Raw genomic sequence first — 144,179 nt, forward strand, 5'->3', positions numbered from 1 at the left:
ATAAGCAAGCGCTTAGCTGCAATCACGCCTGATGGTAAGCAGTGATGCAGCCTATGGTGGAACGCGCTTGCCTAGAAGATGCCTATTCACTCTTGACTTGAAGGTACCCATGTTGTAGGAGGTGGGGAAAACGGAAGCTGGAAGAGCATTCCACATCTTTGCAGTGCGTATAAGAAACGAGGAACTAAACCGCTTAGTACGGGTCCGAGGAATATTGATGACGTAGCGGTGTAGATCTCTGCGATGCCTAGCAGTCCTGTGGTAGAACGGCGAAGGTGGCACAAGATCAAATAGTTCCTGAGCGCACTCCCCGAAATATATCTTGTAGAACACTGATAGACAGGCAACCTTTCGGCGATGCTCTAAGCTTTGAAGTTTAGAGCTTGATAATGCCTCATTGCCAATGAGCCTTCTGGCGCGTTTATCCACTGAATCCAAAGCAGCAAGCTGGTATTTGGCGGAACCATCCCACAAGTGGGAGCAGTACTCCATACATGACCGAACTTGAGCTTGATATAAGGACAGAAGCTGCTCAGGTGTGAAGTACCGCTTCACTTTATTAAGGATGCCAAGTTTTTTGCCTGCAGTTTTTGCCTTAGATTCAATGAACTGTCCGAAGTTGAGTTTGGACGATATGGTTACGCCAAGAAGCTCTAAACTATCAGATATTCCTACAGACATATCCCGGAAAGTAGGAGTCAGATGGAAGGGACTCCTTTTGGCAGTGAACAAACATGCCTGAGTTTTTTCCGCATTAAACTTAACCAAATTGGCATCTCCCCATTCAGACACCTCATTTAAGGTTAAATTAATGCGTTGCACCAAAGCCTCTCGTTGCTCATGGATCTCAACCCCACTAGCACGGGGACTGGACATATATCTCTCTGTTACAGTGCTATCATCTGCATACCCAAATATACCGGGTTTAAGCAGATCATTTATATGCAGCAGGAAAAGTGTAGCAGAGAGAACTGATCCCTGAGGGACACCGGCATTAATAGCCATTTGATCTGATGAGATGCCGTCCACGACAACTCGAAAAGATCGGTCACTCAGGAAATCAGATATCCAGTGACAAAGACTAGAGGGAATCCCGTAGCACGGAAGCTTGCTTAAAAGGCTTTTGTGCCAGACCCGGTCAAAAGCTTTTGACACATCCAGTGAAACGGCAAGCGCTTCACCGTGCTTGTCAACAGCTTCACCCCAGATGTGAGTGGCATACACTAAAAGATCTCCTGTAGACCGGTTGCGACGAAAACCATACTGTTGGTCTGACAAAAGATCATTTTCATCGAGGTATGCCAGGAGCTTATTGTTCAAGACACGCTCCATACTCTTACAAAGTATGGACGTGATTGCAATTGGCCTGTAGTTGGCCGGGTCAGCACGGCTTCCCTTTTTTGGTACAGGTTGTACGTTGGCAATCTTCCAGCCTTTCGGAACGTGAGCAGACTTGAGAGAGAGGCGGTATAGGCGTGTTATTACAGGAGACAGCTCAGGGGCACAGGTTTTCAGTACTATCGCTGGTATACCGTCAGGACCACTAGCCTTGTTCACATCCAAGCTACGAAGTACTTTTAAAACCTCACTTTGGCGGATATGTATCTCTGACATCACAGAGTCGCAAGGTGTTAGAGTCGGTGGTGAGGCACTTCCAGTATCCAGATGTGAATTTTTCGCAAACAGATTGGCCAAGAGATTGGCCTTGTCGTTAGCGGAAAAAGCCAGCGATCCATCAGGTTTAAGCAGAGGTGGGAACGATGAACGGCAGAAGTTCGTTTCGACAGATTTCGCGAGGGACCAAAAAGCTTTGCTGCCACGCGGATAAGTAGCTAGTTTAGCCCCAATGCGATTTGTACGGTTGAAACGAGCCTTCTTAAGAGCCTTCTTGTAGGACTTGGCAGCTAGGTTAAAAGCTCTCTTCTTTGAGGTGATGTCCGGAGCTTTAAGTGTTCGGGCTTCAGCCCAAGCTGCAAACGCTGAATTTTTAAGAGACTCCGCTTCAGCGCAAGCAGCGTTATACCACTTTGGAACTTTGCCTTCCAGCGACATGTCAATAAATGGAATGAAATACTCCATTGCTTGACATATCACTTGCGATATAGCTTGTTCACAGCTCGACGGATCAATAGAAGAGAAGCATACCTGCCGCCAAGGATAAGACGCGAAAAAATGTCGCATCTCATCCCAATCTGCTGACTTATATCGCCACACCCGTCTAGTACCACCAGGTCCTGGGTCCAAAGGGTGATAATTCGATACCGACTTAACCACACAGTGGTCAGAAGTACCAAGTGGGGCTGCAACTGACACTGAAATCCGGTCAGGGTCGGTGGTCAGCAGAAGGTCCAAACAATTAGGCGTGTGACCTTCAACGCTATCATAAATTATGTTAGAAAAAAACAAAAGTGTCAACAGTTGGATTTTAATAATGACGATAATTACCTCTCACAATTACCATCAATGATGGAAGCATATATGTTCACAGTATCTCTACAAAATTATCGAAAAGTAGAGACTGCAGACAGCAGCTAAAGAAGAAAGACTTGACAATTTGGATATGATTTGGTAGACAACTTACTCGCGCATTTTTATATCTGTTACTTAGAATGATATCAAAAGAATCTCCGGTCGCTTAGATTTGTGGCGTTTAGTTTAGACTCTACAAAAGGCCAGTGACATTGTTACCTATATGATCATTGATCATAAGCTGACTTACTCTCGAATTACTGCTAGATTATGCAAGTTTTAACAAATCTCTTAGCCGTATACACTGGTCATGTAATTTAGAGAGCATTATTAATGCAAATGTATTGATGTAAAGTGCATATCTGGCTCCGTGTGATAATGGAAAATCCATTTACGGTCAATTCCAACTACGAGTGTTCGACTCTGACCGCAAATTAATTCAATTAGCCCGTAGCAATTGCATTAGGTATTATTATTAAATCAATGCTTATAATAGAATAACGACGTTTAGCATAAATAGTTAGTAAATAGATAGTGCATACCAGATTCGTAGTGGGTGTTATTCATATTATCCGATGAATCAACGGTTGATATTTCAAAATAAGTGTGTACATTTCAATAATGTAATTATGTATTTTGTTTTTTTTTTGAGCTTATACATAAACGTAAATAGAGTTTTTGCCATTTAATTTTTTTGATATATTCTTAGTAATTTTGAAAGTTTAATGGATTACGTTACGTTAATAGAAAATTCTTGCATCTAACTTACACGTAAACTATATAGGTAGATTGTTTGCAATAAAAGGAAAATAACAAGTAAAGAAAGTAGGGATTTGTAGATAATGTAGATGTACAGTTATTAAAGACGACTAAAGAAAGTTTACAACAATGTTTTCGCTAGTTTGCTAGTGTTTTCTATAAAATTCCCTAAATTGCATATACAAATTTAGAGGTGTATTTCTACAATATATATTATTTCTATAATATATATAATATACATTAGCAAGTAAGGTGCATTTCTTCCAATAAGATTACTGAAATATGACGCGATCACGTCGTCTCACAAGTCTATAATCTGATTGTTCCATCGTTTGGATCTCAAAGGAATGCTTGCAGGTATAGAGTGTATTGTCAAACGTTCTCGATGTTCTACTCGGTACTATATAACCAGCGATTTCATAATAGAATAAATAGGTAAAAATGTGGAATATCAGAAAGGTTTTTCGACTAAATCAATCATTTTTCCATTTTTAGTGGTTATAATAATTATGTTATAAGTGTAAAAAAAAAACTTTTTGATTATAAATCCTTAAACCACGACGTTATTTTCATATAATTAGTACATCGTTACAATTAACCAATCCAATTTTATAAATACTACTTTAACCTTTAATCGCATATATCACTCCCCATTTACCCCTACGAAATATGAAAATTCAAAATCTTCTTTGTTTGTGTTAACAATTACAACCCATATATTATGTAAAAAAATATCGTCAATACAAATTAACCAGGCCCAATCACATGTCAGCTACTGTACATTGTTGAGAAGTAACCTTCACTGTCTTTCGTCTCCATCATTAGACTGCTAATGTCAGTCACGATCCATCTGGATGTAAAGTTCTTATCTATATAAATTCATCAAGTCTAATCACAAGATGGCTACTGTAAACCGTTGAGGATTTTCCTTAACTGTCTCTCGTCTCCATCACCAGACCTCTAATGACAATCACAACACATTTAGATGTCAAGTTCTCATCAATACAAATTAATCGAGCCCAAACACAAGGTAGCTACTGTAAATCGTTGAGGAGTCCCCTTAACTTCCTTCATCTCCATCACTAGATGCCTAGTGACAGGCACAATACATCTAGACATAAAGTTCTCATCAATACACATTAATTAAGTCCAAACACAAGGTAACTGCTCCGTGATTCGATGAGCAGTTCCTTTATTCAACCTTCATTGGCTTGTAGTGCTTTAAAATATTTAATGATAATATTAACAAACACACTCTCTCTCTATAATTTTCGAAAGTTCCCCTCGATTTCTCCAGGATTCCATAATCAGATCCTGACATGATTACTATGGGACCAACTAGAAAGCATACTCTTTCAAACAAAAAAAGAACTTTTCACATTTATACATAAATAAAGATTCCGACGAATTAAAAACTTCCTCTTTTTTTGAAGTCAGTTAAAGATTTAAGAGTATGAAAAGTTTAATGAAAATTGTTGCAACTTGACAACTAAACAACTTCCCAATTCTGGACTAATAGTGTAATCAGTTATCAATAACATTGTTTTAGAAGAAAATAAAGCTCACTACTTCACACGACTCGGGACTCGAACCCACGATCTCGTGTCTAACATAACCTAACCTAACCATTGGAGCAACGAGGCAGTGAGGCAAACTACTATAGATTGTTCGAAGATACTTACATCAGTTGAAGTGTCAGGGCATCACACTGACACTGACAAGTGAGCTGTCACTGCAATCACTACAATCTCATCTCACGGAAAGGCTTACAAGGATTCTGAAAACAGCAGCGGTCCCGCTTTCATCCCGCTTGACTGATTGTTATGTCCCGCCATATTTCTTTTCCCGTATCTGTTTAAACAAAATCAGATAACAAATAATTAACTTGTAGGAGTAGGTCTTTTTATCCTATAATGTTTGTGTACCGCGGTTTTACTCAGGTAGATCATGTTGGCGTAAGAATGGTTTCACTTGGATAGATTACAATATACCGAAAAATAACACGTTAAATTGTAATCAGTATGTTCAGTTCACAACATATCGACAGATTACAATATCGCGAGTGAAATTATAAACTAACGTATTTTACAATTTAACGGTGACAGTATTTGACAAAGGCAGTATTTGTCATGTGTAAGCTCTGCTTAAAAATGGCTATCCATCTAACCATAGTAGGATGCTTGATAGTGACTTTAAAAAAAGTAAACTAAATTCATGTTTGTAAAACTCATTTTCTATGGGCGTTGACCCCGAACGCCCATTACTTACTATTTACACTGCTACCACTTACTACTTTTCGACAACCAAATATATAAATAACTTTAAAAAGTTTAAAAAACTAAAAAACACGCTTCTAGCACGCACTAATAAACTTTTGCGTATTCCTGATAGCAAACCTTTTCATTTGATTTCCACATCATGGGAGTGGATTTCAAACAGCCAGTCCGCCATCTTGGGGAGGCCGCCATATTGGATTTGTAATGTCGTTAATTAGTTAGTCATGTATTGTCATCAGAATTAAGAGCGTGTGCAATATTTCATCCTTATCGAAGACCGGGAAGTGGGTCAAATTAAGATTTCAAGATTTTCTTATATACATAGTTATAACTTCATATTGGATTTGTAATGATGTTTCTTAGCTAGTCGTGTATAGTCATCAGAATTCAGAGCGTGTGCCAAATTTCATCCTAATCGAAAATCGGGAAGTGGGTCAAATTAAGATTCCAAGATTTTCTTACATAGATAGTTACAAGTGAAGCTAATATAAATATATATATAATAAAAAGAATCACAAAAATTGGTCATACCGTTTTGAACTAGTGTGACTGGATCTACAAATACCGCGACAAGAGATGATCCATCATAGGTTCTGACTAATGTCCTGAAATATACGGATCCTTACTGACTATTAACTTCTTTTAAAAAACTAACAAATTGTTTAGATAATCTGGTAATGTATTAGCTTTTTTTACAAAGACAGGTATTGCAAAAATCGTTTTAACGATGATACACTCCTATATTTTTATTTTCGACGACAGAAAAAGTAGTTCACCCAACAAAAAAGTAAATGTTCATGTTTAGGAAAATTTGTCTTCGTTAAAACGCTTCTGTGAGAGTTTGATCAGTAGAAAAGTTTTAATTGCTATCAAGCGGAGTTGCCATTGGAGAAGGTATGCTTGCAAAGTGTGCATTGGTAGTGAGGACTGTTATTTCATTAAACGTTACAAGTTTTTCTTTACTTTCATTTAATTATACTATAATGAGGAAATAGATACCGAATGTCTGTTCTTTGCATAAAAGACCTATTTTTGAAATTATTTTCTGTCCGTCTGTTATGCACTAATCGAGTAGCATTTTACGCCTTGTGAAATGCTATTGCTATTAGAGAAAGATAAAGTAAAAATTGAATATGTAGGTTTTGTTTCGTAAGGGTTGTGTGCAAAGAAAAAAAGGATACGAAAAAACATCATTTCTTCCCGAATACACACACACCACACGAATATTATTTTTTGTTATATTTTCTACAGAGTCCTTATTTCGATATATGCTGAATATCAAGGCAATCTTACTCGTATGTCCAATATTTTTTACTATTCGTAGTTTGTTTAACCCTAAGAATGATTTTGTTCTATATTTGTTTTTAAAAGAAAAAAAAATATATAAAAATAATGTAAATGTAAATTACAATAAAACAGGTCCTTGACTAACTTGAGTAAATGGTGTATAATGTTCAAGACCCGACAATTGGTTGGCAAAATGACCTCGAAATTTTATTCTGTTGATTTCAGTAAATTGGCTTAAAGTAGTCCTTAACTTCGGTCTACATCTGCTAATTGCTCCCAAACTTGTTTTGGACATAATTTTGGCTAATTGCACTCGCGCACTCGGCACAGCGCCAAATACAAGTCTGAGGTAAGGTAGTCTAAATCGTCATCCAAAAAAAAAAGTTTTTGAAGGATTTATTGATTTAAACTCTGACATTTAAGTAAAAAGACATTTTCACTAAAAAATCTCAGTGCCTTGAAGAACACTTTAAGCCGTCGGTACCGGTCTTTATCATAAACATCTGTTATCGATCGATAAACAGAAATTAAGGAAATTCTATGGTATGCAGGTTTCCTCACGATGTTTTCCTTCACCGTTTGAGATACGTGATATTTAATGTCTTAAAATGCACACAACTGAAAAGTCGGAGGTGCATTAAAATGCACCTCCGACTTTTCAGTTGTTTATTATTACTCATATTATTTAATAGATGTTAAAACAACCAGTAGATCGGTGATTAAAAATTGCTGTTAAGGCTTTTTAATATGATCTTTTTTAATTTAAAATCGTTAAGCGTGCTCGGCTTCTAGATTAACGACATTTAACCGCAACCTTAATGTGTGTAATAATGTTATATTCGTATCAAGAGAGGCATTTGAGCAAAAACTCAGCTTTCACCCCAACATTAGTCTTATAATTTAATATTTTACTATGACTTATGTGCACTTCTTTCCTACCCCTACCCTACTCTACTTCTACCCTACCCCTGTTTTAAGTATTATTACGAATCGTTTGTGTGGGTGTATAGAAAAATGTAGTTATTTTCTTATAATTTGTAATTTTCCTGGTCAATAACGAATACATAAAATCACGAATCATCCAAATTGGTGAAGTCGTTCGAAATTTAATTTCAAGATACATTTTTATTTATATAGATTTAAAAAAAAATATATGAAAATATTTTTTGTGATTAACAACAACTTCATCATAAAAGTTCGAATCTATACTAATATTATAAAACTGAAGAGTTTGTTTGTTTGTTTATTTGATTGAGCGCGCTAATCTCAGGAACTACTGGTCCGATTTGAAAAATTCTTTCAGTGTTAGATAGCCCGTTTATAGAGGAAGGCTATAGGCTATATATTATCCCCACATTCTCACGGGAACAGGAACCACGCGGGTGAAACCGCGCGGTATCAGCTAGTTTCCAAATAAAAATAATTGCGATTGAAAAGAGAGATAAAGCTGAAACTGTAGTCCGTACTAGTAGCTCCAACTTTTACAGCAAGGAATGTAGTTAGCATTTTTTTCCGGTTCAACAGTGGCCAGGGCCCGGAAACTGCGGAAAGCGACTTTTTTTAATCGTTTAACATTCCCGCTCACCGAGCTCCGTGAAACGGGTATTCATTGAAAATCACTTCTTAGCTCCGAATCGTGACATTGATGTATGGCACTGCTTCGTCGGGATTTGAGACGAACGATTTGTTTTATTAAATACCAGCGGTTGCCCGAGATTTTTTTTGGTAAAATCCTCGTAGACGTATTTGGATACTCACACCACGTCCGTGCAGGTTTTCCTCTGTTCAATAAATCAATCAATTTATTTATTTGCAGATATATGCATATATATATATACAGGTGGTCGGTAGATGTAGATGGTAAATGTATCTTGCCAATTTGGCATGCAAATTATTTATTAAGTATTTAATGATTCAAATGACAATTTCACCATTTAAAATTTACATCTTTACAATAATTTTATAAGTAAACATTTTATAAAGCTGATGAGTACCTAATAACATACTAATTGTTATGCACTTTCGAAAAGGGCACATGTCTGAAAGCTTGAAATATTCAAGAATTAAAAAGATAACTTATTTTCCGAACCAGTGTATAATTTTTAAAAGTAACTAAATGTGTTATTTTGTTGTTAATTAAACTTCCAAAATTACAAAATTTCAAATTATTTATTTTAAAATTAATCTAAATATGTTATTAGATATTTAGATTAATTCAAAATTTTTGTGAGTTGTACGTACAAAATATCCGACACGTACCCTTTTCGAAATTGCGTAGTCAATTATGGTTTTGAGGGCCTAGCCAAGTTACAGATCAATAATTTTTCTACAAACTCTAATGTTTCAAAAATTGTTTCGATAACGACAGAGGGTTGGGTAGAATAAATTTGTACTTCTTCCAAGTAGGCCAGTTTCCATCTTAGACTGTATCGTCACTGCAACAGCAGGTAGGATCTCAGTCAAGTTCTAACTTGTCATAGAATAAAAAAAATGTACGAGGATGATATTCGATATAAACAGGTCACGTGATCAACATATCAATTGGTTATGTAACTTGGCTGGGCCCTCATTCGTTATTAGAATATTTAGCTATACCTACGAGTATAATATACTGTACTGTAATATTGAAGATAATGAGTAGTAAGGTAGCTTTTAATTAGTTATTTCAATATTTACTTATCTACTAGTATTTATAAAAAGATGACAGACTTACACATCAACTTAAAGCCCAAACTACTAGAGCTAGCCCCATTAAGGTTCATTTAACACAGCAGCTCTGCAATATGTTAAGATTAAAACAAATTCAAAGCGCACCTATATAGTTAGAAAGTTTAAACAATTTGTTTGACGATGACGGTGCGCTTTGGCGGAATTAATGTCATAAATCAGTGTTGGAGCATGTTTACGAGCTACCAGAGTTAATTCCAGTGTGACATGACGTTTATATTCGTGAATAATTGTCGTTTGTTGACTACAACACGTAGTAATAGTAAATCTAGATGAAATTATTTAGATTCATGGATCTATTTGAATTTGTGACACGATCTAATACTTATTTATTTTTTAATCAATTTAATTACATCATTATCATCATTATCAGTCGATGGACGTCCATATCTGGACACAAGCCTCATGTAAGGACTTCTTAACACCATTGGCCTAGAGTCATCAGCATCAGGTTCCCCGTTACCCACTTGATGTCATCGATCCAACTGGAAGCAAGTGGGGGGATCGACCATCACTGCGTTTTTCAGTAAGTATATATTTACATATTCTACGAGTAACAGTACAAATAATTCCCACTGCTCCCCAGACAGGTCCCTAGTTATGTGTTAGCTTTTTTGTTAACTTGCCTACCCAAAAATGACCATTCCATTCATCTTGCCGTAGCCGTGATAGCCCAGTGGATATGACCTCTGCCTCCGATTCCGGAGGGCGTGGGTTCGAATCCGGTCCGGGCATGCACCTCCAACTTTTCAGTTGTGTGCATTTTAAGAAATTAAATATCACGTGTTTCAAAAAACGGTGAAGGAAAACATCGTGAGGAAACCGGCATACCAGAGAATGTTCTTAATTCACTGCGTGTGTGACGTCTGCCAATCCGCATTGGGCCAGCGTGGTGGACTATTGGCCTAACCCCTCTCATTCTGAGAGGAGACTCGAGCTCAGCAGTGAGCCGAATATGGGTTGATAAAGTTTCATCTTGGATATCCGAAATGACGAAACGCGTTGCCGGCAAGCGGTCGGCGAGGTAACGGTGCGCGGTAAGCTTGTCCGCAAGCGAGGCGTTTCCGTTACGTGTCTGAGGCCTAATAATGACTATTCACCTTTAACATACTCTCCAAGGCACGGGAGTGTAGCATCTTTACCACCGGGCTGAGAATATTTACTGATTTTTTTTAGAAAAAAGCTCAGCATTACACATTTCAATCGAGAATTCGTAACCAGGACTACTCGTTATCTAAATCCACATAGGCTAATCACTGGATAAACGAGCAGACGGAATACAACATTTGTCTAATATACCTCCACATTTCAAACCCTATACATGCGACAGATGACTGCGTATAGGGATCGAAACGCCTACCTTCAGCATCCAATTTCCCGTGACAAATACCAGGAGCCGCGGCCGTGCCAATTTCCATCGGCAAAACCTACATTAGCCTTAAGTGCCCTCTGTCGTCGACTGCGTTTACAAAATAAATCCGGTTCAAGAATAAATTAGGGTCTTTGTGTCGTAAAATTGTCCCCACTTATCCAAAGAAGCCTCGGTCGCAGAATTGCCAGGTACAACCTTTCACCGGCAAATAAACTCGTGATTTACGAACATATCCCAATTCCACGGATCCAAATTCCAAACCTCATGTATACTGTGTCGCGTGTTTACAGTTATTTACACGGGAAGCCAATTTCTGCACAACTCTGTACTATGACATTTTACATAATAAGAAAATTTGATATCTAAATGCATGCCAGTGTGCAAATCAGAGCAAAGGTTACAAACTAAGGTAAAGGAGATGGTCCAAAATTTTATGGAGCCCAGGTTCAGTCATTGTACCCTAGCGGAAAAAAAATTTTTGATTATACAAATCTACGAATTTACTTTAATTCTTTCGAAATAATATTCATTATTTCACAAGAAATGCAACATTGATAAGGGTAATAATGGCGGATAGATGACGTTTTCAATGCAGTAATCGATTTGACGTTTGCTGTCAATTGTCAAGTCGTAGTTGCTATATGGGCGCCATCTTGATATAACTCAAAAACTTGGGTTTTTATTATTATTTTTTTATTTAGTTACATTTATTCACTTTGATATATTTTAATAAAATCCTTGTATTTTTTTAATTTTAATTTTAATGATACGGGGTACAAGAGTGGACCTGAAATGGACCATTTCCTTTAAATGAAAGTTAAATTCCGTTTTATTAATAATAATAATTATGTTCTAAAAAAATATATAGGTAGATTTACATTACTTAAATATTTTAGTTAAGATTAAGTACATGATATTTAAACCGTCCCAGATACAAACGTAAACTTTCATTCATATTACATTATCTCTGTGAAATGCCCAAGAGAACAGCAAAGCTATATTTCTATTATACTTGAAATTTTTTGCGTAATAACTTAAATTGCCTTACGTTTTTACTCGCAACAACACTCAAACCATGAAATACCAAATAAAGTAAAAATTACGAACGTACGAAAAAAATACATAAACATCGCGCAAATACGACATAAACATGTGATCGAGTGGGTGGGGGGTACTAATAGGGTGGGAATGGTTCGTATGCCAAATTCGGGGGTCAGCAAAGCGTGGCCGAGTGCCGGCGTAAGAGATATGTAAAGGCAACGGAAATAATGACGTCCGCCCTGTAATTGGAATGGGCCGTTGCGCTCCAGAGCGACTCGTATATGTACCTAATTTGCATTGAGATCTGTTGATGCACGACGTAAAGGAGGTGCTTGTGGGATAAGTATTCTTCATTGATACGTTGCCTGTTTGATTGTGGTTCTTAAGAACTAAGGATCGAGGACTGGGCGAGGCAAAGGCAATGACAATCATCATTATCAACCCATATTCGGCTCACTGCTCAGCTCGAGTCTACTCTCAGAATAAGAGAGGTTAGGCCAATAGTCCACCACGCTGGTCCAATGCGGATTGGCAGAATTCACACACGCAGAACATTAAATATAACTTTAAATAGTTTAAAAAACACGCTCTTAGCATGCACTAAAAATAATAAATACTGGATTTAAGTCACGTGACTATTTTTTTCGCATTCCTGACAGCAAACCCCTTCATTTGATATCCATATCACGGGGGTGAATTTCAAACAGCCAGTCCGCCATCTTGGGGAGGCCGCCATATTGGATTTGTAATGACGTTTCTTAGCTAGTGATGTATTGTCATTAGAACTTGGAGCGTGTGCAAAATTTCATCCTACACGAAGACCGGGAAGTGAGTCAAATTAAGATTCCAAGATTTGTCTTTCCTACATAGTTAAAGTGATTGGGGAGGCCGCCATATTGGCCATCGCCATCTATAATTATTTATCACATTATTATAAGTCCGTAAATATTCATATGCAAAAGTTATTTATAGTCGAGTTGAAGGTAGTCCTAAAATAACTACCGAAAATGCCACTCGACCGCCTGACGCCGGGCAGTTGGACGTCGCTTCAGTCCGTGAATGTTCGATTTAAATTTTATACTCGTTGTGAACGATTCCAGTTCGAAGAAGTTTAATTCAAGTTCACACAACATAACACAAATTTGTCTTACCGTCGCTGTTACTGAAACGCACGAGCTCGTTTGTTCTTTGAAAAAATATACTCAGAGGCGCAATTATCCGCCCACTTTAATATATTAAAGTGGTCGGATAATTGTGAATCTGAGTATATTTATTCATGATTTACCAGACAAACAGCCGACTATTGAAAACTTGTCTGTTAGCTTAAGGGTTTTTTATTGTACAGTGCTCAGTGAAAGTGTTGTGTGTGCAAGGGTTTTCTGGTGAAGAGGTCATCTGTAGGCGATCAAACGGGTTGAGACCATTGCTAGGTAGGTTTACCTAATTTAATTTTATTTAACTTATCCGAGGCAAACTATTGAACTCCATTCCCAACAGCATCTCGGAAACAGGTGAGATTATTTGTATAGTATTTAGATAAATAATTTACCAGACAAACAGCCGACTATTGAAAACTTGTCTGTTAGCTTAAGGGTTTTTTATTGTACAGTGCTCAGTGAAAGTGTTGTGTGTGCAAGGGTTTTCTGGTGAAGAGGTCATCTGTAGGCGATCAAACGGGTTGAGACCATTGCTAGGTAGGTTTACCTAATTTAATTTTATTTAACTTATCCGAGGCAAACTATTGAACTCCATTCCCAACAGCATCTCGGAAACAGGTGAGATTATTTGTATAGTATTTAGATAAATAATTTACCAGACAAACAGTCGACTATTGAAAACTTGTCTGTTAGCTTAAGGGTTTTTTATTGTACAGTGCTCAGTGAAAGTGTTGTGTGTGCAAGGGTTTTCTGGTGAAGAGGTCATCTGTAGGCGATCAAACGGGTTGAGACCATTGCTAGGTAGGTTTACCTAATTTAATTTTATTTAACTTATCCGAGGCAAACTATTGAACTCCATTCCCAACAGCATCTCGGAAACAGGTGAGATTATTTGTATAGTATTTAGATAAATAATTAGAGAACCTAATAATTACCTATTAAACCTTGACTAAGTTTGTTGTGGGCTCTTCTCGGACCAAGGCGCGTATGGAACCCTCGTAACTTTAATTCCAAGTTTTCGAATATTATTACTACCATTAGATTTAAATTATGACATAATCCTGATATTTTAAAAGTGCTTGTAAACTAAGCCTAATTGATATAAATGAATTTCGAATTTTCAACATTTTCACACTTTCAGCTGATGGAGGACTTTTAAGGACTTTTAAAAACAATGGCCCTGTGCCGATTGCATCTAGCTATATGGGCTTAGATTAATAGGATTAGGTTTTTTGAGTGTGTAATATTATATCTCAAATCAAACAATATGTATCATACGTCATTGAAAAAACATATTTCGTGACTGCATTGTTTTATAATAAGTAAATAAAAATCTTTTTAACCGACTATAATAATTTAGGTTAAATAATCACGAAGTTATGAGGTAACAAACATTAATAAAACACGTCGAATTGAGAACTTTCTCCTTTTTTGAAGTCGGTTCAAAAACAGCTTGACAAAAGAAAACTGAGAAGCTCAATGACCATCATATTAAAATTTTAAAAGTGCTAGTTACAGATTTTAAATTGATATAAGCTTTGTGTAAGAGATAAACGTACTTTTTAGAGTAAAAATAAAGGCATCTATATTACAATCGTGATAATCCAGTGAATATACGTTCTGCCTCCGATTCCGGTGGGTGTGGGTTTGAAACCGGTCCCAGGCATGCACCTCCAACTTTCCAGTTGTGTGCATTTTAAGAAATTAAATATCACTTGTCTCAAACGGTGAAGGAATAACATCGTGAGGAAACCTGCATACCAGAGAGTTTTCTTAATTCTCTGCGTATGTGAAGTCTGCCAATCCGCATCCAGCGTGGTGGACTATTGGTTTAACCCCTCTCATTCTGAAAGGAGACTCGAGCTCAGCAGGGAGCCGAATATGGGTTGATAACGATATTACAATAATATCCAATTACATTGCTGTTTTAATTGCAAGCCAGGGGTCGTGATATTTTGGACAGCATTATTATATGCATATTACAGCGATTCAGTAGTTCTGGAACTTAGCTTATGACTGTTAGAATTATTACGAGTCCCCGGTGTACAATCAACAATTATTCATGAATTTAAACACCGCGTCACTGCTGTAAACTCTGTTAGCAAGTAAACATGTCGTGACATAGATTTATGGTATTAATTCCGCAATCCCGCACCATAATCATTAAACAATCGTTTTAATGAAATGTACCTAATAGATTAAGAGCCGGTGCCACCCGAATCTCATTTTATGAAAGTTGACATTCAGTCTTCTACCATAGGTATGTACGGTAGACAATGGTACCGTAACCGAAATCTTAAACCCTCAACTATCCAAGAATGCAGCCTATATTTTTATTGACGTAACAACGTCTTATAAATTGATGAAGTCAGATGCAAACTCGAAAAAAGATGGCGTCATGTGTCGTTCCCTCGCTCTAGGGTTACCAACTTTTTTTACCAGAAATATAGTATATTCTGGTCTATGAAGATTATTATTTATTATATTGGAGTTTATTGGAGTTTACTCCTTAAGAATCGATTTTTTATATATAAGGCGCCCGGTATGAGAAAAATCCGAGGGGTAAACCAAAAAAACGTAACGCATGTCATTTCATAACTTATTGGAGTTCACTCCTTAAGAATAGATTTTTCATATATAGCCTCCGTTATGAAAAAAATATGGGCAGTAAAATTCGATGAACGCATAGCGTTACCTTTTTTGTGCGCAACCTATTCTGCGCACCTTTCACCGTGCGCTGCCGCCAACAGCGTTCACATGCCTAGCGCGTCCGCACGCACGTGCACGCTGTTGGTGGGCGCGCACGTAGCGCTGCACCTCGCTTGCGCACCTTTCACTTTTCAGGCGTTGCTATTGAAAAGAGTAAACTCCATCCGTGCGTCGGAGCTGACACACACTTTTTTTTTCAGAAAAACGAACATTGTTTTTTGAAAAATGTAATACCAGTATTTTCTTATGACGTTGTCACGTTCAGCTATCGTCAGTAAACCGACTTTACAGATAGCCGATTTTTTTTTCAAAACGAGAAATCACTAAGATTCTTGGCATTTCCTTCTAAAACACCGTTAAATATCAAACTTTATGAGTCTAGCGAATTGTCCAGCGACAGGGTACATGATTTCTCGTGATATTACGTTGAAAATATTAAAAAAAAGTGTTTTGTACTTGAACAATTGAGTGTCCCTTAAAATTTGCTAGCTTCCCAATCAATCACAGTTCAAATGCCAGAGTTACCTATCTATACACAGTAGGTACTATGATAGGAGCCTGATCTGGCAAACATTCACCATTTAAAAAGAGGAAGGTCTGGTCACGTCGGCTCTTTGCCTATAAATACTTTTGCATTTTCGCGTGACGACTGACTGATACGTCAACTGTAGAAAGTCTACGCATGGCATTTTACTTGAGACAAGTTTTATTTATGAATTGCCCTTTTCTTTTTAATTATTAAAAGTGTTGGATAATTAAAGTTTTATCTTCAACATTTATTCAGATTATGCTTTTTCCAATAAACTGGTTTTACATTAGTAGTTTAGAAAGTAATAGCAATTAGCTTTAATTTTTTTTTTGGTAGAATGGAACCATAAAAACATTATGATAAATTGTTCATTATAATTTTAAAATTGTCTTGTTCATTAACTATTGTTATAGTTTTACACGATAATCTTTATGTAAATGTGATGTGTGTGTGTATGTTCGCTATACTTTAACACATAAATTAGGTACTTGTCAGTCTTTATGTTTTCCATTTACGTGTTCAAGGGTACAAAAGAAAAAGAGAACTTTTTTGTTATAAAACCTTGGCTCCGTATGATAGGTAAAATTCTTAAAAAATAAAATTAACAAAAACGAAGATGTAAATGAAAATTGAATTGAGAATTTTGACCTTTTCAAATAGGTTACGACATCTGTAAGTTTACCTAATCCAAGACGAACGAAACAATCAGTAATACTGGAAAGATAAAAGCATCGTCGCCTTGAAATGTTCACGTTTTGCGAAGGGTCCCTCATAAAACTTTATTAGGCGCATTAAGGTCGTGGTTGAATCCTGTTTATGTAATCGCCTCTGGGGACCTTAGGGGGAGAAATATTAGGTGAAAAAATAATATACTTCCAATGTCCGTTCCTGTGAGATTACGTGCCTTAACGCTAATAGCCGCCTACTTTCGATATAAATAGTGTTGGCTTTAGTTTTTTGGACTAGTTACTATAACTTTTTAACTTTCAAATATCTTTGTAGATCGCTAATCCTTTAGATTTAGTAGATTACTAGATTACCGCGACTATAACCACGGGAATTCAGTTTTTCACAAATCCCGCGAGAATCATGGATCTTTTCGGTATGAAAAGTATGCCTGTTAATCCAGAGTAAAATCTATTTCCATTCCAAATCGCTTCAGTAGTAGCGTTTATAATATGAGTAGGAAGAAGGATTAAACGGTTGTATAATATTAAATAATATAACAAGTGTGCACTTGGAAAGTTAATGAAGTGAGAATGATATTTAATTTATTTGATAAAATAAATATTATAAAACTCACTTCGCTGACCCAGTTACTTCAATACTGGAGGATATTACCCGTATAGAGATCTCAATGAGCGTACCTAATACAAATTAGGCAATATAACTAAACTTTTGTATATACCTACATAATAAACTCGCGTTTGACTACAATCATGCTTAATAGTCAAAAGAAACAAAATAACTCACATCTGCTCATATAACTAGGTATACTTACAATAAATCTGTATAGAGGTCAATTCTGTACATGAAATATATTTCCAAAATAACTATCAGGGGGTGATTAGTAATCCATACTGATGCCATAAATGTAATCAGTAAATTTTTTTTCTCTCTGTCTGTCTGTATGTTCATTATAGAAACAAAAACTACTCGACGGATTTTAACGAAACTTGGTTCAACTAATCTTCATATTCCTGGGCAGGTTATAGTATACTTTTCATCACGCTACAATCAATAGGAGCAGAGCAGTAAAGGGAAATGCTGGTAAAACGGGAGAAGTTACTCCATTTTTCCGCGACACAACTGTATGGGCTGGATTAAAGAAGTCTAAGGGCGGATGGCATCGGATAGGAAATCTTTCGTCGTTCAAATTAATGTTGGCTTGTAAAGTTTGATTAGTAATTTATTTTTGTACACAGATTAGGTTTCTTGTTCAAACTTGTTAACTTTGATATTTCGATTTAAGCCAAACATTTCAAACGTTTATTAAAAAAAACAAAACAGAGATAAATCAATCATGGTCTAGTGGGACGTATAACTGTAACAAATTACCAAAAATAGATGAATTATAATAAGTAGAATCGCGGTTGTTCGGTTGGGAGAATGAGAATTAGCCAATGCCTTTAATATTCCACTAAAGTGTTTTTCAGATAGCATGGGTACGGTAACATTTGCCGTTGTTGTTGTTCGTTTAATTTCATTACAATATGCTCGTGAATGTTGCTGATATTTTATTTAATTTCATAATAGAAGCTTTATTAGATTTACTAGCTGACGCCGCGCGGTTTCCCCGTAGGAATACGGGGATAATATATAGCCTTCCTTGATAAATGGGCTATCTAACACTAAAATAATTTTTCAAATCGGACCAGTAGTTACTGAGCTAACAACTAACTGACTAAACAAACTCTTCAGCTTTATAATATTAGTATAGATTAGCTCTCATTTACGTGAGAAGATTTAAATACAACCCCAATATAAAACGATTTGAATTACAAGCTAATTTCCAAGATAATGTATAAATAACAAGATCAAGTTATTCGCTTCTGTTATATTATCCGTGCAATAAAATTCATTAATTTCGCTCAAGACTCATCACACTTTACAGCTTTGTTAAACTCCGCTGCAAAGTTATGGTAGTTATTGCCGGTTCTATCTGCTCTGGCTGCTCCACCTCGTGAATAATTCACTTATTGCTCCCCAAAATGTCTTCGTAATAACCATAAGTCCGTGATTTCAATACACGATGCAAATTTGATGTGAACTGTTTGATTCGATCAGATATGCACTACATACATAGATACGCGATAGCCTAGATATGACCTCTGCCTCTGATTCCGGAGGATGTCGGTTCGAATCCGTCCGGGGCATGCACCTCCAACTTTTCAGTTGTGTGCATTTTAAGAAATTAAATATCAACCTGCATACCAGAGAATTTGCTTAATTCTCTGCGTGTGTGAAGTCTGCCAATCCGTATTGGGCCAGCATGGTCGACTATTGGCCTAACCCCTCTCATTCTGAGAGGAGATTCAAGCTCAGCAGTGAACCGAATATGGCTTGATAATGATGATGCACTACATCAATAGATGTGAGATGACCAATTTAGACCGTGGTTGTGGTAGTTAAAGACCGTGGTTTCGGTAGTTAAAAGTTAACCACACTTTCTGGTACATATTTACTTATAATAAAACTATAACAGGTCAACCTGTACATTGTAAATATTTTGGAAATTTTAGTTGGAAGGCAAATATAATCAATAGACAAAAATATTTATTTTTTGTCTGTCTGTCTGCTTTTTCATGTTTTTTGTTGACCGGCCATCACGTTGAAACTACTGAATGGAATCAAATAGAACTTAACACGATTTGAGACCATAATATGAAGAAGATTATAGGATATTTTTTGTTGCGAAAATAACGGAATTGAATAAAAATCGATAAAGAGGAAGGTTTATTTATATAACTAGCGGACGCCCGCGACTTTGTCCGCGTGGTAATCAATGTAAACTTTCAAGCCCTATTTCACCACTTTCGGGGTTGAATTTAAAAATTCTTAAATCACATAATATTTTGTATTTTTTTATGATTCATGAACAAATTTTTAAAATTTTAACTCTAAAAATGAAGGACTTTCCATACAAACTTTGAACCCCTATTTCACCCCCTTCTATTATTATTTTAGGGTCAAAAAGTACCGTATGTTTTGCTCCAAAGTCCCAGTTACCATTAAATTAAAATTCATCTTGATCGGTTCAGCCGTTTAGCCCTGAAAAGGTAACAGACAGACAGACTTACTTTCGCATTTACAATATTAGTCCAGGAATATGTATATATTATTTTATTTCATTATTTTAGCCCTTGACTACTCTCACCCGATGGTAAGTGATGATGCAATTTAAGATAGAAGCGGGCCGACTTGTTAGGAGTAGGATGAAAATCCACACCCCTTTCGGTTTCTACACGACATCGTACCGGAGCGCTAAAACGCTTGGCGGTACGTCTTTTGCCGGTAGGGTGGTAACTAGCTACGGCCTCCTACCAGCAAGACTTTGACCAATTAAGAAAACTTCAATCTGCCCAGCCGTGGACCGAACCCAGGACCTCCGTCTCGTAAAACCACATACCCTGCGCCACAAAGGCGTAATGCGCTATATACTAGTACGTTATCCCAAATATACGTTATCTTAACAATACGTAACTCTAGCTACAGATTCATTGGTGACGAAAAACAATAGCAATATCTTATGCGTTGCAAAAAATACTCAGTAATAGTAGGACTTCATGTCAGCCTAAAGAGACTTCATGTCAGCTAGTTTCATGAACAGCCTACAGACTGTTGACATGAAAGAATTCAGTATTGTTACCGGATGTTATCAATAATCTGACAGCCGGATACAGTCGGTGACACGTGACGAACACGAAGTCAATATACCAACTATTGCATTGACTAGTCTATAAATACAAGCCTCTCGTGACAGTCGGGCTCACTCGAGTATTACAGCGATAGCAATAGGGTACTAAGTAGATACAGTATTCAAAGTGAAAGTAATTAATTGAGTGATCAAATTAGTGATTAAAAAAATCACGAGTGTGTGCGTGTACGTTACCGGTAGATACGAGTATTTTAATTCTTTATTATATTTCCACGAGACTTTGTTACATTTAGGACGTATTCCATTGTAAACTCAACGCTTTAGGAGCAATACAACCAACATTTTCTTCCGTATCAGTTAGAGAATCGTTTTATTTTCTAGCTGAAAAATTTAAGTAATAAAGTGCCAGGTTCTTATCTGGAAGAAAAATAATTCCGACTTGCAAAATTTATTTAGATAAATATGGTGTTTCAACGTTTAGATATTGTTATAGTTGAGAAGGTACAAATAGCCTTGTACTTTTTAAAATTTCTGTAATTTTATATAACAAGTAATATATATACTAGTATTATAAAGCTGAAGAGTTTGTTTTATTCAACGCGCTAATCTCAGGAACTACTGGTCCGATTTGAAAAAATCTTTTAGTATTAGATAGCCCATTTATCGAGGTAGGGCTTGTGACGACTCTAAGTCTTACATACTTACATACTATATAGGTATAATACAAATTATGCATACTTATGAAAAAAAAAAAGAAGATTTTTATCAAAATAAGCTCAGCACATGAGATTAATGATAAATCACTGGGAAAAATATTATTTGGAAACATTAAATTATTTTTAGCAGATGACGCCGAGAGCGTGTTTACTACTTTACTGGGAGCATGCGGGCTGACGCCTGTGACGCTTTCAGTATGAATAGCTAGAGCAGCTGGCTGAATGCTTGATGTATTCTACTCGTGCTTTTCCATCGTATGATGGAAGCATAGTACGAAGTCGGTTGTTTGGGCGACCAGTAGGGACTTTTATGGAAAATGATGATGAAGCCAGGAGTGTCTTCTCATGAGGGGAACTCCTTGATGCTTAAGAGCATATATGGGAACCTAAAGGTTCCATACAATAATACAAGGTTTTCATAGTTATTGAGTTCTAATGGCATATTATTTATACACAGGGCCGAGCGGCCTATGGTGTGAAATTTGATTTATGAGTCAAAATGATGATTCAGCCAGGAGTGTCTTCGCATGAAGGAACTCCTTAATGCTTAAGAGCATATATGTGAAACTTTACATACTAATGACCTTCTGATGGCTTATTAATTATACACAGGGCCGAGCGGCCTATGGTGTGGAATCTTTTAGATTTCTTTCGAACGCATTACACTCTCTTGAGAGTAATGGATACTCTGAAAGTTAAGACTGCCAGCTAGAGGCTAGGCCTGTTACACTAGTTATACAGTGATGCCTTGTTCTGCTTGATATAAAGATGATAGTGGAAGCTAGGCCTGTATTTATACGGTGTTTACAGTGTGCTTTGCTCTACTAGTCGTCTGACAATCAGTTATCAATCCACTATGTGGAACTCACCCATACACACTTATGTACCAAAAACGATAACCCTCACGAAAAGCGGGGGGGAGGGTCCTGGTTCTTAAATAAACCTAATCTCACCAAATTCAGGGAGAGGACCACCGTCGTTGTGCGGGAGTTGGAGCCAATGACCATCTTTTATAAAAAAGATGCCACAACTAATCTCACTCGCTCACCCAGACTCACTCGCTCACCCAAAGCACTATATTACCTTCTGTGAGTTTGTTAGAACTACAGAACCAGCAATGAGAGTAATACTGACGTTCAGGGTAAACCTGAATGTTGTGTTGCCACTCGCTGTCAATGTGGTCTTATATGATTCACGAAGGCGTAACTATTTAAACGACCTTATCAACGTACTCATCGTTCGTGTTTTAATAAACCACGAAGAGTTCGTGTATCGATATACTACGCAGAGTTCATGTATTGATAAGCCACGAAGAGTTCGTGTATGAATTATACTTTAGGGAATCCGTGATACGAGAACTGTTACCTCTGAGACTTTAAAGTATTTGTGTTATTATGGACATAACTTTGATTACTGGGTTCTAATCAATAGACGATCACACATGCCAATTAAAATATTTTAACCTTTGGAAGTTCAATACTTGATAAAATGTATGTTTTATGCTCTTATATTTATATGAGGCATTTTGAAACAGTTACAATCTATAGGTTATATTTTATCCCGGTATTCCTATGGGAACGGGAACCACGCGGGTGAAACCGCGTGGCGTGTACTAGTTACACAATATGGGATGAGTTTTATGAAGGTATCTTCCCGGATCTTGGCATGTTGTTGACAATGTTTCAGGTTGCTTTATTAAAAACTTTTACAATTTTAACCTCACCACTTTATGAATATCCATTGGAAATGGCCCTTTTTTGACTTACAAACCTACTTTTGACTTGGTGTTGAGAATCAAGCTACAAGCTGCAAAATTGATATCATCGGTGGACCTAGTAGGGGGTCGACTAACACTGCCACGCTATTCAGTGGATGCCCAAAAGTCCATCGGCTCTTCGACCGAAGACATTTATAGAACTCTAGTAGACGCCGCGCGGTTTCACCCGCGTGGTTTCCGTTCCCGTAGGAACACGGGGATAAAATATAGCCTTCCTCAATAAATGAGCTATCTAACACTGAAAGAATTTTTCAAATCGGACCAGTAGTTCCTGCGATTAGCGCGTTCAATCAAACAAACAAACAAACTCTTCAGCTTTATAATATTAGTATAGATATTAAAATTTAAGAAATACAGTGCCTCATATTAAATAAAAGTTCGTACAAAGTAATTAACGTGACTAATAGGTAAACACTGTTCGCGCTACATCGTAACTTGTGCTAAGTTTAAATTGAATATTAATTGACGCGAGCCGGTAACGGACGGCGACGGGAGAGTTATGTCCGCAATAAGTAATAAACTAAATTTCCTGGGTACGTATTCGTTTTCCGTTGCAATTTATTGGTTCCAGCCCTTGACCGGAATGTTTCAATTATGGGGCCAGTTCGCACTTCGCCGGCAACGCTATTTCCTGTTAAATTTTCTTATGGTTTGTAGAAAAAAATACAGGAAATTTGTTGTATAAGTAAGTCAGTTATGGTATGGTGGGAGCATATGATGCTAAATGTACACTTTCTCAGTGATGTGGAAAAATGTAGACTCTAAACATTTTTCATTACTTTGGATAGTCGAAGTCATCAAAGAAAATAATTTTTGATAATTAATGGGATAATTTACCAACTTTGTAACCTTCCCATTTCCTTCAGTTAAGCGGATAGTGAGATTTATTAAATACACATTGTTAAGCTATTAAGTAAAAATCTAGTTCGTTTGATAACGATAAGAACGAACGAGCCGAATATGGGTTGATAACCCATATTCGGCTCACTGCTGAGCTCGAGTCTCCTCTCAAAGTGAGAAGGATTAGGCCAATAGTCCACCACGCTGGCCCAATGCGGATTGGCAGACTTGACACACGCAGAGAATTAAAAAAAATGCCTTAAGCGTCCCCAAGAGAATGGCTTCTACTTAATGGGGGCATGTCATGTTAACATCATGAATTAATTAATTATTATTAGTCTAACTTGAGTTAAATTAAATATCTCCTATTCGGCTCCTTTTCTATAACTGTATCTAAGATATATTAACCGAAACCGAAAAACCGTACAGAAATAGTTAATAGTTGATTAATATAAACATCTCTTTTAAAACAAGTTTATGTTGTAAGAAACGGAAAATAATCATTTTATGCCAAGGGTTTCATAAATATTTATATAGTCATCATTATCATTATCAGTTTATTTAACGTCTCACTGCAGGTGAGGAGGCTTGGCTTGGAGAGCTTGGATACACCTTCGGTTATTCTGATCCAAGACTCGAACCCAGGATCTTGTGATCCAAAGCGACAATCATGAGCTAATCACTTGACCAATGAGGCAATTATATAGTAAACTAGCGGTCTCGCGACGTCGTCTGCGTAGAATTAAGTTTTTCAAAAATCCCGCGAGAGTCAAGGATTTTCTTGGATGAAAGTAGTCTATGTGTTAATCTAGAGTAAAATCTATTTACATTCCAAATTTCAGCTAAATCGCTTCAGTAGCCGCAGCGTAAAGGAGGAACAAACATCCAAACACACAAACTTTCGCCTTTATAATGTGATAACGTAAAAAACACCCAAAAAGCCAAATATATTTCGATATACACACTTAGCTTAAGTTTCTCTCGTGTGCAGCGGTCCATTCCATTTACAGAACGGACGTCATTATTTCCTCTACCTGCCTGCGCCGGCACTCGGCAACGCTTTGCTGACCTCCGAAATCCAGCTAAAACCATTCCACGCTAGTAGTTATAATCTGTGCTATCACTGTTTTAAAGAGATACGAAAATCCAGTTTTGATACAAGCTCTCACAGAGTTTGAAGTGATTTTGAAACCACTTTAAATTCATAAAATAAAATGTATATCATAAACTAGCGGACGCCCGCAACTTCGTTGGCGTGGAGTTCTGTTATTCACAAATCTCGCAGGAACTATTGATTTTTCCGGGTAGCCTATGTTCTGGACCTAGGTCCAATTTATCACTGTATTACAAAATGGCCAAAGGGGGAGTGGAGCAGGCGTAAGCTCGAAATCGGGTCGGCCATGACCCGCGAGTGGCAGGAGCGATGGGCGAATGAGACGAAGGGAAGTGAACTGCGTCGATTTTTCCCGGACGTGGCTGGCCGACTCAGGGCGACCTGGGTCGCGCCAGACTATGAGACCTCGCAGGTCCTGACGGGTCACGGCTGCTTCCGGAAGCGCCTGCATGACAAATGCCTCAGCGAGACTGTCGACTGTGTGTGTGGTCTGGCGGAGGAAGACCTCCACCATGTCCTGTGGGAATGCGGCGAGTACGAGGACCTGCGGAGTGCAATGTTGGAAGGGGTCGTCAGAGAAGAGGCGGGACCGGTGTACTACCAGGATCTCGTTATGAAGGGAAGGGGGAGAGTATCAAGTGACAAGGAGCGAAAAGAGCAAATAACTTGTAAGGAGTCTAGAAGGCGTCCCGGGAACACGCAAAGAGCAAGTACCTTGTTCGCCCTCCCTCGATTCGGCCCAAATTACCGAGAGTTTGAAAGTGCCATGGGAGATGGTGGGTTGTACCAGAAAATCACGTTCACCGTACATTATTTATGTATGCTGAAAGTGGAAAAAAAATCAGAACAGGTAGCTTTTCACGCGACATCACTTGTGTGACATTTTTATTTATGCATCAGGAACAGTAGGTACCTCTACCTTTTATGATTTGTTTCTTGCGGCATGAACCCAATTGATCTTTTATATGATCTGATTTAATCCAAACTGAGTTTAGATCGTGCCGCATTGCAAAAACCAGCTCATGACTAAGGGCCCCGCATGGATTATAAACTTACCGGGCATACTCCGACGTTGTAGGTATGGGTGTACTCTTCTATAACAAGATCCCCAAGACTGTGATGGACCTGCCAATGCATAGCTTTAAGCAATGTGTTAAAAAGCATTTACTTAGTCGAGGTTACTACACCATTGACCTTCACACAGGAAGTAAGACTATAAGAAATTGTTATGTTGTCTTCATTTGTAAATTATAATATTATATGATTTGTTTATAAAGAGCAACTGTTAAGTTTCTTGCCGGCTTCTTCTCAGCAGAACCTGCCTTCCGAACCGGTGGCGGTGGTAGAATCTTTAGAAATAGGCAACTGACGTGTCAAAACTCAAGTGCTTGTAAACTGAGCCTACCTGAAATAAATGAGTTTTGAATTTTGAGTTTTAGCCGTGTTTCATAATAAATTAATATTAATAATTATTATTGGTCACGTTCATTTCATTCAGTAACAAACAAATAAAGAAAATGTTACGATACTCGTAGTTTAAATTATAGAAAATATTTTTGATCGTCATGACATGTTTTAAACAGATTTTACTCTCCGGATGTCATTATTTCCTATTCATTCTGACCTCGCTGTGCCCTGTTCTCTAGTCCAGCTTCAAAAATGTTCCCCCATTACAAACATTTCAATGTACTTTAAGTAATGCACCCGTTATTTTACTCAAGAAAACTTAGTACTCATTTAAAGTCTTTTTAAAGGACAATATAAGTTGTTTTGACATTGATATATTTTAAAGGTTTCTGTAATAAATTTTTAATCTATGGATTCTTGGAACCTATATTAACTACTTTAGGCCATTGAAATTTCGCATGCTTGTTCAGTTGTGAGTGTGTAAGAAATACTACCGCTTTGCTTATTTATATCACTACTAATAATAATAATAATGTCCGGGACCAACAGAGTAACGTGCTCTCCGGGGCACGGCGGTATAACACCACCAACTTCTCATCTGGATCATATACTACTAGCAGACGCCCGCGATTTCGTCCGCTTGGAATTCAGTTTTTCACAAATCCCTTACACACTTTCACACTTACACACGAACTTTCGCACTTTCACACTTACACACAAACTTTCGCCTTTAAACTATTAGTATGGTGTGATAGTGTGATTTTACTGAAAATAGTTCAATCCAGGACCACGTGGTACGAAGCCACGTGGCCTAACCACTGGGCCACTAAGGTAATTTGGTATTTAAAACCAATGCAAATTACATCACAGTATTCTATTCTATTCACACATATTTTTATTCGAAATAGTGAGAATTTTTAAAGCGGGAAATAAGCGAATTTTTCATACGATACCCTTTTGAAATTGTCGTCAGCAATTATCATTAAAACCGAACAATAGATCTATGTAATTGACGAGTGTGGAATATATGCAGTTTTACTCATTAGACTTTGTTGCTGTGAAAAATTTATAATGATGCGGCTCGACGAATGACAATAGAAAACAACATTCGCATACATCGTTCATTGTTTTGCCTTTTATTAATTTCAATGCTCATTAAAATGCGTATAATATGTAAAATACAAAATTATAATATAAATTTTGGTTTGTTTTCTGTTGCGAAACACATTCTACAACGTAGAGTTGCTGTTCCCATTAATTCATGGAACATATTAATGCAAATATAATTTATTAATTTATCATAACAATGTGTGTGCTCAATTTATAACCATGTTGCATTACGTCCCATCTATCAAATATATTATTATAAGCTTTATAGTAATACTAGCAACAGCGCCGTGGATTCACCTGCGTAGTAGAGTTCACAGTATTTGCTGATAATCATCGTTATCATTATCAGTCGATGGACGTCCACTGCTGGACATAGGCCTCTTGCATGGACTTCCAAGCATAACGGTCTCGAGCCGTAAGCATCCAGCGGTTTCCTGCAATCCGCTTGATGTCCTCGGTCCACCTAGCGGGGGGTCGACCAACACTGCGCTTTCCGGTGTGGGGTCGCCATTCCATTGCTGATAATAATGAAGCTCATCCTATCCTACTAATATTATAAAAGTTTGTATGGATGTTTGTTACTCTTTAACGCCGCTACTACAGAACTGATTCGGCTGAAATTTGGAATTGAAATAGATTTTTCTCTGGATTGAAACATAGGAAACTTTTCATCCCGGAAAAATCCATGATTCCCGCGGGATTTGTGAAAAACTGAATTCCACGCGGACGAAGTCTTTAACTTTATATTAACTCGTTATAATATTATAGAATTATTATGTTTAGTTCTATAGATAATGTGAACCGATATGGTGATGACATTATTATCATCATAATTTTTTGTCAATGGAAGTTCATTGCTGTATTGTAAAGACACCGAAATACATTGGTTCATAGTTGACTGATATTATTGTATCCATTTCAATGAACTGATGTTAATTGAGGATGTTTTGTCTGTTTGATCTGACTTGCATGAAAGGGAAATGGCCATACCCGGCCCAGACCTACCCTAACCACCCGGTAGTTTACTTATATCTAAAAAATCTTGATCTTGACTTTATGAAATCACTAGCTGACGCCGCGCGGTTTCCCGCGTGGTTTTTGTTTCCGTAAGAATACGGGGATAATATATAGCCTATAGCCTTCCTCGATAGATGGGCTGTCTAACACTGAAACAATTTTTCAAATCGGAGCAGTAGTTCCTGAGATTAGCGCGTTCAATCAATCAAACAAACAAACAAACTCTTCAGCTTTATAATATTAGTATAGATTACTTAGCAAAAAAAGTTTGCTACAAGGTTTTACGACATTTTAAATTCAGCATATTAATTTGTTTACAACGGACACAAGCTAAGATCGTTGACCATACAGCCTGAGATTTACGATATTTTTTGAAGACTTATGATTGATTTGTTTGTACGTTTTCTTGTTTGTTAAGCTAACAGAAAAAAAGAATACAGCTTCAAATGCTACTTCGCCAATTGGGTACACTGGCGAACAATTTGCCTTAGAAGAGTGATAAAAAAATATTTTATTTAAGAAATATACTTTTACTTAACCAATTATATAACTAGATACTTATTTATACATCATATTATCATTTCCATATACTTTTATACGGGGATACACCTGTTCTCTGGGCCGGCGTTGTATGGGCCAGTGGCCATTCTCCTTTTTCTTGCAAAGCCTTATATAACCGGAACCCTTATATAAAAATATATTTTTATATATTATAAAAATATATTTTTATATAAGGGTTCCGTTTTTGTACTACGTACCTAAAAACGAGTGCTTTTCTCTATTGAACTCATTTTAAAACTCATTACATATATGAATGATAGCATTGATACACATTTTAATGAGTTTCGTGACTAAGAGAGTTTAAATCAGTATTTAATGACCAGGCTCGCAGCGACGAAAAACAGGTAGTGCTAAACTCTGCCTGTTCTTTGTTCTTTACCTAGCCCTCGTTAAATATTTAAACTTGAATGAATAACGTTCTTTATAAAACTGCACCGTTCCAAAGGATAACTTCCATAAAAATCTTTTTTACAAGAAGCATAAGAATCTTTGCGGGGAGTAATAAAACAATTTAAAAAAATAAAGGCGTCTGAGAGATGTCTATTTAAGATATCCGTTTTGAGATATTTTCTTATGAATAGATTGAAATAAAAAAAAAGAAATTTGTTTCGAGCTTGCAGCATTTTAATGAAAAACATTGTATGGTGGTTGACTTTAATTGGTTGAAATCATGAATATGAATGGAAAGGTTGATTTAAAACAAGTCATTTTCCGGTTTAGTTCAATTTAAATTTGATAATTTCATTTCCGAGGAAAGCCGTGATAGAACCGTGATAGCCCAGCCTGCATACCAGATAATTTTCTTAATTCTCTACGTGTGTGAAGTCTGCCAATCATTGAGCCAGCGTGGTACACTATTGGCCTAACCCCTCTCATTTTGAAAGGAGACTCGAGCTCAGCAGTGAGCCGAATATGGATTGATAATGATGAATCTCATTTCAGTTACGTTTACTTAACTACACTTTACAAGTTCATCATGACAAAAATAATTTAAATAAAGTAAATATTCTTTTATTTCATACAAACTAGAAATGGATTAGTAAGTGTGTATAGACTACAAGCCCTTGAAAAAAATTTCGTTCTTCACTTCTAAGCGTACTCACCTGTACCACTCAGAAGTGATGGCATAGTGCTCAGAGTTATTTTCTGATATAGTAAAAGCCTTCTAAGCGTTATTCACGTTGGTTCATTTCACTGGGCTTGTAGTCTAGTACTGTATTAAAGGTTAAAATTTACTGAGCCAGACGAAGTTGCGTGAAACAATACGTTCTTTGTAATCCGTAGGTGGTGAATTCGACACTAAATTAAATTGCAATAGTACAATGGCCTTAACCGAGTTCTGCAGATTATCTTTTTCGTCTTTGAGCCGTTTCGTTGCCTTAATGAAATCCAGTCAAAGGAAAGAAAGAATTTAATTTAAGACGAATCAGAAAATATTCAGCTGCCGCTCGCTAGTTATAAATCATTTGAATGCTAATAAATTCGACTAACCCCCAAGGCCCCAGGTGGAAACAGAATTTCATTCCCCATCTTTATTTTTTAGGAAAAAAAATGGAAAAACAGTTCTTTAATATTAAATTCTTTCATAAAGCGAGCCATGGCTTTGGTGTTTTGGTTTAATATCGTAATGGAATTTCATTTATATTATGTTTAACGCCGCAGGTACGGCAATGTTTGTATTTGAACTTAGATTACACTCATCACTATTAATTGCCGGTGAGTGCTTGGTGAGCTTTGTTTGGCGAGTACAATCCGTTAAAATGGTCTTTCTAGTAAACAAACACAACCCTTTTAAAATGTCTTAACATTAATTTAGCCAGGGGTGACGCAATGGAATTTAAGTAATTTTTAATTAATGATTTTTTTTTTCAACAATTGGAAAAGTATGATGTATGAAAACATCAACACAATTAATTATTATTTTTATAGTAAAAATAAAATAAAACTAATTATTATTTTAGAAGAATAGAAGTTAAACAAGGTTAATTTTTTTAAATCTTTAATTGTATAAAACTTTTGCAATTGTTTATGTGCTATGAAATTTTTGCACATTTTTCTATACCCAGTGACGACTTGAATAAGATATCATTTGTATTTTTATTCGCGGTAATTATTTTACATGGTTTGGAAAATACTGACTGGACTATTAAGGAGTTCTCAATATAAGTATTTTATATATATAATGTGTCGTATATATTGTATTTTGTATAAAGTAAAAAATAAGATAGAATTAGCACATACAATATTACGTAACATTTAAGCAATAGTTATACAGACTCTAAAGGCGGATTTACATTTGGTATGATACCGATTCTGTTCTGACGCGTAACGACACAACACGTCAGACAAATATAAATCCGGCTTATTAATCTGCAATAAAAAAGCTTCAAATGCAAAACAAAAAGTAGTAAAGTTAGTTGATGCTGTTATTGTGTACCCATAGAAGTTCTTCATTGAATGATTTATAATTATATATCATTATTATTATTAACTTCACTGCTGAACGAACAAAGATTAGGTATAGTTGTATATATAGTTTGTTGACGTCCACTAAGAACGGATTTAATTTAAGACGTATACAACTATACCTAATCTTTGAACGTTCAGCAGTGAAGTTTGAGAAATCGTGATTAGTGAAACCTTTCACTTTTCTTAAATACAGATTTAAAAAAAACCAACTAGGCTTTCCAATAAAATACATGTGTAAATTTTCGAGCTTTTTTTATTGAGAAAGAATACTATTAATATTGAATACTAGCGGACCCGGTCAAGCTTCGCTTTGACTTATGTGCACTTCTTCCCTATCCCTACTCTATATTACTCTACCTCTACCCTACCCCTACACTTCCCCTACCCTTAGCCCTACCCTACCTCTATTCTACCCCTACCCTACTCCTACCCCTACTTAAAACTCAAACGTTTATATGGGAAATAGAAAAGGGTTGATTTTATGGTTTTCCCAGCTATTATTCTAATTTTTCTCACCTTTTAAACCTTTCTTACACGTCCACGAACATTTCAAGACCAAGATGAGATAAATCCGTTCAGCCGTTCTCGAGTTTTAGCGAGACTAACAAACAGAAATTCATTTATATATATATAGAAGATATATACATCTGTATTTTTAAATTCATGGCTATTCGACTACAGTTAAAACATTTTTTTTAAACAGCTACGTAGTCGATCCTTTGGCCGTACTATAAGCCGTACAATTTCACTTTCCTGATACACGAAGTGAAAACATGATCTATACAAGCGGGTTCCACTTTAAGCTGCATCACCGCGCACCCATTAAGCGTAATTACATTCAAACTTTATTTTTGCAAGATGCTACGAGTGATTTCTTGAACGAAAATTAATTTAAAATAAAATGTAATACCCTTTTACTTGTTCTTAAGAATTGTTTCGTCGCATTTTAGAAAGCTACAGCTCTTATAGAAGACTTATTATTAAAATTCACTAAATTTGCTCGAAAATAATATTTTTGGTACGTTCATAGATAAATAGGTTTTAGCAATAAATAAAGTGCTATAAGCTATGTGGTAATTATTACATTCATAACTGCAACTTGAAAAGGCATTTTATTTAAAGACTTTCTAATCGTGGACATAATGGTAATCGATTGGGCTATTAAACATTGGTGTTGTTAAATGAGTATTAAACTTAAAAGAGATTCTCATCTCGACATGACGCTATGATTGAGCCATGCATCGGGCCGCGACCCGCGCCGTTTAGTTGCCTACGAGAACTGCCTCCGTGCGCCTGTGTCTCGTAGAGCGCTACGCCGTAGCACTGTAGCGGCTACGTCTAAGCTCGTATACGTTCGTTACCAGTGATCAAATTTTATCGACTGTCTCATTTTGTGTGTTCTGTGAACTGTTTTTACATTTTTTTTTTTGGATTGAATAACTATTTTATAAGGTGAGTTTTAATTTTATTTTAATAAAATAGGCAATTATTATTGCCTTGTTTATATTTTACTGTACTTAATTTTTTTATCAAATTTTAATATAATTTATAATAACTATTATTTTATAAATGTGTAATTTTTTTAATAATAATTATGCTACATTAATTAAGTGAAAGTGTTTTTAATACGTATTTATTTTTAATTGTTGTTTGTACTTCATTAAAATGATGTTTCAGGAAAAGCTCATGCATATTCTATTACAATAAATTAATTCTGAAGCCGAGTTCTCAGATTTGTTACAACGTTAATACAACGATAAAATCAACTTGATACCCTTAAGATAGAGTTTACTGTAATTAAAGCAATTAGTTGTTTGAGTAATTTATTTTTATTATGTTTAACTAAGCGATTAGATTTAATAATAATTAAACATTATCGATATTTTAATATTAATGTCGATTATCATCAATATTGAATGATGATATTATTATAATAACAAGCCAATTAGAATGATTAATAATCAATGAAAATTAGTAATATTAGCGTTATTAAATATTTAGAAGATTACGAGTAGTGTATTGGTATTATACAAAAAAAGTTACATACAACCGAACGTAGAACCTCCTCCTTTTGGAAGTCGGTTAAAAAGCAGGTTTCATCGGGATTTGCTCATATAAAGTACTTCAATTTGATTTGTTTTAACATGAGGCGTGGGACACGTTGTCGTGTGGAATATTAGCAGTATTTTTAATTATGTATTGATTTGTTTTATATATATCTTAATTAATTTGACCTGGCATATTCTTTGCTTCCTCAGTATAACGACACACATTTTGATTAAGATACATCATACAAAAACTGTATGCTTTAATATACTTAGGGGCCAGGTAAATTTACATATTCATAGATTAAATATTGTTAGAACAAAAAAAATAACGTTACCGGGAATTTTGATATCTAAAGGAAATTAAGACGTGTTTCTTCTGTAATAATAATTAATCCAATTAGTCCCATTAAATTTTGTACACGTGTAAATTTCTCTTTCAAACGAAAGTACGATTAAGAAGGTATTGCTAACGTAGACTTGAGAAGAAAATAGAACTTCCATGTTTCTATTCTCTTATTGTTTGCAATGTGCTTGTTCGGGCTTATCATTATGAGACCGATACTTGCTTCGCGGAAGACTTTGGAACTTTTAATAAAGACTTTTGTTATGAATTTTTAACGTTCGTCTTACAAAGTTTCTTTTAATACTTTGGAAGTTTGTCTTCTGTGTATCATTATTTATTATAATAGATTTTTTTTTCATTTCAGTAAAATGAGTTGACGTATTAAATAAAATATCTTTGAATTTACTCTTTGTAATTTATGGTTTCAATTATGCTGTACTTGAAGTGCTTTATAAAAAGGACCTTTGACCGTGTCCCATAATATGACATGTGTCAAAGACTGTATTTTTAATTAAAACATTGATTGTTTTATTTTATTTTTAAAAACTATTTTATGAAGTCACAAGCATATAATGATGCTTGTGACTTCATAAAATATAGTGCATAATCTAATGTGGTTCACTATCGCCTATAACAGCATAATATCAACTTGCTGGGTACATTCGACAGGACTTGTCTTTTTTTATTAATTACAAGTTAGCCCTTGACTACAATCTTACCTGATGGTAAGTGATGAGGCAATCTAAGATGGAAGCGGGCTAACATGTTAGGAGGAGGATGAAAATCCACACCTCTTTCAGTTTCTACACGACATCGTACCGGAACGCTAAATAGGTTACTACCCGGTAGGGTTGTAACTAGCCACGGTCGAAGCCTTCCACCAGCCAAATATGTCTAACAATGCGCTAGTTCGTATCTGTCATGTAGATACGAACGTTCATGGTTGTTAAGCCTTATGCGCCTGAAATTTCATCTGCATCTTCGCCATTTAGACCAAAACACAGCGTTTGTAGTTGAATCGTCCTGTATACGAATATAGACGGTACTTGTTAAAATAGGTACGAAATTATCTGAAAATTACGTAATGGACGATATCAATGCGAAAACAGTGTTTGCGGTATAGAGAATATGGTGTGTTTTTGAGGTGAATTGAAGTGTTATAGTTATGATATAAAATAGGATGCATTCTGTTTCAAAATAAACGAGCACTATTTCCAAGCAGTATAAGCAATTTTCAGAAATTTGAATGCGAGTTTCTTAATTAATATTATAAATTCGGATGTAAGTTTATATATTACTTATCATCTTGTTAAGGTTTGTACATTAGGGATAGGTACATATAAAAAGATATGGGGATAATTAAAAAAAATACTGTTTTTAGAGGAATAGAAAGATTAATTTTAGTTGGTTCTTACTTTCGGTTTTGGATTTCTTGGTATTATTATTTTTATTTATTTTAGTTTCTAGTGTACTGTAAATCGTTCCATTTACTATGACACTTGAAAATATACACCATGTTTTATATTTTTACCTTTGTTTGATTTTATTTGGCTCAACAACACTGTGATTCAGTTCTAGCATAATATTTTATGTTGTTATATTAACCCATATTCGGCTTATTGCTGAGCTCGAGTCTCCTCTCAGAATGAGAGGGGTTAGGCCAATAGGCTCCACCTCCACGCTGGCCCAATGCGGATTGGCAGACTTCACACACGCAGAGAATTAAGAAAATTCTCTAGTATGCAGGTTTCCTCACGATGTTTTTCCTTCACCGTTTGTGACACGTAACATTTCTTAAAATGCACACAATATGGTCCCGGACCGGATTCGAACCCATACCCTCCGAAATCGGAGGCAGAGGTCATATCCACTGGGCAGTCACGGCATACAATATGCGATATATATGTCTGCTTCGCTTAATATGTACGAGTATATAAAGCTCGTGCATTTTAATCACAACTGTAATATTATGAGTTTAGGGAAGCTCAGGCAGCATTAGTTACGTGACATTAGGTAGTTACGTCGCCTGTAAACACTCGGGACGTCAGGAGCATTGCCAAATGCCATGTCTTCCAAATATACCGACAGCTTGCGGTAGTCAGACATACCACATTTTTGAAGACTTAATGTTTGTAGGCCCATGTTTACGAGTACCATAGGTAATGGTAGAGGATCCGAATTAAAGACTACCTTCACTGATCTGCCTACTAGATGAAAAGATTTTTTATTAAATTAAATATTTGACAAATATATATTCATAAATATATTGTGGGTTGGCTAAAACATTTAGTAAGGGATAAGATTATAATGATGCCCGGAAAACTGTTTTTTTGCAGACACCGTGTGCGTAATGAAATTTTAACTTAACTTTTAATACTAATTTTAATATTCATTATTCAGACTAATGCTACTCAGTAGTGTCGATTTACCTGTTTATACCCAAGTGTTGTGACGAGAATAAAAATAGTCGCTCGCTCGATTGGTATGAATTTTTTCGATTAACCAAACTAGAAAAAGTAAAAAAAAACACTAATATTTATTGATACGAGTATATTTAATTTGATATAAAAATTTTTTCATCGGGTAGACAGCTCGGTGAAGGTCACTCAGGTATGTGATACTCAACAGTGAGTAAGGACTAAAATCTCCTACATTCACCGACCGTACTGATGCCTATGGTACCTATGACAAACTTCCAGCCATCATTAAATGAGGAATGTCAAACCACCGCAGCCTTTTAGTCCAAAAGCACTGAGATGTGATATCTCACGGTCGTGTGCAGGAATTCTAACATATTATGTCGCATAACAACGAAAGTAAGGTGTTCTATTCTAAGTTCTATTTACACTTGACGTCATCATATTGTATACCAATTTTCTTATGTTAAACTAGCAGACGCCCGCAGACTTCGCCCGCTTCAAATCCTTTTTTAAATATATCGGATGAAAAATCCTACCACGCATCGTTTTGTTGTAATTTTAAAGGGATTTTGATAAAAACTCCGAGGCGGTTAAATTCTTTTCGTAATTTCTAATATTTATCGACATGCATCTCAACCAATTTACACAAAACCTTGACAAATTATATACTTAAAATTAATCTCATTATGAACGTATAAATTCTCTGCTTAGTACATACTACGCTCTTAATACGTCATTTCCGATTTGATACGCTGATAAAGTCTCTTAATGTTGAGACTTTGTCAGCGTATGCTTCTACTGTTGGTAAGTAAGGTAGGCACTATGAACTCTCAAAGCCCCTTTCGACCTACGACCTTTTCACGAATCACTCTATGCGTTAGTGAAAATTGCATGCAAATACATAATTATATTCAGAATTTTTTGAGTTTATCGCGAACATATACACAGAAAAGTTTCTATGGGTTGTTCATATCTTTGCACTCATAGTTTTCATGTATCTAATTTTATATTCAAAGGAAATGAGTTCTTTTACAAAATATAATTATACACATACATGAAAAATGCTATTCATGGTCTTCCTTTGCAGTTTAATACTCATCTCCATGACTGTAATTTCAAGATAAACAGAATAAAGTTTATGTGTTTGTAATTTGGAAGTCATATTCGTGGAATTCGTAGCGAACGAAATTAACGTAGTTTCTTCATTTCATGCCGTTTTCAATTTCACTACATTATTTTTGATGTATACGTGGTATGATACGTGGATAATATGCGTATGCCATAATATTTTTAACTCATAACTGAGTTTTTGAAAAAAATAATATTATCCACAATAATGGTAAATCGAATTACTTTTTGTCTTTTTGTTAGTAAAAATACGTAAAAAATCGAAAATTTTAATCATAAAATGTAAGTTACAACAAAAACAATTTTTTTTCAATTTACTTTAGTTTAACTGAAAATGCGAAATCAATTTATTAACAGCGCAAAACCAATGATTCAAAAATCAAACGAATGAATGAAGCCGGGTGATGGCATATTGTGGTATAATGAATCATATTCGTGTTTTCAGAATCTCGTAATGCATCTCGAAACTGCGGTTAGTTCCGATAGTGGAGTTTCATTAACAATATGTGTTGTAATAATGTTGTGATGGACCTGCCAATGCATAACTTTAAGCAATGTGTTAAAAAATATTTACTTAGTCTCGGTTACTATTGATGAGTTCCTTAATGATAGAGGTGTTTGGGGCCATCAGATCAGCTTCCACCTTTGTAATGTTGTTATCAATAATTCTAAATTATAAATCCAGAAATCCAGAAATCCAGCGGGAACCTACACCGAGGGACCCACGCACAACGGCCAATCACATAGCTAAGTGCGGAAACGGCCCAGAAGAAAGAAGAGAAGAAGAATACTATATGATTTTTTTTAAAAGAGCAACTGTTTCTTGCCGGTTCTTCTCAGCAGAGCCTGCCTTCTGAACCGGTGGTAGAATATTTACAAACAGTCAACTGACGTTTCAAAAGTGCTTGTAAACTGAGCCTACTAGAAATAAATGAATTTTGAATTTGAATTTGAAAAAATGATTAAGATTGATAAAATGTTATAAGTTGGTTTGGTATTTGTTATCATCCATTAACTTATTTTTAGTAGTAATATTTAAAAATTATATTCAAAATGACTCTACTTCTAAAATTATTTGTAAAATAATCGTTCACAACCAAAGACCATTTAAAATCAATAGTTTCATCATGTCATTAAATGAAAGTGTATTTTGTATATATTCCGTGGCATAATTATTATGAATCAAAATAATAAATAAAATATTTTGAGACTTCAGTTGTCAGTCGCTAAGCTTCGTGCGTTTCTCCGAAAACTTTATAGAATTAAACTAAGAATCTCTAGCTTAGAAGCCAAGAAGTTAAGTGTCTGGTGGCTTATCACAATATCCCGTAAAATACGTTTTGTACTTGGTACAAAAGAGGCTGTGAGAGTTCACAGTTGTCTTACCTTACTTACCCATAGTAGGAGCATACGCTGACAAAGTCTCAACTTGAACTCCGTTGAATCGGAGATGACGTATTAAGAGCAGGGATTTTTATAAATCTTACTATAATTTGTATTCTGTACTGAATTAATTCGTTCACAGTGAGATTAATTTTATGCATTATTCAAAAATATTATTATTTTAGTATAATTATTTTTATACGTCTTGTGACTATTGTGTAAGATTTATATCTTTGACAACTTTTTACTCTTTACGATCTTATATTATTATAATCTTTTTATAATAGTTGAGGCAGACGCTAATTACTACTGAACGAAATTATGACTAATTACGATGTATTTTGGAAATAACAACCAATGAAAAATGAAAAAAGTACAAACCGATAATATTTAACTTAAAATTTTGTAAAACTCCTAAAAACACTCTATTTTATCAAATGGTCGATATAATTTACTTATCCCTTTCATCTTGAAGGAAAGTTTCCGCCATTTTCAGTAATAGCAGCTCGGTATAATAAACGGTTCAGACGTTGAACCTATCGGCTATAACATTGAAACTCCATTTAACTTTCTTTTTAATATTCAAAATTCAAATTGTGCAAATTTATTTGTAAAATGTCACCGTAACTTGTCCAATTCAGTAAAAAACTTGTAAATAATAGATATTTACAAAACATCTACCCAAAACATGTGTATAACTTGTGTTAAGTCATATAGTAGCTTAAAAAGATGTAGGCATTGGTAAGTTCATTTTTCGTGAGTAACTTCATCTCGATGAGACGATCAACTTTTTTATTTACAAAATTTTTAATTCTGGCAGCTGAGTTAACAGGAAATAAAAATTTCTGAGCGTCGGAACGAGATAATGTACTACGTAATTTGTACTATTAATTAAACAACAGTAAAAAAAAACATCTGGTAACAACTTTTGATAAATTACCCTTCTCTTAACTTATATTAATAACGAGGATATTAAAAATTGTTACTAACCAGTTGTTTTTTTACTATTGCTTGTAAAAAATTGCAGTTGTACTTCCAAGACTTGATTAAAAAACTATATTCCTGAAGTAAAAACATAATTTAGGAAACAAAGTAGAGAACGTTTAATAATAGTAAAATCAACTCAAAGGTCTTTCTCTCTAACTTATGCGTCTCTTATTATCGCGAGATCTTTGCGTTTTTTGTGACGAAATGCTAAAATCTTTTAGGGACGCAATTTATATAAGCATAACGAGCTCTTGTTAGACTTTTGTAAATAAATGGATCAAAATTAGACTTGTTTGTTAAAGCAGGCGGGATTTTTTTATATTTTTATTCCCAGTCTCCAGAATTTCTTGTAGTATTAGTGTACTCATTACAATTAAATGTTTATTCATCATCTTTACCAGCATATTTCAAAAGCCTACTACGGGGCAAGGCGTAAGTACCTCTTTATATATCGAGAATTTGTTTTTCGTCTTTAACCGAAATTCCACATAATGTATCCATTGTCTATTATCTATTAGTATTATTATAAAAAAAAACGATTATTTTAAAACATTAATAACGTTATTAAGCCATAGCCGTGCCTAGTGTCGGCAAATGGTAAAGTTTTTGATAATGCCGGCGTGCATATCGCAAAAGAACATAAAGAAGTGCCGCCGACTCTTGTTACTAAGATTGCTACTACCGAATATTGTAGGTGTATAGGATCAGTTTGGATCGTGCCGCGATGCAAGAACCAGCTCATGACTAAGGGCCCCGTATGGGTTCGAAACTAGTCGGGCATACTCCGACGTAATATCACGTGAGTTTTAGCCGTGTTTCATAATCAATTAATATGAATAACACTCACGATAGTTTAAATTCTAAAATAGGTGTATAGGCTTGTTTAATACCTATATACCTACGTATATAGGTATTAAACAAGCGAATTTATAAAAATAGGTCAAAGTTCATATACTTCATACTTATGAAACAGAATGAAACAGGATGTTTAAATATTTTCATCAATATTAATTTTTTTTTCGCTAGCGTGTGAATTTGCTTGTACTTGTTTTTAATATAAATAAGCGATTCCCTATATTGGACACATACAAGTCGCGGTGGCTTGTAGACGCAGTCACGGACACGATGTAGAGTAGACTTGGAGTTTAGATCCATCATGGTGCTCCAATTCGGGGAGTTTACAGTTATAATGTTTGACTCTTTAACAATTACTATCAGATGATGATTATCATGACTGAGACCGACAGCTTAGCGTGCTCTACAAAGCACGGGGGAGTAACACCTGAAACTTCCCAACGCTGCTAGTCACATTATACCTCGACACTGAACTTGTATATACATAGGCTAACAATACATATCAACAATACAATATGCATAGGCTAATCACAAGAACAACGATGGTAGAGTCTACAAATAGTCAAACTTGACAATTCAAAAGTGCTTGTAAACTAAGGCCAATTGTAGGAGAAACCAGGAAAAATGTTGGACGTACCTTGTATTGCTGGCGCTGTCGTCTTTCCGGGGTACCCCTCTGTTAGTAGATAGCTGCAGGCCTGGCAATTTCAAATATTGGCTGGCATGATACGATTGATGAATGGAATATTTGAATCACTTGCCTTATTTAGAATGTAATGATATTATGAAGAACGCTGACTTGCCGCGTTGAGCATTTAAAGAAGAAGAAGGCTCTTTACTGACAAGCGACAGCTGACAGCTGACAGCTTGTGAGGAGACGTCTGAACAAATTTCCTGATTTGTGTCATACAATACTTTATACATTTTGTCTATACTTGTGATGACACTGAAATTTGAAAGACTACGGAACACCAATGAATTGGCAATTTTTGAATTAAAATAAATGAATTTTGAGTTTTTATGTGGTTAGTAGCACAACATTAGTATGTAATGAAAACTATTCATAAAAAATATTTTCAAGCACCTTTTCAACCTCCAAACGACAGGGGCTTAAAGAACGACTAAAATAAAACGACACCATGGAATGTACACAAGAGAATACCAGGTATTCATACAGTATAAGCTGAGCATAAACTCGCTAGCCTATGAAAGCCCTCTCCAGATGTATAGAGCATAATTGTAGGTTTTCATCTACACACACGAAACAAGTGCCTTAATGAACAGACGTAACAAGCGCTACTTTTTAACGTTAACATAAAACAGAATCCTTAATAATATCCAGGAATATTAAATGTTGCTTGATGTAAAAAAAATAGGATGTAGATGTGATACGTATGTTGAAAAACAAATATGAGATTGAAAACTGTATTTTTATAGCCTTTTTAGATGAGGATGCTTGGAATCCCGAAGTTTCAGTTAAATTAAAATTTTTATGTGTAATTATTGCCGTGATAGTCCAGTGACCTCTGCCTCCAATTATGAGGGCGTAGGTTTGAATCCGTTCCGGGACATGCACCTCCCGGACAACTTTTCAGTTATGCGAATTTTAAGAAGTTAAATATCACGTGTCTTGAACGGTGAAGGAAAAATCTTCTTCTTCTTCTTAGCGTGGTCCCATTACGTGGGGTCCTTTTTTGGGGTTTTTGGGGCGGTCTCGGGGTTTAGCTCCAGGGGCTGACAGACTGTTCAGACATCTGTTACCCACGTAGCTCTGCGGATTTCGTGCAACGTGGCCGTACTATCTGAGACAGGCTTCTTGCAGCTTATCTCCGATGTCACGGATGTGCCTACTGCAGATGTGCTCGTTACGGTGAAGGAAAAACTTCGTGAGGAAACCTGCACACTTGAAAATGTCCTTAATAATCAAAGTGTGTGAAATTCGCCAATCTGCATTGTGGTGGACTATTGGCCTAACCCCTCTTATAAGGAAACTTGTGCTCAAAAGTCTCAATAGCTCAACGGTAAGAGCGGTCGGACTCAATACCATCATTATGGTGGTGGTTCAATCCCCGCCCCTTTGGTCTATTGTCGTACCCACTCGTAGCACAGTCTTTCCCGAATAGTTTGAGGGGAATATTAGTCATATTATAAAATATAATATGTATATATGGCAAATATTCTTTCTAAAAAAAAAGTGAGCCGAATATTTTTTATGGCCCCCCAAGTATAAAACTTATTTTTTATATTGTCTACGAAAATTCATAAGAAACCATATCGCTGTTGCCAGACACTTCTGTCAATCCTTCCTTAGAAACCCTTAGTTTGATTTACACAGTGTATTTTAAAGGTTTGCCACGAAATTAAGTGGCAACTGTGAAAACACCCAGATACTGAAAAATACCCTTGCTCATCAGACAACTGATGGAAATCAAACTCAAGCCCGTGAATAAATAAAGCAGGGTCACTAAGCGTCTAATATTATATTTCCAAGGTTGGTTTTACGAAACCAGAGAGGGTTGCCCATACATTAGGGTCATATTTTTCAAATGGCGCTATTTAGGCGACGACGTTCGAGATGGTTCGCGCCAGTTCGTTGACACGAGAATGGCGCTAAAGAATGGCGTGTCGCGTTGACGTATCGCCGCGCAGCCGGATGTTGTGGCAGTCAACAACTCGTCTGGCATCGATAACTAAACTATCGGTAAACTCGTAACTCATGTGTTCGGTGTTATGTTGCCGTGACGTAACTACAGATGTTGTACTTATGTGCTTTTAGTAATTGATAGACTAAGTTGATGGTCAACCTGCAGGGTTATTATGTAACTCGGTGTACCATTGAAGTAATCAGTCACTACATCGTTTTTCATCGTTTTTGGAATCATTTGATGTTGTGTTTTCAACGAAATAACTTTAACTGCATAATTTTACATTAAGTGGTAACGTTTTTTTGTTTCTACGATCATCCAATGTGATTATTTAAACGAAATTACGTAAATACCAGTTTTTCTTTAAAATAACGTTACTACCTGCTGATATTACTAGTATACTAATACTAATGTTACTTTATGTAAAATGACGATAATTGTGTAATTTCGTTGAAAACACAATGTTAGATGATTGCAATAACGAAAATACGATGAAAACGATGTAGTGATAGATTATTTGAATGGTACACCGAGTTACATAATAACTCTGCTGATAGTAAGTGGAAAATTGTCGCCTGTAAATAGAGCCACATTTGACAGGGTATGCAAGGGAGACCTAAGGTGCAAATATTAAGCTTAATGTGTTACCGGTACATTGACAGGCATTACATCCTCGACCATGCACTTGAGACTGGATCACAGAAAATAACTATTATGAATACAAAAACGTTAGCCTCACCTTCAAATAGTATAAATATATTGTAAAGATTTAAGAAACACTTAATAGACAATTTTTTTTTTGCAATAAATAAAGATATTTAAATAATTAAATAAATAAATAAAAATACTTGTACGTACCTAAAATTACAGTTAAACTTTTAAATATCAACAGACTTCAAAGACAAAAATAACATCGTACTCGTAATCGTTTCTGAAGGAACTGGTTAAATAACTAAATTTTAGTAATGTTTTATAAACGTTTTCGTTGGTTAAAAACAACAACTGAAGAAAAAAATTGTCAAAAGAATAGTTAAAAAAGTATCTTCTCATAATAAATAAATAATATTATGTTGGGTTCAGAGCTGTTTTAAAAACGTTGTCATTTGCGATTAACGTCAGAAAATTAATTAAAATTTATGGTGCTCGTCTACGGCTTTATTATCATATTTTTCCGATATTTTCATGAAAGAAAAGTTAATGATGCCACTTAAAAAATAACGTCCAATAAAATACACCTATTAACTTTTCTTTATTGCACATTACTTGTGATGTAGCATCATTTAGCCGAAAATATTCATGTCACACGTCGGTTCGTTAGCTCGTCCGGCCATCATTAATATCGAGTGCGATGTCACTTTGATATATGAACGCTTGGACGAAGGTAGAGGCTCTCAGCTATATCTCAGGGGTTGATCAGAGATTATCCCCTTGAGATACTTGTTTTGGCATTTCTAACGGACATAGGAAGGCCCTTTAATTTATTTATTTACTTACAAACACCTACACATACAAAAAATTAACAATACACACATGTATATCATGTGTGTATTGTTAATTTTTTCTTCTAAGGGGGTAGAATACAAAAGGTGATCTTATAGCTTGCTAGAGATCTCTTCCAGACAACCATAGAGTTAGGGCATCAGACAGCAGGCAGTGATTTATAATACATATTGCAATAAAAATGTATTTACTTCCTATTTAGCTGCTGTCCTGTTAAAAATAATTTGTATATGTAATTTGTACATGTAAACATTGATCTTTATTAATATTAGTAAAGATTTAGCTTAAGGTAATTAATTAATTATTAACTGTAACACTTTTGTAAAATAAATAAATAATTAAACCTATATAAATAGCAAACAAATATCAAAGCAACAGTACAATTATAATAGATATCAAAAGATAGACTATAATATTTATGTACATAGTACGTCATAAAAAATACATTGATATTAGTCGTCTCTAAGTATGTACTTGTAATATTACGTAACAAGCCCTTGATAACATACATTTCATAATAATTATACTTATTTTCTCACGTTTACAACTTTGTTATACGAGTATATATAAAAGCTACATATAACAGTTCGATGTCAAGAAAAACACTGAAGAAATTTAAAAAAATACTCAGCGAAAAGGAACTCGCTTCACTGTGTTTTGTTTTAATTTTATTCTGTATTCAATTCTTTTCTTTCTTTGAATAGTTTATGCAAGAAGTAGTACCAATATTATCTATTTTATTTTATCTTTGTGCTTCGTTTTATCTATTTTAGTGTTCTTTATTTTATCAGTAATATACTCTATTGGGTGTGTACAGTGTATTTATAAAACTGCGCTTCAATGTCGGTTATTTGGCTTAAGTAGCAATGTTTTTTTTTGTAATATTTGATTCTGTAAGAATTAATAGAGATTAATGATAATAATGACCATGCTCAAAGTCTTCAAATATTCTCTGAGGCCAAGAGGTTGTTTTGACGGCCTCCGTGGCGCAGTGGTATGCGCGGTGGATTTAAAATACGGAGGTCCTGGATTCGATCCCCGGCTGGGCTGATTGAGATTTTCTTAATTGACCCAGGTCTGGCTGGTAGGAGGCTTTGGTCGTGGCTAGTTACCACCCTACCGGCAAAGACGTACCGCCAAGCGATTAAGCGTTCCGGTACGATGCCGTGTAGAAACCGAAAGGAGTGTGGATTTTCATCCTCCTCCTAACAAGTTAGCCGGCTTCCATCTTAGATTGCATCGTCACTTACCATCAGGTGAGATTGTAGTCAAGGGCTAACTTGTAAAGAAAAATAAAGCGTCTTAGCGTGGCGTTCTAGATTTTTCTTTTATAAGGAAGCCTCAATTTTTGTAGCTAATGACATGGAACTGTTTAAAAATTTAAAAAAAAACAATCATTGTAGCACTGTAGGAACGAATAGATTTGTGATAAGGTTTGAGGTTTTATATTGAGTAGATTACGAAATGGGAGTAGAAAAAACATACATTACATTCTAGTAAATTCGGAAATGAATAACTAGCCAGCTATAAATGAAATAGTAAGTATATGAGTATACAACAGTATCCAAGGCGGTCATTGACTTGCCAATAGAGTTATAAAATATCAAGCGCGGTGGCATGTCGCTTAAGTGTCGACACTAGAGAAGATAGCGACTGCCAGTGTCGATAGTAAAAATAATATAATAAATATCATGAAGTATCTTACGTTTAGAAACGGAGAGCACGTGAAGCCCAGACTTTCGTCATTTTTTAAAAGCTTAGAAAGTTTGTCAGCGTTTGCTCCTACCATAAGTAAGATTTATACGATACGCTTACTCTATATTTATCGGTTAATTACTCTACAATAAAGTCATAAATGCCAAATAAAACATATACAATTATACATTGTGTAGTTTAACTCCTAGTAAATATATAAAGTTCTCGGACCAAACACTTAAACTCATGGAAGAGAGGCAAGAAATGAGATTACAGTCTTCAGCAGATGCGTCAAAATACCGACAAATCAGTAGACAGATCTCTAAGTCGCAAACCAGCGACTTGCGAAATTTCAATACCGAGCGTATTAAAAATGCGATTGAAAATAATCGAGGCTCGAAAGTTTTCGCCAGAGATCTGTCTATTGGACAGAGGCAGCTGACGCGTTTGAAGACCGAACACGGTAATCTAATTTCTTCCAAGCCCGAGTTATTAAGTGAGGTCGAGAAGTTCTATGGACAGCTATACACGACTACTCAGCAGCCTGTTGCCAATTTGGCTAAAGACCCCAGAGCCAAGTTGACCCGACACTATACCGAAGATATCCCGGACGTCAGCCTATACGAGATTAGTGTGGCTCTCAAACACCTGAAGAACAATAAGGCGCCAGGCGAGGACGGAATCACAGCAGAACTCCTGAAAGCGGGTGGAAAACCGATACTTAAAGTCCTTCAGCGATTGTTCAATTCCGTCATTCACGAGGGCACGACGCCTGAGGCGTGGCATAGGAGCGTGGTGGTTCTGTTCTTCAAAAAAGGTGACAACACCTTGCTGAAGAATTACAGACCCATCTCGCTGCTAAGCCATGTTTACAAATTGTTCTCGAGAGTCATCACGAATCGTCTCGCTAATAGGTTTGACGACTTCCAGCCTCCCGAACAAGCCGGTTTCCGAAAAGGCTTTAGTACCATAGACCACATCCATACGCTGCGGCAGGTTATACAGAAGACTCACGAGTATAACCAGCCACTTTGCTTAGCGTTTGTGGACTATGAGAAAGCCTTCGATTCGGTGGAAACTTGGGCTGTGCTAAGGTCATTGCAGAGATGCCGAATTGATTACAGGTATATCCAAGCGTTGAAGTGCTTGTACGAAAACGCCACTATGTCAGTCCGTATTCAGGATCAGACTACGAGGCCAATCCAGTTGCAGCGAGGAGTGCGTCAGGGAGATGTGATCTCTCCGAAGCTATTTACCGCCGCACTGGAAGACGTCTTTAAGCTTCTGGACTGGAGCGGACTTGGCATCAACATCAATGGCGAGTACATCACTCAACTGCGGTTCGCGGATGATGTAGTCATCATGGCACAGACTCTGGATGACCTTAGTACCATGCTCAATGACCTCAGCAGCGTTTCTCAACAGGTGGGCCTGAAAATGAACATGGGCAAAACAAAAATAATGTGTAATGCTCATGTATCGCTCCACCCAGTTATAGTTGAGAACGCTGCACTCGAAATTGTAGACGAATACATATACCTAGGACATATGATCCAGTTAGGTAGGTCCAATTTCGAGAAAGAGGTGAACCGTCGAATCCAACTCGGCTGGGCTGCATTCGGGAAGCTTCGCGACATCTTTTCGTCCGAAATTCCTCAGTGCCTGAAGACAAAAGTCTTCGAACAGTGCGTGTTGCCAGTGATGACCTATGGTTCCGAGACTTGGTCGCTAACTATGGGCCTCATAAGAAGGCTTAGAGTCACACAGCGGGCGATGGAACGAGCTATGTTAGGAGTATCTCTGCGTGATCGAATCAGAAATGAGGAGATCCGCAGAAGAACCAAAGTCACCGACATAGCTCAACGAGTTGCGAAGCTGAAGTGGCAATGGGCAGGCCACATAGTTCGAAGAGCCGATGGACGTTGGGGTCCCAAAGTGCTGGAATGGCGACCCCGCACTAGTAAGCGCAGTGTTGGCCGACCCCCCGCCAGGTGGACTGACGACATCAAGCGAGTCGCAGGGATTCGCTGGATGCAGGCGGCTCAGTATCGTGATGTTTGGAAGTCCCTACAAAAGGCCTATGTCCTGCAGTGGACGTCCATCGGCTGATATGATGATGATGATGAAATATATAAAAAAATATAACACTTGATTGTGTTACGAAATCCAATTGACATATGAGAAACATTTTTGTGAGTGCACAACGAGTCCTTTTAAGTACAGAAAATTCCTGGGGTACTTCAAGGGTGAGTTACAACTAGTAACTAATCCTCCCACGGGCGGTTTACCTGCATAGAGCGGCCCCGCAAGGGCATTTATAGGTGTTTGTAAAATCGGCTAGGGCTAGTTGAGCGGATACCAGAGAATTTTCTTAATTCTATGCGTGTGTGAAGTCTGCCAATCTGCATTAGGCCACTGTGGTGGACTATTGACCTAACCCCTCCCATTCTGAGAGGAGACTTGAATTCAGCAGTGAGAAGTGCACTTAATAGTAATTGAACTATTACTTCAGTGTCTACAACTGCTATTATAACTAACTAAAACAACTATTGTCGTTAACTACTATTGTAGTGGTAATAACGCTTTCATTTATATGGACTGGTAGGTATGAGAAGTTCTCATAGGTACTCGGTACAATGTTAATTTTGTTGTTAATGTTGGATGTGCAATACATGAAATTATAACAGTTAATTTATAATTTAGTATTAAATAGAAAAATTACTTATAAAATGACATTTAACGTTCAGATTATCTAATTCTCAATTTTGTGAATTAAAATGGAAGGGAATGGAAGAAATATGCATACTTAAAAGTATAGGATTAACTTATATGATTCGGGTTCAGCGTAATAATCTATCAACCCATATTCGGCTCACTGCTGAGCTCGAGTCTCCTCTAGGAATGAGTGGGGTTAGGTCAATAGTCCACCACGCTGGCCCAATGCGGATTGGCAGACTTCATACACGCAAAAAATTAAAAATATTCCTCGCGATGTTTTTCCTTCACCGTTTTAGACACGTGATATTTAATTTCTTAAATAATCTGTTGGTAGTACTAGGATTCCACTTCTAGGCTTCATTTCACTGTGAATTGTTACCTACTCATGGTGTATACTGAACGAATTTTAAATTAAGAGTTCCGATTGTGACTCAGACAACGAACATCCTCGTAAAACCTACATGAAGTTTTTTTTATGAACATTTATCAACTTAAACCTCAGACCAATTATAGAAGGACCAGTATCGCACCCATATTCACAAACGAAATTTTCTGTCATTTTCTGAGGAAAACAAGCTTAGATTTGGTATATATCTTTTACCAAGCTAGATGTTTTTGCCCGTTTTTTCACCATTCGACTACACAAAAAGGTATTTTTACGGAGCTCTTTAACCGACGAACACGACTACAACTATGAAACATCGATAATATAGAGACAGTTTTTATAATCGCATTAGATCGTTGATCATATACTTTGGCAGAAAATTAACATCCAGCTAGGCAGGTCCTATACAATAAATAATTGGTCTGAGACTTAAACAGATACTATGGGATATACATTTCAATAATAATGCGTAACAGTATTAACATTTTTGTACTTTAGGCAAAGCGGTCATAAAAATAAGACTTTCTTCTTACAGTACCTCTGATACAGTGTACCGAAGTGTAACTAAATAGACTTAATGTTCCAAAACTACCTTAGCCTCACTCCTCATTACAAAAGTGACTCTAACTATTGTGTGGTCGTAATATATGTCGTAATAAATTCACTGTAATTATGGTGCTTGCGCCACAGATTACATTATATCAGGGTTGGATAGATAAAGAGCAGGATTTCCGTTTGACCCGGGGAAAAACACTGTCTATTTTGCACAAACTGGGTTAGTACGGAACTTAACAAGCCTTTCAATTAAAAAGGATCACGGTTGCAATTTATTGCAGAGAGCGTCATAATTAGCTAATATTTTTGTATATTATGTTTCTCTCTTTGACGACCCCGCTATTCTATGTTGTTTATGTGTTTAAAACTATTTTCTTGAACCAAACCACCAAGAAAGCAACGTTTTTTTTAAATTTATTGTCTAAAGCGTTATTTTTTAATAAAAGGTAAAAATATGTATGCATTCTTTATCACAAGTATAGCAACATCTGCAGTCTGAGGCCTCCTTTTGCAAATTTGATTCTTGATAAAAGAAATATATTGTTTCTAGATACCTCAAAAGGAAAAATATGAAACCCTTATTAGATCACTTTGTAGTCCGTTTGTCAAAAACCTTTATTTCCAGAAAGCTTGCAGGTAAAGAATTGAAATTTAACCTTGTACTCAGGTCTATAGTCACATGAAGTTGTGAAAAAATCAAACTTCTAATTTTGTGAAGAAAAAAATATGGTCGTTTATTTAGCATAACGCATATTTCGACACTCTCAATGGGAATCAACTCATATGGTACTTTTCGTTGATCTAGAACTATGAAATTTGATAAGTAACATCGTTAAAGATCACAAATACAAGAAAAAAGTCTCAAACTAAACATTCGACATTCGGGAAACTAGACACTAACTAAAACTAGACATTCGGGAAAAGCTCGGCAAAGACTGAGCAATGCGAAATATTTGCACGATTTATCACACATACAAACTTTTTTTTAAATTTTCGTCTATATGTCGATCTATTTGTTTGTTCTAATATTTAGAAAAGCTGAACCTATTTTAATAGTACATTCACGGGGAGATTTCAAACCATTGAAAAACACATGAGTCACTTTTTCGTGTGGAAAATTCATGGTTCCCGCAGGATTTGTGAAAAACTGTAAATAATCCGGATTCCGGAGGGTGTGGGTTCGAATCCGGTCCGGCGCATGCACCTCCAACTTTTCAATTGTGCGCATTTTAAGAAATTAAATATCACGTCTCTCAATCGGTGAAGGTAAACATCGTGAGGAAACCTGCATACCAGAGAATTATCTTAATCCTCTGCGTGTGTGAAGTCTGCCAATCCGCATTGGGCCAGCGTGGTGGACTATTGGCCTTACCCCTCTCATTCTGAGAGGAGACTCGAGCTCAGCAGTGAGCCGAATATGGTTTGATGACGACGATTCTCACGGGAACGGCATCTACGCGAGTGAAACCGTGGTGCGTCTAGCTAGCTAGTTCTTTGTATAAATGTGTTGCACATACAGTTAATACACTATCTTCTGTATGTGTGTGTTCCAGTTTCCCAAAGTTTTGTTATTGCCGCTTCGGTGCGGAGCCGTGGAACAATTGCGAGCGCTTTTAGAATTTTAACCAACCATTTTACGGTTGAGAGAGGCAGTCTTCATAACAGAAGGCAATTAGAGACGTAGGTGTGCTAAGAAAGTCCCGCTCAACTGTATTTTTTCTTACTGTATATTACAATCCTCAGGTGTGACTCATTGTCTTTATTTTTAGTTTATATTCACACGTTTTAACTGAGATTTTTGTTAGCTCGAGCTATTTTTAACCGACTTCAGTTTATTTATCTTCGCTAATAATATAATCTTTTTACGTTAATTGCGCCTTTTGTAGTGCGTAGCCTGTTTGGCCTCGACCTTAATTTAATTTATTGGGAACTACACTATAATGTATATTATTAACTTAGTACTTACTACACCATTAATGAGTTCCTTAATGATAAAGGTGCTTGGAGGCCATTGGATCAAATTCCACCTTCACACAGAAAGTAAAACTATAAGAAATTGTAAAGTTTTTTATCAAATGTAAATTTTAATACCTACTGTATGTTTTTTTTTTAAAAAGAGCAACAGTTGAGTTTTTTGCCGGCTCTTCTCAGCAGAATTTGCCTGCCAAACCAGTGGTTGGTAGAATCTTTACAAATAGTCAACTGACGTTTCATAAGTGCTTGATTTGATATTAATGAATTTTTAGATTTTTTAATAAGTAATCTGATATTCTTGAATTACCTATTGTTATTACATTTTAAAATATCGACGTTATTTTATTTAAAAAATCATATTTGTTTCATTTACTTATAAGTTGTATGTTTTCTTTAACTTATTTCAGTCCTACAATAAAGGTGAAATTAAAGTTTAAATATAAAAAAATAGTAAGAGCTTTTACAGCGGAACTAATTTATTTTTCTATTTTAGAAATTTACCATACATTCCTTAAATTAATGAAGTATAACACTTGTTACCTTAGTTTTAAGGACAGAAATCCTGCTTCCTACAAATAAAATAAACGCGCAAGTTTATAGGATGTTTGTTATTATTTAACGCCGCTATTACTGAAGCGATTTGGCTGAAATTTGGAATGGAAATAGATTTTACTCTGAAACACATAGGCTACTTTTCATCCCGGAAAATGCCATCGTTCCCGCGGGATTTGTGAAAAACTGAATTCCACGCGGACGAAATCGCAGGCATCCGCTAGTAATACAATATTTTTCATGATACAAATGAATTACGAATTGAATCAAATAGAACTCTGTTAATGACTGTATGAACGACAAAATAGCTCTCAAATAGGAAATGAAATGTAGGTTTAGACCTATTGTTAAATGGTGATAAACTAAAAACGAAAAAACCTGGCTGAGTTTGGGCTCTTCTCAGACCAAGTTTGAACCATATGGAACCCCCGTAAATTTAATTTTTAAGTTTTTTACTAATTATTATAACCATTATAATATTAATACCTGACGTTTCGAAAGTGCTTGTAAACTAAGCCTAATTGAAATAAATGACTATTGATTAATGACTATTGACTGTTTTCAAGAAAGTTAAAAGTACATTAGTTACTCGTAACTTATCAAACACCCATTCGTTCGTGAACCCATCTTTCGCATATTTATCTACACCAGCCACCGCTCTTTACATAAATCTGTGAACCTATTTCATACGAAATCTACTTTACCTGAAACTCGTCTCGTACTTTATTGAATCTCTATGTAAATTCGTTTAAGGATTCAGTTACACATTTACATCGAAAAATCGTAAGTAACAGTGTTAGACCTAGCGTATGAAGCCAAATGACTTCTCTGTTATATATTCCTTCGATTATTAGCTGGTTATCTAACCCCCTGCAGTGTTGTAAAATACTTAATTTAGTTTATTGTTAGTGGTTTTTTCAGTAGATCGTGTTGTGTTTTACAATAATAGCTTTTTTCATTAGAAAGCGTCTATACGTGACCGCTGGAATTAGGAACTGGAATTCTTTTTAGGAACATGATACTATTTTTAACCGACTTCAAAAAAAGAAGGAGTTTTAAAAATATATTGAAAAGTTATAAATCAAGATGTAAGACCAAAATCCAGACCCTCTCTGCATTAATAATCTGTTCCAGAAAGTTCACAAATAGAACAACCCAAAAATTGTACTAGACTACAAAAAAATATTCTGCAGGTAGATAGAATTTTATTGTTAAAATTGATAATTACTAACAATAAGATTTCCTCTAGCGTTCCTTAATAATTAGGCAATATACTTTAGATATTTTTACAAAATCTCAAAACTTTCCTAGTGGCCTAGGTAGATTCGTTAAATAACAAATAATCATCATTATGCTGATGATATTTATTGGGGCGAAGCCTCCCTCCTTATAAAAGGGTTTGAAGTTTAGAAGCACCACGCTGCTTCAATGTGGGCTGAGAGGCTTAATATAATAATGTTGGCTTTCAAAAAATTCAAAATTCAAAATTCATTTATTTCAAGTAGGCTCAGTTTACAAGCACTTTTGACACGTCAGTTGACTATTTGTAAAGATTCTACCACCGGTTCGGAAGGCAGGTTCTGCTGAGAAGATACCGGCAAGAAACTCAACAGTTGCTCTTTTGAAAAAGTCATACAGTATTACAATTTACATTTGATAACAATTAAATTACAATTTCTTATAGTTTTATTTCCTGTGTGAAGGTGGAAGCTGATCCAATGGCCTCCAAGCACCTTTGTCGTTAAGGAACTCATCAATAGTGTAGTAACCTCGACTAAGTAAATGTTTTTTAACACATTGCTTAAAGTTGTGCATTGGCAAGTCCATCACAGTCTTGGGGATCTTGTTATAGAAGAGTACACCCAAACCCACAAAAGATTTTTTAACTCTTTGGAGACGATATGCAGAAATAACTAACTTATGCCCGTGTCTAGTAAGACGTGGGTTTAGATCTCCTTTTCGTTTGTACAAATTAATATTTTGTCTCACATAAACTATACTGTTATATATATACTGACAGGCTACTGTTAAAATGCCTATTTCTTTAAACTTTTGACGAAGGGACTCGCGTGATTTTAGTTGATATATTGCTCGAATTGCTCTTTTTTGAAGTACAAATATAGAATGTATATCAGCAGCCTTGCCCCACAACAAAATACCGTAAGACATTACGCTGTGAAAGTACGCAAAATAAACAAGTCTAGCTGTATCAACATCAGTAAACTGTCTTATTTTTCTCACTGCAAAAGCAGCTGAGCTGAGTTTACCTGACAGTTTTTCTATATGAGCACCCCACTGAAGTTTAGAATCCAAGGTCACTCCCAGGAAAACTGTGGAATTCTCTATTTCTAGTGTTTCACCATTGATCATTATAGACTTATCTAATTTTATAACATTTGGTAATGAAAACTCAATACATTTAGTTTTCTTTGCATTTAAAAGTAAGTTGTTAACAGTGAACCAATGCGACACATGCGATATGGCACGGTTTACATCGTCGGAATTATCTTTACTTCTGTCACTCTTAAAAATTAGGGATGTGTCGTCAGCAAACAGTACTATCTCACAGATGCCGCTAACATGGTGTGGTAAATCGTTTATGTACACTAGGAATAGAAAAGGACCCAGAATTGAACCCTGTGGGACGCCCATTGTGTTAGAAAAACCGCGAGACTTTGAATCATTTATGCATACCTTTTGTGTTCTATCACTAAGATAAGAGGCGATGAGATCGAGTGCAACACTTTTAATGCCATAGCGGCTTAACTTAAGTAAAAGAATGTTATGGTCAACACAATCGAATGCTTTGGACAAATCACAAAATACACCAATAGCATTCTTAGCATTTTCCCATGCATCATATATATGTTTTAAAAGTTTAGCACCTGCATCAGTTGTACTGCGACCTTTAGTAAAACCATACTGTTCAGGGTGAAATAAATTATTTAAATTAAAATGACTTAAAAGTTGATTTAAAATGATTTTTTCAAAAACCTTACTAAGTGTTGGCAGTATTGTAATTGGTCTATAATTATTAACATCAGTTTTGTCACCTGATTTAAAAAGTGGTAACAGTTTGCCATGTTTCATTAGGTTCGGAAAGATACCCAAATCCACGCATTCATTAAAAATAATAGCTAAGTGGGGAGCAATGACATCAATGATGTTAGATATTACTTTCACTGACATGCCCCACATGTCTCCAGTTCTTTTTAATTTTAACAGTTTAAAAGTTTTTTTAATGTCTGATACAGTTATATGATGAAATTCAAAAAGAACGTTGCACTCTTTAACATGGCCTCTTAATATCCTCTGGGCTTCCGTAGCAGAAGAGTCCAGTGAATCTGTTAACAAGATAGGAACATTCTGGAAAAAGTCTTCAAAGGCATTAACAACCTCGTTATCGGTGTTTATCTTTTTATCATTGACAATTAATTCAAAACTCATATCACGTGGTCTAATTTTGCCTGATTCTTTATTAATTATGTTCCAGGTTGTTTGTACCTTGTTTTCAGATTTTATTATTCTATCTTTGATGTGTAATGATTTTGCAAGAATACAAACACGTTTGAAAATTTTTGAATAGTTTTTTACATGTTCTAAATATGTTCGCGTTTGATTATACTGTTTCTCCTCGTACAACTCGTACAATCTGTCTCTACTTTTGTAAATGCCTACAGTAGCCCATTCGCTAAACTTTAATTTTTGAGTAGCATTAATACGTTTAAAGTTAAAAATTTTACAAAACTCTTTGTCTATTGTCTTGAACAGCGTACCAAATAGCCTGTCTTCTGTTGTCTGTCAAATTTTCAAATGAAAGACTTGGAATTTTTGAAGAAATTATGCTTTTAAATCGCTCTAATTTACCTTCAGTTATCGGCCTATACTTGAACCATTGGTTGCTATTGGATTTATTGTTTAAAATAGTTATTATTTGACCACTGTGATCAGAGCCTAATTTATTTATTATCATCTTTTTTTCAATCACACAATTGTAAAATATATTATCCAGACATGTCCCTGAAGTAGCCGTTATCCTAGTAGGTTCATTAAAAGCATGAGTCAAATCAAAACATTTGAATAAGTTAAGAAATCTAACAGACTTTGAGTTTTCTGTTAGAATATCCACATTAAAATCGCCACAAATCAGTATTTGTTTGGAAGATGTGCACAAACGTCTCATTACATCCTCCATTACCTCTTCAAATTGATCAAAGTCAGCAGGAGGGGGTCGGTACACGCATACTATAACAATTCGTTCCAACTCCACACAAGATAGTTCAACAATGCATTCCACAGAAAGACTAACTATGTCTTTTCTATCCTTGTATTTTAGGTTATTAAGTAAGAGTATTAAAGAGCCACCATGTCCAGCCCTTCTGGAGAATACACTTGACAATGAAAAATTTTTAATATCAAGTACTGATAGTTGTGACTTTGTGAGCCAGTGTTCCGTAATACATAAGATGTGTATATTGAATTTCTCTACAAATAGTTCAACTTCTAATTCCTTGCCGTTGATGCTCTGTATATTTTGGTGTACAATGTTAAAGTTACAGTGCACCTCCGTTGTCATATTTTCTAGTTTAAAGAATTTTTAATTGTAACAGTACTAGGATTGGTACTGCAGTCATATATAGAAATATTTGTACTATTACTACAGTTTGTAGAGATATCAATAGACTGAGTTACACTACTTGTAACTGGATCGTTTATATAAAAATTAACATTTGAGACAGTACTATCACTCGTACTCTGGTCAATAGAAACAGAAGAACTATTTTTACAAGTCGAATTAGTGTCAATAGACTGCGTTACAACATTTGTAACTGACTTATTTAAGTTGTAAGCCAACAGGGACGCAACATGCTGCTTACATTTTTTTGGCAGATATAAATTATCTTTAGTCAACGAATAAGATGAGGTAAACTTATTCATGTCAAAATAAAAAATTGCATCGCTGTGATGGTATGTCAAGTTGTATAACAATAGATTCAAATTATGGATATGCTTATTTTCTTTAGCACTTGACTTAAAGTATGGAAATCCACATAATGTAAATTCACATTTGGTTCTACTATGTAATACCAAAAGCTTTTCAACACATTTTATGGTTTGATGCCTTTTAATTTTCAAACTGTTCACTTTGTATTGTATTTCATTACATTTCATCATCACTCTTCGAGATGTTGATAGGTTAGGCTAATAGTCCACCACACTGGCCTAAGAGCCGTGATAGCCCAGTGGATATGACCTCTGCCTCCGATTCCGGAGGGTGTGGGTTCGAATCCGGTCCGGGGCATGCACCTCCAACTTTTCAGTTGTGTGCATTTTAAGAAATTAAATATCACGTGTCTCGATCGGTGAAGGAAAACATCGTGAGGAAACCTGCATACCAGAGAATTATCTTAATTCTCTGCGTGTGTGAAGTCTGCCAATCCGCATTGGGCCAGCGTGGTGGACTATTGGCCTAACCCCTCTCATTCTGAGAGGAGACTCGAGCTCAGCAGTGAGCCGAATATGGGTTGATGACGACGACTGGCCTAATGCAGATTTATAGACTTCAAACACGCAAAGAATTAAAAAAGTTCTGAGGTATGCAGGTTTCCACACGATGATTCCTTCACCGTTGGAGACGCGTCATACTTAATTTATTAAAATGCACATGATTTAAAAAAATGGAGCTCAGGACTGAATTCGAACTTACGCCGTCCGAATCGAAGGTTAAGGTCATATCCACTGGGCTGCTAAGAATCTTACGGCTTATACGATAATTATTAGGTGTTAATGATAAAAGGGATTGACAGCTCAACATGCTGTCAGTCACGGGGGTATAACTTCACAATTTTCCAACTCCTGGATAATATTGAGAATTTCTTGGACAAAAGAAAAGCTCGACCCAGACCTGGGTTCAAGTCACATAGACCTCATGATACGAAGTCACATGGGCTTGCCACTGGGTCAATTATGCCCCGTTGGGATAGAGGTTAGCTTCTGCTACTTCGTTAACGAGGCAGTTTAGTATAACAATATAATTTTTACAGCAACGCTTTTAACTATACAGAATAAAGTCACTAAGGCTTCAGGTGTACCAACTTTCAATAAATTAACGCACGCCTCAGTGCTGCAGGATAATTTATCCATTCCCGTTTTTTTCAATTTAAGGTTTCCCTGAAATTTAAACTTGTCCCCGTTTTATTCCTTTTTAAAGATTGTGTCTTTTATCTTTTCTGTTTTAAGGTTTTATTAAGAGCTTTCTCTTGATGAGATTTCTTGATCGTCTAAGATCTATTAGTAATTATAACTTCATTATTAATTATGATTTTTTAATACCATTCATCAAAACTTAAAAAGTTTACGTATTCAACCGACTTTAAAAAATATCTTACACTGAAAAGCGAAAAATAATATCGTATTAGCTTTCTGTTGGTATGTATATTGTGCTTTAATAAAAAGCCTTTCTATCATTATCATCATCATTATCAATCTTTTTTAACAGCTCACTACAGAGCCATGCTTTACTTAAAGAAAAGAAAGAAAGAAAGAAAGAAGAAAGAAAAGAGAAAAAGCTTTATTAGTGAATTATGCCACACAACACAATTTGTTCTTTAACAATATCCTGCGATGTGTGGCACAACCCAGTAAACGGATCCAACTCAGCATAATGCTACATACTCTTTAAATAAAAAGAGCAAAAGGATAGGAGGATGTGGTTAATAAAAGCAGTTTGTATATTATTACAGTGTTTTCAAATAGCATGGGTACGGTGAAAATATGATGTTCATAATACGTACTATTATCGTGAATCGCGGCAAACTTTCAAGAGCGCAACCGCACCATCCTACATGAAATGAACTGTAATGTTTTTAAGCACTTAATTGCCACATGGTGTGAAGCCGCATAGACTAATAATAATAAAATCAACGAGGCAGTTTAATCCCGTGTAATATAATATGTCATAAAACAAACGAGAGCCTAGACTAAATGAGGCCGAATTTCCCGAACATAAAACCTTAAATTGAAAAAAACGGCAACAGATAAATTAGCGAGACGGTCGACCATTATTGAAAGTCGCGCGCAAAGCTATTAGTCGCGCCGTTCGGTGGAAAGTGTCGCCATCTGTAACTTTGCGTTGCGATACGTATTCTGTTTAAATTGCGTTTTGTTCGCAGCCAATTGATTTCTTTTCTCTATAGTACAATGCTCGTCGTGAGTTGAATGTCTCTAGCAACTGCACATAAGCTGCGTAGTGAATTAAAAAAAAAATGTTCTTTGATATTTTGTTTCTTTAACTGTATATTTCAATGCTGGTCGTCTGTCGAAGTATCTAAAGTAGCCGAACGTCAGATGCGTAATGAATTATCAAAAATGTGTTTTGTTCTCTGCCATTTATTATTTTTTATTTATAAACAATCCTCCATATAAGCTGTGTAAATAATTAATCACATTTATATTAAGTTTTATGCTCTACCGTTTGAGTTGATGTGCAAAAGCTGAGTATTAAATTATTTATTTTTATGTTATTACAACAAATAATTAATTATAAACGGTTCTTTCCCAAAGAGGTGTGGTGTAAAAATACATACAACACATACTTTGAAAATAGCAGAGCTAACCGACTCCGTGTCTTTCTGGCTATTTAAATACCTATTTATGTTGAGCAAAATCTATATAGAAAAGAGAGACGTAAACTAAAACTCTTAATATATCTCCAAAGGTGGTAATACCAATCAAAACATATTATTAAAAAAAAGTACAAAGTTTACTTAACGCGTAATTATTTTATCTACCGACTTGTCTGCTTAATCTGACACATTTGCGCTGATATCTACGCCATCATTCTCTTTCAACACAGTGTTTACTTAAAAAAAAACTCTTAATCCTCTAATAGATGAAAAAGAGACGAGGCGTTTATCCAACAAAAACCTTAGATCGGTAAAAACGGGAACAGATAGATTAGCTCTGTAGGGGGAGGGCGACCATTTATTGAAAGGAGAGCCGGGCGATGCGTGATGCCATTAGTCGTCTCGCTCCGTGGAAAAAGTGTCGCTTCCCGTGAAACATTGCGCTGGGGGCGAGATATTCTATTTGGAATGTATTTTGTTCAGTGCCGATCGATCTTTAGCCAACAGACGTCGCGTATCGAGTGCATCTGGGGACTATAAATATACTCTCCGCAATGTACTTTGTATATCTTTTTGGAGTAAAGTTAATTAGACTTCCTTTTTTATTTAACTTGCAACTGTTTTTACAGTAAAGGCAGATGTTTTGTTTTCCTACACGTTTAGTTTGGATGGAAATGTATGGTCAACTAAGAGTAAACAACTGTAAATTTCAAACAAAATCTCTAGGCAAGTTTGCTCCAACTCAGACCTCATTATCGCTTTCTGTTAGGCATGATTGTAGTCAAGAGTCATATCTGCCAATGGAGGTCCAATGCAAACATCAAGATCCTGATCCACCTGCATCTAGCGACTCGTTTGATGTCGTCAGTCCACCTTTACCCCACCCCAACATCTATCGGCTCTTCGAACTATGCAAACCTATCCGTACTTACTTAATATTATAAATGCAAAAGTAAAGCTGTCTGTTACTTATTTAGGGCTAAGAAATTAAACCGATTTGGATAAAATTTGTTATAAATTTAAGTTGTATCTTGCAACTTTTAAACCCAAAAAAAGCTCATGGTTCCTGCGGGATATTTAAAAAACAGCTTTCAACCGGTTTTTTCAACGTAAAAAAACCTATAGATATATAGTCAAAGGTGTAATCAATTTAACATTTATCCGTAAAAAAGCATGACGCGATCGGGCAAAGTAATAAATGATCATTAATATTTCCGAATAAAGCACTCTTACATCGATCGTTCCTTTGTTACAGGCTTCCAAAGTAACTTGTTGAACGATAAAGATGCGCTGTCACGGATGACACGAATAGCTCCGAGTAACCGTTTCATGAAAGGACAGAATCCAATAACTGAGCGGAGTTCACAATGAAGGGGGCCATGAGAAAAGCGAGGAGCCGACAAGAAGTACTTGCGACTTGACGTGTTGGCAAACAGGCAGATAACCAGCATGGCTTCGCACTTTGCCACCATATTATTGTGGCTTGGCGGAAGTAAGTATTAATTTTATTGACAACATTTGATGGTAATTTTAATCTTTATCGGCAAATTTTAAATAGCCTACTGTACTGGCTAATTTAAATAAAAGCCTCAATAGCGGTAAAGCAACCGATCGGAATAGGAACATATATTGGTCTTATTTAAAAAAGATATAAATAAAGTAAGTCCTCCCTCCTTATACGAGAGGGGAGATATGGGTAATCGTTTAGTAGATTTATTTCTTTGTTTTCTTTTTTTTTATACAAAAAATAAAATCACGTTTGACCATGATCTATAAACTTATGGTAAGTGTAGATATAGTTTAAGATGGGACATGCTTGCCTTGAAGGTGCCTATTCACTCTTGTTTTAGAGATCATCATCATCATTATTATCAATCCATATGTGGCCAATCCGCATTGAGCCAGCGTGGTTGACTATTGTCCTAACCCCTCTCATTCTGAGAGGAGACTCGAGCCAAATATGGGTTGATAATGATGACTAGGCTCACTACTGAGCTCGAGTCTCCTCTCAGAATGAGAGGGGTTAGGCCAATAGTCCACCATGCTGGCTCAATGCGGATTGGCAGACTTCATACACGTAGAGAATTAAGAAAATTCTCTAGTATGCAGGTTTCCTCACGATGTTTTTCCTTTACCGTTTGAAACATGGGTAGATTTCTTAAAATGCACTTAAAAAGGTCGAGGTTCAAGCCACGAACCGGATTCGAGCCCACGCCCTCCGGAATCGGAGGCAGAGGTCATATCCACTGGGCTTGGGTATCTTTAAAACCATGATGGTTTTGAAGATACCCAACTTATAAGACTCAGAAAACAGACTTAGGAAGGGTATTCCAAATCAAAATCTCAAGTTAGTATTTTTGAAGGTACTAGGTAGTTATTTAAAGTGTGTATATACCTCTAGAATTAAATTTAAATTTTACCTACCATCTCGCGGCCAATACTAGTTGGAATGATTGTTATTTCAAACAATCTCTAGAACAATGAAGAATTTTATAAAATAAAAGTCCTATTTCATAAAATTTACTTTAGTTGAGTAGTTTCCTTCAACATTTTTCATTATTGGAACACTTAAAGTAGTGCTCGTAGTTCTTGTGAATAATTTCGAATGAACTAAAGAATGAACTTGAAAAAATACTATCAAAATATTGTATAGACAGTCTTATTTTATTCTTTACAAGTTAGCCTTTGACTACAATCTCACCTGTTAGGAGAAGGATCATCGTGCCGGAACGCTAAATCGTTTAGCGGTATGCCTTTGGTAATTAGCCACGATCAAAGCCTCCCACCAGCCTGACCTAGACCAATTAAGAAAACCTCAATCGGCCCAGCCGGGGCCGAAACTAGAACCTCCGTCTTGTAAATCCGTCGTGCACACCACTGCACCATGAAGGACGTCATATAAAGTTTATTATAATATATATCAGAGGATTAGATAGTAGCGCCATCTTACATTCATTAGAGTAACTAATTAGGTGGCGTTATCTGTTAGAAACGTCAAGGAGTACGTGTCGTTTATCTGTCAGATTTTGTCTGTGGTCATCTGCCAGTTGACGATCTCGGAGCAAACACGCGACACGCGGTATTAACTCTCAAGTTATTCAATTGAACGCTTTAGCTGGATCTAGTCAGTTTAGCAGTGAGTGAGAGAATTAAGTGAGTTAGTTATTCGTATAGTCAAGTCATTGCATTGTAAGTTACTTAGCTGTGGCATCCAGCTGACACGAGCGGGGAAGGGGAACGTTTACATGTTGTAAAACGGTCCTTTAACCCTGCTACTAGCGGTTGCCAGTCCGTAATACCGCTCGTTCTTGACTACCTGCCCTATGATAGTTAAACCTGGTTTACTTCTGATAGTATCTGCGCTATACTTGATCAATATTGTAGTTCGAGAGTAGAACAGTATTAGTAAGTTAAGTGATATAATTCCGATAATGATCGATAGTGTTACTGTGTGTATCTGCCATCCCTGAAATAAAGCGTAGAACCTAGTTGTGACATACCACGATATTCCGATATTTAGCCCGCGTGATTTAGTCTGTTCTCCGATAGTCGGAAGTGAAAGTTAGGCCTGAGCCGGCATATATATATCAGTAAAGTCTTTAATAAAAATGTTTTACAGATATGTACATATTTTTATTTAAACTAGATTATTTCAAACTATAATAATATTAAATCTTTAAATATTTAACCATTCACGATAATAGTAATAAATAATTTACGAATATTTCGTATTATAAGCTCGATTTTCTTAATAGCGTTTTATCTTGTAATTTTAAATATTACTGCTAATTACTAATTAATTAGCAGTAATTCTAGTAGTTCTTTCCTGTTTCGACAGTACCTAAACGTATAAATTGAGGAAAAACCGGTACCGGAAAGCCTTTTTTAGAGAAAAAGAATCAAAGCATTGTGTAACATTTTCCGATTGGAATTATACTTTGTTATATTATCAATTAATTTGATCTGTTAGACGGCAAGGAAAATGTTATAGACATTATTCGAGTATTTAATTTAATTTACATGTTTTTAAAATATTTAAAAACATAAGACGCCATTTTTCTTGATTAATATTGAAAGTTACTGATGCGACGTGTCGTACTGACTGATTTTTGAATATTGTATTTGGAGCGGCTACGACACCATCTTGTTCCGTGCGCTCCATCTGCCTATTATTCTGAATCTGTGGGTAACAGTAAAATATACAAGATAGAAATCGGTAGTCCTTGTACGAACAAGGTCACACAAAAAGCTCATAAAAGTAGACACAAAAGACCTTACTCTTAATAAAATACATTACAAATCACTCCACGATCTTATATTCTAAATCCTACATCACTTATCCCAATGTAATGTATGTTTTACACCCATCTTATTGAAATGAGAAATCGAGCCCCATGTCTATGTAAAAGCGATGAATTATTAAAATCACTCCGATACCATCTTGTTTCGAACCCAATCCCTTAAGTAAAGCTGATTATTGGAGCTCTCGAAAGCTTTAGTGGGTCGGCCTAACTAAGTTTTTGTTATCTACAAAATATGATGATAATATCTATTTGTTTTTCATTTTGAGTTTTTTTATATGTTTTCATTTATTTATTCTTCACAAGTTAGCCCTTGACTACAATCTCACCTGATGGTAAGTGATGATCTAAGATGAAAGCGGGCTAACTTGTTAGGAGGATGAAAATCCACACTCTTTTCGGTTTCTACACGGCATCGTACCGGAACGCTAAATCGCTTGCACTAGCTAAAATTGTATACACATTTTGTCTAAAATGAAAAAAAAAGCCCCCGATATTTTGAATTAATTAAAAAAAATCATAATATTACACACTTGATTCATATCGCATAACCACGGTGATTAAATGATTTTGGTCTTAGTAATAAGAATATACGAGTCCTTAAGATTTGTGTTACAAATAAATAATATTTTTACCATACAAAATTTAGTCTTATTATATGAATACTCGATAAACCATACATTCGAAACAATTGCCGGATAACATAATTACTTTAGTAACATAAGAAGGGAGCTCATAAATAATGAGCTAATTACGGAACGTAGGTAATACTGTACGTATGAATTATTACGAGAACAATCTAGTAGGAACCCTAGTTACATATTATATTCTTGTTAGTACATTATGTTCGGCACGACATGATTTGAAATACTCGATTAAATTGGAAGTGCCCCAGATGAAATATTGTGATGTGGCCAAAATCGTAAATTGAATTTGGTTACATCGTAATGAGTTCTTGTCAGGAATTGTGTATTGGGTTGATCCTGAATTCGATCACGTACCCTTCCCTTGATTTATGTATTCCGACCACCTTTAGTATTGCTGAAGGCAAAGATTTGATTACGCAATACTTATGTTGGAGTTCAGTTTAGCGAACCGATAACGGTTCTACCACATTGGTGCCGAAAATGTACGATACTGAACTTTTTGCGAAGTTCTTTCAGAGCCCTAAAATGGAAGTTGGTGTGGTTATAACTTTTACATTTCGAATCTACTTACGATCTGAAATTACTTTTTTTAACTCGTAAAATACGAATTATTTGTAAGTACTCTTAAATTATGTCAAAGTATAGAAAGTGAAACGCACCACTTTACTCACGGAAGTACTTCGACATTACGGGAAATCATTCGATTATTATTTTTCTTAGCTGCAGAAGTGACACAGATTATTTTTGTAAACTTTCTTTTTCCTTTTTAAAATCACGTTTTAACAGTTTAAATAATTTTTAATTTAAATCTAAAAAAAAACACTTTTAACCTACATAAACTAACGTATAAGCGCAAATAAATTTGAATAAAATATATAACTTTAAGTTGAAACAAAATTAAACACTGAAACAATATTTTTATAATCGCAGGGTAGGTATAATAAATTGAGGTTTCTCTGCTGTGTTTTTGCTGTAAAATTGAAACTAAAGCTAACTTCTAACTTAATAGCTATACAAATCAATGATGGTAAGAACTGACTATATTTCCGCGTTGGACATCTGGGCTAATCCTTTGCGCAAAAATTGAGCTATCCTTGTTATCGAGGCTAATTGCTGCGGTAAAATAATCCGGGATTTCCACTGCGACTCCATGGACCAACGGTCCTCAAGGTAAAATAAAATCTCTCGGTCAGAGAGTCACACTTGTGCCACTGTCATTGATTTTTTGCTTTATAGTTGTAGATAGAGTCCAAAAAATATATTAATTGTGAATTTTACTGTAAAAGAATTTAATTGATATTATTTATTTTTATGTTTTTTTTTTATTGAGAAGGAATACAATGATAAATTAAGCTAACTTATCATAATAAATCTCAGACCAATTATAGAAGGACCTGTATCGCACTCATAGTCACGAACAAAATTGTCTGTCATTTTCTGAGGAAAATGGAAAATGAGGATATATACCAAATCTATACTGATTTGGTATATATTCTATACTAAATTAGAAGTTTTTGCCCATTTTTTACACCATTCAATTAAACAGAAAGGTATTTTTATGAAGCTTTTTAACCGACGAACACAATTACAACTATAGAACGTCGATACTTTAGAGACAGTTTTTATAATCACATTAGATCGTTGATCATATACTTTGACAGAAAAGTAACATCTAGCGAGGCAGGTCCTATACAATAATTGGTCTGAGTAATAAATATATAAATCATGCCCACGTGGAGTTGACGGTAAGAACACTGGCTGCATTTGCATGTTGGACTGCCAGGCTCTGCGCAAGACATGAGTCGAGGCAACTAATCAATGTAAAATACTCGAAGAAATTTTTGGGCACTGCGACCCCATGGCCCAAGGTCATGGTCATGGTCAATATAATATTTTTATATAAGTATGTGTGTGTGTGCGTGTGTAAATTTGTAACACGTAACATTCTATTTCTTCATTCGAAGTGGTTCTAATTAATTTTAACGAGACTTTTAAGTGTAGAAAATGAGGCTTTGAGTTTGTTAGCACGTGTATTGCGGGAAATATTTTAATTAATACGGGTCACTGGGAAACGTTTCCGTGATTTAATTATATTTCCAGTACGCGGATGTATTGTTTTGCGTCAAATTAAGATGTTCTACACAAAATCCAAGTGTTAGATACTCATCAGGCCATGAGAACTATACAACAAGTAATATCTACAAGTAATATCTATACTAGTATTATAAAGCTGAAGAGTTTGTTTGATTGAACGCGCTAATCTCAAGAAGTACTGGTCCGATTTGAAAAATTCTTTCAGTGTTAGATAGCCCATTTATTGACAAAGGTTATACATTATCCCCGTATTCGTACGGGAACGGGAACCACGCGAGTGAAATCGCGGGACGTCAACTAGTATTATGATAAAATGAGATGATAATTATACAATGGCAGTATAGTTTTATTTACAAAATACAATTTGAAATTAATCTTATCCATAAAACAACACAAACCGCAGTTTAATTTACTGTGCACTGACTATTATAATTACTTTTCTTTGACAACTCGACTGCGATCATACCTGGAGTTTCAAGTAGGCCCAGTTTACAAGCAAGTTTGATACGTCAGTTGACTATTTGTAAATATTCTACCACCGGTTCGGAAGGCAGGTTCTACTGATAAGAAACCGGCAAGAAACTCAACAGTTTCTCTTTAATAAAAATAAAAAAAAAAAAAAAGTCGAAGTCGGAATCTCATTTAGCAGAGGCAACTTTATTCGACCCATACTTCCGACGATATTTGAGACTGACATGACTGGGACTCAATGTCAAGTGTGTGACTCAATGTCAAATTCAATCAAGGAATGAGATGTCATTGTCAAATATTCATGTCAAATTGAGATCAGTAAACGCCTCAGGAAGGCAACAGGCGACGCTTGGGCGGGCAGCTTTCTCGCGCAAAGAATTTCAATCGCAATTCAACGCGGGAATGCTGCCTGCGTGATGGGCACCCTACCAAGGGTGGCAAATTTTGATATGTATTTTTAAGTATTAGTTTTAATTTATTTTAATTTTATGGTTTTAGTCAATTTATTTCAATTTATGTTTATTTTAATAGTTAAATTTTCCTTAATTTGTCCTAATTTATGGCCAATTTTCAGCACTGAATCATTTGTATAATTTGGGCCCAAGCTTGTATGGAGATTCTGTTTATAGAAATAGGAAAAGCAAATACTTTGGAAAACCACAAAGAAATTGTGATTTCTGGGCATTGGAATGAGAGTTATTGTTTCATATACAAGTTTCCAGGAGCCGTGGGGTCCAAGAAACATAAATTAGGTGAATTTGAAAATCTACAATGTACATAATAAGATTTGGACTAGGCACTTGGACAAGATATTTTAAGACGACTTTCTTTACATTACTCTAATCTCTAAGTACTTAAATATAAAAAGTGGATATTTGATTTATTCTCCGCTAAAAACCGGCTCTACAATGTTCTTGTAACTTGACTTCTATTTTTTGCAGTCTTTGTATTTTGCAGGCAATATCTTTAGCTTTCAGTTTTGACCGCCTCCATGGCAGTGGTTTGCGCGGTGGAGTTACAAGACGGAGGTCCTGGGTTTGATCCCCGGTTGGGCCGTTTGAGGTTTTCTTAATTGGTCCAGGTCAGGCTGGTGGGAAGCTTCGGTCGTGGCTAGTTACCACCCTACCAGCAAAGACGTACTAAGCGATTTAGGGTTCCAGTACGATGCCGTGTAGAAACCGAAAGGAGTGTGAATTTTCACCCTCCTTCTAACAAGTTAGTCCGCTTCCATCTTAGATTGCATAAGGTGAGATTGTAGTCAAGAGCTAACTTGTAAGAAATGAAAAAAAAATATAACTGTACAATGGCAGGAACGACCTAGGCACAATATAATGTCGTTGAATGGCAGTATAGTTTTTTTTTAGAAATATTGTCCGAGGAAAAGGAAAATATATCGAGGAATTTCCGCAAAGTATAATTCAGTAAACTTCGTCTATTTTCAGTAAAATTAATAGTAGATATCGTTGTGTTCGTAGGCGTGTTTGGTCTACGAGACATCCAGCTGAGTGTCCCGGAGGCGGTGGGCGTGGGCGCCAGCGCGTCGCTCGGCTGTCGCTGGGCGCTGGACACCGGCGAGGCACTCTACACCGTCAAGTGGTACCACGGCGCGCAGGAGTTCTTCCGCTTTGTGCCCAAGGAACTGCCCAATACGAGGGTGTTCTCGCAAACGGGCATTAGTGTTGACGTAAGTGACGTGAGGCGTATAGTTTGTTTTTTTTTAATTGTAAATAGTATAGCTTTACACGGTCAACTGGTACCATGTCGGGCAAGGATTTCTTCAGCTTTGTGCCCAAGGAACTGTCCAATACGAGGGTGTTCTCGCAAACGGGCATAAGCGTTGATGTAAGTGATGTGATCTCTTTATTTTATTGTCAATATTGGTATTAGCAGAGGCGCTGGCCACAGTCAAAGCTTTTTATTTGGTCAAGTGATACCACTGCGTACAACTTACAAGAGTTTTACCGCTCTGTGCCCATTCTCGCAAACGGGTATTAGTGCTGACAGCTAAGCTAAGCTGTATACATTTTTTTCTTTTTTAATTCAAGTACTTACCAAACGGTTAAGTGGTACCACAGCTTGAAAGTTCTTCCATTTCACATCTGCGAAAAACATTTAAAAAATATAGCAATTTGAACAAAATTGATACTCCGATGATTCCGTTGAGAAAAGTTATATGGCAAGAAGCAAGTAAAAGTAACAATCCTAAAACCGATGTCGATTAATGAAAAAAACAATACGAAGAAATAAAAAAAAATATGTAGCACATTATTCGTTTTTATGTAGGGAAACTGTGCATTATACCAGATTTATCACGCAATTTGAAAAACAAAAATACCTACTTGCCCCATATTAAGAAACAACACCATAGGGTTACGTATAAAAGGGTCAACGATTTCGCGACGTCTTGCTAGGTCATTAAACTGCCTCCCGAGAGTACCTACGCTGCGAAAACAAAAAAAAAACAAGGACACGTTAAACCTTTACTGTTGGCAAAATGCCATTAATGGATTTATTAAAGAACAACGTTACTTTTATGTTTAATTTTTTTTTTCGTGGATAGTTGGGGTCTTTGCTACGAGAAAGATATTTTTACCTGGCACATCTACACATCAATCAACAGTCTGTATTCGTCCATTGCTGGACATAGGCCTTTCCGAGACACACGATGAGGAAGGCGGAGGGCCTTCCTCATCCAGCCACTTCCCACTTTTGGATGTCGTCGGACCATCTAGCTGGAGGGCGTCCTACACTGCGCTTGCTGGTACGCATCTACACATGCGTAGATGTAATGTTAGAGACTTCATAGACGATACACTATTTGATCTTAAACAGGGTTTTGCGTTGAGAAATGATGTCTCTAGACTGCCGAGGAAAATGAGGCTTTCGTTTACGTTAAGGGTTAAAAGTTACTAGATTTCCAGATAAGTATAAACGTGTTATTTTTATTGTACCAATAAGAAAATGTGCAAAAATTACAGTTTGTTTTTTTTAAATTTGCCAACCCTATTTATGGTAATTAGTGGTTTGCTTACATCGGGTATTTAAAGACCGGGGCTTTAGTTTAGATATATTTATCCCGATATTGCTATAGGAACGGAATATTCGTAAATGAACCGATATTACTATTGGAATTAATGGAACCTCGGTTGCTACTAACTTATGTCTTATCAGCTAAGCATCTGGTTGAACCCAGGGGAAAGTACGTTCTAGACTCATTCCGACTGAGTATGTATCCGTGTGGTCAAGTATATCAGATATAGTTTACCGACAAGAATTACTGTAAATACACGGCACTACAACACAAACAAGCTTTTAAAATTTTTGCCTGTCTGCCTGTCTGTCGTGACTGTTTGTTCAGACTAATCTTTGGAACAGCTGAACTGATTTTAATAGGACTTTTATTGATAACGGAGGTTATTAAGCAACATATTGGCTTATCACGAAAAAATGGTTCCCGCGGGATTAGTGAAAAACTGAATTTCATGCACACGAAGTCGCAGGCGTCCACTAATTGTAAATGTATCAGAAACCGGTGTAATATCTGTAGGCATATCTATATCCGAAATATCATATCCATAAATAACATTCATGATATAACATCCTTGATAAGCAACTCAAACGTAAATTGCAAATACATAGTTAATTACAATTTACTGTTAATTGCATTATATCGAGTAAATAGTAAATGTAAATATATAGTAAACTTCATAAAGCCAAAATTGCATTCCTCCAATCCAACGTTTCAAACTGACTGGCTCCCGTAGAAATCAGTGGAATCGGGTTGAATTGTTTCTGGGAAACTCTGGGACGGGAAAACGATTGCATTTTTATTTTTAAAATTTAGGTCAGACGCTTTAGCGAAGATGGATCTGAATCAGATTTTGTGATTATCCATGTTCCAAGTGGCCCACTTTAGTGCAAGATGGATGAAAGCTTTTAGTACAATAGTTTGACTCCAGCTGTGTACGGTGAAGTGGACGATTGTGACGTCGGATAATAGTTATGGTTGTATCAACTCCATTACTAAAGCAAGCATTTGCCATATAAAAATCGGTAGGCCGTCGTAACTAAGATTCATCAATTTATTATAACACAATTTTACTTTCATTATGTACAATTTCGTGGAATAGTTATTGTTTTGAAGGATAACAAAGAGGTTCTATTCCCATCTCGGGTAAATTTAGGCGTTTTGTTTTTTGAAGTAGTTTTGAAGGAAATGTAAAAACTATATCTATATACATAAATATGTACGTAACAGACATACACACACACACATAAAAAACTTTCGCCTGTATATTACGTTAATATTTAAATCCCAAGTATTACATGGTAAAAAGACCTTTTTGAAGTCAATTTTAAACTGCTGTTATATTATCCAGTTGGGTCATTCCACGTCAAATCGACCAATAGTTGGACTCGACCCCTTTCGATTTGGATAAATTTTGGTCAGAAGTTTTCTTTTATCCTATAACGAAGTTCTGCCGAAGAAAAAAAATTAAAAAATATTTTTTTCAAAAGTTATGCAAAATCCAAAATTTCACTATTTTCCATATTTTTTAAATTTATGTTTTAAAAATCTCGAAAACTATTGCAATTAAAAAAATCGATTATGGTAAACTTCAAAGGGGATACTTGGGGCTATTAAAAAAAAATTTTCCAAAAAAAAATTTTGAAAAATCTCCAATTTGTGAAATTTTGAATTTTTGAAAATTGTCAAAATAGACCGTCGACAATAAATTTTTGGCTCAAATTTTTTTGTGTACTACCTTGTACCAATCTTAAAAGATCCTGAAATTTTTGGAACTGTGTTTTTTGTTTTTTCAAAAATATGAATTTTTGAAATTTGTTAAAAAAAAAATTTCTTAAATTTTTTTTTTAATCAGTTTGGCGAATCGCGTAATTTTAATATTTTGAAATTTCATTTAGTGGCATAATGATGAGAAAAAATTGACGACCAAATTCAAACACCTGATGAGCTATTCCAATGGGCAAAAGAAAATGTTCACGGAATCAATTATGACTTTGTTTCAAATGAGCAGATTCAGCGTACTCAAAAAAAACTTAACCAGAGATTTAAAAATGCTCTGCCAGTACAAGGAATCCGAAATTGTCATGCCGCTATTCCTATTTCAAGTGATGTGATGAGAGTAAAAACCTCATCCTCATCTGAGGAAGGAAAGGATTTCCGGTTAAAAAATACAGATATCTACGAGTTCGTTGAAGAACCAGATATTAAAAGCAGGTAAAAATCTGAAATTTCTGTGTTAGTACTTTATCTATTTTAAGTTTGGATTTAAAGATTTAAGTCATATTAACATTTTTCAGGTTAAGAAAAAGAAAAGGAGCAACAACAGTAACTGAAGAATTGAAGAAAAAAAAATTTTCGTAACAGAATGTCAAGTAAACTTACACGTAAAAAGCCCTATTAAATAAATTAATAACCAATAATAAACAAATATCATTAATGTTTTTTTCCTCATCATTATGCCACTAAATGAAATTTCAACTGTTCAAAATATCAAAATTACGCGATTCGCCAAACTGATTAAAAAAAAAAAAATTTAAGAAAAAATTTTTTTTTAACAAATTTCAAAAATTCATATTTTTGAAAAAACAAAAAACACAGTTCCAAAAATTTCAGGATCTTTTAAGATTGGTACAAGGTAGTACACAAAAAAATTTGAGCCAAAAATTTATTGTCGACGGTCAATTTTGACAATTTTCAAAAATTCAAAATTTCACAAATTGGAGATTTTTCAAAATTTTTTTTTGAATTTTTTTTTTTTTAATAGCCCCAAGTATCCCCTTTGAAGTTTACCATAAGCGATTTTTTTAATTGCAATAGTTTTCGAGATTTTTAAAACATAAATTTAAAAAATATGGAAAATAGTGAAATTTTGGATTTTGCATAACTTTTGAAAAAAATTTTTTTAATTTTTTTTCTTCGGCAGAACTTCGTTATAGGATAAAAGAAAACTTCTGACCAAAATTTATCCAAATCGAAAGGGGTCGAGTCCAACTATTGGTCGATTTGACGTGGAATGACCCAGTTGCATTTTGTGAGAGCATGCAATTTCAGAATAAAATACGCTGGCTGCACGTTTTAATACCGCACATATTTTTAGGGGTTGCTGAGTGGAGGCTTTTGAGGGCCTAAATTAAAATTCTTGTGTTTGTAATTATATTTATTGTTTAGCATTGTTATATTAGAATATTATAATGTCAGTTAGATTATTTTAGTACTTTCTGGGATATATAATAACTAGCGGACGCCCATGACTTCATCCGCCGAAATTAAGTTTATTTCCATTCTAAATTTTAGCCAATTCGCTTCAGTAGCCGCAGCGTAAAAGAGGAAGAAACATACTTACACACTTACACACACAAATATATAAGTGTGATGTGACTATAGAAAAATCTAATCATTCAAATAGTTTTTAATTTTAGCAAGAATAAGGACAGCAACACATTTGTAAACAAAAGAGATTATATTATAATTCCCTGTCCATGTATACCTATATATTAAAGATACCACCTTAAGTTACATCAATTCTCGCAAGCCTATTGCATATCAGAAGACTTCCCGTGGTTCCTGTTCCTGTGGGATTACAAGGATAAATAATAATCTTTGACACTCACAAATGACGTGGCTTTCTATTGGTAAAAAAAATCCAAAATCAGTTGTGTAGTTTCAGAATTTACCCTTTAAATCTTACAAATTCACAAATTTTCATCATCATCATCATCATCATCATCATCATCATCATCATCATCATCATCATCATTAATAGCTGATGGACGTCCACAGCTGGAGATAGGCCTCTTGCATGTCTTGCACTTCCAAACAAAATGGTGACGAGCCGCCAGCATCCAGCGGCTCCCTGAAACCCGCTTGATGTCCTCGGTCCACAAACTTTTACCTCATCATAATATGTATACATAAAAAAAATAACTGAGTGTTTGTTCCCAGGTGTCAAGGTCAGGAGCCCAGCAGGTAGTGTTGCGGGGCGCGACCAGAAGCCTCAGCGGGCGGTATCGCTGCGAGGTCTCCGCCGATGCTCCGTTCTTCCACACCGTCTACAAAAGTGCTTACATGCGCGTCGTAGGCAAGTACAGGGTTTTCACTATCGGTATAACTATTAGGTTTTTTTATTATTTAAAAAAATAATTGCCATATATTTTTTTTATACGTTACGTTACGTTAACTCGTATACGGCTCACTGCTGAGCTCGAGTCTCCTCTCAGAATGAGAGGGGTTAGGGCAATAGTCCACCACGCTGGTCCAATGCGGATTGGCAGACTTCACACACGCAGAGAATTAAGAAATTCTCTGGTATGCAGGTTTCCTCACGATGTTTTCCTTCACCGTTTGAGACACGTGATATTTAATTTCTTAAAATGCACACAACTGAAAAGTTGGAGGTGCATGCCCCGTACCGGATTCGAACTTACACCCTACAGAATCGGAGGCAAAGGTCATATCCACTGGGCTATCACGACTCTCTTTTTTTTATAATATGACCAATATTCCATTACCATTCACCTCCAACTAGTCGGGAAAGACTGTACTAGGAGTGGGTAAGACAATAGACCAACGGGGCGGGGATCGAACCACCACCCCTGGGTGATGAGTCCGACCGCTCTTACCGTTGAGCTATTGAGGCCTAAGCGGTCTTGAGGTTAGTTGCGGACTATTGGTCGTATCTATAGTAGGCAAGACGGGGATGATGGGGATCGAAACCTAGACTGTTTCGGCTTATACCCTATGAGATAAGGCTAATTAATAGCACAGATATCAACTCGGAAAAGGATCTTCATTGTATCAAATTTTTTTTTAACCGACTTCCAAAAAGGAGGAGGTTCTACGTTCGGCTGTATGTATGTTTTGTATTATGATATGAAATACGAGCAGTTAATGAAGATTCAGATTATTGTACGTTGCAAGGGTATGTTTTCCTCAACAATGGAGTAATTGAAGCTTTTCTACCTTAGTTATTACTGGACTAGCAGACGCTTTTTATTCTCTTAGTTCCCGTTTTTATGCAGTTACACAGATAACATATAATCAATGTTACTCGCTGGTAATATAGCTTTCCATTGGTTAATTAATTCTTCAAGTCGGTTCAATGGTGTAGACGTGAAAGCGTAACAAACAAAGAGACTAAGTTTCAGATTTATAATTTCAATTATCTAAATAAAGGACAACTAAATAATGAACAGATAGTTCACAACTTCCGAACAAATTAGAACTTTGATTTGTAACAAATTTTTAATTCAATAATAAATAATTAATTGAATTTGAATGAACTAAATAAACTCGCCTGAATCAGTTTATAAACTAGTAAACAATGAGAAATGTTGATTGCTCGCTCCAGAGATTGCTTGTTTATGAGTTCCTAAACGTAATTTAAAGTTTGCAATGTAGCGGATTAACTACATAAGTTAGTTAGTCAATCAGAACTGCTCTGTATTTGGCATCAGGAAATTTAATTTCCATAGATAACCCACCTGGAAATAGTTTGTATACAGGGTGCTTTGGAGTTATATTCTTTACCGAAATATAATTAAAAATGTTCAAAGAACATAGTGTTCTAAAATATGATTTCCAGAAAAAATAATATTTCTTTTGTAAATAGATCTTAAAATGTAGCCAAACTTTAAAATGTTAAAATGCATGGCGTGTATTACATTAATAATCATCAGAATTTTTAATAATGTTTTGTATTTTATACTTATATTGTTAAAAATTTAAAAAAAAGAAGTAATAAATAAATGAGAGATCAGAATTATTTGAATTACTTTGTATAAAAACAAAAAGCTTTTATTTTTTAAAAAAAAAATATTAGTTATGCAATTCGGCTATTATAGGTGGACGCGTCAACACCTTGAAGTTATGGGCATCCTGTATGAAAATTTATTTAATTTTAATTTTTTGCACAAAATAAAATCGAATTAAATAAAACCCTATGTCATAATGCCGATGTATGGGTTCAATATTTATGCCGATAACGCCGATTTATGGGGATTTTATAGAGGTAGAGTTAGTGATGTTGTAGGGGTAATCTCTGTAGCTACCCAACCGATTTGGAAAATTCTTTTACCAATAGACAGTCACGTTTCTTGTTTGTGTCATAGGCTATATTTTATCCTCGTGTTCCTACGGGAACAGGATATTTGCTGGTAAAACCGCAAGGCGTCTGTTAGTTCCATATAAACGTAAAGTTCGATATTCCACTTGCATATACACAAACAAATGTTTTGGTATGTAAGCTAACTATAGGAGTACGCTCTATTCGTTCATATGTATACATATTCGTACATTACGAGTATACGAGTAACAATGTGTACTCAGTGCTTGAGGGTAAACTTCAATAACTAGGTTTAGTACAAAGTTTGATAACTGGATAACTTTACACTAATCTATAAGCGAAGTCTTTAGTACTATATCCACTTTATATCGTTCGTATTATAAGAATCTAAACTAATATAAAAATATTTAAAGAATGTTTGCCATATCTTTTCTATATATTATGACCAATATTTCCGTTCCCCTTCAATAAATCGGAAAAGACTGTGACTGTGGACGGGGATCGAACAACCACCACCAGCTCTCGGTAATGAGTCCGTTTTCCACTGAGCTATTGAGACTTCATGAGGCGTTTGGATGTTTGTTTATTACATATAGCCAAACCTATGTGACCTATTTCAAAGACTTTTTCACCAATGGAAAGCTACCTTAACAGAGAGTCACATAGGATTTTCACATTTGCATGGCTTTACTGGATCCAGGCAGCTCAAAATCGTGATGTCTGGAAGGCCCTACAAAACGCATATGTCTTTGGACGTCCATAGGCTCGGGATCGTGATGTTTGGACGTCACTACAAAAGGCCTATGTCCTATAGTGGACGTCCATTGGCTGATATGATGATAATGAAGATGAAGATAGGCGTTATTTTTATTCCCTGGAGAATGGAAACTATATGAAACTGCGGAGTGTCTGCTTAGGTTACATAACATTTTTCTGAAACTAGGTATGTTGGACATTGGACATTTTTACATTTCTACTAAAAGCTTAAGCAAACATCACGATGTATTTCGTTCTAGTATAAAGTATTTTTCAATAGAAGTTTCATATGAAAGCTTGGCGAAACTGTTCTGGACGTGTTTATTCACTATTCTAAGGGTGGCGAAAATAGAGATAGTTTCCGATCCATAGTAAAAAAGGTACCGTTGGCAAACAAAGCCCGCTCCGAAGTCCTGGCCAGCGTTTTAACAATTTCTACTGAATTCTCCGCTAAAGTAGAGCCCGTATGAAAGATGAATATGCAACGTCGGAGTTCCCACGGGTTCCATTAAAACGCATGTGCCCTTGTCCGATATGATTTATTGAGATCGGTATTTTCCCCCTCCAATGTTGCTCTTATAACTTTTTATACCCCGGTATAATGGAGTAATTTACATTCAATGAACAGGCAAATTTCTAAACAATTAATCTCGCCTTCAAAAATATAACGATCGCTTTCGTTAATGGTCCCGTGACCAGGCTTCTGGGAAATTTTCAAACATCAATCTTATTGCTCGAGACATCTATAAATAGATTTTGGGAGCCAATTATGAAGCCTTTTTAATAAAACTTCGATTATATAAAAGATTATGAGATAAAAATAAGAGACAGATTAATATAAAAAGAAGAGATAATGAGAATTGTGTATAAAGGAGAATTTTTTGATGATGATGATGATGAAGTGAGATTGTCGGGGTAAAATTAAATTAAAAGGTTTAGGTTTTAAAAATTAAAAGGTTTATTTTTATTGAAAAATAATACAATAGAAAACTTAAGCTAACTTATCCTAATAACTACAGTTACAAATCATGCTCACAAGTTGTTAAAAATAATATATATTTATTTTATATTTTTAATTTTACTTTAATGTTATAATTGTAAAAATGAAAATGCTAAATGTACCTAATGTAATGATAAACTATTTTGCTTTAAGCGCAACTTAATAAAAAAAAATTATACCCACATCCAACTCCATCTAAGCACTGAAATAAAGTAGAAAATCTAACATTAAGAGATTGAGGCTATACTTACATTGTAGTTGCTTGCACGAAAACTTTCATAAGCAGTATGGTTAGTGTAAACTGTAGCAAAAGTATTTTGTTCCCAGAACTGCCTGAGTCGGGCCCGAAAGTGCTTGCACAGAAGAGTTGGTACACAGTGGGCGACATGCTGCGAGCTAATTGCACTTCCCCGCCTTCTGATCCGACGGCGAATCTCACTTGGTTACTTAACGGTTATGAGGTGAACAGTAAAAACTTTCTTTGAAAACACACTTCTTTCACGATTTTCCTTTACAACCTATTCAAGAGAGATTCATTAACGGGATTTTTTAATGTAACTTGTTGCCATTACTTTGTAATTAGATTATTAATATTCCGCCTAGTGTGCTAAGAATGTTTGTTTCCTAAAATATTTCAGTCCAGAATTACCTAAAAATGAATTTAATTTCTGCCATTTACGTAAAAAAGGAAAATCAATAAAAATATTAACTGTCGTATTTAAGAAAAAACTTGTTTTTATTATTTTTAAAATCATTTCATTAGGTACTAGTTCCTTATTTTATTTATTTCTCTAAATTATGCCTAAGTTTCTAGCTAAGGTTATAAGTTATTTATCAGTCAGTACCAATGTCCATAGCGACAGAGTCTTTACGAATAGTCCGGCCGCTTAGATTGCATTTCTGACAGATGGGTGATGTAACATAAGAGAGAGAGAGAGAGAGACAAAAATCGAGGCAATTGTAATTGAATATGTTTGTCCCATTCGCACGACCTGTCAAAAACGTAATCTCTTAGCGGCCGGACATTAACAGCTTTACTTATAAGAAATTCTCAGTAAAATTCTTAACCCATAGTTGGCAAGTTGGTGGTGTTACACCCTCGTGCCTCTGTGAGCACGTTAAGCTGTCACTCCCGGCTATAATTAACATCTGATAGTGATATTAACAAAAGTAAAATCATTAAAACTTCAAGCCTTCCAAGCCAGTTGGAGCAGTATGAGTATTGAGTAAGCTCCCTATCACCTCTCCTATAAGGATTGAGGCCCATACGCAAGCAGAAAGGCAAATGTCGACCAATAACAACAGACTCGAAAATATTGCTTTTGTGGTGTTGGGACGAAAGAGGGAGCGATGTTTCAATTCTGCCGCTATTGTTCGAATTTTTTTCTCTTCACGAGATAATGTATCGTTGAGCCATACTACGAGTAGTACCCTACTGCTCAGACCAATTACTTTCTACTGGATTTGTATTGCACTCAAATTCACCAACAAAATTGTACCACCACCAATAAACATATCCTGTGTCTTTACACTACACACAAATATAAATAAATCGTAATACACACGTGTAATTTGAACACACTGAAACAACCGATTCTATAGTTGTATGAACAGTTTGATCATGATCATATAGTTTTAACAGAGGGGTAATTAGGTAGGTCTTATAGAAGGTAATTGGTCTGAGGCCTACTAAGCCTTGTAGTAGATTATAACAATATTATTTTGTTGAAAGGTCAAAGGTCTCGACATACCGCTACAAGACACACAATTCCCACCGAGACAGCAAATCATAAGCGACGCCTCGCTAGAAGACGCGAATAGAATAATATTCAGTCCATGGGACGCTCTGTCCGGGTACGAGGATGCTGCGACTGATATTATAGACATCCCGGGCGATGTTGCTCTCTCTCACAAGAACAACTTTGAAAGCACGACGTCACTTGCTCTGAGACTTGAGCAAATTGCAAGCAAAAATATAAGCGTTGAAGAAGAAAAATCTAATAAGTCTTCCTCCTTCAGTCAGCTCGTTATTCGAGTGCAAGCTTCACATTTTTATAAGGTATGGTAGCATTAAAATGGCTTCCAATTTAAATTGTAGCAATAGTTATTTTTCTTACAACTTTGTACGAACGTATTTTTATAAAATCTAGCTTCTTATTTTATAACATCTATTAGTGTCTTACTGTGGTATTATTCGGATTAGTTTGGAAATAAACTTCATTAAAACTGAACCATATTTATGGTTGTAATTATTTAATTGTAATTATTTTAGGTGACTTGTAATTATTTAAAACTAGCGGATATGTGTCTTCATGAAATTCAGTTTTTGACAAATCCCGTGGGTGTAATTTTTCCGATATAAAACGGGTATTCCGGGTATCTATATGTTGCTCAATAACCTCCTCTATCTTCATGTGAAAATTGCAGTAAAATCCGTTCAGTCGTTCCAAAGATCAGCCCAGACAAAAAAAACAATCACTTGAAAAAATCAATTCAATTTTATTATGTATTGATAACAATGTCTATATTCTTCAGTTATTTTACTACCTATAACACAAACTTTGCTTACTTTTGGTAGATGGAGATGTGTTTTAATGGACTGGATATTCTATAATATTTATTGATTGCCTTCAGGGTCGTATAAACATAACATATTTATTTATGTAATGAATGCCAACAGGGTCGTCTAAACATAACGTGCTTGGCGCGAATACTCTCCGTGTGGTCAGCCAGCGGTTTTCTTCTGCTGGACGAAGAAAGACCACAGATTGCGCCCGTCATGGGCAGTCGGGACTCCAATTCAGGTATATCATTACCTATTTTTTAATTTTTTTAGTTTGTCATATTTATTTTGGTATAGATGTCATGAAGCTTTAACTTTATCATTACATCACAAAATAATCTCTAAATACAGCGAAATTTTTCGGTTAAAAAATTTCAAGAGTAACAAACATCGATATTTATTTATTTATTTACATGGAATATGGATATGGAAGCTCTACTAATTTATTTAATCAAAAAATATTTTTCATTATCGAAATTAAACTATTGATTACCAGCGTAATCATCAACCTAAAGATTAGTCCTAATCTGAGCTAAAGGTTATTTTTATTAACCAGAAACACTTCACCATTATGAAATGTCTGAATAAAAATACGTGGTTGCACTTGTTAAATAAATATGTACCAGCTGCACATTTTTTTTATTACACACTACACATTTTATCCCTACCACTAACTCATAATAATGTAAGAAATAAACACAAGTATGAGAAAAAAACATTCAGAAGAAGTCATGCGCTTTTTAAAAAGTGAAGTGTGAACGCATTTCTTTTGTTCCAGGTTCCCGGTGTTCCACATCGCACGTCGCGGCGCTTTTGAACTATTTACTACTCAAGCTCTGGTAAGGAGTGTTTCTATTTCGTGTTTCATGCATAACTTATGAAGCTGTATGAAGTTTTGGGAAAAGCACTGTTCACAGCTCCTAAGCTGTAGGAATACGGGTTTCCTGCTACATAAATACGGGTGCTATATTTAATTGAAATTTTCATTAGTTTCAATAGTTCAATATAATCTTACAAATGCGAATGTTTGAATGGATAAATAGTTGAATGGTTGAAGGTATGAATGGATAAAGGTATAAATGAACGAAGGTATGGATGAATAAAGGTATAGATGAATGAAGGTATGAATGGATGAAGGTATGTTTATAATACAATCAGATCAAAACATCTGCATGGATCTGGAAGTCCAGGTTGCCGGTGTTCTACATCGCACGTCATGGCGGTTTTAAACTCTTTAATTCTCAAGCTCTGGTGAGAGGTGTTTCTGTTTCGTGTTTCATGTATAACATACGAAGCTGTGTGAAGTTTTGGGAAAAACACTGTTAAACACATAGACACTAAATTGTAGGAATGCGGGCTTCCTGCTACATAAATACGGGTGTTATATTTAATTAAACATTTTATTTATTAATAGTTAAATATAATCTTACAAATGCGAATGTTGGAATGGATAAATAGTTGAATGGTTGAAGGTATGAATGGATGAAGGTATAGATGGATGAAGGTATAAATGAAAAATTAAAAATATTAACTTATTTGTTCTTTTCCAGGGCATTCCGATGATTCCCAGAGGAAGGTGAATAAATAACATTTTTTCGATCAAAATATTAGTGATACACAATTGACGGTACACCCATATCTATAGTCGAGTATTTGTTTTAACTTTAAATGATAATAAAGTAACAATAACAGTGAACGTTATAACAAAAGCATACATAACGTTTTATTTATGTAAATATATTCGTAAAATGTAAAAGAAAACATATTGTATAAAGTTTCATTGGGGTAATTTCGAAAATGGTGTTATTTCAATATCTGTCTGATATTGACAACGTCAATATCAGACATAGTGATAGTTGACAACGTCAATTATCTTCATGGTGACCATATAGACAATTGATTTTGTCAACCATAAGGGTTATGGTCTCTGATACAGAATATGTCTACTATAGACCAGCCGACTTCTGATGGAATGTGTGATGTAACGTAGATCTGGCGTACAAGGTTGTTGAACTGTTTCAAGGTTATGCCAACTGTTTGTCTTGTAGTGATAAGACAAAAAACGAGGCAATTGTAATTAAATATGTTTGTCCCATTCGATCACGAACTGTCAGAAACGCGATCTTTGAGCTGCCGGATATTAAACTAGTCAATATTATTGCTGAGTCTAAACTTTTAAAGACTACATTATTTATATCATAAGACACCCTGTATAATGTGGGCTTTAAACAACGTGGAACGTATATTATTATTACTTTCTTACTTCAAACGTGTTCTGCAGACAATATTGATTAGTTTTTTAGACAGTCACTAATATCAGAATATCTCCATTTAACGTAACTACCCCAATAAAAAAAAATATTTTTTCGATAGATGAGATTAATAAACGAATAGTTTCAAACGGCAAGAATTTGTAGTGATGTACTTAAGTTATTTTCCAGTGTACCTAGATGAATATGATTGTACTCAACTATACATTTGGGTAATAGGGATTAAACAAAGTGACAGGTGAAACGATTTTATCAGTGAAGTGATTAAACAGTAGTGAATTTTATACTTGTATATATATATAGTTTTTAAATTATAAACGTAAGAATATAGTGATGTTCTGCTTCACGAACTCTATGTATGTAACTGTTACTGTAAAATAAGGATGATACATTAAATGATCCCCGTTTTTTATATTCTTTTTTATTGTTTATTTAGACATTTTCAGGTAATGGAGGGCAGGCAATACCATACTTTACAGCAGTGTGGTATACTAGTTTCCATTCTTGGGTCAATTTAAGACTTTATTTATATACAGTGACATGTAAAAAAACCACACGACAGTTTCTACACGACATCGTACCGGAACGCTAAATCGCTTGGCGGTACGTCTTTGTCGGTAGGGTGGTAACTAGCCACGTCAGAAGCCTCCCACCAGCCAGACATGGACCAATTAAGAAAATCTCAATCTGCCCAGCCGGGGATCGAACCCAGGACCTCCGTCTTGAACATCCACCGCGCATACCACTGTACCACGGAGGCCGTCAAGATAATCTTAATCAAGTAATTCGGAATCTTTACTGGAATCAACAAGCTACGGTTCGAGTCGATAATGAAGAAACAGGCTATGTTGAAATTAAAAGGGGAGTTTGCCAGGGCTGTATTTTGTCACCTACGCTATTTAAAGTTGAAAATAATAATAATAATCGTTAATTCATTAATAAATAAAAAAAAGAAAACACATTTTTGCAATGTTAATTAAAAAGTAATTGGATATGAGTGGGTGTACACCAATCAACCCGGCAGGGAGCGGCAAATGTTGCGAGGTGCTTGTAAAATCGAAAATTTTTGAGGTGGATCCTTAACTTTTATCAAAAATACTTCACTATCACAGTTTTTATCATCGATACTGAATCAAGATTGAAATTTAACTTTTATTCATATTATGTCAAAATTTTTACAGTATGGAAATTGTATAATTTTATTTTTACTTTAACTCAATCTAGTTAAATATTTTATGATTAGGTGGACCAAAAAATCACAAAAATTCAAGTGTCCTAAATACCACACACGACCAATATAATTTTCAAATTGACTAGCGGACGCCCGCGACCTCGTCCGCGTGGAATCAGTTTTTCACAAGTCCCTCGGGAACCGTGGATTTTTCCGGGATTAAAAGTAGCTTATGTGTTACTACTACTATCTAGAACAAAATCTATTTCCATTCCAAATTTCAGCCAAACCTGTTCAGTAGTTGCAGCGTTAAAGAGTAACATCCAAACATACAAACAACATTATAATATAAGTAGGATAATATTTAGGGTAGAGTTGCCTCTAAGACATAAAGAAGTATGACAGTATTATTTATTTAGTTACAACTTTACTCTACACATTATCTATCTACTCTAGTAGGTATATTACAAAACACAGAGATTTCTACGTAAAGCCTTTACAATATAACTAGTGGACGCCCGCGACTTCGTCCGCGAGGAATTTAGATTTTCACAAAACACTCGGGAACCATAGATTTTTCCGGAATAAAAAGTAGCCTATGTGTTTATCCAGGCTATAATATATCTCAATTCTAAATTTCAGCTGATTCGGTTCAGTAGTCAAGGCGTGAAAGAGTAAAAACATTCATATCATCAAAATCATCAGTTTTCACAAATTTCGGGAAACCATGGATTTTTCGGGATAAAAAGTAAAATCTATTTCTATACCAAATTTTAGCCAAATCGCTTCAGTAGTAGCGGCGTTAGAGTAACAAACATCCATACAAACTTTTGCCTTTATAATATTAGTAGGATGAACTATTTAGTAACCGAATGAGCCTCAAATTATCACGCTTCGAAAATGTTAGTGACTGATAAAGTACACGAGCAGGTTCTGTATAATGGAAATTTTCCAAGCAAGTGATCGCTAATGGAGCAGGCGATGTCTTACATGAGCGCGCTTACACTAACGAAATATTAACATAGTGAGTGAGTTTTTCTTCTGCGGTTTATTTTTGTACGTTGAAATTATAAAGTTAGGCTATGTAGTAATTTTGGAATAGTGTGATATTGAATTACGGCTCAACTTTTTCTTCTTTTTTTCTTTTTAACTTTTTTCGGCTTTAACTTCTCTTTAAAGATCCAGATCCATCCCTCTTCAATAGGATATGAAATACCAAGGTCTCGAGCCGCCAGCATCCAGCGGTTCCATACTTGATGTCCTCGGCCAGTACGGCCAACGATCTGTACGAATATGATTACAAAATATAGCCTTTAACACTTACAAAATACAGTGGCTTTCTATAGATAAAAGAATTTTCAAAATTTGTTCAGTAGATTCAGAGATTACCCATACAACCTCACAAACTTTGCCTCTTCAAATCAGTATTAGTATTACCATAGACAACTTACGATTACGAAAAACATACTGCGCGGTTGATAAATAATTCGTTCGTACAATGCTTTATGTACTACTATATCAGATAAATTAAATATTGTTCTTTCTAAAATACTAGCTGACGCCGCGCGGTTTTACCCGCTTGGTTCCCGTTTCTGTAAGAGTACGGGGATAATATATAGCCTAAAGACTTGCTCAATAAATGGGCTATCTAACTCTGAAAGAATTTTTTAAATCGGACCAGTAGTTCCTGAGATTAGCGCGTTCAATCAAACAAACAAGTAAACTCTTCAGCTTATAACTGTTACCAAAAGCGATTACGCTGTTTTAGTAGATAATATTAAGGATTACCGAAGATTGCTTTAAATATTAACAAGATACGTGCAACGTAATATAAAAAGAAAAAAAAAATCTATTAAAAAAAAAAAAATTGTATTACTAATTTGTATGAAATAAATAAAGACTTTATTATTATTATTATTATTACGTGCAATTCATAAATTATAGTAGTCAATTAATTATGTTATTAGTGTTTACTAATAACATAATTAACGTAAGCAAATAGTGCTATCAAAACAGCGTAGAATAAACCTATAATAATAATATTAATAATTAATAATAATAAAACCTTTTATTTTTCCTTATACTCTAGGGTTAATAGTTTTCTTAAATCTACTGTTAGTATATTTAATGTTTTTATTATTTAGTTTATTAGTTTTAGAAATACATTGTTTTATATATTTGTATATTATTTTCTTTGTAGTATTAGTTTAAGTTCTTTTACAATTATAAGTATCCCTCATAGGACATAGTATTAGTAATAAACTAATAAAAAAAATTGTAATATACCTATATCATCTTGATAACATTGATAGGTGCAATAAAATACAATTGAGTATTACATACTCAATAAAAAAAAGGTAATAACGTCTTTATATATTTTTTAATACATGTAAAATTGACATGCATATAGTGAAAACTATTACAATTATTGCCACGGTACATTGCCGTTGGCAAATAGTTTTTCCGGAAAAGCCATTTAACATTCGTAATTTTCAGCTGTGGCATAGTTTTTTTTGTAATGTATTCTAATAAGGTTTTGGTTATTTTTTTAGTTTTGCTTTTATTAACAGAAATATTATACTTGTAAATAGTACTGAGATATATACCCATAGACACTGTAGTAACTATTCATTTTGTAACTTGACAGTGTTTTTTTTTTTATTCTCTACAAAATAGCCCTTCACTACAATCTCACCTGATGGTAAGTGATGATACAATCTAAGATGGAAGCGGGCTAACTTGTTAGGAGGAGGATGAAAATCCACACCCCTATCGGTTTCTACACGACATCGTACCGTAACGCTAAATCGCTTGGCGGTAAGTCTTTGTCGGTAAGGTGGTAGCTAGCCACGGCCGAAGCCTCCAACCAGCCAGACCTGGACCAATTGAGAAATCCTCAATCTCAATAAAACGCCTCTGTCTCTCTTTGTCTAACAATATGCGATAGAGATACTGATCACAGGTAACAACAGTTTTTAGCGCATATAATATGTCAGTGAAGCTCACACAAATTTAGATTTCAATGAAACTTATAATACCACGAATCGACTAACATCGACAAATAAATAATCATAAGTATATTTAACAATAAGGAGGAAGTTCTATCTGTATAAGAATCGAGCTTGCATTTACGTTAATTCACTAAACGTGTTCTTAATGTGCTATTTTTGCACTTTGTATAACTTCGTCATGGCGTCCTGCCAACTGAAGGCTTAACGTGTCCATCATTCTGCGCATAAAGTGTTTTTCCCCCATAATATACTTGTAAAAGAAGGTTTAATGACCCAGCAAGATGTCACGGCTCTATATTGACCCATCATTTGTTATGGCAGTTTTATAGAGTTGTTTGTTATACTCGTAAACATTAACTAAATGTCTGAGAATCAATTAATGTATGTACCAACAATCTAAAGGTTAACCAATGATGATAGAAGAAAAAAGACGTAGATAGCTTATACGCGGACAAGTGGCACATTCAAACTATGCTAATTAGCAAACCAGCTCAATTGCAGCACTGTCATAAAGCCGTTGATAGTGCCGCTGAAATAATTTTTGTGTGCTAGTTACAAACTACAAATGTGGTAATGTGTGGTGATATCTACCACTTTTTTCTTCTAACATCATTGGTACCAACAGCTTTTTTAAAATATGATTTGATAGTTTACCGTAGATGTTTAAAAGGCACATCACATTAAAAAAAACAACGACTGTTTGGAACACACGACTGAAGTAGAGCTTCTTTAGCTCAACGTCCGTTCGCTTCGCCCGATTACAATTATCGTAACGCCTTTACCAGCACCCCTCACAACTCAAAAATTAAAAAGTATGACTTCAAAAATTTCACTTTGTTTAATAAGTATTTTTTAAAATTTAAATAAAGTATTTTTTAAAATTTTAATTTTTTCAAGATTTTTGTAATGTTGATTTTTTACATTTTTAACTGCCCATGTACAAATAATGTAAAATTGGAAATTTTGATTAACCCCCGAAGGTCATAAAATTGTTAATTACACTGTTGATCAAGGCGTTTTAATTTGAGATCCCTCTCGAGTATATTTGCAGACATTCGGTTATTCATCCCCATTTTCACCCACCATAACTTTTAAACGGTTCAACCGATGTTCATCAAACACGCCTAAGAACGCTCGTGCATAAGTAACCTTTAATACAAAAAAAAACAAATTTTAATCACTTCATCCATTAGCTATGGTGCCACAGACCATCCGTTAAGCAGCTATGGTGCCATAGACTAGCAGACAGACACGTCAAACTTATAAACCCCTCTTTTTGCGTCTGGGGTTAAAAAATATTTTCTCTAAAAACATGTTATGTTGTAGATTTGTGGCTACGTTGTTAAACTAGAGATTTACTGGTGAATGGAATGAATATTTTTCAATAGAATTAGCATGTTCGAGCGCTGTGCTCCACAGACTGCTTTTTCTGCGGCGCGGACGACTAATGGCGGTCGACGAGTAACTCTGTTTCCAATAAATGGCAAACCAATTCATCCCAACAATGCTAATCTATTTGAGTTTATTCAATGGAAGACTTTGTTATATATAAAATACAAATAACTAGATACTCGTACATTATAATTAGAAGTATCAGACGCCAGTTATAGCAGTTATTATAGAAAGCCGCTGGATAAAAAAATATATGTCATACAGTTTATGTCATAATTTGATTTAATCTAATGGTGGTAATAATAGTCGAAAACATAAAATTAAAGTTACGAGGGTTCCAAAAGGGTTTATTTTTTTGTTTACCACCATTTTACAAATTTATCTAAAACTAAGCACACAGTCGTATAATACAGTTTAAGAACAAGCTTTTTTATCACATATATATAATCATTAACACTATAATAAGACTTTCCTCAAAGTAACTGAGGAAAATATCCTGAAAGGCTACCCATACTTAATGTTTTTTTTTATTCTTTACAAGTTAGCCCTTGACTACAATCTCACCTGATGGTAAGTGATGATGCAGTCTAAGATGGAAGCGGGCTAACTTGTTAGGAGGAGGATGTAAATCCACACCCCCCTCGGTTTCTACACGACATCGTACCGGAACGCTAAATCGCTCAGCAGTACGTCTTTGCCGGTAGGGTGGTAACTAGCCACGGCCGAAGCCACCCACCAGCCAGACCTGGACAAATTAAGAAAATCTCAATCTGCTCAGCCGGGGATCGAACCCAGGACCTCCGTTTTGTAAATCCACCGCGCATACCACTGCGCCACGGAGGCCGTCAAAAACTTAAAATACTTAGTAAACTAGACTCTATTATGCTTGAAGCCGGCACCATGTTGTAAACAAACTCCATATGTATTGGTAACATGGTGTTGTTTCTAAACGGCAAAGTAAGCTGTACTAAGTATAGGACATTAATTTTACGTATGCTGCTCCTGAAAAGTAGTAAATTGAAAGTTCCTTTTGTTAGTGGCTCATTTAAGTACTCGCTGTTTCACCCTGATATTATTATTCTGCAAGCGTTGAGTTAGTCTTTATAACATCAGCTATCAGTTGATGAAATTCCCGTCAAAATCTATTCTACCGTTTTGGAGATCAGTATAATAACAGCAGGAACATACAGACAGACACCAAAAACTTTATAAATAGATTTTTTTAAACATTGTGGGTTTTAATTTTTAATTCATTCGACATTTATTTCTTCTTAAACGAGTAAATAAACGACTAAAAACTGTTCACGCCGATATTTTTCTTTGATTGGTTGCTAGCGTAACTGTCAGAGCAAAGCTTAACTGCATATGCATTTAGTGAAAGTAACTGTCCAGTGTAACACATAAAAGTTTCTACAAAATCTGGCAGTTCGATATAAAAGGGAGGGAAAGAGCAAGTATAAACTTTCTGTTTATATTAAAATATTTGTCATACTTGGTGTTCACGTATTCAGAGTGGAACAGTAACAGATGCAATCATTGGCAATGTGTACTCAGTATTCGAAGGTAAACTTACTAACAAGGTTTAGTGAGGAGTTAAGGCATAACTTTGCATAAGCGCATCTATAAGCTAAACTAAGGCTCGGAAGACATACTTGCTTATGCATATTATGTACTATGGTACTTTGCTGCGGTTTGGTTTTCATTATTGTAGGGACGTTTTATGTCCCATTTTTTAAAACTAACAGTTCTATATATTACATATATAACTTAGGTTAGGTAACTAAGGTTAGGTATCGCAGTAATCTGCATTGCAACATATACGACATTACTTGGATGGCTTATTAAGTGTTTAAGCTTTGGTTCTTCATCAATATTAATATACTCAGAGACAAAATTATCCGCCCACTTTAATATACTCGCGTATACTAAAGTGGACGGATAATTGTTCCTCTTTATTTATTTTAAAGAGGTAAAGTTTGTGGTATTGTCGGGGGTAAGTAATCTCTGGATCTGCTGAACCGTTTTTGAAAATTCTTTTACTACTAGAAAGCTACGTTATTTGTGAGTGTCATGATCTATGTTTTACCCCGTATTCTTACGGGAATGGATTCTACGCGGGTGAAACCGCGGGGCGACGACTACTTCCTTATAACTTTGGAATGATATGGAATGCCTTTCCAGCTTTCGTTAACTCTACCACCAATACAATACTGGTATCTTCAAGTAAAGAGTGTTTAGGCATCTTCTTCAAGCGCGTTCCACCATAGGCTGCATCGTCACTTACCATCAGGTGTCATTGCAGTAAAACTCCCACGTGCAGGCTTATTTTTATTATATCAATTTTCCGAGCCAAATGAAGTATGCAATGTCCGTCCATAAAAGATGAATATGCAGCGTCAACGCACCAACGCGTTCCATTGTAACGTGTGTATTGTCCAGTATGATTTATTGTGATCCCACACTCTTTTGTTGCGGGTCCTTGTAAAATATTCGATGTAGATTTTGGCATACGTTAGACGTGCTAACTATATGTATATGTCGCCGAGTGAGTTATTTGAACGGTTAGCAAAATCTACGTTAATTATTGTGATAATATTAGTATCAGGTTTTCATGTAATTGGAATTTAATTATTTACTGTTTAAATAAGACTGTGAAAGATTTATCACGTGACTCTCGTCCAATAGTATTGCGTTGAAATAGCGGGTAGGCGGTACGCTTTATGGAGTGGAGGCGCTCTGCTACTATGTACCCTGCTGGTCGAGCAGTTCCGTGTAATCAAGTTCTTGAAATGGATAGTCCATTTGTTAAGCATTGTGAAATAGTGATAGTGATGTAGAAGCTAGTGAGTGAGTTAATAGAAGTAAGGCCATTGCATTGTTAATTAATTAGCTGGGAGACAACACGAGCGGCGAATGGAGAGTATTGGCTAGCTGTAAAAGACGTCTTTAATCCAGCTTCTAGCGGTTACCAGCCCGCGACCTCGCTCGTGCTGACTTCTTGCCGTACGCTAGTTTAATCTTGGTTTACATGTGATAGTATCAGCGCTGTACTTGATCAAGTGTAACTAGAGGGTAGACCTGTAGTTGTGAGTTAAGTGATCGATTCGGTGTTGATTGATAGTGTTACTTTGTGTATCTGCCATCCTTGACACATAAAGCTTAGAACCTGCTCTTAGACTACGGCTTCGCCGATATCAGAAGTGGAATATAGTCGATGCCCCGATATATAAGTAATATTGAGATTTATTTTTAAATGTGACCAACAAGCGGACGGCCCCGACTTCGTCCGCGTGAAATTTAGTTTTTCACAAATCCCTCGGGAAGTATGGATTTTTCCGCGATGAATATATCCTATTTTATACTCTAAATTCCCCCTAAAATTTATTCCTAAAATCCAGAGTAAAATACATTTACATTCCAAATTTGAGCTAAATCGCTTCAGCAGTTGCGACGTTACAGAGTAACAAACATCCAAACAAACATCCATACAAACTTTATAATATTAGTAAGATATCCTTTTAAATATCGGTCTAAATGTAACTAAGGTTCATGTATGAAAATCAGTGCTGCAAATGCAAACATTGCACCAAGCTGAGGCAGCGAACTTTTAAGCAAAAATAAAGCAATAGCTTATAAGGTAGACTACAACATAGAGTCGGCACTACTATTATGTCTAAAATATATGACTTCTTTTTCGTTCAGAGGTCTAGTGGCAGTTTGATACTGTATCGCGTTAACGTAAACGTGAATTTCTAAGGAATCGAAACAGCGCCATCTAGTGGCACTACTGCACAACTGTTTCAATTCCATATAATTCGCGTTTACGTTAACACGATAGTAACAGTATGAAAACATTGAAAACTCCCACTAGGCACACAGTACTGCGTAGATATTATCATTAATAAATTATGGGAAAGTAAAAATTCCGAATTCAGCTTACAAAGTATATTAAAGTGCGCAGTAAACATTAATCCATAGGGCAAAGAAAACCTGTTTAGAACAGGCAGCTTTAAGAATATTGTCTTTTGATGTGCTGACGTCATCGGAGACCGTTTAGCGGTAAAGCACAAAAACTCATTAATCTTATTTTAATAAAATATTTTCTCAGCGCTTTGTAAATATTTTCGATATTAAATCATTATGTTTCTTTTTATTGGATTAATGTAATTATGAGCCGTGATAGCCCAGTGATATGACCTCTGCCTCCGATTCCGGAGGGTGTGGGTCCGAATCCGGTCCGGGGCATGCACCTCCAACTTTTCAGTTGTGTGCATTTTAAGAAATTTAATATCACGTGTCTTAATCGGTGAAGGAAAACATCGTGAGGAAACCTTCATACCAGAGAATTACCTCAATTCTCTGCGTGTGTGAAGTCTGCCAATTCGCATTGGGCCAGCGTGGTGGACTATTGGCCTAACCCCTCTCATTCTAAGAGGAGACTCGAGCTCAGCAGTAAGCCGAATATGGGTTGATGACGACGACGAATGTAATTATTATTCGATGTTCGAATCTAGAGCTTAGCCTTATTAGTTCTATTGAGCCTTGCCTTATCAGCCGATAGACGTCCACTGCTGGACATAGGCCTCTTGCATGGACCTCCAAGCACAACGATCTCGAGCCGCCAGCATCCAGCGGCTCCTTGTAACCCGCTTGATATCCTCGGTCCACCTAGTGGGGGGTCGACCAACACTGCCCTTTCCGGTGCGGAGTCGATCATGCTCTTTTATTTATATAATACTAGCGGACGCCCGCGACTTCGTCCGCGTGAAACTCGATGTAAACTTTCAACTACCTCTACCCTACCCCTACCCTACCCCTACAAAAAAAAAGTATCCTATGTCCTTCTCCTGGCTCTAAACTACTTCCCTGCCAATTTTCAGCTAAATCGGTTTAGCCGTTCTTGAGTTATAAGTGGAGTAACTAACACGACTTTCTTTTATATATATAGATATAGTTTTTGAAATATATTTTTAACGTTATAATGATTTACGTTATTCATATTATTTAAATGGTGACAATTTAAATTAAACTAGTCGTGACTTTGAGAACGTTTACCATTTGCAATGATTAAAAATTTCGCCATTTTCTATGAAAAGCTGATTTGTTTTAGATTTCTGACAAGAGAGGCAACATAGTAGGTTTAGATTTCCGTGCCAGGCAGCATACTTAATAATTTTTGGTTCATTATAAAGATAAGTAGGTATACAAGAGAATAAATATATATATTTTTTTTAATTCTTTACAAGTTAGCCCTTGACTACAATCTCACTTGAAGGTAAGTGATGATCCAATCTAAGGTGGAAGCGGGCTAATTTGTTAGGAGGAGAATAAAAATCCACACTCCTTTCAGTTTCTACACGACATCGTATCGGAACGCTAAATCGCTTAGCAGTACGTTTTTTGCAGGTAGGGTGGTAACCAGCCACGGCCGTAGCCTCCCACCAGCCAGACCTGGAAAAATTAAGAAAACCTCAATCAACCCAGCCGGGGATCGAACCCAGGACCTCCGTCTTTTAAGTCCACCGCGCATACCACTGCACCACGGAAGCCGTCAAAAAAATCCTGAATGTTTTCTACTTTGTCTTTCCTTTGCTTTTATTTACAAATTCGGAAGATTCGAGAACGAATGTCTATGCGCTAGACATTTTCGAAAACGTAACCAAGTTAGCGAGCAATCAGAAATAATAGCGAAATCATGACTTTAGTTTTCGTAGCAAGTTTCTAATTTGCGATCGTTTGATTCGGAAAATTCTAACTGTATTTTCTCCAAATCAACTTTGGGGAAGTAATCAAGCCAATAAAGTTACGATTCACGTACCACATCTCTAACCTAGATGTATTGAAACATTTCTTTTCATTGGCATCAGTTATACTATGAGTAATAGCTACACAAATATTTGTCTGGTGGGAAGCTTCAACCGTCCAAGACGTACCGCTATCGATTTAGCGTACAGGTACGATGTCGTGTAAAAACCGAAAGAAGTGTTGATTTTCATCCAACTCCTAATAAGTTAGCTCGCTTCCACTTTAGATTGCATCATCACTGGTGGGATTGTAGTCAAGGGCTAACTTGTAGAGAATAAAAAAAAGCTAGCTGATACTCGCGACTTAGTCAGGAATTCTTTAGTTTTAAGGATTATGATAATTAACAGTAGCCGATGTTTTATTTCGGATTATAAATCTCTATGCCACATTTCTTCTAAATCAGTCTAGTAAGTCCTCAAGTAAGCAAGGTAACTAACGAACATCCGAACTTACAAACGCATTTAAATAATAATGAAAAAATTTAATTATTTAACATTATAATAAAACAAATATAACACTTGAAACCATGTATAATTAAATCAGCCAGAGAAAAATAACACAAAGAACTTTTGGTAGTGTGTTTGAAACATGCTATTCATAATTAAATTTACAAATACAGTTAGAATCATCATCATCATTCTCAACCCATATTCGGCTCACTGCTGAGCTCGAGTCTCCTCTCAGAATGAGAGGGGTTAGGCCACCACCACGCTGGCCCAATGCGGATTGGCAGACGTCACACACGCAGAGAATTAAGAAAATTCTCTGGTATGCCGGTTTCCTCACGATGTTTTCCTTCACCGTTTTTGAGACACGTAATATTTAATTTCTTAAAATGCACACAACTAAAAAGTTGGATGCCCCGGACAGGATTCGAACCCACGCCCTCTGGAATCGGAGGCAGAGGTCATATCTAATGGGCTATCACGGCTTCACAGTTAGAATAAGCAATTGAAAGTGATGAAGAAAAATAAAAGGTCAAAATTTTTAATTCTTTTACTAGTTACAGAAAGTGTTATGTATTTCCATGATTAAATTACTAGTACGAGTATATAAACGAATATATTTTTCATATCCGTAATAATTCACAAGGCAATTTTATTTTGCTACCGCGCAGTATTCTATCAGGACGTAAGATCGCTCTCTCTGATTAATTAACTTTCCTAATCCATTAGAGATTTTCATTCGGTTAGCAATTTTAAATTTTATCATGGATCATCCACGTGGATGAATCGACTACATACTGTGTTCCACAAAAGCTTTTTTGTACCTTTAACGCTGACTGCTTTCTTCAGTGAAGATTTTTGGCAACTATATTTTATAATATAGATATGAATTTAGCTACTCCACTGACACACACATACACAATTTTGTGTTTAATTCCATTGTATATTTATGTACATACAGTTTTTAAAGTTCCCGAACCCACAACTCGACATTTTATATAATGTTTAGGTATTTTTCATTTAAATAACTTTCGTAGTTTTCGTTTACAATGCGACTCAATGAAATTCAGTCAATAAGCAGCTTTTGTTCGCCTTAGTTTTGGCGCGCCAGTGCATATCTCTATTATGAAATCTTTGGTTTTTGGTGCATTAATTTTGGTAATTGACCTGGGTCGATATTCCAGAATGTTGGCAAAACGATGAATTGCTTGATAATGAGCTTTTACTTTTGATTATGAATGTGAAGGGGAGGAGGTGGGAGGGGAGGGGGGGGGGCCGAAGGCTGAAAGAAAGATAGAGGTCGGAACGACTCTCTAATGGCGTCCCTTATGAGACGCGGACTTCAGCCATTCCATGTCTGTGGTTTGAAGTAACATCCGTGCGATGTAATAAATCGGGGACCTCGACTTTGTAGACGAAAATAATATTATAATTTTTCTTTTAACTTACTGAAAAAATAGGAATTTTTGTCTGCACGAATGCACATACTCATTCCGCAGCTAACTTCACAAACATAAATATCCCTGGCGAGCACTGTATAGTATTCATTAAAACCGAATTGGAATCATAGGACTCCCCAATTATTCATAAGTGCTCCAGAAAGGCTAAAATAACTTTTTTATTATTAATCTGCTGCCTCATCTCTAAACAGGTTCAGCTAAAATAATTCGTCGTCATCAACCCATATTCGGCTCACTGCTGAGCTCGAGTCTCCTCTCAGAATGAGAGGGGTTAGGTCAATAGTCCACCACGCTGGCCCAATGCGGATTGGCAGACTTCACACACACAGAGAATTAAGATAATTCTCTGGTATGCAGGTTTCCTCACGATGTTTTCCTTCACCGATTGAGACACGTGATATTCAATTTCTTAAAATGCACACAACTGAAAAGTTGGAGGTGCATGTCCCGGACCGGATTCGAACCCACACCCTCCGGAATCGGAGGCAGAGGTTAAATATATATTGTAGGAGACCGTGTTTGTAATTAAAATCTACCCTCCTCTGTACCACAACGTAAGTAATCTCAGTGCTCTGCAGTACCCGTAGGTTCCTCTAGTGAATTAACTGCATACCGTTTAAGCTTTCGCTTAGACATTGGTTGTTTCAAGATACGTCCCTAACTTATGTGCATACGAAAGCTGCAGGAATATGGACGATACTGGACTTTACTACTATCTTTGATAATAATAATATTCGCCCGATTTATACAAAAGATATAGCCCAGTCAAGGGTGTACATAAAATACGTGTAAAGCATTTGTTTTAAATGTATTTACCAATTTACAGCTTTATGGGAATTAATGTACCTTCAAATGTATTGCTCGGGCTAATTAGGGATAGTGATAGATAATGCACATGTGAGTGCGCAAATACAGGTGCAGTCTCTGTTGCCTCAGTCCGTCCTATGTACACTGATTGGTGAGAGATCAGAGGGCCTAGTGGCAGTTTGATACTGTGACGATCGCGTTGACGTAAACGCGAATTTCTAAGGATTTGAAACAGCGCCATCTAATGGCACTACTGCACAACTGTTTCAATTCCATATAAATTCGTGTTTAACGTAAACGCTATAGTAATAGTATGAAAATATTGAAAACTCACACTAGGCACCCAGGTGCTCGACTTCCTCTCCTGACCACAAGAAGTGTATCCAATCGCACAGTTGTAGGGGCCCCAATTCAAAATATGCGATACAATAATTCATAAGTTTCATTATAGTGTTAAATAAACAATGTTTGGCTGAATTAAAAAAAAACCACAAGGATGTACCAATACCGTTGAGTTAGAGGTTTTTTAATCCTAATAAATTGTCTTGAACCTGAACCTTGGACTTAGTTATCCTTTGCTGATCCAGCGAACCAATAAACCACCGAGGTAGTTCTCTATGGTAAGTAGGATACTTCAACTCTTTTGATAAACCTGACCTTTTCATGGTCCAGTGTCATTCAAAATTCGCAAATCCCAATTCCGTGCCTGATTCAACACAGAATAAAAATAAAATTGAATAAATGCGAGAGAACTTACACATTCCAATTTTAGAGTGTGTTTTTTATCTAAAACAAACGCTTCTATTCAGCCACGCCAATTAGAATTTTAAATGTATTTCACAAAACCACAATGTATTTTATTTAAAAAAAATACACAATATTGTCTGAGGTATACAATAGAATAAGTAATTTTGAATTAATATAATTCTATTGGTTAGTTGTTTTAGGTACAAATAATAATAACTAAAATTGACGGTTACAGCATATGGTTCGTCTCTGAAGGCCTAAGATGCGCCACAAGATATCTCTTGAAAAAAAAAGATACTATATTTTTGATCAATGTTTATTTTTTATCTTTGTCTTTTTCGTTGCCATGGAACGAATTTATATCTTTTACTCTTCACGACTTTGGTTCTTCTGTGGATCTTCTCATTTCTGATTTTCATCATTCGAATCATTCATTTGGATCAGAAGACTAAAACCAAAACCAAAGTCACCGACATAGCTCAACGAGTCGCGAAGCTGAAGTGGCAATGGGCGGGACACATAGTTCGTAGAGCCGATGGACGTTGGGGTCCTGAGATGCTGGAATGGCGACCCCGCACTACAAAGCGCAGTGTTGGTAGACCCCCCACCAGGTGGACTACATCAAGCGAGTAGCAGGGATTCGCTGGATGCAGGCGGCTCAGTATCGTGATGTTTGGAAGTCCCTACAAAAGGCCCATGTCCTGCAGTGGACGTTCATTGGCTGATATGACGATGACGATGACTCTTCACGATATATTATATAGATATATATCTATTTTATACTGGTCAATGTAATATTCGCATATAACAATAGCATGTTTTATTAGAATTTGTAGTTTATTTCTAGGGATCGTCATCAACCCATATTCGGCTCACTGCTGAGCTCGAGTCTCCTCTAAGAATGAGAGGGGTTAGGCCAATAGTCCACCACGCTGGCCCAATGCGGATTGGCAGACTTCACACACGCAGAGAATTAAGATAATTCTCTGGTATGCAGGTTTCCTCACGATGTTTTCCTTCACCGATTGAGACACGTGATATTTAATTTCTTAAAATGCACACAACTGAAAAGTTGGAGGTGCATGCCCCGGACCGGATTCGAACCCACACCCTCCGGAATCGGAGGCAGAGGTCATATCCACTGGGCTATCACAGCTCTATTTCTAGGGATATCAAAAGTAAATTGTCACTAACAACGAAGTTGCCACGGAAATGAGGATGCCACGTGAATGTAAGTTTACAGAATGCAGGGGCTGATCCTAGTTCTGAGCCTTAATCGTCAAGAAATCAAACTATGGACTAGTAAGATTTTTGAAAAAAAACCTTTTTTTCATTCAAGTCCGCTTATTTTTATTAAATTTATTCTCCAATCAAATAAAAAGTCTGTAGTACCTACAGTGGGTGGGGTTTAATTTATATATTTTTGCAATGTTGACATATTTACCAAATATGTGGTAAAAATACACATTATTTAATAACTTTAACTGCTAATGAGTTAAGTAAACTGCAATTGTAACGCGCGAAGTTAATTAGCTTGTGGAAAGCTCAGGGCGTGAAATTCAGACTCACAGAGGGTTGACACACATATGTAGCTATGTAGTACAACACAAACAAGTTGATTTTTTTTATAACCTTTGACAGTCATATATTATAACTAGTATTTATCGTTTGTACTCGTAGATTATAATGTTCACGTCAACTTTCATACGAGCATAAAAAACCAGCCAAGTGCGTGTTGGGCCACGCACAGTGTAGGGTTCCGTAAATAAATAATTATAGCAGTTTAATAACTTATGTAATGCACAAAAATACCATTATTATTTATAGACGATGAAAAATTCATCCTCACTTTGCATATAGGGAAGAAACTCATTTTTAATAATTTGTTTATTACTTTATAGACGTAATTAATATACATACCCATACAAAATTTTAACTTTCTAGTTTTCTCAGACTTGAGTTATCTTGTACAACCTTTATCTTTTTAATTAACAACGGAATTAGTATGCAATTTTCGATTTCCAATTACGCTTGTTAAGTTGGTCGACCATTACTCTTTAAATAGTAATTGTTATTTAGCTGTTATAGGTTTCCTTGTAGTTTCATTATATATCCCACTCTCGTGATTTTTTTATGTATCTATAAAGAAACGTTTAGCCGGTAAAGGGTGGGGATACTTGACTCTAACAAAAATTAGCTCTTAAAAGCTAAGATTTTACTAACGGATCCCTAAATTGAAAAATATTGATATCATATATATTTCAACATCTACCACATTATGAGATAAATGAGTAAAAAAATTATCTCCACTTTACAATGTTGGGGAGGAAACCCTAAAAAAATATTTTTTCAAGATTTTATTTTACGACTTTGTTCACAGTTTTAATGTTCATACTCTTGCTAAATTTCTAGTAGTAATTGTCTCTGCGTTACACCGCGGACGGACGGAAAAAAGGACAGACGGACATGGCGAAGTTATAAGGGTTCTTTGTGGACTACGGAATCCTAAAAAACGCACCATAATCGGTCCATTCGCTTAGAAGTTACAAAGATAGCACAGTTAAGCTACAGATACATAAACATACACACGAACAGACTTATAACATCCCTCTTTTTTACGTCGGGAGTTAAAAAATTAGACTAATTGCAGAAGGACCAATATCGTCTGTCAGTTTTTGAGGAAAACGAGCTTAGATTAGTTACCTACTCGTATATATCATAAACGAAACTAGAAGTTTTTGCCCGTTTTTGACACCATACAACTACACCAAAAGGTATTGTTAAGGAGCTCTTTAGTCGCCGAAAACGATTACAGCTATTGATTCTATAGAGAAAGTTTTTTTATAATTGCACTAGATCGTTGATCATATACTTTGACATAAAAGTAACGTCTAGCGAGACATGTCATTATTCATTTAGTCTGAGGTTAAAAATGTCAAATATTCATTAATCCAATAATACAAAAAGTACAGGTCTGTCATTGTCTAATTTCAGGTACCTATTGTAGTATAATAATTATTATTGTAATACGTAATCACATACATTAATTTTCACATAATACATATTTAATTTAATACAAAGCATGCGGTTAGCATTTCATTTAATTTAAATAATTAATTATTAATGGTTTTCTAAATTACAAATAAATGTGGTCAATTAAAATAATATTAGCAAATAGGTTTTGCCATGTTATAAAAAATATCTATTAACATTTAATAATATTATTATGGTACATTAAAGTGCGGTTATGCCTAATTAGGCAGGTAACATAAAAAGGTTTTATACCAATACCGGAACGAAGCAGGTTATGGTACGTTTAGGTTTGTATCAATCAACCAATCAATCTTTAGTTTGCCAGATTATTGTACATTTCATACATAAATCTTTTATATTATATTTAAACACATATCTTGCTATAGTTGGCGTGCAAGTGAATGTTCATAAAAGATACAAACTATGTACTCCAGAACGGTTTGACCGATTCAGATTATTAAACTCCTTTTCAATTAAAAATATCCATTATAACATTTTTAACCATCGAATTTTTTTTTAAATATTTATAGTTTATTTTTTTTTAAGTTAGAAAATTAGTATTTTGGAGTTAAATATTTATTTAAATAAACAATAGCTATATGATATCCAGTGATATCATTAAAAATACCTTCCTTAGTACCATATCTATGTGCCAGACAATGTCTATCGTTAAAAGCGGATTTTATCCTACATCCTCGACCCCAATGATAATTTTATACAATAGATCGGTTACGTCCCAACAAAATCACCCCAATAAGTGATCCGAATAATAGGCTACAACACTGAGTGCACACATGCACATTTTTGTTTTTAATTCCATTATTTTATGTATACATATTTATGTATACCTTTACCTATATAGTTTTTACACTTCTTGAACAAACAACTTGACACTGTAGACGATATTTAGGTATTATTTGCTTGAATAACGTTCGTCATTCACTACACTAACATTGAGTTATGTATAAGTTTCCTCTTTTGAGCGCCTCATTTTTCATGTGCTAGTAGCACATCTAATAGTATTTAATATCATTGCTCGACCCCTATGTTTCCTCTTTTAATCTAGAATTCTCTATTTTTCTTTGCTTGCAACTTGTTCTCTACCTCGCTGACATGAATGCCTTAAGTGTATTGTAACTTTGTCAAACAATCAGTTTACGTTCTAATTCGGGTTTCTTGTTACTTGTTCACTCTATTACTCTATTACTAGCTCATTCATGTGTACCAACATATGAGTGAACTGGTGTTTCATTACAGCTCATATTCGGCTGAGCACAAGTCTACCACCATAATGTAAATTATATGTTCGCAGCTTCATTCTTCAGATACAACAATGATCTAGGTACAGTATCTTTAAATGAACCGACTCATATAATAACGATCGAAATTCACTAAGTTCATTTGATCTAATATTATAAGAGTGGCTTCATTCGAAGATACAAGTATAAATATGTACTTCTATCAGTGGCGTGCACAAGGTTTTAAACCAGGGTATGCACTATACTCGTACGTACAAATTGTACAAAATGTTAAATTTCTTTTTCAAAACAGGATTGTAATTAATTCTCAAAGTAAACAGTGCATTTTTGCATGTATGAAGTGCACGTCACTGACTTGTATCTTCCAAATGAAGCGAATCATTTAATATTGATCGAACTTAACTAAGTTCATCACATTTTATATAAGTATTTCCCATTAAGTTACATTGCTGTGAAGATCTGTTTTCTCTAGTTTTCGGGGTAAGCTTGATAAGGTATATAATTGCCCTAATTGTAATTCCATCGAGCCTGCAGCAAACTGTGTACACATTTAGTAAACGTTGCGGAGGCAATTACTTGCAGACACACAACGTTCTGAGACTCTTTGGGTGCGGAGAATAGGATTATCTATCTACACATGCAAGACTGTGAAGTGAGTGTGTGTGCTTTTGCTTACAATTATACCGAAAGCAATTATGAGGTAAGTTTGAGTGTGCTTGTTGCTTATTAATTATCTACTAAGTGGAATATACAGAAACCGGAAAAGTAACCCGCACTTTCTTTGTACTTAGGTACATTTTGAGAATTTCCAAAAACAATAGTTATTAGAAATTCTTAAAATCACCTAACCATATTTTTTTTAATTGGGTATAAGAAGGCTAGTTTGAAGTACACAAGTATAATAAATCTATACCTACTAATATTAAGCTGAAGAGTTTGTTTTTTTGATTGGACGCGCTAATCTCAGAAACTACTGGTCCGATTTGAAAAATTCTTTCAATGTTAGATAGCCTATTTATCGAAGAAGGTTACAGGCTATATTTTATCCCCGTATTCCTACGGGAACGGGAACCAAGCGGGTGAAACCGCGTAGGCGTCTAGTTTTAATATACATATAAATACATTACGATAGATAAAGAAAATGAAAATTGCGTGGAATTATCATAATACATATAAAAGCGGCATTTATTGGTCACTCAAAATTACGAAAACCGCTTGTCGTAAGATGAAATTTTTCAGGGAGGTAGTTTTTGGTAGGTAAGTAGACGTTCTATTTATCGGATTTTGCGACAGGGCCGGATTAAGGAGCTCTAAAGGCGAATGTTTATTATATACACCAGGTATTTGATACAAAAATAAACACAACAAAGAAAGAAGGATACAAATAATGTCCAATTTAATATCCTAGTCATGTATTTCCCAATTCCGTTACATAGGCTGATGTTTAAGTCCGCGCGGAGTAGGCACCATTAATTAATAAAGGATGTACCATTTATTTGTTTCGTAATTAAGAGTTTTGTTCGAGAATTAATAGTTATTTTATTTAATTTTCCTCAACACTTTTAGGTTATTCCTTTTTAAGCAAAACATTAACGTATTCTGTAACGATGTTTTTGTAATTCGACAGTGTGAGCTTCGAAGTAATCTGTGTCTCTAGAATAGATAGATATCGACTGTGCTGCAGATCTAGAACAATATGCAGTGTTCCAGGCCCTAAGATGAACCGATGACATCAACCAACCATTTGATGGATGCGGCTCATGACCTTGGTGTTTGGAAGGTCTTAAAAGTGGCATTTGTGGTGGATGTCCATTGTCCATCTGTTAATAATTTCCAGAGCATGCACCTTTACAGCCCTTGACTACAATCTCATCTGATGGTAAGTGATGATACAAGCGGGCTAACTTGTTAGGAGGAGGATGAAAATCCACACGAACGCTAAATCGCTTGCCGGTACGAAATGTAAGAAAGGTGCATGTTAAGAAATTAAATATCACGTGTTTCAAACGGTGTAGGTAAAACATCGTATCGCATATCTGAGAATTTTCTTAATTCTCTACGTGTGTGAAGTCCACCAATCCACATTGGGTTGGCATGGTGGACTATTAACCTAATCTCAACATATCCCATCTCAATCAGAGAAAATGATGATGATGATGATGATATGTAATCCATTTTAAACCTGTTATTCCTACGGCAACAGAATCTACGTGTGTGAAACTTATCACACTTTGTATTAAAAAAAAACTTATTCCTTTTTCTTTCTGCAGCTTTTTCCTAATTATCCTTATTCAGCGTATTAGTAAGCCGGTAAGGCAAACTGAAGTAATTAAGATAAACACGCTGTTTTCTATTGTGAAGGGAGTGATTCAAAAAGGGAGGACAGTCTCCGAAGGCCCTTTGTACCGCGACCCTCGTTAGGAGTCCACTTCAAAGGTACAAGAGGCCACGCTTACTCGAATACAGAATCTTTTATTGTACGTTACCTCAACACAGTGATACTTATTTTTGTTATTAGAAGCTATTAATGAACGACACAATGAAGTGAAGATAATTAATCGAACCTAAATGTCTGTATCTATTTATTACATTTGTGGTCGTCCAGTAGCCGAAATTCGATAGTATTAATATTTTTATTTTAAACGTTAGGTTCAATATTGTCTTCTATAATCACAAATTTCAACAACTCAATTGTTTTCTATAATCACAAATATAGGCAAAATAAATACGTATAATTTATTTACGTATTTAGTAAGTACTCTTAGATAAAGGAATTGAAATACTAAACAAAAAATTTAACGCAAGCCGAAGGAAGCTATAATTTTAAGTAGTATACAAGTATGCACAAATAGCCTTCCCTACATTAAAGTTTTCCTTTGTTTGTGTTAACAATTATTAAAACAAATATATTGATATTAATTTGTAATTTTCCAATGACGTTTTGTAATTGTATCAAATAATTGAATCTCTATAGCATCAATTAACACAAAATCTAAAATTGTGGACGAGTTTGGGGGAGGCCTTTGCCCGTAAATTGGGTGGGTTATAGCCAGTAATAATAACCAGGCTACAAATAAAAAAATCTATTATAAATAAGACCTCCTCCGCGTTTGTCTGTCTGTCTGTCTGTTCCCGATAAACTCAAAGACTATAGAACGGATGAACCGATTATTATGAGTCATCAAATTATTATACAAAGATATATGAGAAGTATATATTTTTTATGAATTTGTGTATTGTTGGGAGCTTTCATAGAAGACGCTGCCTAATTCCTTAGAGATATAACAAAAACATGAATCGGTAAAATATTCCTCTTTTATTTAACTACAAAAATGCGTGATGGCATATAAATTTTATTTATATGCCATCGCCATATGCCATATGACATCTTTTAAGGATAACTCATTAAATCTATTTTATCTGAATTGCACTGCTGGTACGAAGTTCATCGTGTCATTTTATCTTCAGCTTGTATCCGTCCACAGCTGGACATAGGTCTTTCCGAGAGCGCGCCACCACACACGATCCTCCGCCTTTCCATCCAGCTTCCCACTTCCCACTACTTTCAGGGGTTGTCTGTTAGAGATTACTTATAGTAATAAGGCCGCCTTTGCATGCTGAATTTAGATTATTAATTGTTTCAATGTTTTTATTTATTACTGTTTTTTTTTGTGCAATCAGTATTTCTTTTTATTCTTCTTGATGTCGTCGGACCATTGCGTCCTACACTGCGCCAGCTGGTACGTTCTCCACTTCAGAAATATCTGCCTTAGCAGCCATCTCTTCTGCGACAAATACGGCCCGCCCACTGCTCCTTCACTTTCTTAATCCTTTGGGCTACGTCAACTAATTTCGTTCTCCTACGGATTTCCTCATTTCGGATTTTGTCCTTCAGAGAGACTCCTAAAATAGCCCCCCCTATAGTTCGCTGAGCGACTTTAAATTTATGGGTAACGTCAACCGTCAGTGTCGACACTTCCGTTTCATTATCATAGGCAAGACACACTCATTAAAGATTTTTATCTAAAGGCTTTGGGGTATTGACGAAGACCCGACGCAATTTGCCAATTCACTGTGTCAGTTTGTAATAAGTAATAGAATCTATTAAAAATCAAAACATACGACTCTATAGTTGCTTATTTCCAGTGTTGCAATTAAAAATTTAACTATCAGTGTAAATTGATCTCATTAACAGTCGAAGGCGGCGCGAAGTTGGTAATTTTGGCAAAGCTCCGAATCAGTGCCGCTTAGTGAGGGCTGATTTTAGAGTAAACAGCACAAATGGGCTGGATTATCGTGATTCTGCGTGTCTTCTGTAATTTCACATCGCATTAGCATGTTTGCCGCCGTACTGAATTAAGAATATTGTTTCACCTACTCGCATTCGAAGTAACAAAAGATTTCGTTAATTTTCTAGAGGATGAAAACAAAACTTTGACGCCCTCTCTGGCCTGGCTCAATTTTAAACCCACGTCTTACTAGACACGGGCATAAGTTAGTTATTTCTGCGTATCGTCTCCAAAGAGTAAAAAAATCTTTTGTAGGTTTGGGTGTACTCTTCTATAATAAGATCCCCAAGACTGTGATGGACATGCCAATGCATAGCTTCAAGCAATGTGTTAAAAAACATTTACTTAGTCGAGCGTACTACAACATTAATGAGTTCCTTAATGATAAAGATGCTTGGAGCCCGTTGGATCAGCTTCCACCTTCACACAGGAAGTAAAACTATAAGAAATGTAAACAGTATGACTTTTTCAAAAGAGCAACTGTTGAGTTTCTTGCCGGTATCTTCTTAGCAGAACTTGCCTTCCGAACCGGTGGTAGAATCTTTACAAATAGTCAACTGACGTGTCAAAAGTGCTTGTAAACTGAGCCTACTTGAAATAAATGATTTTTGATTTTGATTTTTTTTGATTTTGAGTGTTATGGTTCAAATGTGAGTGTTCCTGGGTTCTATTAGCAGCGTAGTTTAGAATTTTATATTTTCTAAACTGGCTTGCTAATCTGCTCTGGTTAATTATCACCCTGCAAGCAATTTAGCGTTCCGGTACTATACCGCGTAAAACCGTCAGATGTATTGATGGATTTAACAATGTAGATAACCTCTTCCAAGTTAGCCTTCTCCAAGCCAAGATGGTCCGATCTTGGACCGTATCGTCACATGGTGCGACCACAGTCAAGAGCTAACAGGCACAGATACATAGACAGACAGGACAAACTTATAAAACTCTTTATTTACTTCGGTATCATTATCATTAGGTACATACTCGTAGTATAAATGAAGGTCGCTTCCGATGTATCTTGGCTTAGTACTTTTAAACTATTTAACGGATTATTATGCAGTTTTCAGCAATAGATAGAGTGATTCAAGAGGAAGGTTTATATGTATAATAGGTACATACATATTACTGTACAGAAAACACATCATAGATTTAAAAAGCTGAGGTTCAGCAGATGCCATGCCGTTTCGTCTCAGTAGGCAGCAATCGGCGGGCGCGGGATGTGCCGAAAAAATATCCTGAAGTATAGATTAAATATAATATAAGTATCTACATAGCACCCGTGTGAAGCCGGGGAGGGTCGCTAGTAAACAATAAACGGCATATGAGAAGGCTAGACCTTTTCATACGTCATCTATTGTTCTGTGGCCGACAGTCATTACGAGGTCGTGTAGTAACAATTCGCAATTACATTTCCGGCTGTTTTACGGGCATGTATTTTGTCAACAGGGCTCGGTCGATTGAACGCAGCGGCCATAGCGGTTAGTGGCTATGCGTTTTAACTTAAAACATTATAGACAAAGAGCCTGCGAGAGCCAGACACACCACAGGAAGGCTGAAATTTCGTTAACCTATGATCCTGCTACAGTACTTAGTAAGTATAATTATAGAGTGTAGACCGTGGGAGCTTTGAAAGCTAATTAAGCAGGTTATAATACTCCACGTCCTCAATGGTATTTTTGGAGTTTACTCCTTAAGTATCGATTTTTCATACATAGCCCCCAGTGTGAAAAAAATATGGGCAGTAAAATTCGGTGAACGAATGACAGCGTTACGTTTTTGTGCGCAACCTATTCTACGCACCTTTCGCCTTGCGCTGCCGCCAACGCGCACGCCACGTACTGCTGCTCCTCGGTTGCGCACCTTTCACTTTTCAGGCGTAGATATTAAGACGTACGTAGTGTATACTGCGGGGCAACACACTCCTATTTAGACAGTCGATCTGAAAGAGTAAACTCCATTCGTGCTTTGGAGATGACACACACTTTTTTTTAAATATTTTCTACAGTTTATTATGAGGTCTCTAGTCGTCAGACCATTAGTCGACAAACCTTCACTAGAGACCTTTCTTCTTCTTCTTCTTCTTTTCTTCCTGGGCCTTATCCGCACTTGGCCACTAAGGTTTGGCCGTTGTACGTAGGTCCCTTCGGTGCTGGTCCCCGCCGGAGTTACTCCAGCCAACCGAGCTCGCTCCAGAAGCTTAGCAGGCCGCCCAGGTCGCCGAACGCCTCATGGAGTGTTGCTGGGGATCCAATGTGTGCTGCGCGTTGTTCAGATACACCTCTGCATCTAAGCATAACATGTATCGGGGTTTCCTCTTCCTCCATGCATGCTCTGCAAAGAGGGCTGTCGGTTATACCTAGAACCGAAAGGTGTTTGTTTAGTGAACAGTGTCCTGTCATTAGTTCGGTAACAGTTTTAAGTTTGCTACGGTTTAGTTTAAGTAGTTTTGTGGTCAAACGTGAGTCGAGTCTTGGAAGAACCTGTTTTGTGTGTTTCCATTCATTAGTGTCTGCCCATGACTGATCGTGTGACATTCGTGTCTCCTTGCGGAGCCATGTTTTGTACTCACTGTAGGGTATTGGTACCATTGGAAGAGACCTTTAAGGTTCTCTTTAAAAAATCTTTAGCAGTGATTTTCGAAGGGTTGCCCTAAACTGAATGGCGACTGGAGACATGATTTGTCATACCGAGCAAAATATTAAAAAGTACGCTATAAACTTGGAGGGGTGAAGGTCTGTCCCCTTGAAACCTGCTAACTTCCACCACAATACCACAAACATCAAAGCTACCACAATCTTAACGCCACAATTGTTGCTTGTAGTACCTTAGGCTGAAAAACTCAGCCTTACTAAAATGAGGTATGTGTGACTATCGTAGGCTTTCGATCCATATTGGAATATACGATACCCTATTATATACACTTGTATATTGTTCCCGTACTGTGTTCAATGGATGACTGTTATTTATTTACACATCTAACAAAGAGTGAGCTTATAGGTACCCTTTTATTTTATTTTTTATGTGCTAAGGGTTGCCACTCAAAAGATGTAGGATTTAGAAGGACGAATGTGATGTCTATATATTTACTATTAATCAGTTAGAACTAGTAACTTTGTAGTTTATTATTAGATTTAGTTTTAAATAAATACAAAATTAACATAATTCGTAATCGTAATTTGGCAATCAAAAAGGCAGTTACAAGCAACGGTTTGGCGCCACCAGCGTCTGTCTGTTCTTCGACGAATAGGATAAGAGTCTTTGTTATTCACAACCGCTCCTAAGTTGTGTTGTCGCAGAAGTTGACCACTTTCCTCAATATATCTGCTTGATATCATGACGTGTACAAGGTTTTTAGAAAGGGTAGGCACTATACAGATTAAACATAATCTATACTAATATATAAAGCTGAAAAGTTTGTTTGATTGAACGCTCTAATCTCAGTAACTACTGGTCTGATTTGAAAAAATCTTTCAGTGTTACATAGCCCATTTATTGAGGAAGGTTATAGACTATATATTATCCCCGTTTTCATACGAGAACGGAAACCGCGCGGGTAGAACCGCACGGCGTCTGCTAATAGAAAATATAGGTTCGAAATGAGACGAACCTACGAGTTTAGTGGAGAAGAAAATTTCTCCTTAAAGTAATTCTTTTCATCTATAAAATGCATGCTTGATATGGCCACAGCAAGTACAAATAGATTGCTCTACCTAACCTGAGCGCTGTGATAGCCCAGTGGATATGACTTCTGCCTCCGATTCCGGAGGGTGTGGGTTCGAATCCGATCCGGGGCATGCACCTCCAATTTTTCAGTTGTGTGCATTTTAAGAAATTAAATATCACGTGTCTCAATCGGTGAAGGAAAACATCGTGAGTAAACCTGCATACCAGAGAATTATCTTAATTCTCTGCGTGTGTGAAGTCTGCCAATCCGCATTGAGCCAGCGTGGTGGACTATTGGCCTAACCCCTCTCATTCTGGGAGGAGAATAGAGTTCAGCAGTGAGCCGAATATGGGTTGATGACGACGACGACGACCTAACCTGAATGTTCAGATCAAATGTTGTGACGTATTGTGATTTGTGACCCAGCCACTCTCAAGGCACACTTCAATAAGCCCATTTTCACTGGTATCTATAGCATTCATGCTCCGAAAGAATCTACGTTAAGTGGAAATTGATCGCCCCAAGCCTCCTCTTCCCTCATACAGAAAATGGCAACCCTACCTTGACTCGCTGCATATAACAATGATAACAAAAGTTGTTCCTCCCATAACAAACTGGAGCAATTTACTTTGATACAACATAGGGTGAAAAGTGGCTTCCCTGCAACTTCCCCTTCATATAAGTGTTCGTAAACACTACTCAATACACAATTGATGGTAGATACGAGATAGTCACTCGTTGGAAATTCGTAAGTGTCGTTAAGAAATTGCAATTATGTGTGGTAAATAATCTTTTAAAATAACTAAAAAAAAATTTTTCTCCCCCTTCCCATTCGGGTCTAATGCGGTTCCCATTCCCCTCCAACTATTCGGGAAAGACTGTATTAGGATTGGGTACGACAATAGACCAATGGGGCGGGGATTGAACCACCACCCCTCTTTGATGAGTCAGATCGCTCTTACCGTTGAGCTTTTGAGACTTTGTTACCAACATTATCAGATGTTTAGGCATAAACAGAAAGTGCATTTTGAGGCATGGGGATGAAACACATAAACTTCCCAACTCCACATTGCTTCTTAGAACAAAATATAATATAATATAATAGCTTAATATCTCACAGATCGACTACATATTACGCATTGAATATAAATTAATGTAAATTAATCTTTTTATTCTGAATAATAAATATTAAAGGGCAAATTTTATATTCTGTGTTTCAAATGAGTAACATGAGGGGAAAAGAAGATAATAGATAGATAAACTCTTCAACGGCTAATAGACAATACTGCTAGGCTTTTTTTAGATAAGAATCTTGCCAGTTTTTATGCAGTTATGACCTATCAAAAGTTTTCATACTCGTGTGTTTTCATAAGAAAGCATCAATCTAATATAAAGACTTTTTGACGGCCTCCATGATGCAGTGGTATGCGCAGTGGACTTACAAGACGGAGGTCCTGGGTTCGATCCCCGGCTGGACCGATTGAGGTTTTCTTAATTGGTTCAGGTCTGGCTGGTTGGCTGGGAGGTTTTGGCTGTGGCTAATTACCAACTATTTACCGTCAAAGACGTACCGCCAAGCGATTTAGCGTTCCGCGTCGTGTAGTAACCGAAAGGGGTGTGGATTTCATCCTCCTCCTAGCAACTTAGCTCGATTCCATCTTAAATTGCATCATCACTTACCATCCGGTGAGATTGTAGTCAAGGGCTAACTTGTAAAGAATAAAACAAAAAGAATCATTTAATTGACATAAATGTGCGTTTTCTTAAGGCAGTGGCATAATCTTAGAGAAACCAACATATGTAATGAAGTTGTTTTGTAAATTATCATCCCGACAATATCTGCTAAATTGCCTATTCGTATGATAAACGATTTAGGGTGAGGGACTAGCACAAACGGGGGATAGAACAATTGCTTTGTAACTAGTCCCGAACATTGTATGCATTAAACATCCACCCAATAGTGGATTTCAGGGAGCAATGCTCTACATATTGAAAGGCTTTGAAGTAAAGCGACGTAAATTGCGCACGAGAAATGTGTTTGCATATTTAATTATAAATTAATAAATATTCATTATAATCTGATAGGTACTTCCCTCACATGATACATCGGAATTGTGTTATATTAATTTTAAATTAATTCATTATCAATTCTTTCTTTCTTCTTCTCAGTCGATGGAGGTCCACTGCTGGACATAGGCTTCTTGAATAGACTTCCAAACATAACGGTCTCGAGCCGCGAGCATCCAGCTGCTCCTTGCAACCCGCTTGATGTCTCGGTCCACCTAGTGGAGGGTCGACCAACACTGTACTTTCCGGTGCGGGGTCGCCATTCCAGCACCTTGGGACCCCAACGTCCATCGGCTCTTCGAACTATGTCGCCTGCCCATTGCCACTTCAGCTTTGCGACTCGCTGAGCTATATCAGTGCCTTTGGTTCTTCTGCGGATCTCCTCATTTCAGATTCGATCACGCAGAGAAACCCTAAGCATAGCTCGCCCCATCGCCCGTTGAGTGACTTTGAGAATTTTGATGAGAGCCTCAGTTAGCAACCAGGTCTCGGATCCGTAGGTCATCACTGGCAACACCCACTGTTCGAAGACTTTCGTCTTCAGGGACTGAAAACTATATTTTTAGAGAAATATTTAAACTAATTAACTTGGTTTAATTTGTAGATATAGCAACTTCATCTAGATTTAATATTTTTTATTCGTACTGTTTCATATTGTATATTTAAAGTCTCGATGCGTTGGTAGGTACAGTGATTAGCCTATAAGGTTTCCAATTACGAAGGCCCAAGTTCGAATTAGGACGGGCTATGTCATGCCGAGATTTTCTTTCTTCTAAGAAATTTTCAGTAAAAATTCTCAGTCTGGAGTACGCAGAAACACCGCCGTACCTCGGAAAGCATGTTAACCCTTCAGCAGTGGCATGAACAAGGTTTTTAACTAGGGTAGGCTCTATAGTACAAATTGTACAAACTGGAAAATTCTTCATCCAATTCAAGTAATAATGAATCATCAGGGTATGCATTGCATTTATGCATCTATGAAGTGCACGCCACTGCCTTTCAGTCCCGATCTTTATCATTAACATCTCATAGTGGTCGTTAAATCATAGTATTATCACTGTAAGCCTGTCAACCAGTATTGGAGAGCGTGAAGGGTCTAACCTCCATAATGTTCTTCAATAAAGAAGACCCAGCTGTTAAAACACACAGATAATGATGAATGATGACTTAAACCCTTCATATACATACACAACAACACAACACTATAAACATACTATATTCCTTTTATGCAGTTTTATGAATAGATAGATTTTTCAGTCGACGTTTCCTTGGAACAAGAGAGTCGATTCGGCTCAAACGAGCTCAGGGATGTAACAATCGGAACGCTCGTTTTATACAAGTAGGAGTACGTATTCTCGAGCTGTGCATTATAAAAACTGTCAGTAGACAATTTTAGAGAGAAAATCGCGAGTATATTTTTAGAGAAAAATGTAAAGTGAACAGCACTTTGTACATACTACTGTTCGGAGTTTTGCGCGGAGTCTGATTTAAAAGCGTTGAAATATTTCGTCACTTTTCAGATATGTATTTTATGAAAATTATTTATAACTATAGCTTGGTAAGTTCATTGATGATATGCGGGCGACGGGGGGAAAGACTGCCCCCCCCCCCACCGGCCCGCGCGGACCATCGGGAGTGTAACGAATGAACTTGCCAAGCTATAGCCGATGCTCTGCGGTTTCGCCTGCGTATTTACCGATTCCGTGAGAATACTATATAAATACTATGACACTCACAAATAATGTGGCTGTCTAGTGGTAGAAGAGTTTTCAAAATCATTTCAGTAGATCCAGAGATTAATCCCTACAATACAAAAACTTTACCTCTAGTAAAGACACTATCAATAAATTGTATATTAACATGCAGTGAATTGCTTCTTTGATACTTAGTTGCTTTAGGATCATGATGATTTGGCGGGACCTTGAATGTACCAAGCTATTGCAATGCGGCCTTGTGTTAAATTATTGACTTATCGATATACTGGCTACTATTTCATGAGTTAATTACTAGATTTGATGTTTAAAATTAATTATATTTAAAATTACCAACATGCATTGTAATAAAATTAATCGGCCAACAATTACTTAGTATTTAGATTTACGTCAATCAAACAAAATTCCCGATTTTCATATAAACGAACAAATTAATTATCTTATGTGCACATAACATTAGCTGACGTGACATGAAGTTAATAATTTTAAACAATATTAATTGAGGCCGCTCGCTCAACATCGTCATTATCATCTGCATGTATCGAATGTATAAAATCCAATTTCCGTCAGCCTTTCATTTTGTCGTTCCAACAGCCTTTCATTTTATTGGTACATTGTACATAGCATACAGAAGTCGTAGTCATATGCAAAATCATGTACCAGGAATACGTATTCCTATACGTAGTTTATCGTATACGTAGTTTACCAAAACCAAAGTCTATGTCGGTGACTCAACGAGTTGCGAAGCTGAAGTGGCAATGGATGGTCGGTAGTTCGAAGAGCCGATGGACGTTGGTCCCAAAGTGCTGGAATGGCGACCCCGCACTAGTAAGCGCAGTGTTGGCCGACCCCCAACCAGGTGGACTGACGACATCAAGCGAGTCGCAGGGATTCGCTGGATGCAGGTGGCTCAGTATCGTGATGTTTGGAAGTCCTTACAAAAGGCCTATGTCCTGTAGTGGACGTCCATCGGCTGATATGATGATGATGATGATGTAGTTTACCGTATATTCGTATACGTAGTTTATCGTACCAGGAATTAAGCGTTACATGGAAATCGCTTCTGTCATTTTCGGTTTTGCAAACTCCACACCCGGGTGTGTGTTCTAAACGACCACATTTAAAGTGTAAAAATACAGTAACAAACTTGTTACATAATTGGTAAACTAAAAATAAAAATTTCGAATAAGCGAGTCTCTTTTCAAACACTGACTCTTCAGTGTTAATTATCGACGAAATAGCACTAGAACTGAAAACTTATTTTTTTTCCCCGACGCATAAAATGGATATTATAAGTTATAGTTCAACACTAAAAAAAAAAAAATACGGTCAAATTGAGAAACCTTCTCCTTTTTTAAGTCGGTTAAAAATGGATGAACCGATTTAAATTTAGTTTTCTGCGATGGTTCAAATATATGTTACCTTAAAATCGTTTCAACCGTTTACGAGATATGGGGGTAAAAAGGACAAAAAAAGCGATTGAATTTATGAAGAACATTTTGATGCTATATACTCGTTCCTCTACATAAGCCAAACCAAAACCGTCTTCCCAAAGAAAAAATACTGCAAACAAAAAATATTTTAATTCTAGAAAAAAAAAAAATTAAAACAATAAGACCATTTGAAATAAAAGATAGATAGATAGCACCGCGGACAGTTACCAACATTTATAAACCTCACCCGAACGCCTCGGGGCTCAATTTATTACCCGTAACACAAAATTGAACTCGAGCTGATGTTACGACAAAATGAACTTTCCTGGGTGATAATATTCTTGGCTTTTTACCATTATTGAGTGTAAATGTACGTAAGCTTAATGTTTCTTATTTATGATAAACTAGCGGACGCCCGAAACTGCATACGCCCTTAGACCTCCCAAATCCGGCCCTGTCGCAAAGTCTTATTAGCGGACGTCTTCTAACGACTCATCACCGAAGGGTGGTTCGATCCTCGCTCCGTTGGTCTATTGTCGTACCCACTCCTAGCACAGTCTTTCCCGACTAGTTGGAGGGCCATGGGAATATTGGTCACATTATAAAAAGTTGTGGCAAATATTCTTTATAAAAAAATATATATAAACTGTTTTTTTTGCTTTTACCTAATACAAGCGGACGCCCGCGACTTCGTCCTTCTTAACCCGACCCTCTTACAAGGTTTTCGATATTTCGTGATAGTGACCTTTCGCTTATAACATCATCATTGTGATGATGATAAAAGCGAAAGCTTAATAAAATTATTAACAACCTATATTCGGCTCACTGTTGGGCACAAGTCTCCTCTCAGGATGAGAGGGGTTAAGCTTTAGTCCACCACACTGGCCCAACGTGGATTTGCAGACTTCACACATGTTGAAATTAAGAAAATTCTTAGATATGCAGGTTTCCTCACAATATTTTGCTTTCACCGTTTGAGATACGTGATATTTGTATGTTTGTACTCCATTCACGCTGCAATAACTGTACTGATTTGGCTGAAATTTATAACAGAAATATAATATACACTGTGTTGTAATGTAATATCTGCTAATATAATAATGTCTCTATAGTTATCATGGCTATGAATGTATCTATGGTTTGTATGTGGTACATACAGTCGAAGATCTGCAATGACATTAATAAACGACTATATAATTTGAAACAGCTTTTATTAATTACTAATAATACAACCCGAAAAATCCATGATTTTCGACAGGATTTGTGAAAAACGCAAAAACACTGCAAAATCAAGTAATCAATTAGATCCATGCCATTTGAACCTCCGAGTACCATAAATGAAACAAAGTTAATATTCTCTATTCGGAAACGTGCATGCGAAAAATAAATACAAACCAAAAAAATATCGAAATTACATTATCTTCAGTAGTCACGTTTTACCGTTAGCGCTAACAACTTTAATAGCCACGAACGGCCTGGAATGGAAATAGCAATTTTACGTATGTTTTTGGATGAAACGAACTATACACACGGTTAACTACGCCATATATGGTCATGAAAGAGTATTTTTATACTGACTTCACTTTCATTTTACGTTAACTGACTCCAAAAAAAGAAAGTTCTGTTTTCGACGCCTATGTAGGATTGTACGTCCACGATTTTCTTTACTACCGATCTGATTTGGAGGAGATTTTCGTTATTATAGTGTTTTTCAGATAGCATGGATAAGTTGGTCATGAATTTATAAAGTTTATTTTGCGTCAAAAATAGACTCGATTTTTAAATAGTGTCTACATCGTAGTATTTATTTAAAACCTATTCAAAATAATTAAATAGGAAAACAACGTTTAAAATATCGAGTACTTACTGGTATGAAGTGGCGTTGCCAACAGAATCAACATGCCTAAGTAATTTGTACCGAAATGAGTGTTCAAAGGTTAAAGTATTATATAAACATTCGACGCGACTAAAATAAACGAAAGTCCTGTCTGGTGCTAAAGTTCTATTAAAATACAGTGAAATATAAGATAGTAGTTAATATGAAGTGTGTTTAACGTAATTATAAATAATGTTATCAAAACATAAATGTGTAAATGGGAGCCAAATTTCATGTCACTGATGTGTGTCGTTATCGATTATGAACCACAGAAAAACTAAGTGGGTGCCAATTTCTATAGATTAAAGACCTTAATAATAATAATAAAAGCCTTTTATTCAGACAGTATTACAGTTCTAAAATTATTATCTATCTTAATTATTCTATTACTGACATTTTTAACATAAATAATATATTTAATTTCACACACACTTAATTATTTATTTTGCATCAATATCCCTCTGTCTGTATGCCACTGTTGGCAAAGGCCTCCTCCAACTTTCTCCATTTTTCTCTATCCTGTGCAGTTCTTGTCCATGTACCACCTGTCACGGCTTTATATTAAAGATTAAAGCATTAATGTATTCTAAGGTCTTTAATATATATATATATATTAAAGACCTTAGAATACATTAATGCTTATTTGAAATCTTCAACATTAATGTATTCTAAGGTCTTTAATATATATATATATATATTAAAGACCTTAGAATACATTAATGCTGAAGATTTGAATTGGGTATTTTTTGCATAAAAGTATCTACGTAAATAATAAGTATACATCGTTATCAAAAAATACAGTGATGCATTAAACTTGAGCCGATTAAATCATAAAGTTTTAGTGTTTAAAGACAGTTCTTTGCCGTTCTACTTTCAGAAACGTTACTGTCTTGGCACCGCCTTTAGAGTGATCAGAAGGTAGCACATACGATGTTATTTTTGCTTTTTAGTTTTGTGATTTTAGAGTCGGTTTATTTTTTTTGTTAAAAATATTTTATTATATACCAATCATGAAGCAAGCTATAAAGGAAGGAGTCAAGAAAGAACTGGAACTCTCTGACGAAGACGCGTACCAGCGTTCAAAGTAGCGCCGATTGTTTGGGAAAGCATACGCCATGTAACGGGAGTATGCGAGGTTAAAAAATAAGTAAGTGCGTTTTTAGGTGTATCATTAGTTAAGCAGTATTTATATTAATTGATTATGAAACACGGCTAAAACTCAAGTGATATTTGGTCGGAGTATGCCCGACTAGTTATGAACCCATACGGGGCCCTTAGTCATGAGCTGGTTCTTGCATCGCGGCACGATCCAAACTGCGAAGCGGTTGCGCGACGCGCTGCTGCTCGCATTGCGCGCTCGGAGAGGTGTGAATGGTGGGGAGTGAAGGTTCCGTTACAATCTCCGACGGTTCATTAATGTCATCTTCATTAGACTCGTCTTCTTGTAAGCAAACCGAACTAACGCTATCTTGTTCCAAGTTTGTTGTATGTGACAATGAAAGAAATAGCGGTTTCCACGCTGTGGGGAGCAACCATCCATGATCCCGATTATAATTATGAATGAATAACACTCACGATAGTTTAAATTCTAAAGTAGTATTTACAATAAAACCTCGATGCAAGTGAAACAATAAACTCAAACAAATACCGCGAAACACTTGCACGAATGAGTGAGAATATAAATGCTAAACGATTAGCTGATGCGAGCCACATGCGCGATATTGGCCTTGGCTGCTATGCCGTGGACTTTTCATTTTGTTTTTCATTATGGCTTTGCAGTGTGTGCAGTCCTTAAATATTGATTTATTTTATTTTATTAATTAATTTTGTCCGTTAATTTATTTTAAGTAATGCGAAGCTTTAGTAAGGCGAAGGCAACCTTATCAAAACTTTTGTTAGAAAAACCGAATTAACTACTCAAAACATTCTTGTTTAATTTCACTTCACTTGTGTACCTTTACAGAAATATATTGAATAAAATGCATTTTACTTTATGCAATAACTACTACTGTACGAGTAAAATGCAGCAAATGAGTGAAAATAAAAAGAGCTACATGTAATTTACGTATTTGTACTCGTATATACACGATTTTTCCGCGAAACTCGGTTTTCATATACCCCGACTCCGCGGCCGGCTTAAATGCGACATGCGATAGAAAAAAAAATTGACCCAATGGTAAAAAGGTTTCACTTTGATAAATCAGAACTCTGCAAGATAAAATTTAAAATTATGAAAATCCCCTGTCACTCGTAATTTTATTTGTTTTAATTTATACGTAATCTAGCGTTTGTTTGCGACCACACCTGCGATGGTAAAGCGAGAATGCGCTTGCCTAAAATGTCACCACAAATCCGCTTTTTGGGCTACAAGTCCTGCCCCTGCTATTTTATATTCACCGACTACATCCTTTGCACGACAACAGAAACCTCGACCTTGATGTCCGTCACCCGGACGTCGGCTTTTTAACTCACGATCTCGGGGGCGTCCGGACTGATACATTCAAGCCAAAAAACCCTTCTACAATGACCCTCTAAACGAAGATTCGAATCTCAGTGAAGACGCGCATAGAGAGTCTTTCCGCCTATCTCTTCTTCTGCTTCTGCCTTCGAGCTCCACAAAGCTATGCTTCTGCGCTCACCTCAGCCTTCTAGTGACGCAGCTGTGGTCCAGTTAAGGAGTCTACGGCACTTACACTATGAGAAGAAAAAGAGACCATGCTGCAATTTCTGAGCTACTTATTTGTACGCCTCTGAGTACGAACAAAATAAGTATTCCGCTATTTACAATCTATAACATTTTTTTGTAATAAAATTAGTGGATGTAAATTATATAATACGAAAACTATACGTAGAGCAAGTTTAAAGTTGAATTTGAATTCGCTGCAGCTGCTATCTTGCAAACTTGAGTAACTAAACTTTATACAAGACGTGAGAGAGATCATATGCGAATATTATTTACTTTCATACATAATTATTACATATTGTGTCCGCTCATTTTAACTGTTCGGGTCTAAGTAAAAGTATATTTCTTGTATCATAAGTTGGTTTGTCCATGCCTTTTTCATGTAAGCATTTATTAATATAACAAGCCGCTTACTTTCTTTACCACTAGAAAACGACATTATTTGTGAGTGTCATAGGCTATATTTTATCCCTGTATTCACACGGGAACTTGAACTACGCAAGTGAAATCGCGAGGCGTTGGGTAGTTTTATTACAAAAGTGTGGTATAGAACCTGACAGAATTAGGCTTTCTGTATAATGGAGCGATTATGCTACCCGCATTCAGATGTCTATGGAAATCGGGTTAACGAGCAACAGTAATGAATGATGTCGATTGTCGAGTACACTCGGGACCACCCGGACATGTTCCTTGGGCGCTGCCTTAACGGATTAAGGGTCTAAGGACCATGTCGGATGTTTGAATTCTCAAAACGGATCAGAAGACGGATCTACTGAAGTTATTTTGAAACTTTTACCACTACTAGAAATACACGTTATTTGTGAGTGTGTTTCTTGGGCGGCGTCTTTACGGATTAAGTGGTTTAAGGACTGTAGTGTTTGTGTATATATACACCGGTAGTGGGAGAGAGCGGGCATTCTGTCTCTGGCACCGACAGAAGGCGGACGTGTGCTGCTGGCCATTATAGTGTATAACAGTGTAGTGGCGAGACGGTGACTTACTGCTATTACAGTAAGGACAAGGGACCTTACAAGGACCATGTCGGATGTTTGGATATGGGTAATGTTATTCCAGAACTCAAATACCTAAACTAACTAATATTATAAATGTGAATGTTAGTTTTTTTTTATACTTGACAAGTTAGCCCTTGACTATAATCTCACCTGATAGTAAGTTATGATGCAATCTAAGATGGAAGTGGGCTATCTTTTTAGGAGGAGGTTGAAAATCCACACCCCTTTCGGTTTCTACACGGCATCGTACCGCTAAATCGCTTGGCGGGACGTCTTTGCTGGTAGGGTGGTAACTAGCCACGGCTGAAGCCTCCCACCAGCCAGTCCTGGAGCAATAAGAAAACCTCAATCGGCCCAGCCGGAGATCGAACTCAGGACCTCCATCTTGTAAATCCACCGCGCATACCACTGCGCCACGGAGGCCGTTAATAAAAGTTTGTTTGTTATAGGCTTCATGCCAAAACTATAAAACTAATTTTAAAAATCCTTCCCTTAATGGGAATCTACATTATCAGCAAGTAACATAGGTTTTATTTTTATCATAATTGCACGGCAACTGGATTAACATGGGTATTTACTTGAAAGAGGTAAAGTTTGTGGTATTGCTATCTCTGGAGCTATAGAACCGATTTTGAAAATTCTTTTACCACTAGAAAGCCACTTTATTTGTGATTATATTTATTTATCCCAGTATTCTCCCGGGAACGGGAACTACGCGGGTTAAACTGCGGGGCTTCCGCTGGTATGAGCTATAAAAAAAGACTAAAATACAGTAACATATACACTGCAGTGCGTCAAGTCTGTTTGCCAGAGGAGGGACTGGTATCGTAATCAAGGGATTACTTAGCGATTATACGAACACGGTGTGCAGCTTTTTGGTCCCGCTTCCGTGATTCTGGGAACAAGTTTCTCAGTGAATGCTCTGAGTGCCCTGAGAATCTTATCTAAAGGCGTACATGCGACTATAACTGTTTAATTTCTAATTTAAACTTTTTTTTATTCTTTACAAGTCAGCCCTTGACTACAATCTCACCTGATGGTCGCTTGAAGCAGTCTAAGGTGGAAGTGGCTAACTTGTTAGGATGAGGATGAAAATCCACACCCTTCTCGGTTTCTACACGACATCGTACTGGAATGCTAAACGATTTAGCGTTCTCTTTGTCGGTAGGGTGGTAACTAGCCACGGCCGAAGCTTCCCACCAGCCAGACCTGGACCAATTAAGAAAATCTCAATCGGCCCAGTGGGACCCAGGACCTCCGTTTTGAAAATCCACCGCGTAGCTAGTAAGCAAGACGGAGGTCCTGAGTTCGATCCCCGGCTGGGCTGACTGAGATTTTCTTAATTGGTCCAGGTCTGCCTATTGGGGGTTCGGCTATGGCTATACCTATCTACTGGCAAAGACGTACCGCCTAGCGATTTAGCGTACCGGTACAATGTTGTGTGAGAAAGTTAACACCTTCTAACAAGTTAGCCCGCTTCCATCTTAGATTGCATCATCACTTACCATCAGGTGTCATTGCAGTCAAGGCCTAACATGTAAAGAATAAAAAAAATATTATTAGTTAGATATAAAACATTTCACACATATTTATATACTTTAAGTACTCGCTTATAATATTTCTCTTTGAAGTATCAGCAATGCAAAATGATATTTAGTAGAAAGAATTTGCCAAAGAATCGTGTAGCGAGAGCGACATTCCCAGTTGGAAAATTGTTATCTTTGTGGAATCTAGATTTCTAAAGTTTTACTGCTCGAGCATCGAAGAGTTTACCTGAGAAACAATTGTAGTGTTGTTCCAGTTTTAAAGCGAATATTTTATTTGCAAATTGAGTTGTTGAAACAAGTAATTCTGTGTTCTCATGAAAAAAAATTGTGGGTTATTTCATCTATACTTAATGAAGGGGTAAAGTTTGTACTGGGAGTAATATTTTACAAACTTTACCATTAAGTTCTCAAAACGGTTCAGAAGACGGATCTACTGAAGTTATTTTGAAAATGCTTTTACTACTAGACAGACACGTTATTTGTGAGTGTCATAGGCTATATTTTATCCCTGTATTCTCACGTGAACTTGAACTATGCGGGTGAATCCGTGGTGCGTGAGGTTAATCCTACTAATATTATAAATGCGAAAGTTTGTATTTATGTTTGAATGTGTTTGGATGTTTGTTACTCTTTAACGCCGCAACTACTGAACCGATTTGGTTGAAATTTGGAATGGAAATAGATTTTACTCTGGATTAACACATAGGCTACTTTTATCCCGAAAAAATCCTTGGATTCACGATATTTACAAAAACCTTATGATTTTGATGGTATGAGTGTTTGTTATTCTTTCACGCCTCGGCTACTAAACAGAATCGCCTGAAATTCGAAGTAAAGATAGATTATAGTCTGGATTAACACATAGGCTACTTTTATCCCGAAAAAATCCATGGTTCCCGCGGGATTTGTGAAAAAGTAAATTCCACGCGGACGAAGTCGCGGACGTCCGCTACTATTTTATAAATAAAAACTAAATAATTTCTTATTTTGTTTTCGTTTCTACACTACACTAAATTAAGAACTAGTCTAAGTGATGCTCTTTCTGTCTAATTAAAAATTATACAACAGAAACTTTACTGAAGAATTTTCACTGTTCGCTGGTTTAAATTGTAGTAGAAACTTTCTTTACTTAGCTTTTGTGTTGTAACAATCTTGAAATACTCATACATATTCCTCCTTTGTTGAGGTGATTTGAATTAGTTGCAGTTACGCGCCTTGGTCTAAAAAGAATTCCACAACAATCTCGGCAAACTTTTACTTTTTGGAGTTTACTCCTTAAGGAATCGATTTTTCATATATAGACCCCGGTATGAAAAAAATATGGGCAGTAAAATTTGATGAACGAATGACGTCACGTTTTTGTGCGCCTTAGCGCGTCCGCACGCATGTGCATGCTGTTAGCGGGCGCGCACGCCACGGCCTGCAGGCTGCTCCTCGCTCCTCGGTTGCGCACCTTTCACTTTTCAGGTGTAAATATTGAGTATGCTGCGGGGCAACATACACCTATTTAGACAGTCGATTTGAAAGAGTAAAAATATACGCGATAAAAGCGTAATAACGATGTATAGTTTCAAAATATTTTTGCTTTTTGGAATTTGAAAGTATACGCGAGCAGTCCCAGCCTGTGTGTCCCAGTCACTATCATCACAATGTATATTTTATCTCCTATACATAACTAGTATAAATACTCGAAGGTTACCAGTATGATACTCTTAACATTTTTTAAACCTACAGTGTAATTATTCTGGCATTCACTTAACGATAAACGCGGTTGTGTTTAATTAATTGAATTGAGAAGGTTAACCACCGCTTTTGCACTGAAATGACTGTGTTAATATAAAGTTCCTTTATTGAAAGTATGAAAATATTGTAACAAAAATTTTACAACACATGGACAAAGGCTCATATTGATTTGGCAAATTTCATTTAATTTAAACTTAAATTAATTAAATTTTGCGTTATTATTCTGGAAGAGCATCAGTTCCTCTCTCCTACAAGCAGGGAGGCCTGGCTCTGAAGGAGTTCATTAAAAATAGGATCAATACATACATAGTATAAAACAAGGTCGCTTTCTCTGTCCCTATGTATGCATAAATCTTAAAAAATGATCTTTAAATTGAAGATGAAGGTTTATATGTATAATAACATCCATGGTTCCCGCGGGATTTGATAAAAAGCTGAAACCCACGAGGACAAAGTCACGGGAGTCCGCTAGTTTTATTATAAATCTCGCATACCTGCGAGTTTGGTATTGTAACTATAGCTATAACAAAATAAAGGGATTTTGTTAGTATTTTAAAAGATTTTTAGTTAGATTTAGATAGATAATAAGAATCTTTCTAACAAGTAATAAATTAAAAGGCCTACAAAGCGATTTATTTAAAAGAATAAAAGTCCTCTTCCTTTCTTTTTAGCTTTTGTAGAGACTACTTAAAATGTTATTGCAAATGTGAGAGTAAATGTTGTGAGATTTATAGCTATCCACATCCGTCACTTACTTGGCAAAAGAAAACTGCAGTGTAAAATTTTACGAGATATAAACTCGAAAAGTTCTTTGAGATATGAAGTTTCCATCGCTGCTTGTAAATTAAAAGTGCTGCGTCTGAAGTTTTGATACATTATACAGAAAGTAATTATAATATGTACTAAGATTCTGCTTTCACAAAATAAGATTTGCATGTTCAAATTAAAAATTTTGGTAAATCCCTGATAATTATGAATTTATTAGACAGATACTCGTATCATACTCGTATGCATTGACCTCTTAAGGTGGGTACAGATTGGTGCAATGCAACATGTAATGCAACATGCAATGCAAGAACTTGACGTCCACATTGCTGCAATGTATCACGAATGCTCGTGGTTTGGACGCCTTGCGCGCACGAACTGCGCCTGGGTCGCGCACGCTCCGAGCGTTACAACTCGTGCGCGGTTCGATCCGAGATTTGTCGGTTTTTGGTACGAACACAAAGAGGCGCGCAGTGTGCGCAGGACTGAGCCGTGGACGGTCGTTCGTTTCGTTCGCATGCGCAACGATCATGACGGTGAGGGCTAGTGTTTGACGAAATGCGGGAACAAATGTTCTCGAATGATTCGTAGTCAATGCGCGTACCGCGCGCGCCACACGTCCAAGGCAGCAGGGAACATGCAATGTAAGGCAGAATATTACATTACATGTTGCATTGCACCATTCTGTACCCACCTTTATAATAAAAGGACGCACAATCATGTAGAAAATTTCAGTTAAAAACTAGCCAATTTTGCTTTGTCAGTTTTAGAATTATTGGTAAAGAAAATTATATCTAAAGGCCTTTAAATACTTAAATATAGCCAAATAATCAATAAAATCCCTAATTCGGAGCAAAATCAACCTTAAGGATTGCGTTTTAGGTTGAATTTGCAAATGGGACTACTTGAATTGAGTGCCAAGTAGTTGTGTTTGGCACTCATTAAGTCATTTTTTGATCGCTGATTGTGCATCTACTTTTTAATAGGAGATCGATGCAGATATGTCAAAAATTATTTCAATAATAATAGAAAAACGCTTAAATCTTCAGCATCCGATATACTCATATAGCTCTCCTAACAGCAAAACTGTTTCTCAGAATACCAACCATCAGCTTTAAATATAAATAAAATCATCAAGTAGAAATTGGTTTTAAAACTTCATAGAATGCTTGGATGTTCATTTTCTTGGCCGAGGATAAATTTTTCTCAAGAAAAAGTAGGTTAAATACTTATAGAATTTTCTAGCTTCTAGCGTACCTGCTGAATTAGAAACTTTTGATGAGCTAAGCCGATAATCCGATGTCGTCTAATTGAGAGATATATTAGTTAAGACTATTTGAATCATTATTAACTATTGATAAAAATTATACCGAAAAAATCAATTAAAACTAGCGTGTTTTATCGTGGTACTTTATATAAGTGGACCAAATACGAAATCAGTTTAAAATCATTAACTAAATTGGATCGATTTTATCATTCTAAAGCCATGAGTTACCAATTTAGCTAGTTTGAAATACACAAGGCGTAGATAGAGAAGTAATAGACAACGGATTGACGTGATCTTGTCTCATAATATGAGAACTGTGTGCGTGACGGCGTGTACATATCTATACTAATATTATAAAACTGAAGAATTTGTTGAACTACTGGTCCGATTTGAAAAATTATTTCAGTGTTAGATAGCCCATTTATCAACGAAGGATATATATCCCGTATAACGAAGGCTATATATCCCGTATACCGATGGTTATATATCCCGTATTCTTACGAAAACGGGAACCGCGAACGCGAGTGAAACCGTGTGGCGGTAGCTAGTAAATAATATACGTCCACGTATGTACGTGGCGGCGTGTACTTGTATATTATATACGTACACGCCGACACGCACATAGATGTACATATGAAGACATAGATATCACACATAGATATTCAGCGCCGTTATGGTGCTTCAGTTGTTTGATATCGAGATACCTTCTGCCTATTTTATAAGTCTATAATCACAATAATTTATTTTTATTTGGACCTTCATTGTGCGCAATGTCCATTCGCTCTCTATTGTATTTTTTTTATTGTATTTTAATTATTCTTTTTTTGAGTGATTTTTAACCAGTCTATTTATTTTTCTGTCTAGGGCGCAAGGATTATATCACAGAATACTAATGTCTTTCTGAGATTTTCTGTTAGGTACTACGGCAATTGGCTACGAAGCCGGAACAACATGCAGCCGGTGTTGTGTAGAACGACCTAAAACGCCGATCAAACTAAAACTCGGCGTGCATTGTTTGCCAAAAGCAACCCCCTATTACAGAACAGCGACGAAAAGTGCAGAGTAAAGTTTTAAGTGTTTACACTGCTGTGCTGACACTTTTTACCAATTCCACTTAATAGAACTTTGGAACTTTGTGTTGCTGGATTCGGTAGCATTTTTTGTTGTGGTAGCGTAATACATCTTCTCTGGATAAACTATATGATTATCTATATCACCGTAGAATGGTGATGATGACTAGGTTGGAATATATTGATTTTTATAATAAATTCGGATAAATAAGGTCAATGTTAACTAATTTATACATAAAAAGCAAAGATTGACTGGATATTTGCAAAAAAATAAGATTATAAAATTTCAAAATCTAATAAAAATCTTTTATCGTAATTAGATTAAAATTCATACAGTTTTAGCTTCCTTACATTAAATGTGACATTTTTCAATAAATGAACTATTACAATAAACGCACAAATAACAAAGATATTAGTAATTTTGTTTGAACGCCCATACAAATCTAACGATCAGCGAGCCAACTACGACACTAACTCGTGTCATTTTGTATGGAGCGTTTTTCAGGGATCCGCAAATCTGACCCTTTAAATCCCTGTAGCTCCGAAAGTAATGATCGCAGATTCCCTGTTACTTTAACAAAATTGCTTTACTATTAGCATACTCTTAATTTATATACAATTTAAAAAACTGTCATCATCCCTATTGTAAATACCGTTAGCTTATAATCTATCTCGCTATATTGTAAACTGTCGATAGATTGTGAACTCCATGCATACTCCTAAGAACCGGAACTTGAGTGACTCAGAAACCAATGGTTAGGTTTGGTTAGGTATTTTTTATTTTTGAACAAAAATAAATCCTTACAATCTACCGAATAAACACATTAAATTGTAAGCAGTATGTTGCGGTTCACAGTCTATGGACAGTTCACAATCTCGCGAGATAATTTTACGGCGGCATCTATATTTATTGTTAGTACTTCTAGACTTATAATAAAACTGTAAGTGATCCAATTCTGTACATTGATAGTACTGAAAAAAAAATTAATGGCTGAACTTGGGTCAAAAATGTAATTTACTTTGAAAGAAAGAAAGAAAGAAAGAAAAAATCTTTATTACAGCATTATGCCACACAACACAATATCGACGAATGGCGGTATATCCATTCCCACAGGCTAGATTACGAAATGCCTCAGGCCGGTGTCGGGCAGCAGCGACACCGGCGCGAGTAATCTAGCACTGCGCTGACCAACCCGCATGCCCAGCGTGGTCAGTACTGGGCAAAACTTTGTATGGACGGCAAAAACAAAACACAGCCCCTAGTCCCCGGCAGCCCCGCTATTCCTGGCTCTGGCAGCGGTTATGGTAACGGCGGGGCAAGGGGTGTTAAGAATCTCCGGCAGAGATTCCGCTGCCAACCCCGACGACTAGACCTGGCAACATACCATAGACCACATCCATATGCTCATAATATCATATAATGCTAACAAATAATATTGTCATATTAAATAATATGACAGGACAATATTCTGCGATGTGTGGCATAACCCAATAAAGGGCCCCAACTCAGCATATGCTACATACTCTTTAAATAAAAAGAGCATTCTTCATTTTTTTCTGTTTGTTTGTATGTATGTACCTACCTAAGTCTTTTTTTTGATTGTGCTTTAAGCTGAAACGACTGAATTAATTCATTACACAACATGATTGCAGCGTTGTCTTTTTCATTTGATTTTAGTGATTTGTTTATGGTAGAAGGCCATTTTTGTTGCGATGTATGATGATGATCAAGATGATGATGATGACAAGGCCACAGCCTATGCATTGCTCTAGAACTGAAAGACCTAGGTTAAATTTTTAGCCGTGAGTCCTTCATCTTTCGCCTTCGCCTCCGCGTAAGGAGAGGGTTGAGTCCATGACGATTTCTCCACGTAAAAAACCTGCCATTTCCAGCTTCACTTGTTACTACTTACCAGCGGCGAAGATTCCATTCAGGCCGGGTTATCTTTAAAAATGCAAACAGACATATTCTATATTATATTGAATATATATGTATGGATGTATGTGAAACCGGAGTTTCTATCAAGGAGTATGAATTTCCTTACGGACGGCTTACCGTCGTAAAAATTCCATCCTTCACCAGTGCCACTTACCCAAACTTTGAAGATCGAACGTTCCTGTACGATGCAGATTAGAAAAGAAACAGTCTATTTCATTAAAACTGCTGGATTACCTAATTCGTCTTTGAATGCTAATTACGTAACATATTTATAATGAGTTGCAGAAACTGTACACAGTACAAAGTTCATCTTCAAGTCCTAAACTAAACCATAGATTAATGTAAAGCTACGCCTTAAGTTCTGCTAACCCTTGTTACAGAAGTTTGCGTTAGGTACCGCTAAACACATATTGGTTCTGTAACTTGTACAGATAAGGGAAATGTGTAATGTAAATAACTTTTTTATAGTTAAACTATCATATAATTTTGTTATGAAACACGGCTAACAATCACGTGATACAACATCGGAGTATGCCCGACTAGTTTCGAACCCATACAGGGCCCTTAGTCATGAGCTTTGAGATTTTAAATATTATTTTTTTGTTTGAAAGGGTAATAATATTCTCCCTCCCTTCTAAGTAGACCCAAAGTATTTTCACAAAATTCAACCAAACTCAACAAAGATCCATTCTAAAATCAAAATATGAAACTAAATTGCCTATCGAGAGCTATTTAACGTTGCTACCATAGTTCCAATAAACATGAAATTTCGTAATAAAGAAAAAAAAACAAAAAAAAATTTTTTTTGTTTTTTTTTTTCAATTTTTTTTCGATTGAATTCTGTGAAATTTTAATGCGTGTCACGTATAATAAATCTTGAATATAATAAGTCAATAGGTAAGCGAAGAACGAGCCACTCTTACCAGAGTTCGTATTCGAAATATTTTAACTAACACACCTTATACCGAATTAGTCAACAATAACAATAAATTAAACTAGATAAACCTTAATCAAACATCCCCCGTGTTCTCCGCATTTATTGCGAACAGTAGTTCTGATTTACGATTTAGAATTCCGAAACAACGCTCCGGGATCGTTTCTATTGTTTATATTCGTGCTATCGACTATGCATACCTAGTGCTCAAGGCTAGTGACTAGTCCTATGGACAAATAATCTGGAAGACGTAGGTGTTTAGCTACTTATTGGCAATCCTTCTCCTACCTATACTACAGCCTTTCTTGACAGTACTGTTTACCAACGAACAAATTAAAAATCACTAGTCATTTCACACCTAATAATAATTATAATTAACTTATTCTTAAATTAATGAAAATAAATTTGATTATTAAGCGTAGAACAATTAGATATGGCTAACATATTTATATGACATTTTATAAACTAACCATACATAATTTAAAATAAAACATGAGTTATGAAATGACACGCATTTCTAACTTCATTTATAATTTCTTTGTTGGTAAACAGTACCTACTCATCAAGAAAGGCTGTCTTATACCTAAATAAATTAGTATCTTAATTATTTTAATCCGAAGATAATTTTATTTTCTATTCTCTAAAAATATATAACTCAAAGGTAACTGACATAGTGATCTATCAACGCACAGCCCAAATCAGTGGACGGATCAAGCTGAAATTTGGCATTCAATGTTATGACGTGGTCATCCGCTAAGAAAGGATTTTGATCAATTCTACCCCCAAAGGTATAGAATAGGGATTGAAAGTTTGTATGTAAAGTACATAATTTTTTGAGTTACAGTTTTAAAAATTTGTTCAAAAATCATTAAAAACATAAGAAATATAACATGATTTAAGAATTTTTAAAATTCAACCTCTAAAGTGGTGAATTAAGGGTTGAAAATTTACATTGACTTCCTCGCAGACGAAGTCGCGAGTGTCTGCTAGTCTGATTATAATATCAAAAATTTTCGGTGAGTAGCTTTATTTTAATGAAACACCTAACTTTTTCATCCCACCTAACAAATATAAGACTTAAATGTTTATATTTGTTATGTAATGTATTTATATTATTATTCTTAAATTAGTGTTAAGGAAAATTTTAATAAACTATATATTAATTTATATTGTGCTAAGAATTTAAAAATAGTTTATCAATGAACTTAAAGTTGATAGAATTTAAGTTTAACCAACTTTAAGTTCTTAAAATGAAGCAAAACCGCAACAACTTTCAAGTTAATATAATTTTCAAATAGAAGGGCCATTTGTAACAGAGCTCATCTCGAAAAATAACGCCAAGTTGTTTCCAAGCAAGCTTTTCGTTACGTAAACTGTAACTAAGCGTAGACACACGAATTTTTGATTGTTCTTAAACAATTCTACGTAACATGGCGTATATACCTAACAACGATATTATTCATATGTGTAAATACTCGTACGTACATGTAGCACAAGCTGTGGTGGAAGATATTGGCCAGCTCTACAATGGCCGTAAATTAAACAAGGTATGTATGTAGGTACCTTAATCAAACATTGTTGTGTTTTCCGCTTTTATTGAACAATAGTTCTAATTTACGACTCCAAATTCGACAGCGACACTTTGGGATTATTGGTATTATTTATACCTTTGAACGCAAAACTTAAATCTCGGTTTAGTTCCATAAAGCTAACACTACCTTCAGCATGATTTTAATAGTTTTATTTTAATAGTCATTTTCATTTTTTTATAATGAGTAACGAAAGTGCGAATAATAGACTAAATCTCTATTGCACCAAATCATTGATGTCCGAAATTTTATCAGACATATTTCCCGTCATTACGTGATCGAACCAGAAATGAGGAGATCCGCAAAAGAACCAAAGCAAAGCGAGTCGCGATGCTAAAGTGGTAATGGACAGGGCACATACTCGTATTTTGTAGAACCGATGAATTCCACCGAATCGAAGGCGTTCTTAAAGTAGGTACATAAACGCTAAGTAAATTAGGTGGATAGAGTCTTCTGTATAACCTGCCTCTCCGTATGAATGTGATGTACAGATACTAAATATCATAATATAACAAAAATATTTTTATATGCGTATAATTTGTATGGGTTCCATTATATGATTTATTCAATCCAAAAGATAAAGACATACATACATTCAAGCTTACAACCCAATGTAGATTATGTTTACAGAGCACATTTTATTTATCAATCAGCCCAACGTGCCTGTGAAAGATAGAATCAACATTGAGATTGGTAACGTGATTGGACTAATTAAATTTTGGTTCCATCGTAAACGTAAATGCCGTCACAATTGCCTGTTGCGGAATTTTAAATAAGGGTTGTTTATTGTGGTGCGGGGAAAATGAAAAATAACACTACGACCTTTTTTAAATGAGAGGAGGTTTTCAATTCAGCGTGTTAATTGACTCCGGTGCACGAAATAAGACCATTGTATTCCTTTGTCGGTCTACTACGTACGTTAGCTTGCGCTTTCTGTGTTCTATAAGGTATCTACAAAGTTAAAGATGCACCTTAATAACTATCCCTGGTATCTACAAATAACTAAAAAACTATCCCTTTTTTAACACAATATAATATGTAAGGGCTGTGTGGGTCTGTTTATCTGAATGTTTATTGTTTGATAAATTTAGCTTCTACACTATTGACTGATTATGCTGCCTTTTTTTAATCGAGATGTTTCTTAGGGGGATTTACTGGGTCGACAGAAAGAATTTCTGACAAAAGTATAACTCTAGGCAGCTCGTCATCAACCCATATTCGGCTCACTGCTGAGCTCGAGTCTCCCTCCTCTCAGAATGAGATAGGTTAGGCCAATAGTCCACCACACTGGCCCAATGCGGATTGGCAGACTTCACACACGCAGAATTAAGAATTAAGATAATTCTCTGGTATGCTGGTTTCCTCACGATGTTTTTCTTCACCGATTGAGACACGTGATATTTAATTTCTTAAAATGCACACAACTGAAAAGTTGCAGGTGCATGCCCCGGAAAAGATTCAAAGGCAGTATAGAGACACAAATTAACTAATTGGTTTTTTAGTAGTAGCAGTTTTTGTGGCAGAGCTCGTCCGAGGAAATACTACCGCCATGTTTATTTCCGACAAACAGCATTCCTGTATTTCGGTCTAAACTGATCTAGTTATTACTCGTACATTCATGGGACTTTATAGATACGCCTCGAGTAACTGGGCCTGACATAATAGAGCCTGTTCTTGCATGCTCTGTGAAGCGTTGCCATTCTTACCACCTCAAATAGGCGAATTGGATTTTTTTATAAGGAATAAGCTCCCACTTGACCATGATCTCACCTAAAGGTAAGTGTAGATGTGACCTAAGGTGAAACGCGATTGCTTAAAAGATGCCTACTCATTCACATCTTAAAGATGCCCAGGTTGTAAGAATTTGGAAATACTGACTTCGGGAGAGAGTTACTTACACTAGCCATGCGTATAAGAAACGAAGAAGCAAATTGCTTCATACGAGTTGTCCATGACATAGGGATGGAACCTATCCGGTGTCTTGAAGTGCGATGGTAAAAAGTTGCGATGGTACAAGCTCAATTAGCTCCTGTGCACACTCTCTTAAATATATTTTTATACAAAAATCGCATCTTGAGACCAAATCAAAAAGTCCCACAGTGCATTAAAAATATGTTTTATTTTTAACATTTTTCATTTGTTCTGCACTTTGTGTGCAATAAAGTATTCTACTTCTTTTTCTTTTTCTAGGGAAAGAAGTCGCGGGCATCGACTGAAATTGGACATGAAAACTCAGAGAAACTAATGTTCAAACGTCATAAAAATACTCGCACAACGAGTTGGAAACTACATTCTTTTTTGAAAGACCGTTACAAACAAAATGCGGTAGACAAAGTTCGTTCGCACAAGTTGATAGTTACGATGGTCAATATAACTTACAGCGCTACCTCGCTAGTCATAATTATACTCTAACTTTAGTTAATCCCTTATAACAGTAATAAAACTGTCCCACAATATTATGGTTTATTTCGTACTTTAGTCATTATTAACTTTGAACTAAAAATTATACTGACTCTTTTAGAAGGTTAACAGAACAGTCACAATTTTGTAATTTAATTAGTTAAGTTTTGTTTTCAGGGCTCCGTAATCCAAAATAAAATCTTGAAAAATATTTTTTTTAGGGTACCTACCTCTCCTACATGTAAAGTGGGGATGATTTGTATTTACTCGTTTACTCGGAGGCTTCGGCCGTGGCTAGTTACCACCCTACCGGCAAAAACGTACCGCCAAGCGATTTAGCGTTCCGGTACGATGCCGTGTAGAAACCGAAAGAGGTGTGGATTTTCATCCTCCTCCTAACAAGTTAGCCGGCTTCCATCTTAGACTGCATCATCACATACTATCAGGTGAGATTGTAGTTAAAGGCTAACTTGTAAAAAAATAAAAAAAAATCAATAAAAAAATTCAATAAATGATTACAACGAATTGCACTCTTACAGAATAACTTTTCAAAGCTGGCGTCTCGTTCCTTTGAAGCTGGCAGCTGGAATGTCAAGATGGCGTCCTGATTTTAAGTATCTATTCGGCTTCGTATATTGCATGACGTTATGTTTATGGCAAACAAACATAGATGGAGTTTATATTTAATTAGATAATATTAAAGTATACGCTGCTTCGTGTGTTAATGTTAAATAGTGTTAGATGTGTTACTAGGTCATGAAAAATTAGGCACTCAAAAGAGGAAACTTCCACATCTCAATGTTAGTTGTGGTCAACAACGAACGTTGTTGAAACGAATAATACCTAAATATCGTCTCCAATGTCGAGTTGTGTATTCAGGAAGTGTAAAAACTATATGTACCTACATAAATAATTATGGGAATTAAAGATAAAACTGTACATGTGTGCGCTCAGTTTTGTAGCCTATTCGTATTACTTTTTACGGTAATTTTGTATGGACATAACCGATCTATAGTATAAAATTATCATTGGGTAAACATGTTTATTCGGTTTAAAAAAATAATGAAACAATAATTTATTAAAAGCTTTCAAGAAGAACTGAAGCAATAAAATCAGCTTGTTTTTTTGTATAAACCGTTGCGCTGTATCTACATTTCTTTTATGTCTCAAACTTTTTCATTCAATTTGATCGCCCAACCCTTCCTCTATAAATCTCATGCGAAAAATAGTTTTATGTTCGAATCTTCCGGAATAATCAGGAACCATTGTAATCTGGTTACTTAATTTCCAAATACATTCCTCTCAGTTGGTCATAAACGTCAGGAAAGAGAAATATAAGAGTAACTTTGCGAATTGTGCCATTTTTCGTGACTAGTAAAATCGCAATCGTAATAATATACGCAGCACACGGCTTATTATATTACATTGATTTATATACAAATGAACATAGCATTAATGGAACATTTATTGAAAAAAAACGTGCGATCGGAAAGCCCCCGTTTCTCTAATTAAAAAGTAAATATATAATAACGTATATAAGTTATATATTACGTTATTATATATTTCGTGTAAATTAAAAGAATAACAATAACGAAAAACCATGCCTTGTGAACCCATACACACATTACGCGGAAATGTAAAATTTCCTAACAATTTCTGTCAACTTGGTACTTTGAGATTGTTTGTCTTGTGTTTTTACCATAAAAATTATAGAAAAAAAAACTACTGAGTGTATAATTGACGTTTTTGCGTAACTTGACAAAATCTGCCTGTTTAGTCTACTGTAAGCCGAAAGAACTTTGTTCCAAAAATCAAATCTAATATAAATTAGGTACCTACTACCTACCTAATTTTGTTACCCAAGTGGATAAAATCGGCTTAACTAAGTTTTAAATTACGAATAAAAGTTAAAGACAAATAAGAAGTGTTGGAAGTAGATATACGATAGCAGTTTATTGAAAATCGCCCAACGTGAAGTTATTTGTCTCCAAGCTAGGTGAAAGAATGTCGCCTTTTATAAAGTTTAGTGAAAGATATTTAATTAAAGACGTATTACAAGACATAGACCCGTATACATAAATAACACGTAGACAATCCATCGTTTGGTAGGTCTATGAACCATATTTACAAAGGAACGAGTAAATATAGATTTACGGTGAGGCAGTTGTAATAGTTATTCATTGTTCTCGTACCTATTTCCGCAGAGTAACGCGTGTTTCTCAATATAACAGGCCTCACTATATAAATAGTGTAGTGGGAAACACCTGGAGAGGGTGTGGGAGTTTAGATCTACCATGATGCTAGAATGCGAGTTGGAGTTAGAGTGATAATGTTAAATTATTTTACGACCACTATCAGATTCTAATTGTTAGTGAATATGACCTCTGCCTTTTGAGGTTCGAATCCGGTCATGCACCTCCAACATTTCAGTTATATGAATTTTAAGAAATTAGATATCACGTGTCTCAAACGGTGAAGGAAAAAAATCGTGAGGAACCTGCATACCTAAGAATTTTCTCAATTTTCTTCGTATGTGAAGAAAATTGAGAAAGCCTGCCAGTCCTCATTGGGCCAGCGTGGTGGACTATTAGCCTAACCCCTCTCATTCTCAGAGGATACTTGTACTCAACAGTGAGCCGTATATGGGTTGTTAATGATGATAATTAAGGTTACACTCTGATGATGATGACAAAGCGCAACATCACCAACTTCCCACGGCTGAGTATCTTTACTAAACAGTTCTAATGAGAAGCAATAGCTAAGTATCCCATAAGTCCGGCCCAGGACTCGAACCAAGGACCTAGTGATCCGATGTCACAAAGGCTAACGAATCGTGTGACGCAGTCACATTCGCATTTTCTCTTTCGATACTTGACGCATAGCTGACGTGTGCGACCCCATCTCAGTGTCGATTCATCAATAAAAAAACAAAGTTATTAGAAAACAAATATACTAACTCTGGTTAGTTGAATCCCTAAACCATCCACTACATAAAACTCAACATAAATTTGTCCACACATTCGTATAAATCACTTTTGGTTAGAGCACTTACTAGGGGCACATAAATATTGAGGCATCGACAGTTTCTCTTTCGATACTTGACGGATAGCTGACGTGTGCGACGTGCGACCCCATCTCAGAGTCGATTCATCAATAAAAAAACAAAGTTATTAGAAAACAAATATACAAACTCTTACATTTACAATATTAGTTGGATCCCTAAACCATCCACTACATAAAACTCAACATAAAGGAGATCATTCACGCTCCATACATTTTTGGGCTCTTTTTGAAAGTGCCGGCCAACAAAAAAAAATGGCACGACTCGTTAGACTTGGCTATTTGGAGCAATAGTTAATATGGCATAAAAGTTGTCAGGTGGCTCTGAACCAAGTTATACAGGTTCGACGATTCGTTATTTCCATACATTTTGTCAATTTTCAAAAGTGCCCGCTAAGAAAAAAAAACTGATACGTATCGTTAGAACTGGTCATTTAGAACAATAGTTATTATGGCACAAATGTTGTAAGATTGCTCTGAATCAAGTTATACAGGTTCAATGACTCGTCACTTCTATATATATATATATATTTTGAGTTTTGTAAGTGCCCACCTACAATATAAATAATACGTATCGTTGTAACTAGCATTTGCAGCAATAGTTACTATGTCATAAACATTTTAGTATAGCTCTGTGTCCAGTTATGCAGTTTCGATGATTCGTCAAATCCATATGTTTTATTGATTTTCAAAGTACCGTTTTACAAAAATATATGCACTTATCACTGCACTTATCGTCAGAACTGCCCATTTGGAGTAATATTTAGTATGTCACGAACGCTGTAGGTTTGGTCTAAACCAAGTTATAAAGGTTCGATATCTCGTCAGTTATATGCGTTTTATTGAGTTTTGTAAGTACCCACCGACAATATCAATGATACGTATCGTTTTAACTGGTCATTTGTGGCAATAGTTAGTATAACACGAATGTTGTAGGATTGCTCTAAACCAAGTTATACAGGTTATGACATGCCATCTCCATACATTTTATTGATTTTTAAAGGTGCCTGCCAATAAAATTCTTACAGGTATCATTTTAACTGATCATTTAGACATACTTTGTCAGTTAGTATGGCAGACACGTTGTATAAATGCTCTGATCTAAGTTATACAGGTGTGACTATTTGTAATATCCATATATTTTCTTGATTTTTAAGTGCCAACTATTAAAATGGTACATATCATTAGAACTGGCTGTAATAGGAACGGGGAGTAATAGTTAGTATAATACTACAAACGTTGTAGGCCTGTTATACAAGTTCAATGATTCTTAATTTCTATGCATTTTATCGATTTAAGCAATACAGTTAGTTGGCAGGTATGACAGAAACATTGTATGATTGCTCAGATCCAAGTTATTTGCGTTCGATGATTCGTCACTTATGTTTTTGTTGATATCTGAATGTGATGGGGAACAATAAATAGGTAATAATGATGAATACTTAACTAATAATATGAAATAAATGTCATCATGGTGTAAGAGCCGTGTCATCATTATTTGTTATGTTCTTCCTTCTGGACCGTTTCTGCACTTGGTTATGTGATTCACCGTTGTGCGTGTATTTGTTATGTTATTCAAGCTTGTAAACCGAATTTACCATTACTTGAAGAACTTAATAAAACGTTTTTATTTCTCTCAATGCACAATAACACAATTTTTAGTTACATTTGCACCATAATGTTGAATTTGTTTAAATGCTTAGAATCATTATTACTATATTTTATTATTGATTTTATGTTTTCCAACTTTTTCGGAAATCAATGAATGAAAGTTATATAACTTGTTTCAGTACTAGAATTTTTCTGAAGCGTGTGCAACGTGTTACTAACTATTGCTCCTAATGACTAGTTTTAATGTTAGGTACCATATTTTAGGTGAACGGTACTTTAATGAATCGGTAAAATATATGGATTTGACGAATCATCTAAACAGTATAACTTGATTCGGATCTATACTACAACGTTTATACCTTAGTAACTATTACTGAAAATGGCTACTTATAACGATAAATAGCATTTACTTTGTAACTTACAAAACTCCATCAAATACATTGAAGTGACGAGACATCGAACCTGTATAACTTGGTTCAGAACAATCTTGCAACATTTGTACCATACTAACTATTACTCCAAATGGGCACTTTTAACCATAAGTACCATATTTTTGTTAAACGGTACTTTAAAAAATCAATAAAATAAATGGATTGGACGAATCATCGAAACTGTATAACTCGACACAAAGCTACAATGTTTATGCCATAGTAACTATTGCTGAAAATGGCTAGTTATAACAATACGTATGATTTATTTTGTTTGCGGGCACTTACAAAACTCAGTAAAATGTATAGAAGTGACGAGTCATCGAACCTGTATAACTTGGTTCAGTGCAGTCCTACAACACTTGAACCGTAGTAACTATTGATCCAAATGGACAGTTCTAACGATACGTACCAGTTTTTTTTCTTGGCGGGCACTTTTGAAAATTGACAAAATGTATGGAAATAACGAATCGTCGAACCTGTATAACTTGGTTCAGAGCCCTCGTACAACTTTTATGCCATATTAACTATTACTCCAAATAACTAGTTCTAACGATTCGTGCTATTTTTTTTCGTTGGCCGGCACTTTCAAAAAGGGCCCAATATGAATGATCTCCTTTGTCCACACATTCATATAAATCACTTTTGGTTAGAGCACTTACTAGGGGCACATAAATATTGAGGCATCGACAGTTTCTCTTTCGATACTTGACGGATAGCTGACGTGTGCGACGTGCGACCCCATCTCAGAGTCGATTCATTAATAAAAAAATAAAGTTATTAGAAAACAAATATACAAACTCTGACATTTACAATATTAGTTGGATCCCTAAACCATCCACTACATAAAACTCAACATAAATTTGTCCACACATTCATATAAATCACTTTTGGTTAGAGTACTTACTAGGGGCACATAAATATTGAGGCATCGACAGTTTCTCTTTCGATACTTGACGGATAGCTGACGTGTGCGACCCTACCTCAGGATCGATTCATCAAAGCCGCACCGAACTTGATATTTTATTGGGCCATTCGCGTGTCAACAAATTGACTTGATAATAGTTTTTTTTGTAAATGGCTTCGCGATGATGACGCCGCAGCCGCATAGTTTCCGCAACGCAAGTTAGTATATATTAACTATTTTATATAACTTTCTATAATTGGTCTGAGGTGTAGACAGATAAAAACTGCATACCAGCCGCGATGCTACTGAGTTGGAATTGAGATTTCCTTACGTGCAAATCCTAAGCACCTTTAACACAGTCTCTGTTGACGGAGTATAAGTACTTACATCTGATTGGCGTGGTTGTTAGTCTAAAGATATTCGATTCGGACGAGAATTACACATGTTGCAGGACATAGGCATTTTATAGGGACTTCCAAACATCACGATCCTGAGCCGCCTGCATCCAGGGAATCCCTGCGATTCGCATGATGTCATCAGTCCACCTGGTGAGGGGTCGACCAACACTGCGATTTCTAGTGCAGGTACGCCATTCCAACACCGAACTACGTGCCCCGTCTATTGCCTCTTCAAATTCGCGACTCGTCGTTGTCAGTGACTTTGGTTCGTCTACGGAACTCATTCTTGATTCGATCACGCAGAGATACACCGAGCATAGCTCGCTCCATCGCCCGGTGTGTGATTCTGAGCCTTCTTCCTGTACCTAAAGGAGTATAATTTTAGGTAGAAAATCATTACCAACAACGTAGTGTCTACCTGAGATATAGCTGTAAAGTTACTTATTTTAGTGACAATCAAACCCTTCACACGTTACCCACCCACCATATCACAGTAATGCTGCTTGGCATATGACAATACCGGCAATAGTACTTCCTCGGAAAATATTAAACTTACAAAAGCAATAGGTACATTCTAAGTCTAAAGGAATTAAATTTTAAATATGAAAAATTAAACCCTAAAAATAAATTAGATCACATCAAATTTTAATGCAAAAATTGCAAACTTCCCTGTAGACGTGGCGTCCTTTCTAATTTTATTACGCAGGGAACAGTTCTTACAAATTTCAGTCGTAAAACAAAGAACAAAAATCAGTAAAGGGAAACTTGTTTTAAAGTTTTTTTCCTTTCATTTTAAAATTTCATTATTGCCTCGACGTGCGGGAATTAAACTTAATTGGGTATCTACTTAGTAATTAAACATTTTAACAAGATATTTAATTAAAATGCAAATTTAAAGAGTTCCGTGCATAATACTTACTCGTACCAGTCTAGCTGAGCAAACTTTCGGTTAATTCTACTTAACTCGGAAACCAGTACCCGCTTGATCTAAAAGTGCAACACAGTTTTAGATTATCAGGAAGTCTGGCACAGTTGTGTTTGTGTTGTTTTAGACCGGAAGACCTCGGGTTCAATATTCAGTTCTGGCTTTAATTTTATTAATACTAGCCGACGCCCCGTGAATTCACTTACATAGTTCCCGTTCCCGTGGGAATATTGGGGTAAAATATAGCCTTTGACACTCACATATAACGTAGCATTCTTCTGATAATATAATTTTCAAAATTGGTTTTGTCTACCACCGCCTACATAACCACAAACTTTACCTCTATTCAGTACAGATTATAACAATCTCTAAATTGCCTTTAGCCAATGACTAGAATGAGACATGGCTACAGTCTCTACTGAGGTTTTTCTGCTTTCAAGGGTTAATTTTCTAGCAGCAAAGTTAAGAAAATTCTCTGGTATGCAGGTTTCCTCACGATGTTTTCCTTCACCGTATGAGACGTGATATTTAATTTCTTAAATTGTACACAACTGAAAAATTGGAAGTTAAAGTATTGTATCTTGTAAGTAAATATTACTTACAAGTTTAAAGTCATCATCATCAGCCCATTTAAACAGCGTCCATCTTTATAGAAGAGTGGTTATGGATCTAAGACCATGTTGCTCCTATGCGGGATGGTGAGCTAAAGTGTGATATGATCTTAAGGGTATCCACTCAGTATTATCACATTCGTTTAAATACAGCACTGGTATTCAGTGAAGCAATAAGTAAACTCTTTCATATAAAGCCATAGTTGAAAATTAAAACGCATAAAGTGAGCTCTATTCGCGTACATTTAATATTCAGAAATCGACATGGAAAGGAATATTACTCTTTGAAAGACCAATATAGCATATAAAGGCGCAATAAAATTTTACAGTTAACCGAACAGAACCGGCTGGGGGCTCAATACGAGAGTCGAGATAAGAAATGTTATGACAGGATATCGATTCGACCGTTTCCTATTGCGTGATGATTGCAAATATTTTTTTCTTCGCATTTCCAATAGAATTTCCTTTGTTGATACAACTCATACAATAAATGGAATTAAAGTGTCTGTCTATGATTTCAAAATAACTGTGTTTTTTTTTATTTTCATAGTTCATTGTATTAATTACAATGGCATCCTAGCCCTTCTTTCTTTTTCTTTCGTCTGGGCCGTTTCCGCACTTGGCCATGTGATTGGCCGTTGTACGTGGCATCCTAGCCATAAGGACAAGTTTAAGGACAAGAATGCCATTGTAATTCTATACTGAATAAGCGAATAGTTATTTACACGAAGAATTTACACATAAGGAAGTATGTTTGTGTTTCAGTCGCCTACTGAAACTTCCTTAAACATACTTCCTTACAAAATTGTGTCTGTCTGTATGATTTTTCGGGATATCTATTCTCTTTAAAACAGTTTTGTTTGACATTATTTCTAAGAAAACGATCTTCATTGAACAGATACTAATGGCATATGATACCTATCTATAATTCTCTATTTTCTATAATGATGCACAGGAGCCTAAAAACAAAAAAAATACAACACTTCAACGACTTTAATGGCCTCCGTGGCTCAGTGGATGTGAATGTGAAGATCCTGTGCTCGATTCTCGACTGGACCGATAGAGGTTTTTTTAAATAGTCCAGGTCTGGCAGATGGGAGTCTTCAGCCGTGGCTAGTTAGCGTTCCGATACGATGTCATGTAGAAACTGAAAGGGGGATTTTCATCCTCTTTTTAACAAGTTAGCCCACTTCCATCATAGATTGCATTATCACTTACCATCAGGTGAGATTGTAGTCAAAGGCTAACTTGTAAAGTATAAAAAAAACCTACATTTGTATGTACCTACGAAGAAACTGAGTTCCTTGAAAATAAAAGTATATTAACGTCTAAGTATTTAAAAATCATTTACCAGTGCAACTCACAAAATAGTAGCTACTTTTAGAATTTTCCTCAGACAGG

At 35.9% G+C, this 144,179-nt stretch overlaps 1 protein-coding gene across 3 annotated transcripts; it reads left to right on the forward strand.

The window, feature by feature from the left end:
• Positions 1-13,753: 13,753 nt before the first annotated feature.
• LOC112043712 (uncharacterized) lies at positions 13,754-84,131 on the forward strand. Of its 3 annotated transcripts, none has more exons than XM_024079236.2 (9): positions 13,754-13,889; positions 61,784-62,020; positions 69,517-69,725; positions 75,012-75,147; positions 79,214-79,347; positions 80,619-80,945; positions 81,567-81,690; positions 82,228-82,288; positions 83,000-84,131. In XM_024079236.2, the coding sequence occupies exons 2-9, from the start codon at positions 61,978-61,980 to the stop codon at positions 83,010-83,012; spliced, it is 1,047 nt and encodes a 348-aa protein (XP_023935004.1). In that variant the 5' UTR covers positions 13,754-13,889; positions 61,784-61,977; the 3' UTR covers positions 83,013-84,131. The 3 variants fall into 3 exon arrangements, with proteins under 3 accessions (XP_023935004.1, XP_023935007.1, XP_023935005.1); XM_024079239.2 differs by having other exon boundaries at positions 13,767-13,970; XM_024079237.2 differs by lacking the exon at positions 13,754-13,889 and adding an exon at positions 32,998-33,167.
• Positions 84,132-144,179: the final 60,048 nt, after the last annotated feature.

Source organism: Bicyclus anynana, chromosome 7 (genome assembly GCF_947172395.1).
Source record: "Bicyclus anynana chromosome 7, ilBicAnyn1.1, whole genome shotgun sequence".
Classification (NCBI taxonomy): domain Eukaryota; kingdom Metazoa; phylum Arthropoda; class Insecta; order Lepidoptera; family Nymphalidae; genus Bicyclus; species Bicyclus anynana.

Excerpts from the sequence above, each read along its gene's own strand:
- LOC112043712 (XM_024079236.2), top strand. The coding sequence starts at position 61,978 with ATGGCTTCGCACTTTGCCACCATATTATTGTGGCTTGGCGGAA. Across the intron at positions 75,148-79,213 it reads TGCTTACATGCGCGTCGTAG|AACTGCCTGAGTCGGGCCCG; the intron begins GCAAGTACAGGG and ends TTTTGTTCCCAG. Across the intron at positions 79,348-80,618 it reads GGTTACTTAACGGTTATGAG|GTCAAAGGTCTCGACATACC; the intron begins GTGAACAGTAAA and ends TTTTGTTGAAAG.